The sequence below is a fragment of the Triturus cristatus genome, chromosome 3_2 (genome assembly GCF_964204655.1).
Source record: "Triturus cristatus chromosome 3_2, aTriCri1.1, whole genome shotgun sequence".
Lineage (NCBI taxonomy): Eukaryota > Metazoa > Chordata > Amphibia > Caudata > Salamandridae > Triturus > Triturus cristatus.
In genome coordinates, this window is record NC_140584.1 from 352,003,293 (window position 1) to 352,147,471 (window position 144,179).

The 144,179-nt window shown below is 44.4% G+C and overlaps 1 protein-coding gene across 2 annotated transcripts; it reads left to right on the forward strand.

Moving 5' to 3' along the window:
• The first annotated feature begins 9,978 nt into the window (after nucleotides 1-9,978).
• On the forward strand, nucleotides 9,979-104,160 carry CNR2 (cannabinoid receptor 2). Of its 2 annotated transcripts, none has more exons than XM_085647863.1 (2): nucleotides 9,979-10,166; nucleotides 101,370-104,160. In XM_085647863.1, exon 2 carries the CDS (start codon nucleotides 101,433-101,435, stop codon nucleotides 102,498-102,500), a length of 1,068 nt encoding a protein of 355 aa, XP_085503989.1. In that variant the 5' UTR covers nucleotides 9,979-10,166; nucleotides 101,370-101,432; the 3' UTR covers nucleotides 102,501-104,160. The 2 variants fall into 2 exon arrangements, with proteins under 2 accessions (XP_085503989.1, XP_085503987.1); XM_085647861.1 differs by lacking the exon at nucleotides 9,979-10,166 and adding an exon at nucleotides 75,917-75,969.
• Nucleotides 104,161-144,179: the final 40,019 nt, after the last annotated feature.

Sequence of the window (144,179 nt, forward strand, 5' to 3'; positions counted from 1 at the left end):
ACAGTATGCTTGCACCAATGGCTAGAATGTACCATGGAGACACATGTGGGCATGCATGCAATGATTAGACTCTTTAGACAAGATTGGTTTAACGCAAAGTTCAGAAATGTAGCAGAGAGCCTTTGCCAGAGATGTTTAATATGTCAACAAATGACCCCTGGCAGGAAAACTGTGGTCTGCATGGGAAAGATTGAAAAGGCAGAGAGTCCTTTTGTGAGACTCCAATTAGATTTCATTTAACTACCTGCTTGTCGAGGGCTGAAATATGTGCTTGTCATAGTTTGCTTATTTTCGAAGTGGGTGGAAGCATTCCCGACCCGCAGAAATGACAGCTTGACAGTGGCCAAACTTTTATTAAGAAAACTCATTCCCAGATTTGGTTTTCCAGTAACGATTGAATCAGATAGAGGGTCTCATTTTAATAATGAAATAATTTGAATAATCTGTGAAGCATTCAAAGTCGAACAGAAATTGCACTGAGCTTACCGTCCAGAGGCTTCTGGGGTGGTAGAACAATTGAATGGCACAATCAAGTCAAGACTCGAAAAGGTGTGTGCATCCACCTCACTGGAATGGCCTAATGCTTTGCCCCTTGTTCTGATGGGACTCAGAAGTATTCCAGACAGAAATACTGGATTGAGTCCCCATGAAATACTCATGGGAAGAGCAATGAGACAAGCACATGTACAAGGACACAAGCTGTTGAATATAACTGATGACTTGGTTTTGGAATATTACAAAGAGTTGGCTGACAGAGTGCGTTCTATCTCTCATCAGGTTGGGGAAGACGCTTTCAACAGACAGTTGAGCCACTCACATGATTTGAATCCTGGTGATTGGGTAGTTGTGAAGAATCACACTCGAGAATCGTGCCTAGCAAAAAGGTGGGGTAAACCTTATCAAGTTATTCTAACTACCTTGACAGCTGTAAAGTAAGCAGGGTTGCCTCATTGGATTCATGCAAGCCATACCAAAAGGGTGCCAGCTCCTGAGGAAGAAGAGTTCCAATTGAAACCAGAAATCGGTAGTGCTGAAGGTTGTGCAGCTGAGGAACTTCCTATAGAAGATCCTGAAGTAGATACCCAAGATCAACCGAGCGCTTATCAGGACGACTGGATCCCAGTGGTGGACATTCCTGAAGTACTTATAAGAACTAGAAGTCAAACACAGTTAGATAGACAGGAGAAGAGTGTGGACCAGACAGATATAGAAGAAGTCGCTCAGGAAATTAGGGACATGACTGTTAGGGAGCCTGAGCAGGAACAGATAAGGAGAGAACAATATACTCAGACAGAAGAAACTCAAAGCATGGTTCCAGAGTCTGAGGAGGGTCAGTCAGGAATTAGAGAACCTGTTCAGGCAGAAGAAGGTAAAAAGGTAAAAAGACCTGAACAGGACCAGATAGGCATGGAAACGCAAGTTCAGGATACAGAAGAAAAACCGGACATCACTAATCCTGAACAGGGTCAGATTGAGGTAGATGAACCCATCCAGGCAGAACAGGCCGAAATAAGCCCTGGACAAGGTCAGATAGTGAAAAAATCTGAAGACGAAGCTGATCAAGTTGTACAAAGATCTAAAGAAAATAAAAGGAGTATTGAAGAACCTGGCAGTACAGTGAAGTTTAAGAAAAGTCGAAAGGGTGATAATTGGCCAAGAATTATCAAGAGACTGAGATATCGACTTAAAACAATCAATGAAGAACCTGATCAAGTAAATGAAGTATCTAGTCAATCTGGACCTTCCAAAGTAATACCAAAGAGAAAGAGTCAAAGATTGAAGACATTGAATAACAAGTTCAAGGGTCCTGAGTGCACATATGTCATTCTTGAAGACTTTGAAAACCTCGATTTAAATGAAGAAAGTGATGAAGAGCTGAATGTTGAACAAATTGAGGAAGAAGTGAGACCGACTTGAAAGAGAGAAGACGCTCAAGGTGTTATCTATTACCAGGTTCTCAATTAAAGAAGATATAATCTTCTTGCCCAAGATGTCTGATAATAATGTTGCCGGTAAACCAAAACAAAGCTGTTGCAGGATCTGTATATGTAGTTTAATATTAGTCCTCATATTATGGGTGATATTAGCAATAGCTAATCCCTACCTGATGGTTACTGACAAACAAAATAGTACTAACATGCATACAGAAGTTGCAAACATTAAAAGTGATAGAGTAGATTTCGAAACACCCGATGAGCTAGATTTACATCACCCTATAGAAAAGAATGAAACTGATTTAAATGTATTTGCAAATCTCTTAGTACATTATGTAGAAACTATGGAAGTTAGTGATTGCTATGTTTGCATGAAATTGCCAAGTTCAGTAGCTGAAGGAGTAACTTATCATCATTTACCCTTGACATATGGTATTTCATGTAGTGTACTGGCTAGTTTATTCTATACAACTGGAAAGCTGCAGTATTATTTTTCAAATGTAGATGTAATATTTTCAGGAGTTTCTGTGCGAAAAAGCATTAACCCTGTCCTTAGCACTACAGACTTAAAATTCATGGATGAATATTTCCTAACAATGAAGACAATAGATATAGCTGATGCGCATAATCGCAACTTAACCTGTAAATTGCACGAAGATGAAAAGATATTTTTGAATCTAGTAGAAAATAGGAGACAGGATTTCCAAAGAAGAGCCTCTGAACCGAGACCTCAGATACCTAAATGGGCTGAAAGGGAAGACCTTTTAGCAACTGGCAAGACTCATGCTGCTATGTCTCTGGACTTTGAAAAGAAAGGGAAAATCTGTCTCCACAGACTTAAAACAGAGTATAACCATGTATTTATTGGTTTTAGTGAATGTGAACACAACTTCTTAGTAATTGGTGGTTGGGGACTAAAAGGAGGAACTGATCCAGTATTTCCTGGAATTTATTATATTTGTGGAAACAAAGCCTATTTTAGGTTGCCTGATCACTGGTATGGGAGTTGCTATTTTGGAATAGTATTCCCTAAAGTCTATCATGTCAAAAGAATCACGGGAAGCAATAAAGACAGTAAATGACTAACAAGATATAAAAGAGCTAGTTTTTCAGAAATAGTAGGTGATATATACTTGGTGCATTGATACCTTCAGTGGGGGTTCTGTTGAATTCTTTGAAAATTCGTCAATTGTCAACAGTAGTTGATCGGTTATCTACTGACACTGCTGGAGGATTTCTGCTGATCAATACTGAATTAGTTGCGGTCAGGTCTATGGTTTTGCAGAATCGACTTGCCCTTGATATCTTATTAGCAAAAGAGGGTGGAGTCTGTAAAATGCTGAAAGCGCAACATTGTTGCAAGTATATACCTGATAAGAGTGTAGAAATTGGAGGATATATTAAAAATATTACACATTTGGAAGAAGAACTGAAACCACTGGAGGTTGACAGTGTATGAAAGAAATAAACAAATAGTTTTTCCACCATTAGTAGTTGGTTTTCTAATATAGGTAAAGGTATCTTAGATCAAATACTGTTGCCAATAATGGGCATAACTTTGCTACTTCTAATGATAATTTGTTGTTGCAAATGCAGTGGGAAAAGAAGAAATTACGAAGGGAATGAAAAAGGTAGGAAAAGAAAGTTAGAAGAAATATGACTTGAAGAAGTTAAGGGAAATATCTACAAAAGAATAAAAGGATCACAATTTAAGAAAGATAAAGGAAAGAATAAGAGATTTGAAGACATCGAAATGGTAGAATGCTAAAGTTGGCATCAGAATTAAATAGAATTTAGTGATGGCATAAAATGCCATCAGAGAGGGGATTGATGGAGCAAGGTTTCACATCTAAAGAAACTTGCTCATATGCAATCCTCTAGAATAATATGTAATACTGTAACCAACATATCCGTGTGTACTAAAATTGCACCACATTTTACATAATCCTATCTAGGGGAAGCTTTTCTATGTGCCGTCTTAATAAGTAACCCTAAAAATCCTAAAAATGGCCGCTAAAACGCGGGAACTCTTCTGCGCATGCGTCTACCACATCACGTGGTGTGACGTCCTTCGGTCGCTTGGGGGGAAATCTTTGCAGCTGCGCAGTAGCTTCTAAAATAGCCGCTTTAAATATAACACTAATGCACATGCCGAGCTGAAAACTAACCTATGCACGTACTACTAAGCTATTAATGCGAAAGATTTATTAAGTAAATGGGGTTAGAGTAGAAGTAAGTGGTATACAGTGAATTCATTTATTTTTGTATTCTAACATGTTCTTTCCTGACTCTATTAATAGGTCGTATTTGGGCATTGGAGGGTGACCACGTCTCTGTTCCCTTGTGATTTCTACACATGCGCAAAATGACTGCTTGCCCTGGAACAAGTGATGCAAATTGACTGACTGCCAAACCCTAAGCCGACAAGGACATGAAAACCCAAACTTCTGACCCTATTAGAGGAAGAAGGGGCAACAATGTATAAAGACTTTCCGATCCACATATGAAATGCTTGTGGGTATAAAGCTTGTGGGTTTTAAAATTAAGGGGTGGGGAGTTAGACAATAGACTAAAGAAAAATACTGCACTTGGTATGGTGAGATGTTCTCACCTCACTGCTTGGCCCAATCAAATTGCGGGTGAATATGGATTGAAACATTTGGGGGTGGATCATGCACTTGAATTTGGTATAACAGAGGTAAGTTATAGATAGTTAGACACACTTGATGCTAAGATGCTGATGCTATGCTGAGATGCTGCCCGATTTTGCTGCAATTTGACTGAAGAATCCTACACTAGGGAAAATTCGCGGAACAACCGAGGAGGCACATCTAGGGAAGGGTCCGGACGTGTCCGAACTGGAGAGAGTTGCACCAGAGAGGGGTGTAACGCTGCTGTTGCACTTGAAGAGGTCACCTTTTCCTGTACCGAACCTATCCTGAATCCTTGACTCTTTGATGTCGGGGTCCTCACACCATTCTAGGTAAATATATCTGTAGGGTAAATGCTCCATACTTGTTCTCTATTCATTCTCTCGTCAGGTGCTGTCATTGCAATAATTTATTAATGCAAAATTGATTATGAGCTAACTGTACTATTTTCCTGATGGAGATTTCTGGTCTATTCATGTGTATTTGATTTGACTCACAAAATTATTAATTCAGATAAACTTTTAAAAACTCCTTCTGAGTCTGTGGTTCTTTAGAATAAAAAATGCATTGTTGAATTTTCCTTCGTATTCTAATCTACTACTAGATCCGTCGACAGTGCATTTTACTCAGGAGACAGGATTGGTAAGAATACTGGTGTAAAGGTTTCCTAGGGTAAACAAATTGATGTCCAGTGGATATTTGCCAGCTCATTTGTGTGTATGAATGTATATGGGCCCAATGGAGTGTTGTGTGTATGAATGTGTCGAGCTTGTAAACTCCGCTGCATCACAGGCAGGGTGAAAGAGGAAGAGAGAGATGAGGAGAGTCTTGAGCCAGAGAAAAGGTGCATGGTGAAAGAGTCACACATGGGGAAATTAAGGAAGAGACAAATGGAGAAACAGATGAGAGACCCTTACATAGGATCCTTAAAGAAGATCCTGTGCTTACCTCTCGGGGTGCGAAGTACAACCTGCAGGCGGAGATGGAGCTACAGGGCAATGGAAATCAAGCTGTTCATGGAGATGGATCAGCAGGCAGGTGGAGTCCAAGCTGTAAGCAGTGATGGAGCTGCTGCTGGCCAAATCCAAGCTGCAGGCGAAGAAGGGGCTGTGGGCCAAGTCGAAGCAGAGGAGCTGTGGGCTAAGTTGAAGTGCAAGCTGCGGGCAAAGATGAAGCTGCTACGGGCAGAGAAGAGGCTGCGGGGTGAAGAAAAGGCTGCAGGCGAAGAGGACGTCGTCTGCAACAAGGAAACAGGAAGCTTTCCAAAAGGCCCCGTAAAAGTCAGCTGTGAAAAGGCTTACAGTTGACTTTTAAGATGGTCGCAGGAGCATATGTAGTGAATACATATTCACTACTTATGCACCTGCTGCCATCTTCTATGTTTACTCACTGGAAACGTAGAAACGTAGGTACGTTACCGGCAAGGTCCGCGGGCCGCCAATTAATGCCTGCCGTACTATGAGTACCACGGTATTAGAGTATATGAAAACGGTCAGAAGGAACCCTTGTTTTAAATATACGCAACTTAATTATATACACTACATATATCTGTCTCCAGCCGACTAGCCAATATTTATCTGGGAATGCTATCAATGTGCCAAACAGATGTGGCTCAATCCTTATACATACACACATGCTGGACAGCCATTATAGGCATATTGACAGACCTGATGGGCCGAATAGTTCCACTAACGGTGGCAGCATGCCTTCTGGGATGATTCCCTAAACCAACGAAAGCCAAACACAAGTATACATTTCTCAACTTGGCCTTTCTCCTGGGGAAGTGTAACACAGCAATGCACTGGAAGGCATCCGGGTCTCCAACTGTGGCCCGACGACTACAAGACTTATATTGCAGCTCAACTGCACACACATAAACAGATAGGGAGAGGAACATCGTTAACTTAATGGGTCACCTTACTCATGACACTACAAACCAAATCATACGAGAGGCCACCTTGAGGAGGTACTGACCGAGACTAACTAGCCATGACACACGCTGAAATGCCATATGCCATGCATGACTTGGACTGGGACCAATGAGATCTAGGTGGAAAACACTACTCACCCCAACTTAGATGCATGGATGAGTGGAATGAGGGGACCCACACATAGGCGCCACATAAGCAGACTGACTCACACAACATCGAGAAACACCTCTTATACTGGTGCCTAGGCCCCAGCTCCCAGTTACTTGGACTGGTCCTCTGACTGTCCTTACTTCACTTGCCCGTCTTTTAGTCTCTCTCTCAGTCTTTGTTGCCTGTTTGTCCAGTTTTCCTTTTACTCTCTCTCTTACTCTTTGTTGCCTCTTTGCCTGTTTTTTTACTCTCTCTCACTCTTTGTTACTTGTTGCCCATTTTTCCTTTCACTGCCTCTCTCACTCTAGTTGCCAATTTGCCCATTTATTGTTTTACACTCTGTCTCACCCCTTGTTGCCTGTTTGCTCATCTTTCTATTCTCATTTACCCTTTGATATCTCCAGCAATGCTTTCTCTCTCTGTTCCTCCATGATCTCTCCCTTCTCCCACGTCTCTCACCCATGCTTTCCCACCTCCCTCGCTCCTTACCTGTTCTCCTGTGTCTTCCTTGTGTGCCTTCTCCAGCCTTCTGTGCCACACCCTGCCCTAGCCCCACCCTCTGCCCCCATGCTCCTCCACTCTCCCAGGATCTACTTAATGGCCTCTCATCTCCACGGACTCAACATCATCGTGTACGCCAATGACACCCAGCTGATCCTCTCACTCTTCAACAAACCCAGTCACCAAGAACTACTTCCATGATGATGAAGGCTGTCGCCACCTGGATGAAGAAGAGCTGACTCAAGCTAAACTCACAGAAGACTGAAGTCCTCCTCCAAGGCTCCACCCCCACCTCTCTGAGATGACTCCTGGTAGCCAGCAGATCTTGGGTCCCCCCCCACACCCACAGACCACGCACGAAACCTCAGCATCATCCTGGACTCCTCGGTCACCATGAACAGCCAGATCACCGCAAACTCATAATCCTGCTTTCACACCTTATGCCTGCTCCGAAAGATTTTCAGGTGGATCCCCACTGAGTCTAGAAAGACAGTCACCCGCGCACTTATTAGCAGCAGACTTGACTACGGCAACACACTCTATGCCTGCATCACCCAGAAACTCCTCAAGAAACTGCAGAACATTCAGAATGCCTCAGCTAGACTCATTCTCAATATCCCCCTCTGCAGCCACATCACTGGCCACCTGAGACACCTCCACTGGCTCCCAGTCAACAAACGAATCAACTTTCAGCTCCTCACACATGCCTACAAATCTCTACACAACACGGGACCTGCGAACCTCAACCACTGCCTTATATTCCACACACCTACTAGAGACCTCTGCTCCGCCCAACTGGCCCTGGCCGCCGTCCCACATGTCCGCAAGACCACGGCAGGAGGAAGATCCTTCTTCAACCTTGCAGCAAGGACTTGGACGCCCTCCCTCTCCACCTCAGGCAATCACCATCACTGCCTCAATTCAGTAAAGGACCTCAAAACCTGGCTTTTCAACTGAACCACAGTGCCTTTCGACAGATCAGCAGCCCTCTCCCCCCAGTGCCTTGAGACCCTTACGGGTGAGTAGTCGCACTTTACAAGTCACCTGATTGAATGGTGGCTGCTGCACAACTGCCAACGGTGCACCAAATGCAAGCCTGTCAGCGCGCGTCCATGCCTCAACCATGCCAGCACTATGGACCCTGGCCCGTCCAAACACCACCGCTAAACATCCTCCGACCTGCAAGCACTCAACACTGGACGCCGCCATGACAGCTGCCTCTGCGCAACACCTCACTTAATGGTAGGACCTTTGTCATGCGCTCACTGCCACTTCTCCTCAGCACTCCTACTTCATCCATCCACACATGCCTCACCCCAGCTGACATGCATTCTTCTCATCACCAGATCTCTCTGCAAACACACCACTGAGGTCTGTAACATAATCGACAGGCACTCTTCTGACATTCTCTTTCTAACCAAAACATGGCTCAACACCTTATCCACATCCTGCATCGCCATGGCCATCCCATCAGGATACAAATTCTCCCACCCGGACAAGCCCAGCAAACGATAAAAAGTCCTCTCTTTCATCCACAAGGACTCCCTTACCTGCACCACCTCCACCGACGAGAACACACTGTTCATGGAGCACATGTACTTATGTCTACAAGCCAGCAATCACACCACCATCAAAGGCACCCTTGCATACTGGACCCTTCGGACCACTCACTACTTTCAGAAACCTCCTCACCAACTTCATTGCCCCCATCACCTCAAATGGCTCCATCCTACTTAGTGGCCAGATTTTAACTTCACTGCCCGATTCAAGAGCTCAATCACCCAGCTCCTCCGAGGACCAAAACACAATGCGGACACACCCTCGATCCAATCTTCACAGCCAATCACGTGGACCGACCGCTCCATTGTTCACTTTTACATTGCTGCACCCCAACTCCCCACACCGAAGCCAACTAGCAACCCCAGAAGCAGCTGGAACAAGTTAGTGGAAGCAGACTGGACCAACACCCCCAGAGCCAATCAACCAGATCTCATGGGAGACCTGCCGACAGACATCAAAACCTTCAACAACTGGATCACAGGCTGCGGGAACACTCCTTACCCCCCCCCCCCTCCGAAGAATGTCAGACAGTCAAGAACCAATGATGACCTGGATATTCAACTAGGAACTCCAATCAGCCTACATATCGGCTCTGGCGCCTGGACACCCCCTCCGGTGATAAGTGCGGTGTACAAATCCTCATAACATAATCTAACAAGTACGGGTTGTCATAACCGAGATATGGGGAATGTGAGAAGAGAGTGAGGAGCCTGACAATGAAGGGATGCGTAATAGAACGATGAGTCAAACAAGACAGAAGGAGCGGCCCGTGCAGGTAAAATCGGTGGGGAGGAGGAGGTGGGGGACTCGACAGACGACGATGAGGGAAAATTATATATATAATTAATTTTCCCTCGTCGTCGTCTGTCGAGTACCTCTCCCCACCCCACTCCACTACTCTTACCTTCATGAGCCGCTCCTGGGGCGAGGGACAATTTGTAATGAAACTCTTACTTTGTATTAAAGCTCAAAACTGACATTCACCAATCTATCCACTACATATCAACAAGGATAATACTCCTTTTATATGTATGTACAATTGTATACACGTGTGACAGATGTCATGTTAAAACCTAAAAATAGCTATTTAAAAAAAAAAATGTTGCCTTTAAAACCAGTCGCTACATTTCTTTGATCTTGTCACTATCTTGACCTCAAAGGGAAAACAGTAACCAGAGATGAGCAAAGAGGAAGTTGCGACAAAAAGTTGAAGTATAGTTGTTCCAACAAACAGCCACAGAACATCCAGTGCAAGGGGTCTGCTTCGTACAGCATGGGATGAGAAGACAAACTTGCAACAAGAGATCCCTTTGTCAGTGTTTGGGGCAGGACGTGATCACATTCACTACCCTTAGCAGAAGATATTTTGATAAGAAAGCTTAACAACTCGGAGAACGACGAACAAAGAACATGCACCCTACTCCATGTACCTGAAAAGAGTGAGTATTGATGTTCACAAAGGAAAACAATTCAATGTTTGTGTCTTAACCATTGAACAACTTAAACTCACATGTAAAGATTGGTCCAACTGTTGTTTTCTTAGCTAGTTGTTTAACGAAGCGCTCCTTTTATTGCACTGTATCTGAAATCTGAGTTGCTCCAAAATATTGTCATATAGTGGCTATGATGTTTTATGTATATTTAAAGGTACCTTTCAAAAAGACAGGAGCGTCTTTATAATCGTATCTCTGAAATCGTACAGTTGAAATATCTGTGAAGTATTAAAAGGAATCCACTCACTAACTATTTTAGAGTAAAAAGGCACAACCTCGAACAGCACACTTAAACAAATCAGGTGTCCTTCTGTGACAGTGTGTTTTTAGCAATAAAATATTTTGGGGAGATTAGCCTCCAAAGCCGGCACCAGGCTCAGGCGGCTCGGATCCTATGCATTTTTTTTAAAGCTAATATGTCAGTAAGTCCAACGGCGTAAACCTTCGTATATGAAAACTGCTGCCACGTGTGCCCAACTAAAAGTGAGAGCGCCACAAACAAAGTTAGATGAGTGAGTGAGTTAGTAGGCATCGGGAGAGTGGAAGGTTGGAGGAGTCTTGAGGGTAGCAGTGCGACGGGGAAGCACGTCAAAGTTACCCCAGCTTTGAGACTCTGAGTGCAGTAAAAAAAGAACTGAAAAACAGATTTTAGTGAAAACTTCTCTGAGTTGAAAACATGACACACCCTTACACCACAGGTTTATGGGCCTCAGTGGCAAAGCGATAGGTCAGGAATACACCTGTCTTCTGCGGTATTCTGCTCATCGCTTACAAGTTATAGGCTTCAGAGCAATTAAGATAGTTTAGTGGTTTAATGTACTTGAAGCAGGGTGTGTGTCTCCTTCTGTGTGCACGCTGTGTGTCTGTGCGCTTACTCCAGGAAACAGCAGGATGCTTTAGATCGAAGCATACCTGGGTTTATGGCGGTTGCCATAGAACAGTATAGTTCTAGCATCCACTGTGGTTAGTGGGTGGGAGGGCAAAAGCTACCTTGATGCCATGGGGAACATGGAGAGATTACGTTCCGGCAGCACAGCACGTTTGGGTTTACTATGTTAAAAATGCAACATGATTTCACACTCCCTTATGGACAGCACTGCACCAAAACTTCTCAATCTGGTGGCGTGTGGTGTCATGTCTCAATAGTTTCCTTGGAGATGATCGCTGTTGAAATATTCCAGAAGGTAGGGCAGCGAGACAGGCCGTTTAAAAAGGCAACAGGATGGTGACAAAAAGCGGAAGGGGTAGTGCTTAATTTGTGCCCGTGGTTTCCGGTGCTCAGGAACGGCACTTAGACAGGGCCGGTACTATAGATGTCTACCACGGGGCAGCAGAGTTGCAGATGATTTTTTGAAACATAAATGCAGGTGGCTGGGCAATTTATTCTTCCTAAACTGTCTTTCGAGCTGCCGTCATTTCTCCTCTTTACAGGGCCTCGTTCAACAGGCTTGGCGAGAGAGAGAAACACTGACAGCTGGGCCTTGTGTGTGCAGGATGTGTTCCCACATACGCACACTGCATATCCAAAAACGTTGGGCCCAGGGACTTTTGTTTTTTTTAAATTATGTTTTTTAAACAAATTAAGCACTGCTAAGAATGTGTCCAGGCTCCTGACTCCACCAAATCTACTGATACCTGACTATGATGAAGCCACTGATTTCCTGACCCTTCTCTCGATTCCTGACTCTATTTGCGTAACTCCACTTGGTTAATAATACTTCGGCACAGGGCTCGAGTCGGGGTACCACGCGGGTGGATGGTGTCCCCCCACTTATTTTGCCGGGAGCTCGATAACTGGAACAAATGGAGCCACACATTCACTCTTTGGCCTCTCTGGGGCGAGATCGGAGCTCATTCAGAACGCTGCTCACGCGCTGGTTTCTCTGATGCAATCACATCTAAGGGGTGAGGGAGGGGAGGCAATGAGTCTGATGGTGCAAGCCACCTTTCGTGACATCACTTCCTGTCGTGACGTCAGCGTCCCCCACTTTTATTTTTAGATCTCGCCTAGCTGTTGCGTTTCAGCAATCGCTATGCGAGACTCTAGTAAAGGGGCATTTCAAAGTGCTCCCAAAAGTGGATTGCATGGCGAGCACGCGCACAATCACGTGCATCGTGCCGCCATGCAATCCGTTTGGGGAAGCGCTTCAGCCCACTGGCGCCCTCGGCAACATACTTCAAAGGGTCTGCTCCCCCGCCTGGAATGCTCTCCCCCGCCCCCGCCAAGCGCGCGCGCCACGCTCCGCCGGGCTTGTCCTGTTATATCAAGGAAACGTCACAATGGAGACTTTTCAGCGCATCGTCATACATCACAACTTTGTGGGCGAGGCCATGTCTTTAAGTTTAACAGGGGAGCAATCAAGACACGGATATTATTAAACTTCGTGAGAAAATCCAACTATTTAGTCGCAAAAATGATCTTGCGATAAACCTGATAGAAAATCCCATTATATCCGACATTCTACCCTAACAGTGAACTCACCTTCTCCCTTTGCTGCGGTGGAGGCCTCCCCCCTGCAAGTACCCTGGGCCGCCTGACGTCACATTGGAAGGCCTGTTGTATCATAAGTGTTGCGTACACAGGATTCTGTTTCTGGTGTTGCTGAGAAAGTACGGACCTTTCCCTTAAATTTTAGAATTGAGGAGGACTTATTTACAAACCCCTTGCGCTCCTTGTGCGTCACTTATAATATGGGAAAAAGTGACGCAACTGCGGCGCAAGGGGCTTGTAAATAAGCCCCAGGGTTTTTCCTGAATCTTCGTTTAGAATACATGACATTATCATCATGAGGCTCCCAGTCACAACTAGCACACACAGCGGTCTTTCGACGTACATATTAAATGATTTTTACTGAGCCATACCCATATTTCTGTGTTAACCCCGCCCCTCTCCTTGAGTATTGTGCAGTAAGCCCCCTCACTCCTTTTACGAAGTGCAAATAACGGCAGGACGGGGTTGCAGCAAACTTTTACTGCTGAAGCCGGAGACGTTACCCTTCCTCTGCATTCCAACGTGAGATATATCAAAAGATTAAATGTAGTTTAATGAATAAACAGGACTCATGACCACCTGCTAACAGCTCAACAGCAGGTTCTCAAATAATGCCCACATCAACATTCTATGGAAGAGAACGCTACTACATAGAACATTCCTTACAAAGATTCCTTAAAGAAAACACAACATAAGGATACGTTACCACATATTACATCCCCTGACATTCGGCAGTCAAAATTGTTTGATGCCAGCCAGCCTTGGCCACACCATTGTGGTAACGTGGACAGGAAGTAGAGGGAGGGCACTCGGGGTTGACGTTAGCCTGCTCAAATAGTCCTGCGAAGGGGACAAAAGTTTGAATACATTTGGCCTGTTACTTCTAAATTGTACACTGGCCTGCTCTTCTGTTTCAATATCTGTTGTAGACTGTGGAGAATGTAACTATTTCCATTACACGAGTTCCAGAAAGAACAAGCTCTGGCATAGCCAATAGGTCTCGCCTTTGGGACCTTATAAGTGTTTAGTTATCCAGCACAATATCTTTGGTGCAACAACATCAAATGTTGCATGGCTAAACACTTATAAGGTCCCAAAGGCGAGACCTATTGGCTATGCCAATGCTTGTTTAGGACTTGTGCCCTGCTTCGGCACTTGCAGCATTGGGACTATAATGCACTTTGTTCTAATTGTAGTAAGCTTGGCGGTCAGACGATGTAGTTCCCAGTCGTCTAAGAAATCCATGTCATTAGAAAGAACGGGTTGTTTGAAAACTTCACGGCATCACGAGGTATGAATACCACTACACTTTGGTATACAAAGTACCTACTATTCGCTGATCTAAGGGATTATTTATATGGTCCACGGTCTTCATTGTTTCACAGCTGCTCCTTAGCCTTAAGTTGATAGGCACTCTGCGTGATGTCACTGTGAGTAGCTCTCGTCACATACTATACATGGCAAATCACGGGGTTGAATTGTTCGAGGCTAGTGGTGGGTTGCGTATTGCATCCAGATATATAATACAAGTAACATCATACCTACAACAAGGCAGGACTATTGGATTTGTCAATGGTTGTTTATTGCAGAAGATAAATAAGCAGCATATGGCTTGTTGTATATAATATTGAAAAAGCTGCCACTTAAAGCCCTGCTGACACCACGGCGATGTTGCTGGTCCTGAATTTCAAAAAGAGAAGGGAAAGCCAGAGCCAAAATGACTCTCTTTAAAGGATTTCACTTCCCCTACAACGCTCACCTGGCATGACGTCATGCCGTAACTTCTCTACTAGTGAGAAGTGAGCAGTGTGAGCAGGGCCGGCTTTAGGGCGGTGCGACCGGTGCCACCGCACCAGGTGCTGACTCTTGGAGTGGGCACCCTGCTTGGAAGTATTTTATGTTTTTTTCCTTTGCCAGCCTCTGGCAATTTTCATACAATAAAAATGTCAAGATAACTACGGTGATTAATGTTCTTCCTGGAGAGAGAAGGAGTTTTGTCTAGTGGAAGTTTTAACTCATTTTATGGTAGCACAGAGGGCTAATAGGCCTGCTGCAAAGAATGTGTAGCATGTAGACCCGAAAGTACATATAGTTTAAATAGGTCAGTAATTTTGCCAGAGAGATCCTTTTGTTACTAACAGTGTAGATGTTAAAATCCTAACATGGAACAGTGAGCAACTGTAAAAGAGCTGCATGCAAACTGCATGGTATAGATTACAGCATTATCATTTTCTCCTCTGTCTTTCATTAATCTAATGTTCCAAATAGGGTTCATTTCGGTAAACAAAAAAAATCCTTATTATTAAATGTAACCCCAAACCATGGGATTATATTTAAGATTCTAAGTCTGTGCTTCTTCAGACCAAGCACTCTTAAACTAAAATGTCTACCAGTATGGATGGCATGTGATTCACATTGTAGTCTTCTGGCTAATGGAACATTTTCTATACACTAATTTACACACCTTTGACCGATTGTCTCTGTGTAATATGCGTGTGATGTAAAGTGCTCCGACACCCTACATTGGTATAGGAGGCACTATTTAAAAAATATATCTGAGAGAGAGTGGTAACGGAGATTTGAGGGGGCACTGTTAAAGGATGGTAGTGAGGGAGTCTGTGGGGGGCGCCAACAAGCATTGTCGCACAGGGCGCTTCCAGTACTAAAGCCGGCCCTGAGTGTGAGCACACGCACATTGATGTGCATGCTGTCACTGCATCCGGAAAAAAGGACCGCCTGTGCCAGGGCACAAAACAGAGCCCGATAGAGACCAGGGCCAGACTGGGAACCAAAACCGGTTTCGAGGCCCCCTTAAAAAAAACTGCCGGTGCTCAGACCCGGTGAGACCCGGTCCACTTAAAGCCCTGAATACGGGACACACATACATTTTGGTGCATTGTGAGTAAAGATGAGCCTCGTTAACCACGGCGTTTCAGGTGCGACCTGGTATTGTTAAGAGACACGCACAAAACACTTGTTACTCACCAAGCACAGCCACGATTAACAAGGATTGACAGGGATTTACAACAAATGAGGATGTAATTTAATATCAGGTTCGCAACTATATGAATGTGTAAGTCTAACTCGAGCATGTCTGTACTTTAGTATTCTTCTTTCTTCTTTTCTTCACAGATGTTGTCCCGAAATGCATTGGGCACATGTTTTTCAATATGATAATTTGTATCCCGTTTTTATCATTTGGATTTTTGAATGTATAAATTTGAATTCTGATATTGTGTATTGAAGATAATCATGTATACACAGAATATATGAACCATAGGGCAATTTGAATTAAATGTGGTTTGGTTAACCATATGACAACTGTGATTAGAAATTGTTGAATTTGAAAGTGCATCTTATCATAGTGGTGCACGTCTTGTCCAAGTTGCCTGTTGGGACCTGGCCATGGTCTTTTATATACAGCTAGGCAGCAGCCTGAAGGCGTAGCAAGGCGTAGCACACTGATCGTTTACTAATCAATTAGTGGATTTACATTCAAATACAAATCTACATACTACATATCCTTGTGTTGGCCATCATTGTATTGTGTTTGTATGCCAGGTCTGTGATCGATACGCCAGCCAATGCATGCACCGAATGAGTCCGGTATGAGTAGATTTCCCCATAAGACTGCTTGAGGACAGGGATTGACCTCAGTGAGTTGAGCTGCGTCCGGTGGACCACATTCATCATAGTTTCTGTTTCGATGAGAATGGTTATGACCTGGCCACATTTTTAGATCTGGCATTTGGATTGCAACTGGACTTGCCCTAGGTTTTAGTCGACCTCATAGATCATATACCTAGTTGCCTTTGTTGTGATCCATATCATTGGCTGTTTGGGGTGTGATGACATGACTAAGTTGGCACCATGCTATGTTGGGTTTTTCATGAGACCGGATGATCAGCAACTTTTGCAAAGTGATTATATTTGCCACAAGTGGAGCATTTCTAGCCTTGTGCTGGGCAGTCACCTGTATCTGGGAACACCCTACCGCAGTATCCACAGGGTTTGTTTGCCATTGTCCATGTTGGTGTTTTGGGATGGCTAACCCCTTTCATGGTTTGGTAATCTGGTTCTTTCTTGATGGGTTTGCTCATGGCTGCTTCCATTGCGATGCTCTTGAGTTAGACAAATCATTGAGTAACCTGGAGTCAGAGTCAGTGACTTGCTGGGTTCTAAGGTTTTGGCATTGCAGCTTTGGGGAAACACATCTCTTGAAGGACTGTGCACATCCTTCTTTATTCCTCTGTCTCATCACCAAGGATGCATGAGCTGGTTTGCTATTTCAATCTGGCATGACAATTGTCCATGGATTCCTCCAACTTCTGTACATCCTGATATAGTAGAAACTATTGTAGTCCGGGTTGGCAAGTGGTGTGAAGTGTGCACTGAGGGCCACTACAGCTGTTGTGTAGGTTAATTGAGAGTCTGCTTCAAACGGAGTCCTGGACAACTTGAACACCTCCCCGCCTGCTAAGTGCAGCAGCATCACGTTTTTTTATCCACTACTTCCTTGGCCACAAAGTACATCTCAAGATACTGGACTGTTACAATTCACTCGTTGTCCTTTTGTGTCCACCACTCGGGAGCCTACCTGTAGAACTTTCCAGTATTCAACAACATTTCCTGATCTTCCATATAGTGAGTTTTAGCCTTTTGGACAATATTCTTAAATTCCTGTTCAATTCAGATCCATGCAGGTTTATGTAACAGCCAACGTGCTATTCTATGCAAAGACTACATTTTTCAGAAACCTTAACATTAGTGCACAACAGTACTAAATTACAGCTTTTTTGAAACTGTTCTGAATTTAACTAGCATTCCAAATCCATGTCTGGTTTTGTGGTATCCTAAATGCTTTTCCAGCCAAAGCCTTCCATTACTAGAACTCCCTACCCCCTGCTTTGTCTGTGCCCTTGCAGGCCAAGGATGGGTAGAGGAATCAGAGCACCTGTGGCTGTCCTGAACTAGCTTGATCACACCAGTGACATATGGTCTTTAGTGAGCCCTTTTAAGCCTCTGGTTCCTTCCGTCCAGTGTTGGTCATTTTAGCAGTGCTTCTGATTAGTAAATGCTTCCCATTACTCTCACTTGGAGAGTGCCTTTTCTTGGTTTTTGCAGACAGTAAAAGTTGTAGAAAGTGACACAGAAGAACAAATACCCACCAAACATGACTGATGAGGAAGCAATAGAGCTCCAAAAGATTCTAAGAATGTACCAGCTTTGTAGCGTGAAGCCGAGAGAAAGAAACATTTAAATGTACAGAGTTAATGATGCAGAGCACAAGATGCATTTTTGTAAGGTTTTAGCTAAATACATATCCATGTTTGGTTAATTCAGAGTGCTGAACTATAGAATTCAAAGTTTGCTTGGATCATTCAGGGGTACCGCTGGAATCTGCACCATGAGGTGAAACCTAGTTCGATGTTCTTCTGACATGCCACCTATCCTGCATAGAGATTAGCTGAAGGCAAGTTGAAAAAGTTCAGTTTTAAATCGGGTCTCAACCGCATGTAGTTTGGCTGAGCTCTTAGTTTTGGGATTAACTAATGTAGGAAAGTACCCATTTTTGGTTACCCCCACTATTTGCCTGGATGCAATTTTGACTGAAGTGCCCTGGGTTCCTGCCAACGAGGTCCCCAATACCAGTGTTCTTTCCGCAAAACAAGGTAACTGTTCAATTGTTCTCTAATTGGCAGGACCTTTAGCACCCATTTAAGTCCCTAGTATATGGTACCCCAGCTACCTAGGGCATGGGTACTAAAGAGAGTCTCTAAGGGCTACAGCATGTATTGTGCCACCCACCACCAAAATCATGCAGACTGTCATTGCAGGCTGCGTAAAATGGTGCAGACAATAGTAAAAACACAACATTGCACACACCCTGTGTGCCATTCCCGCAGAGACTGAGCAGTCAATGAGGTGCATCCACATCACAGAAGCCAGCACCAGCATTGAGAGGGGCCCAGCTGTCCTGATTTGTCCCTTTTTGCAGGTCTAAACGAGAACCGTGAGTGCCGTTGATGCATGGGCACTAGCTGACCAAAACTCTGCACCGAGCTCCGTGGCCCAGGTCCACGACAACCAACAGTACTCTCCTGTTCCGAGGACCCCCGCAAACCGAGCACCCCATTGTGAGCTTCCAGACTTGTCCCCAAGTCCCCCTCTGCAGCCTAGGTGGCCACGCATGTTTCCTATGGTGTAGCAGGCAAGGCTAACAACCTGTCCAGACCCTGTGCACCCGGATACTCCAGGGCTGGTAAACTCAAAGTGCTGGTGGTATTTTGGACTTTGGCACCCTATCACCTTAAGTCCTTACGGGGACCCCTGAGAACCATTTGCAAATAACCGTATGCAGTGTATGCCTTTTTCTTCATAGGAAATCATTACAGTGAAAATACGCATTTAAGTGACATTTTTACTTACCTGACAAAATTGCTATTACAAAAAGTACTTACCCATTTATGAAGTTCTTGGGGTTAAAATAAATATATAAAAATACTTATTCTTTTTCTAAATTGGTCTCAAGTTTCTACTTGAGTGTGTGTCTCATTTATTGACTGTGTGTGTGTGTGTTCAGCAAATGCATTAACGCTACCCTCTGATAAGCCTAAACTGCTCGCCATCACTACCACAAAAGAGAGCATTTAGGATTATTAATTAAGCCCTGTAACCAATAATGGTTGTCTGGACCTTGTATATGGTATACCTTGTTTTGGTATACTACAATAAATAGTCAGCTTTCTACAACCATCCTATGGCCATGGACTTCTCAGGCATCTACCACCATGTTTCTTCTGTTTGAAGCTTCGTTGGGTGATGTGGTACACAGCACTCCGTGATGGTCCCTTGTTGGTTCTTAGTGGGAGCTACAGAGCATTTGTATTATAAAAAAAAAAAACATTAAGCTATGTGGACAATGCAAATACCTTTAAGCTTGATTCTTGCATCCGCAAGGAGCTAGAAGAATTGGATGTATGCTGACTAGATGTGGCCACCTTTGGGAAGGTTCTAGCACTTTCAGGCTGCCTCATTGAGTCACCTTTGGGGCCTGTCAATAGCGTTCACTGGTAGGCCTGTATAGAAAGTCTAGATGTGCCAACATCAATGCACTTGTGAGCTCTACTTGGAGGATTTGGAGCTGCACTTTGACCTATTTAAGGACAAAATTAGCTTGAGGAACAGGGGAAGCTACGAATTAAATATGGGTACTTTCATCACTTTTAGTGCAGCAGACAGGAAAGTTCCAAGGACTAGGACTTGTCAAGGGAAAGTGAATCTGGTTCTAGCCCTCCTTTTGCAGGATTTTGAGTATACCCCTTTTCATGCAAATGTAATTATGCTTTCTTCAATAGAATGTGTAATTCACCTATGAAGTGATGCTAAATTGATTTTCTGGGCTGTTTTCAAATTGTCAGTGGACATGGGTGTCCCTGTTGTGGAATTCATAATTCACCGGCAATTGCTAGAGGAGTTGCACCAGGAGGCATATGTTGATGCTAAGAAGAAACAAGCAAGAGGTGAATCTAGAGCATGTTGCGTGACGCAAATCATGAAGATGATCTCGCACAACCAATTCTTTTTTTGTGTATGGTATGAAAGAAAGAACTGATCATGGTCCATTGTTTAATAAACTGTAGAGATGTCAAAGAATATTAAGGCTGATTTCTTTTTTTTTTAACTTTATCCATGGTGGTAAGGATGAGAGCTCCTCTAAGTTGGCTAAGCCCCATACTGAGTGTCTTGCTCGTGTGAGCCCTGACTGGGGACCATGAAGGACGTACCTTTGCATAATTTTGTTAAAAAAGGGTAGGTTAAAGATGGCCTTGCAGTCTACAGGGATATTTAGATCTACTGATGGTTGTTTTGCTGGAATGGGGTACTGATGTCATGTTTTAGTGGTCCAGGAACTACTTCTGCTTCAAAGGATGTCATCATTATATTTTTCATACTCCCGAAATTAATGCATGTGGCGGGGCATAGTTCTATGAGTAAGCTGGATGATTTTGACTTAATTGCCATTTTTAGTGCCTCTTCAGTTTCCAGAAGTCTGAAAGCATGAATGTGTACTGAAATTGAGATAAATCAGGGGGATATTGAGTTAATGCAGGGTTTGTGGATATGGAGACATAGACATTGCTTATTTGAGACAAATCTAAAATGACATTTTAGTGTCATTTTGAAGTGAATCGCTTATTCTTCCCTGCATCAGAGTTAGAAAGATGCTCATCCCCCTCATTTCAGTAGAGGACTCGTCGATGCAATGTGTGAATTGTTGGTCCTCCCGATGACCTTGTGGTAGTCTCTCCTGTATCTCTTACAGATAAGTTTCTCTTTAATGAACATTGACTTGCACCATTGATTCTCCAGGTTGTGGCTGTTTAATTTCAGCAAAGCTAATTCCACCTTGAACCATTTGTTGGCGAATGCAATAACCAGATTTCGTTTTCATACTCGGGTACGGGCTAACTTGTTGAGAATGTTAGATTTCCCTTGATTTCAGGTTTTCCAGCAAGGACTCGTGGTTGTCTGAGTCCAGGGGGTTTAGTTCTACTAATAATATCGGTTTTACCAAACTGTTTAATGCTGATGTTTATATAATGTCATTTTGGGATAGGCTGGCAGTGGATTGCTTCTACTTTGAGGCATAGGGCTGCATATGAGGTTAGAGTTGTGGATGGCAATAAAGGAGTGGGCTGTCCATGTCTGTATTCAAATCTATATGTTAGAGGTATCAAGGTTTGGTGTTAACACAGTTTACAATCTATGGCGTGCACTGTTGAACCCAGGCCTCCTTGTTTTTGAGGACTGCTGGTTTGAACTCCACTTTATCAGCCCACTCATTTAAATCGCCCATGACAACCCTTTTGTGGTTGGGGTCGGCATTAAGAGCATCATTTCAATTAATTTGTCCACTGTAATGAGGAAAAGTTGACAGTACCATGAGTGGTGATGTAATCAGTTGATCGATAGGCTGCATATATGCAGTAACTCTAAGTTGCATGGTTTGTCTGCGTAGACCACAGCTATTGCATTTCTCTCAGAGACTCTATTTGCTGAAGATGACCTTGTGGCCGGAGGGAAGAGCTAATGGAAGATGATGTTTGAACTGTCCCTGTCTGTGAGGCAGTTTTCGACTGACATTGTAGGTATCCAAGAAGTGCTTTTGGGCTGAACGGGTGCTGACCAGGTCCGGTGTAATACAGCAGCTACGGTCAGATACAGGGTGTGCTTGACTGCAAGACTGATCAGTGGTGGCTGAATTTCCAATGCTTTGCATGGTTTGGGCTAGTCATTATGGTGTTCAGAGGTGATCTATGGCCGAGCAGGGCTGAGGTCAGCTGGGGTGTTTTGTACTACTAGTGGTCTGTTGGGCAGAGGAATTTACAGCAAGTAAATTGGTACATTCAGTCCATGTTGAAGGTGACGGCATGGAAGGTACGATGACAGGTGTTGAATGCATCAGGGAAGGTAGAGTGGTGTAATGTTTTAGCGTTATGGTTTGCTTGCCCTTTTTCATTTTTTTCAAAGTGTTTTTCAAATCAATTATGTTCCAATCATTTCCCTGGATAATGATAGTACCCTTGTTGTAGATATTCATGGTAGGTTTCCTCAGGGATTGAAATAGACAATTGCATCGAGTTTAATGCCTCTTTGGATTTCTGAACATCTTCAATGCTTTTGGGTTGTCCCTTAAATTAAGGAGGTCAATTTAGTTATTTCATGTGTTCAGGCTTGAGTACATTTCAACAAGGAGCTTTTCAGGGTAGGTTTTTAAGGTGTCACATTTGAGCTCTTCCTAGCATTTCTGTTTATTGTTTTTGAGATGGAAACGGTGAGTAAGATCTCAGGACCTGCACTCTGGAAAAGAGCTCTTGGGACTCCACCTTTTTTGTTAGGTCTGTCCATGATGTATTGTTACTTGTCATTGTGGTGTGGGTCGGGCAGTGAACTTCCATCAGGATAGGGCAGGTTAAATGTTGGGGCCTAGTTAATATTCAAGTATGTATTAATGGTTTATCAAGGAGATCAATGATTTAGAAATGGTTGTTGTATATCGTTGAGTTGTAGCAAATTCGTTTGCATAGGTAAAGTAAGGGATGGTGGATTGTCCCAAAGGACATGCCTTTCCCTGCATTTTAGCACATGAATTAGTTTCCATTCAGGCTGCATTCTGAATTTGTCTTTTTTTTAATGTTTATTTATTTTTATATATGTTTTTATATTATTTTTGTAGATTATTGCTTAATCTCTCTTTACTTTCTAAAGATATGAGGTGAAAGGTTTCACTGATTGGCCTTCTCGTCTGCTAATAAGGCATTTTCATGTCCTTAGTGTTTGTATTATGCTTGAAGAATGTAGTGTCTTATCAGAAATTAGAAACTAGCCAAGATCTAAGACAGATGAATGAGATTCCAGGTTTGTGGTCTAGAGTTGTGGATGGACAAGCAAAGATGTCACTTATGGGAGCACCATGCAGCAGTTACTATCACGGTAGCTTTAGCTGTGTCTCTCCTTCAACGGGGACATGATACCCTAGTACTGGGCTTGGCTTAACAACCTATTACATTCAGAGCTATAGTCAAGGAGCTGTGAGAACCCTTTTTGTAGGGGTCACATCACGAAGATGTATTTAGCCCCCAAAAGAGGACTTCTACCTTTGCGAGGTAAAGGAAGTCTCCTGGCTGTGACCCCAAAGATATGGTGATCTCATGACAGTGGTGCAAGAGTTTGGAACTAGTTACATGACAGCCCAATTTTGTTTTTGGGGGGGAGGGGGGGGGCACACCCAGTAGATTCCTTACCCTCAAAGGAAATTCACTGCCTTCACAGAGAATAAGGACACGGGCAGATATTGCTGCCCCCCTCTCATTAGAACTGTACTTACATAAATGAAGGTGTGCTTAGAATCAGGAACGCCCTGTCAGAAAAACTTACGGGGTAAAGAGGAAGGGACCACACCCATGCCTCCCAGAAATCCCTTTTTTCCTTGCCCCTCTAAAAATTGGGAAACATTTCTATGCCATTTCCTCCATGTTATGTCTATTAAACAGGTGAGGCTTATTTGCTTGGAACTCATTTCTGCAACATTAAGCTGAAAACAATTATTTCATTTGAAACATGAGGAAACATTGAAACTTTAGCTTCTTGCTACTTTTTAGCACCGTATAGCACACAACTGAAGCCTGCTACAAAGCCAACGTGTAGAGAAGATTTATTTTGCAGCTATAGCCACAGCTAGCTAGCATCAAGCAAGCAAATGGAAAGTTCCCTTTAGCTGGTGCTGTGTGGAACAGAAGATGTGGCAATGTTGCACGCACAAAATATTCTGCCACCTTTCACTAACATAAAGCAAAACAAACCACTTTAATTACGAGGCCTGATTTTGAGACCTAGCACCTTGGGCGTCGATTCACCAAAAATGGTAGCAAGAGTGACATCACATACACTCTGACCTTAATGACATCGCAAGAAGTGACATCATTTGACCCTTGACCCCGATTTTTCCTGGAAGACAAGTCACATGACCCTAGCATCAAAACAATTTACATCACTAAAGTTCCATAATAAAAGCATGATTAGTATAACAGCATAACACAAACAAAAGTCTGTTTTAGATAGCGCCTATATTATGAATGCTGACTTGATGTTTGAAAGTTCTGGGGAAGAACACTTAGCCTGAATTGTAATGAAGAAGAAAAGCCAGTGAACCAGACCTCTTTTAAGGGGTTACACCCCCCCAAGAAAATTTTGAAAAGAATGCGGGGGAAATGTACATTTTAGAACACAATTTTCACATAAATATGCTAAGATGCCATGGGACTGAAACAGCACTCATCAAATAATAAAACCCTTTCATGGTGTGGAAAGCCAATGAAACCTAATGTTCTGCATGATTTTACCCCATTTTTCCCCAAACTGTGGTATGGAGGTGCCACCATATGTCAAAGTACCTCCATTGGGCCAGGGTCAGCATTTTATATGGGGTGTACCTATATTCTATGGGTGCAACCATATATAACAAGCATTTACAATGCAATGGTGTCGGCATTGTTAAAGTTAGAGCTATTGGCATTGCTCATGACATTATTTTTGTTTTTAAAACATTTAAAGAAACGGCATTGTTATTTACAATGTCAATAGCTTAATCACTCTCAAATGCGAGACCTATTGCATTTGCACCCACACACAGAGCCACACACACAAAGCCACCCACACACACACAGCCACCCACACAGAGCCACTCACATAGAGCAACCCACACACAAATAGAGCCACCCACAGAGCCACCTACACACACAGTTACCCACACACAGACAGAGCCACCACGCATAGAGCCACCTACAAAAAAAGCCACCCACACAGAGCCACACACACAGAGCCACACACACACAGAGCCTCCCACACACACAGAGAGCATTTGCAATGCAATAGGTCTCGCATTTTGCAAAGTTTAAAGTTGTTGGTATTGTAAATGGCAATGGTTTTTGCATGGTCTGGTCTGTTGTGCACCCTCAGACCCCATGAAAAGCCTCCTCCCCCACCCGAGAGCATGGTCTGGTCTTTTGTGCACCATCAGACCCCAGAAAAAGCCCCCCCCCCCCAAAGCATGTGCTCTGAAGATCTGTTTAGATCAAGCGATGGCCCATAAGTGGGCGCACTGTGGAGTCCCTAATATTACAGAAACAACCTTTCAAATAATTTATATACAAATGTATGTGTGCACACGCTGCATCAGTTATAGGGTAATGTTTCATTGTTCTGTAACTTCGGGCGAGGCTTGGCCACTTTCTTGGCTTGCTGACGCTCCTCTGCATCTCGTAAACAAGCAACTAACAAACGAAAGGCACGGCAGCTGCCAGCAATCCAACTGAGGCTTGCCGCGCTAGTTAAATAAACATGTACAGGTCCGAAAGGGTGTGTGTGTGGGGAGGGCTGGCAGGGGGAGGTAAAGCACTGGTGAATGGTTTGTGATTGTTGCCCGTGGCCGGTACTAAGTTAGGGCCATTGTAGGCAGCTGCCTTATGGCGCTATCATGAACTCACCAGATGGATACTAATGTCCGTGTTGCAAGATTAGAAGGAGTGCCCAAACAGCAAAATATCATTTAGCATGGGACTCCGATAACCCTAGCACAGGAGCGGTTTCTGTGCATGGTCGGCGGTGCACAGCTGATTGGTTAGAACGTCGCAGCACAAACAATGCAGTTGACAGTTCAGAGCACTGGGTTTTTTGGCGTTGTAGATTACAGTAGGAGCTCTGTCCCCGGCTTAATTTGATTCTGCACTGAAAACAGATGAATTGAGCCAACAGTCCCATAATGACTTCTCACCACTTCGTTAGAAATTCAACTGTATGTACTGGTGTTTTGAGACCACCTCTTAACCAATTTAGTCCTGGTGCTTAGCATAGTAGGAGGTGAAGAATTATAGCCTGACCTTCCTGCAAATACAACTCGGATAACAGCACCCGGTTACACTCCTGCTTGAACTTCACAGCAGCGTTTGATTACAATGCACGTGCAGGTGGGAGACGTGCATGTTTGCCGCCTACTTCCTTTACACGCGAGTTTAGACAGCCGCGTTTGTGCACGGCAGCCTAATCCCACCCCCCTTACTGGCTCTTAGTCCCTTTTCCAGGGTAGAGGCAAAAGTTAGGGGTGGCCCACAGAGGCTGGGAATAAAACCAAGAGTTATTTTCTTTCTTTTTGCAGTTCTATGTAGCGCATTGAAACGCATTACATGAGCACTAGTTACATTACACAAGGTAAGTAAGATTAATTTTGTTTTAGCACAGAAAGGTTAAGTGATTTGCCCAGAATCACAAGATGGTGAGCCGGCGCCGGGACTGGAGCTTGTTTCTCAGTGCCAAAGTTGGCAGATCTGGCTATAACGCCACATCATTGAAGGTAGCGGTAAAGGCCGCATATAGGTAGGGTAGAGGGCAGGTATTAGAGGCCAGGGGCGAGAGGCAAACAGCATCTAGAGGCGGAGAATTGGCGAGAGGGACGTGGCTAGGGAATAGTAGTATACATTTTGTGGCTAATAATTTAAAAGTGCAGAGAGCCCAGGAGAAGGGAGGGGCCGAGAGTATGCAGCAGCGCTGAGGCGAGAGAGGGCGAGGGGACAAATCACCCAAGCGGAGGGCCGCAGATTCTCCCGGAGCAGGCCCATCCGTCAGAGCTGCGCGTCACGTCACGGGGTAGCTTCGGCCCGCCATGAACACCACCATCTTTAACCCGAGGAGAGGGAGCGAGCGCCAGGGGGAGGAGAGCGAACAGCGCCAGCCGGAGAGGACAGGGGAGGAGACCAGAGCAGCAACCGGACACAGGAGCACCGAGGGAGCCGAGAGCAGGGGGAGGAGACGAGCAGCAGCCGCGCCGTGTACGGGGTACCATGGTGGACGGGGATGACGCCATGAACACCACCATCTTTCTCCGAGGTCAAGCAGAAATGCCTCGGGGAAACGCAGCATCATTTTCGGATTGTGGGGCGTGTTTTTCTTTCTCTCCTCTTCCCATTGGCTGGAATGTTTACATTCCAGAGGAGAGAAAGAAACTAAAAAACACGCCCCCGAATCCGAAAAAGACGGGGCTTAAATGGACAGACGCCCCTCTCCTCCAATGGCTGGCCTCCGTTTAGGAAGCCAGCCAATGGAGAAGAGGGGTGGGTTCAAGCCCCACACTAAGAAACATAAGATCACGCCGGCGAGACTGCACAAGCACAGCCTACGCAGGCCGAGACCTAAAAAATGACATAAAATATACCTATGCCACAATTTTGGAATTGATGTCATCTTATACCATAAGCGATCCTTAAGTCAAAGATTTCCTCATCGCCCTACTTGGGTGGACTTAGAGTTGAACCTAACTTCCCCTCTCTTGACTATAAATATTTTAACAACAAAACATATTAAGGTACCTCATTGTTACCAAATTATTGAAGACTCTCTCTGTTGTCAAAAATTTAGATAAATGCTTCCCTCACAGAATCAGAGGCTCAGAGCTATCCTTCCTTTGGTTCCACCCATCCATAAAACTTGATCCGAACCCCTCTTACTGGGAAAGATGGCCCTCTCTTGGCATACTCATTGATATTATGCTTGCAGTGGGCATTAAAACGATCCTTGCTAATTGGAAAAATTATAACAACTCCTACCATACTTGGTGGCCCTCGGTATGCTTTACCAGGAGTGCTGACAACCTTCTACATAATCATTTAATAAAAAGTCTTCTTGCCTTTTATGGTCCAAACTGGACTTATACCTGCAAAAGATTAACCCACCCGGAACCTCATCAGGAGACCCTTTAGTATGCCTGGCATAAATCGCTTCAACACCTCGTCAGGGGTAGTAAGCGCTATATAAATACAATTACAATACAATAATCTCACTATTCAGTACTCATCACCCTACACTTTCCCTCCTCTTCTCCCCTCTTTACTACCCCCTTCTCTATCTCCTTCCTTACACACATGCTTTTTTTTTATGTGACATATATTAAATATACACTTTTATTGCTCTCCGGTTTTTGTTCAAGATATGTTTCTACTCGCGTGCAAAATGTTGTTACAACCCTAACTGTTTATCAATCCCAGTACAACCTCTTATGTGCTATTACATGCTGTATTTTGCTTTTTGGAGAAACAAAACTCAATGAAATTGTTTACCAAAAAAAAAGTAGCTCAGTATGTCAGGGCCGGCATGACCCCACATGTACAAATTAGGGCCTGTGAGGTCCATCATAACCTGCTCACGCCTCGACTTTCTCGTTTTTTAACAATAACACAGGAACCCGGCGAATAAAGAATCTTTGGGATCCCTATAGTTATTTTTACCTCACACATCCTCCACTTCTACTCTGACTTCTTGTTACCACATACCCCACCACTCCACCTTACTCACATCAGCAAAAAGATAAGACCTGTGGCAAAGAGCCCCTCTGGAAGGCCCATTGAGCATTGCAGCACCGGCCCAACAGGGAGCTTCCCGGAGATGAAGCATGACACCCCTTGGGGTATGAGAGGGACCATCCTCCTAAAGAGCCACCTCCCTCATTCTGTACTTACCTAGAGCACCCACTCCCCTCCCTTCTACCCTGTTCTTTCCCCATAGCAACTGCATACCCTTTGTACCTTCAGGGACCAGCATTTTGTCATGGTTGCCGCCCTCCGATGTGCCAGGTTGTCCCCCTTTATGCCAAGACTTACCTCCATTATGCTAGTACCAGCATTCTGGCACTGGAGTCCACATGTCAAAAATGTCATCAAGTATGCCAATATTTTCTATGGGTGTTCTATATTCCATGAATTACCTCTAGTGTGCCAGTATCAATATTTTACTATGGTGCCCTTTATGCCAAGAATTACCCGCTGTGTGCTTGTGCCAGTATTTTATCACAGGTGTCTGTCATGCTAAGAATCGCTCGAAGTATGTCAGCACTAGTATTTTGCTCCGGGTATCTTTATGAGACAATAATTACCTTCAGTATGCCAGGACCAACGACAAACTTGGAAACATCACATGACATTCTCACTCACTCATACTCACTCATTCATTCTCACTCACGTCCCCTTACCCTCATTCCTATTCATTCTTGCTCACTCACTTGCATTCACTCTTAATCTCACTCATTTTCACTCTGTTATACTTACTGACACTCAGGCCCAGGTTTATTAATGCTTTGTACCAGCTTTGTGTCACTTTTGTGATACAAACCCAGTGCAAGGAGTTAGGTTGGGATATACTATCCAAAGCAAACCAGGATTTTCATTGGATAGTATCCCAAAGTAAGGCAGAGTTGCACCATGCTCTGTTTGCCATTATGTTGTGTCAAGGAGGCGTTCGATGGTGGTTCAAGGACATTCCCTAACAACCACCCATGGAGTTTGACGCAAATCCTTATCTACAAACATTGGTAGACAGGAATTTGTGCCAAAATTGTATGCCCCTCGAATGTTTTCAATTCTCCTTCTTTTCCAACTTTGAATGTATGCTGTAATGTACAGCACTGATAAAAAATTGGGAAAGGCCATAAAGCATAGTTTTTGTACTTGAAGGAACCCCTTCCAGTACAATACTTATGCTTTAGAGAATGCACAAAAGAGCTCCAGTGCACAGGGAGAGAAAAATGCATTATATCTCAGCAGGTATGGCCAGTGTTAAATTTGTAAAAAATAATTGCCAAGGCCCTCGCCAGGAGGTCACAGCAGCTTTCACCACCCATTGCCCCTGACATCGCTACCAGTGACAGTACCAAAACAACTGCTAATCATCAGGGGGCATATGTATCAAGCCCTTTTCACGTCCACAAACGGGCCGATTCTCAGAATTGGCCCATTTGCGAACAGGAAAAGGCCTTTTGGGATATATCATCCCAAAAGGGCAACGCAAATTAGAGAATCGCAAAATTTGCGATTCTCTATTTTGCGATTGCATTTAAGGAATAGCTAATTGCGATTCCTTAAATGGGATGTAGAAAGCACCTAAGTTGTGCGAATTTGGGATAAGAAATCGCAAATTACCACCAACTTACAGTTGGTGGTAATTTGCGAATTCTTTGAAAAAAACACTTTTTTGCTTTTTTCAAACTGCCATGTGGCGCAGATACATGCCCTTAGGGCATGTATATGTGCCACATGTGCACACATGCACATTTCAGGGGTGCATCAGGGTGTCCTTTTGGAACCCTTGCACCCTTGAAATTACGTGCACAATTTGCGAGTACCTTTTGGGTACTCGCAATTTGCGCACGCAATTTCCGTTTATTCCTATGGGTCTCTTGGCACATAGGAATGCATGGGAAGGGATTCCTTAATTGCAATTTGCAATTTGCGACTGGCAAGTAAGGAATATGAGGGAATCGCAAAAAAATTGTGAATTTTTATTTACATATCGTTTTGCGATTCTCAAATAGCGATTCTCTAAAAATCACTATTTGAGAATCGCAAATGCATTCCTTCATACATATGCCCCCAGATTCCTTAAAGTTTGACAGTTCAGACTATTTCACCTTCCAAAGCTTTAAGAATGGCTATGGAGGCAGGTATTAGTAATTTTAAATGTACATAGAATTAGTAAGCAACCGTTGTGCTCTTCTAAATTCGAAAAACAGTGCCACTATGTCACAGACGGTCATAAGTACCGTTGTTGACAATTAAGTGCTGGTGCCGAGCACTGGAAACCACTGGCTCAAATTAAGCATTGGATATGTCAATTTTTTTTCTTTGGCCCTTCGACAAAAGGCATCAAGGAAACTTTGGTGCAGTGTTGCACTGTGTCAAAGAATAGTAAATGTGAGCCTCAAGCTCACTCACTACCTGCCACTGACTCTTACACACAAATGCTTATGCATGGTATTGCTCTCACATACACACATTCTCTCTCACTTAAACACACTCTCACCTCAAGCATACGCACAACATCCATTTAAAATAATGTTTACTTACCACAGCTGCTTCTAAAGGTCCCGTTCCAGCTAAGAGTGCTCCATGTGTCATTACACTGAAAGTAAATATTATTCACTATTAGTATGATGAAAAATGGGCAGAAAATATGAAATGCGGAGCCACTAATTTTGCCACATCTGAGGCCAGGGGTTGCAAATGCACTGCCAGGGGTGGCAAGGCAGGGGTCGCATGACACCTGGCAACGTCTAACTGATGTCCAAGGATTTTCTTTTTTTTTTTTCAAACTCGCCACTGATAAGAAGACAAATGGACTATTTTTATTCTTTGATAAAGATAGGAAAATTAATGACACAAGCACAATAGTTATCATAAGATATCGTACAGCGCTCCTCACAGGGAGTATGAACAAGGTATATAGGAGTGTAAGAGACATTAAAACAGACATTAAAAATAGACATTGAAATAGATCTCATAGTTACAGGGCTCAGTTTGCATCCATCATACTTTAACCAATATGTGAAGTCAGTGAGTTTTTTTGTGTATCTGACACAGCTGAGAGAGCTAGGTGGTTTTTCAACACGTGATGCAATTGCCGCTGTGCAAAACAAAATCAACCACCGAAACCAATGTCTTCATCCAGCGGAGAAGTTATAAACAGCATAATTGTGAGAAACCGTGGTGTAACCCTTCCTGTATATACTTTTCTTAAGATATTAAAACTGTTCAACATTAAATTTTCGGAGTTTTGTCAAGTGTGTGTTCGAACTGATATCACAATTGATCGCACACAGCTAAACTCAAAATAAGAAAACATTTTGTACATTTTTACATACATAAGAAGTTGTGGAGTCTGAGGAAATCATCGAGTACTGTGCCAGTTAACTGAAACAGAAACCCTTCCTGAAACAATAACAAGATTGTACGTCAGGATATCCTGTGCAGAACTGTCATTAAACATATATAGTTTGCCTTGTATATCAATAACAAAAATATCCTAACATTTAGATTAGTTTTTCTATAATTATATCCAATTAGGACTCTATATATCTACTGGCGGTCGCCAGTAGATAGTTATAGTTAGGACCGTGTTTCCATAGGAAATCTCAAAATTCTATTTTAAATTTTAAATAACTTTGGCGCCGGTTGACGAATCTTCGCGAAATTTTCAAAACTAATGGGGCGCTCCGCTCAGCTCCTACCCTGAAAGTCTCGGGGGGATTCGTCAAGCGGAGGCCGAGAAAAAAGGGGGGTCCCAAAACGCGTTTTCCCCATGCATTTTCCCACAGGACCTTTAGTCGAAGGTACAGCCCGAACGGCTGAACAGAATTACTTGAAATTTGGCAGAGAGGTAGTCCTCAGGTCAGGGATGTGCCTTTTGCATATATGGAGTCAATCTGTTCAGTAGTTCCTGAGAAAATTGCCGTTAAAAGCACATACATATCTATAGCCGCGCACCGTGCGCGCACATTAACGTGCGCGAGCGTAATTCTGATTGGTTGTTACATGTCAGTCAACGTTCAAATCGGTCGAAATCAGGAAGTGTCGGCCGCCATTTTGTTTGTTTTCAGTGCGAGAGTGGAAAAGGAAGGTGGCAAACGTGAAAAGGGGGCAGGGTAGAGAGTTCCTGACCCCCTAGCCCTGGTCAGGGGGTCCCTGAAGGACCCCGAAGGCAGAAAAAAACATTTACATTTTTTTTTAAAAAAAATCACAGAGGTGCGCGCACGGTGCGCGCACGGTGAAAAATCATAATTTTTTTTTTACAAATTTTAATACGTAGTTTATTGAAAAATAAATATATAAAAAAAATTATAATACATACATAACTTAGCATTTAAAAAAACGTACAAATTCACTGAAAAAACCATAGGTTTCACACACGTTATAGTTAGGAATTAGCATTTAAAAAACCTTGCAAATTCACTTAAAAAACCATAGGTTTCACACATGTTATAGTTAGGTGGATATTTCACTCGTAAAAAACCAATGAAATTCCCCCGTTATAGTTAGTTGAGATAACTATAACTCGCGCGACCGCCACTCTATCACAAGGATGATATCATCAGTGATGTCATGAGTGATGCCACTGACCATGTCATGAGTGATGTAATATGTGACGTCATGAGCAGAGGATTGCGGGCACGCGAGTTATAGTTACCTCAACTAACTATAACGGGGGAATTTCATTGGTTCTTTACGAGTGAAATATCCACCTAACTATAACATGTGTGAAACCTATGGTTTTTTAAGTGAATATATATATATAAATATCCGCTCAAAAACAGCTCCGTTCCGTGGACCCCTGGCGATTCTCTATCCGGTGCGGAACCCAGCAGAGCCAAGCCGTCAAATTTTTCACCAACAATTTCCTTCTCAGAAAATTAAATGGAACGCACTCACAGATCCTTCATTTGTATTCCAATTCTTCTTTATTAAGCCATTAGCTCCCAAAAAGTCATGGGAAAGAACCAACGCATTTCGCTATCAGCCGATAGCTTCTTCACGGTCGACCGTGAACAAGCTATCGGCTGATAGCGAAACGCGTTGGTTCTTTCCCGTGACTTTTTGGGAGCTAATGGCTTAATAAAGAAGAATTGGAATACAAATGAAGGATCTGTGAGTGTGTTCCATTTAATTTTCTGAGAAGGAAATTGTTGGTGAAAAAAAAATATATATATATACATATATATGTATATATATATTTTCACTGAAAAAACCATTGGTTTCAGGCACGTTATAGTTAGGAATTAGCATTTAAAAAACCTTAGAAATTCACTGAAAAAAACATAGGTTTCAGGGGCGTTATAGTTAGCTGGACATTTCACTCATACTCGTAATATGTGACGTCATCAGCAGTGCATTGCGGGTGCGCGAGTTATAGTTAGCTGAACTAACTATAACAGGGGAATTTCAATGGTGTTGTATGAGTGAAATGTCCAGCTAACTGTAATGCCCCTGAAGCCTATGTTTTTTTCAGTGAATTTCTAAGGTTTTTTAAATGCTAATTCCTAACTATAACGTGTCTGAAACCTATGTTTTTTTCAGTGAATTTCAAAGGTTTTTAAATGCTAATTTCTAACTATGCCTACAGAGATAGGACATGTGAAGAAAAAAGAAAAAATTCACAGAAAGAACAAAAAGAAATGCAGAAAGAAGCAACAGAAGTCCTCAAAGACGAAGAAAAGTGCAGGAAGAAGGAAAACGTGCAGAAAGAACAAACAGAAGAGCAGAAAGAAGCCTTGTTGCAAAATCATCCTGTACCCTCAACTTTTTCAGATGGATACTGGTGGTAACTGAGTCTGACTAACCAGTCCTAGAGCAAGTGCTATGTTAAAAGACACTTAGAATACAGAACACCTCTCTGCAACGCAGCCCCCTGGCGCATACTGGAGGTTCCTGGTGGGCTAGTTGGCCCCCAGGGACCCCCAGTATTCAAGGGGAATTCGTTCCCCATCTGCAAACGCGCCAGGGGGTGCGTTTGCAGAGTGCTGCAAGGAGGGGGCATGGCCTCCAGCCTCCGGCGCGATCCCAGTCTTTTTAATTTTTTTTTAAGAAGGGGGGTTGTGTGGCCCCCCTTCTTTTTCTAATTTATTGGCCCTGGGGACCCCATCCCCCAGGGTCTGCCCCCTAATTTAAAAAAAAAAATGTAAGGGGGCCACGTGCCCCCCTCCCAAGGCCTTAATCGGTCCCGGGGACCCCAACCCCCGGGGCATTGCCTTTTATTTTTATTTTTTTAATTCTTTAGGAGGGGGGCTGCGTTGCCCCCCTCCTCTGGCCACTTATTGCCCCGGGGACCCCATCCCCCGGGGCTGGCTCTCTCTGTTGGGGACCGTGGGACGGTCCCCAATCCCCCCCACTGTCCCGCCGGCTCCCCGCGTCCTGCGGGAGCCAGCATTGCTTTTCCACATAGGGAGCTGCTAAGATGCAGCTCCCCGTGTGGAAAAGCAATTTGGTTTGCATTTTGAAAGAGAGAGCAGGTTTACATGCTCTCTCTTTCAAAATCCAAACCAAGTTTGGTATAGCAGGACGGGAGCCGCGAGGCTCCCGCCCTGCCATAGCAAACTACAGTGTCCCAGGGGTGGGCACCCCGGGACACTGCAAGAACTGGCCCTGGGGGGTGGCAGTCCCTAGGGCCATGACAAGGCTCCAGGAGGGGGGGCACGCGGCCCCCTCCCACAATTTACAAAGCCCCGGGGGGTGGTGGTCCCCGGGGCTAGGGGGTCCATCACGGACCACCCAATTTTAATATTTAGAGCCCCGGGGAGGTGGCGGTCCCCGGGGCGTGTGGGGGGGCTTGAACCCCCTACACAGGTTTTTTTTTTTTAAAGCCCCGGGGGTGGCGGTCTCCGGGGCTTGGGGGGCCTTAGAGGCCCCCCAACATTAAACTAAGAAGCCCCGGGGGTGGCGGTCCCTGGGGCTGTGGGGGGGGGCAGTAAGCACCCCCCACAATTATGTTTGAAAAGCCCCAGGGGGTGGCGGTCCCCGGGGCTGGGGGGCCCCTTTGGTCTGCATCTTGATTTTACCATGGCAGAGGACATACCAGTGCACCCACCATCATCGCAGGTTGCACACCCCCTCAGCCCTTGCGGTGCCACTAACTCAGTGACCAGTGAGGCCACGCACGTGGCGGTAGGCCCCCGCTGTTCGATGGCTCAGGCCTACACTGCGGTCCAGCAGGGCACACAAAACATGAGCTGTCCGGACCAACGGGAAGGGGCATCATCGCAGGCTGCACACCCGCTCAGCACTTACAATGCCCATACCTCTGTGGACTGAAATTCACCATCCCGTGGCGGTGTGCCTGAGCCGGCCGCAGTGCATCTGGTGCACCAAGTCTGACATGGAAATGGCATGGAGCACCTGCGTCTGGTCGTTTTTATTGGCAGGGTCACGTGTCCTGTGACGCCTGTGCTTGATGGGTGCAGTGTGGGTGTAAACCAGCTGTCAGGGAGTGGCTGTGGCATACTGAAAAATAGACCTGTGAGCAGCAGATCACTACAATGAAAAGCTGGGCCATGTAGCGTTGTTGTCCCTCCCTGTATGTGTAAACGGATTGGGCTGGCCTGGCGTATGCCAGTCCTGCGTTAGGCTGTGAACAATGACTCCGGAGCTCTGGGCGTTGTTCCGTCCTGGGCTGTATGAGGAATCAATTGATGCGGGTGTCCCTGTTGTAGTGGTGCCGCCACCCGGGCCGCAAGCGCCAATGTGTCACCCTGTACTCTTGGTATCGTGTGCATTATTATTGGTGGGTGACTTGCGTTCTTCGCACATGTTTGGTTGCCACATCTCGCTACATCCAGCTATTGTGTGGCTGAGGGGCCATGCCATTTTCGGAAGGTCCGCTGTACTGTTGTGCGCTGCCTCGGTGGTAATGGGGGGTGGTCCAGGGGGAGTTCCTGAGGGTGGTGACAGTGGGTTATGTGGCCTTCTTGAGTGTCGGAGGTGCATGAACAGTAGCTCTATGACATGTGTTGGTCTTCAGATCTGATTCAGGGCTGGGCTCCCTTTCACACTGTAGGTAGTTGTCCTACTTTACACCAGTAAAAGGCAGATGTTACATTCCTACTGCTAACGCAGCTTATCGCCTGTTTTTGGAACGCACTGCAGATTTGGCTGCTCGTTGAAAATATCGGGAAGTGTTGTTTCGTGTTATTTTTGTACAGGAATGCCTACTCTGCAAATTATTTGCGTTATTTGTTGCTCTCATTTGTGGCAATTGTTTTGGGCAGCGATTGCTGGAAAACTGGCGATATCGGCTGTTTTAACCAGGTTGAGAATGGAATGATAGTTTAAAATCACTGAAAAAACAACAGGTTTAATTAACATTATAATTAGAAATTAGCATTTACAAAACCTTTGAAATTCATTGCAAAAACCATAGGTTTCAGGGACGTTATAGTTAGAAATTAGCATTTAAAAAACCTTTGAAATTCCCCTGCAATGCACTGCTGATGACTTCACATATTACATCACTCATGACATGGTCAGTGACATCACTGATGACATCACTGATGACATCTCTGTGTCTCTGCTCAGGCTGAATCCCAAATGAACATCGGCTTGGACTTGGACTTACTCAGCCTTTTATAGGGCCAGCACATTTGAAACTGGACAGTCTTAGGACAGCTGTCAGAGACCCAACTCCTTCATGAGAGTAAATGGCCACTCAAGCTTCAGGTAGCTGTAATTCTGTCTCTTGCAACAGGAAACTTGATCTGCTTCGTGATTCTGGCACTTGCAAAAGAACATATCCCTCAATCACGGATGGAAGGTGTCCACCAACATGTCCTCTGGTGGAATTTAATGAGGGCATAAGTCAAAACAGAAAGAAGGACAATTCTACCTATAGAATCAGTAATCCAATGGAATAACCCCTGTGCTTGGTTGCCAGGGTGTATTAGTGGACGAACTGGGCGGGTATTTGCTTTATTGGTACACTGTGAAGTCATAGCGTACGAATAAAGATGTAAGATATTTTGGATTAATCAATCCAGTCTTTGCAATCAGAATGAACTGTAATAATTTTTTTTGAATTCTTAAAATTGTTAAATAACTTGATAGAGGAATTTTTCATAAAGGTCACAGCCAAAGCATAAGACAGATTTATTACTTTTATAATAAGGTGTGTTTACTATATACTGGACATTTGCAGTTTACTTTCATAGCAGGCGTGTGATGCATTCACTAACATTTTTCTTGCTGGATTGCCTTCACTTTTATTTAATTCAAGGTGGGGTAAACTTGTATTTTTCTTTCTTGCAACAACAATTTTAAATGTTATTGTGCTTAATTTGGTGGTAATGTTTGCATGGCAGAGGAGAAACCGCACTTTGTGAGAGCTTGAGTTTTGTGGCCGACCTCAGTTACTGTGGGGGAGAGGCAATTCTGTATCGGGCTGATGCTTGCCAAGTCCGCGGTAGAGGGAGGTGTGTGGTGCCCCAGCAAGGGTTCCTTCTGTGCCCTCGGTCCCATCTGAAACCGCGTTTGTTCTGAGTGTCCTCATCCCCAACTGGTAAAATAACAGTCTGCTAGACTGGGCAGCCAGTGACATTTAAAGGCACCTCTGGACTTGTGAGAGTTCTCATGCTGGGATTGGATATCAGGAGACTCCCATAGCTGAAAGCAGGATGGCAGGGAGACATGGGTGAGGACAGACAGGAGAGAATTTTGAGGCACAATTAGGGCTTTAAATAGGAAAACATAAGTGCAGGTATCAATCATTGTGAGGAGGGAATGGGTGGATGGGGCAGTTGGGACGGGGCTAGAGCAAGGAGGTAAGCATTTCATGGGAGCGTCATTTTCTTGGAGGGCAGTAGTGCATGAAAATACAGAAATATTTGTACCATCTGTAGGGTATTTGCTTTTTCTTCCAGTGTGCAAAAGGATACATTTATTATGTTTTTTATTTTATATCAATGGAGATTGTCTCTGGCTCTCTGTACATTTGAAACAAAGCTTATATCCATTTTCTCATCCTGCACAACAACAGATACTGTGCGCAATTTGAGTGGAAAAAGACTGGATAAGGATGTATCTATCCATTTTGGCCTCCATTCTTTAGGATACACCTTCCACCTTGCATCTTTGCATCTTTTTTTCTCTCTGTTACCTCCCCCACTTTTCACTGATTAAACATTAAAACTGAAGTCACTTAACCAACCTGGGATGGCTCCTCTGCTATGGCGGAGGAGCGTCGCCCCCTCTAATGAAATGCAACACTAATTTGGAAAAATACAATTACAAATCTATTTTATTGTTATTTTATTTTTACTTCTAGTCTGCTAAGTCAAGGGCGGGGCCAAGCTGCAGCATCTTTAGCAGGGCGGTAGTGGTGGTAGGCACTAAAAGTGCGCATGTCGGTTTGGCCGGCCGTCCACTGACGGCCAAACCAACATGCACACTTGTATATCTCCAGGCTGTTCCTTGGTGATATCCTAGGGCTCAGGGGCACAGGCTCCCAGACCCTGCTGGAGTGCAAAATGGGCCCGCTCGTGCCCAACCACAGTGCTTCTCTCATGCTAAGAAAAGCGTGGGGATAGGGTGGGGTCTGGGAGCATGTGCCCATGTTAAGGGTAGTGCCTGGGCGGGAGCAGAGGAACATCGTGGCACAGGAGCAGAAGATCATGGATCCTGGCTGGCTGGAAAGGTACGTTTACATTTTTATTATTATTTATTTACATTTTTTCCGCTCCTTCCACCTCGGATTGTCAGTAGCCGCCTCTGGAACCAATCCACATAAAAAGGAACATTTTCAATCTGGTTTTCAGCACCAGGCAGACTAGACCACTGTGGCAGTCCTCATCTGCTATACAGCACCCACCCACCATGGCCAATCAAAACTTTCCACAGCTCCTTCAGTTGGAGCACAAGGTACCTGACGTGAGCACTGAGTAAGTGAAGTGATTACAGGGAACTAGTGATTACACAAGTGATCAAGGACTTAAGTAAATAGCTGATATTGAATGTAATGGGTGAGTAGATCCAGCATATGTCAGCGTAAAAGGAAAGAGATGAATAACGTGGGGGGTCACCACTGTAAGCAAGTCTTGCACAGAGTATCTGAGGCAAGCATAGGGCAAATTAGCCTTCAACCGGCTGAGTCAGGTAAGAAATAAGTGAGTGAGGTGAAGAATGATGGGTCAGTTCAGGGAGTTTGAGTAAATCAAGCCTGATAGTTCAGTGCAGCGTGGAAGAGCCACGTACAGCTTGTATGATGTAAGCAAGAATTGGCAAGGTAAATATAGGATGGGTTTGTCGAGCACAGGTGAGAGCATAGAGGTCAAGATGATTACCTGTTGAGAAAAGCAAGTAATCTGGGTCTGTGGAAGAGGCAAGCACAGCATGCATTAGGTAATCACAATATGTGCAAGACAAGTACAGCCTGGATAAATCCAGAACATTGTAGGTACAGTGGGCGCATGAAAGGTCAGGAGGCCGTAGGTTTTTAAAATATTTTTGTAGGGTGGACCAGTCATCCTGGGCATCAGAGCAATGCAACATTGAAGTTAGTTCAATTTTCTAGCATTTGGATGCCCGCTAACACATCCCTCAGGATAATAAATGCGTAGACATTGCAGTGGTGTGACGAGACTTGAGCTCCCACACCCCCCCTGCAAAGTTCACGGATTGAGCCCCTCATGCTCTGGACCCAGTCATGAGCTTTAAGGGCAGGGGCCTTACCGACCGTGCACAGTGCCGGAGAAAACATTCATAAGTCTCCTGTGTGTCCCCTCCTCTCGGGCCCAGCCAACCGAACAAGCGGATGTAGTTATAGAATTTTAACATCGTTATCCCTCCCTGTGCATAGATGAAGTGTCAAATGAGGAGAGGGTCACGAGCATGCGAGTGTGGATAATTCTGGGCTTCTGAGTACACTGGATTGCTTAATGGATACAATACGTGGGATGACGGAGGAAGTCTGCTTCCTCAATAAAACAGTCAAAAGTCTACAAACCAGGGCTGGCAGAGAATTATCTCAGAATCCTAGTAGCCCTGAAGTGAGACACTTGGGTGGGTAGCGGTGAGGGGGTGGGCCCAGTGCAAGGTTAAATCAGGAGTCCCTAGTTTTTGATACAAGATCTCCCAATGTCTTAAACCCTAATGCGCATAAACCTCCAATCGTCTCAACTCCGATCGCTTCCACACAATTCCCGTTTGAAGTACTAGAAGGAAGGGGTGAAATCTCTAGCAACCATTCCTGAGGCGACATGAGGCACAATCCCAGTAGGGGGCTTGACTGGGTGCTTGGTGGATTGAGGCAGAGATGGCATAACCCTGAGAGGTACCAAATGGAATTTCCCCACCGCCCCTTTATTAGGGGGTGGTTCATAAAGGGATCTACTCCCATAGACCCAAAAACACCAATAATACAGCCATGTATTTAACCCAGGTTCCAAAACTGGCATGTAGTGCAAGGGAATATCAGGACCCCCTAATTAATAAAGTCATACTTTGGATCCAGGAGGTTAGGCCCAGTTATTCGATCATCAGAAGTAGCATAGAGCTGAGAGTATTGATTCGGGAGGGGGTCCATGTAACATGGTGAAGGTAGTCTTATAAGATACAGGGCTTGTAGAGGGTCTATTGGCTATTTACCAACTAACAACTTGTAATGCCAAAATTCAAATTATGTATAGACCCCAAGGAATTTCTCCAGGCCAATCTATCTGGGTAAATAATATCTCAACTGAAGAACAGGGTAACCCCGAATCAAGGGAGACCACAAAACTGTATAATTGGGATCACAGAATCGGTCTAGTTTCAAGCTGGGGAAGATTAGCCCTGGGAAGGAATTGTTGAACCAGAAGCCTGGGGTTGTAACTATGCCCACAGACCTACTCAAAGAAAGATCTGGTACCTCGAATGGCTGTAGCAAGGATAGATGATAGGGGGACTATTAGGGGATATACTCCAGAGGCTATCTGGGGCATAGCTTCGGATGGGTAACTGATCTTGGGTCTGAAATCCCTTTGGACCAGATTACATTTTTGTTCTGTAATGTAGCAAGGATTAGCAACAAGCTCCTAGAAGCAGACTGGGGTCAGTTTATAGATGCATATGATAATTGCCGTTTTCAGGAGACTTGATGTCCTGCTCCTATTTACAGGAATGGGCATGCGTACTTCTGTGCTGGTGCGATGCACTCCGGTAGGGGTAAACCTTCCGGGGGCTTAACAAACTGGGTCAAAATTTCATGTCAGTGTATAAATAGTTGTATTCCCATCAACTTGTTGGATGTACTAGCAATTAGTCTGGTGCTCTCATCAGGTATGCCCTTGAAAAATGTTTACATATATAATAGGGTAGAAACTCGCAACACATAGTCATCGGTAATTGATATCCTGGAGAAGTCTCTTCTAGGGACATCCGGAAACAGCTACCTATCAGTGACTGGGCACCTAAATACTACTTTTGCACCCATGTCAATAACCCCCTATGATTTGTCCCCGGACCAAGATGGCCAGTGTAATATTCCTCAGACTAAACATTCTACTGTTAAATGGTCTCCTAGAGTAGCTCAAGTGTTGGCCCTTAAGCTAAATTGCGACCTGCATGCGCCAATGGTAGAACACTTTCAGATAGGGATGGTAAGCCAAAATGTAAGAGTCGAATTGACTATTTTCTAATCGACCTAAACCTTTTGCCTAATCTGATGGCTAAGCTAGCATTGAATAGGACTGATAGTGATCATAATGCCTTGTGCATGACACTAGCGGCAGCTTGGCAGAGAAATCCCCAATCATAGCTAGACCAGACAAAGGAGACCTTGCAAATTCAAATAATGGTAAAGCTATAAGCTTGGACTGGGTGGTTAAACATCCCCCAGCCTTGGATTCTGTTCTCTCAAAGGTTAAGGGGGAGGTAGAGAACCTAAACACCCTTGTTCTAGAACCTAGAATATCTACGTTGCATAAAATTCATGAAGCGCTTTATTCGAAAATCAGGTGACTCTTATTCCATGGCATTAAGGCTCCCAGTGGGAAACCCAGGGAGGTAGTTTGGTATACTAACGAATGTAGGCCAGCTAAAACAGAACTATTAGCAGCAGCCAAATCCAAATGTAGACCTGAGTTGGTGAGAAGTAGAACCTTATATAGGAGAGAATTGGCAAAAGCCAAGAGGGTTTGGGAGAGTAGCCTTCGGGAAGAAGAACTGCACAATGCGCTCCAAGGCAAGAACAACAAATCTTTCTGGAAATTAGCCTCAGTCTGTGCCAAATGACCAAAGGGAGATCTGGAATTTTGTGTCCAACCCCAAGAGTGGGTTACTCACTTTAGTAGTTTTTTTTTCTTCTAGCATAGATCTGTGGCAGGAGAGCGAGGGTTTCTTGCTAGAAGCTGAATTGAATAACGTAGGTGGGCTACAATAACTTACGTGAAACTATCACAGCTATTACCAGCTTTCTTGCTTCTAAAGTCCCCGGCCCTGGCAAGATTCCAAATGATTTGTATATGGCTAACTCAGAAGTATGAGGCCATTACATTAACCATGTATCTAATTCAATCTTGTTAGGCATGGCGATTCTGTACTCCTGGAAAATTGCTGAGATTATTCCAGTCTTTAAAAAGGGACAACACAATGACCCAGGGAACTACAGGCCCTTCAGCTTGTTGAATTCTTTAAAAAAAAGATTTTTTGTAAAAAGTGCTTGAGAATGAGGTGTTATCTGACTTCCAAGAGGGCTTTATAAGTAAGGTCAGCACCCTGGACCTGGTCTTTCATTTTGCCTGTATTTATTGAAAGACTTTAATCATCAACAGGGGTTATTTGTGTGTTGCCTTGATTGATTAACGTGCTGCCTTGGACCTACTCCCTAGGGTCATGTGGCGGAGGGTCACCGAGGCAATGGGCATCCCCACAAATCTATTAGATATCTTGGTGGGTGTGCATTTTGAACATTATACCCAAGTTAGGTGGGGTGCCAGTGGCCAACTGACTGAGCCCTTTAGGATCCAATGTTGAGTAAGTCAAGGCTGTGTCCTTGCCCCCACACTATTCTCACTATACATGAATGGGGCGGTTGACTATTTAGATAGGGATGGGTGTGACTCCCTCAAAGTGGATGGTCGGAGTGTGCCTGCTTTACTATTTGCTGACAACACATACTTTCTAAGTCACCTGGGAGTCTACAACAGCTGTTAAACAAATGTAATGACTTCTGTGTTGAGAAAGGCCTAGAGCTGAACCGTTCAAAGACAACATTTATGCTATTCCATTTGTGTTCCATAAAAAACAGAAAAGTAGGATGTATGTGGGAAATAACCCAATTGACCAGGTATAATCTTTTGACGGCCTAGGAGTAAGACGTGGCAAATTTAAATTGTGTTCCCTAAGTTAAAAAAAACTCAAACTCTACTAATCCACCACATGGTGAGCACAGCCAAGATCACTTGACAGACAACAGCTTAGAGGGTGTCACCTGCACTTGAGATATATAATATTAAGGCCCTAGCGGCTGTTTTGTATGGATCAGAAATTTGGGGGGGTGCAAACATCAAGATCTTGTCAATAGTTGAAAATAAGTTTATTAGATCTCTCTTGGGTCTCCCAGTTAGCAAACCAATGATCCCAATTGGCTTGGATAAGGGGTATATCTCAGAAGATAGACTTTAGACTTTTGAGCTTCTGGCATAGTCTATGGACTTCAAAAGCTCTAGATCTATATAGGGTGGGTCTTGGAGATCTTTTGTCTTCGAAATGTGTAAGGATAATTCCACGATTGACCTGTGCTAAATCACTGTTGGGGAAACTGGGCTTGGAGCAATTTAGGTCTTTCCACTTAGAGATGTGTGCCACATCAAAATCGGGACTGAAACTAAATTTATTGGGAGTATATAGCGGTCCAAATAGTGACCTACTGCAGAAGAACATTATCACTTGAATTCATAAATGTAAAATTATGTTTTTCATACAAACCCACAATTGACTAAATTTTTCCTCCTCTTGCTTGTAAATTGTATATCCAGTTCAGATACAAGACTCTCGCAACAAAATGTTTTTGTAGCAAATGGTCATTGGACCATCCTGGGGGCGATCTCTGCCCTGCTTGTGTAAGGGTGCATTAATCCTTAACCCATAACCTCTTCTTCTGTCCGGTTTATCGTACCCAAAGTATAAAATGGATGGTTCCATCATGTAGGAATTTGAGAACTAGAGGCCACATGGAGGCTTTTAGGATTTTAAGTACCTCTAGAGTGGTGGTCTGTTCTATGGCCAAATTTATGATAGCAGTATGGATTCGACGACATAAGTGTAGCCAAGGCCGTGAGTTGCTGTTGTCACCAAGTACCTAACATAGTTGGCCCTGTGGTCTTTTGTACTAAAAAATATTTTAGAGATCATAAAACATAGAGTCCATTTTTGGGTTAAACCGTGCTAACTTGCACTCAGGTGGATCTATCTGCTATTGACTGTGTCTCATCACTTCAAAGTATATTACTTGGAATATGTTTTAAACTGCAATTGCACTTTAATATTTATTGTATCCTTGCACTTTTTAAGCAAGGTGGTTGTGCCATTAAAACATTTGTATTGCTCTGATATATTGAAAGAGCTTTACTCCTTAGACTGGAAACCCCCATTTAGAATACTGTTTTTAATACTCCAACTGCACTTTATTCTTTTTTGCACTTTTACACTTTCTAACTAACGGGGTAGGGTGGTTGTAAACTCTTATACTTTTTACTTGGGTTAAAATAAGTGCTATTGATCTTGCTAGTGTTGACTCTATTGTCCACTATTATGAGTATGTACTTTAAATCCTTGTCTAATGTTAAATGAGGTCTTTCTAGGTCGAGCATTTGAGACCTTTTGTAACTTCTCTTGTGAGCTTAACGCTATCCCCTTGCTTTCCATTTGTTTGTTTCCGTGTCCTTTAAAATTCTTTGCTTGCTAGTTCTCAGTCCAGCCTCTTTGTCCCTTCTATTTCCTCTTTGTTCCTTCCCACAGAGCATTGGCTAAGTATTGTTTAATTACGCTTTACTTCTTTATCTGTTCTTTGGGGGACTATTTTTTTCTTGCTTTCTGCTCCTATTACTGTTTGCATGTGTTCAGCTGTGGTGCCCATAGCTACTTGCATTTTTAAGGCAGGATTCGTCCCTCCCACCTCCTCCCATGTCTGCATGCCCTCCCCCACCTATCCCCGCCTATGCTGTTTGTTTGTTTGCTATGCTGTTGAAAAGACAGTGTTATAAGGGTCGGGCCCTAGGCTCCCTTACAGTTAGAATAAGCACACAGACACTATGGTGTTATACGCTGGAACTGGCCGTGGGCACTTGCACCCGGCCCCCTTTATTAGCTGACTCACCTGACCGGTGGTACCTGTGATGGATGAGTGTGGGGTGAGTATGGAAGCCAGCCCTCAAGGAGCAGCTGCTGGAAACACATATTCTGGAAACACTAGACCATGGTCACTACATCCCTCCCAACCTTTATTAAAAATGGGAAAAGTCCAACCTGTGGGAGAGACGAAAATGACAACAAAAACTCCACCAAGTTCAGGTTGCTTGCAGAACAGGATAAGTGGACAGGTGCATCTGGGAGCACCAGGCATTACGGTATGCCTCCGTTGTTTTAACCAGACTACTCTGAAGGGCATGAATGCCCGTGTAGATAAATTCTGAATTTCTTGCTCACCAGTCCTAGTTATCACAGTTCACCTGGGCATTGTGGGTCCTGTCCCACCTGGTCTCACTGCATGGAATTCTATTTGCAATGTTCACTGTGAGGGTGCATGTGGAGCAATAATGAAGTCTATTACTGATACTTTTTCAAAGGTGCCCTGGCTCCATGTATAGCAACCCTCCAAAGACAAATAACGTCCCAGCGACTGTTGAAGAGTCTTCTTCTGATGCCGCAGTGCTTCCAGCTGCCCGATGGTGGAGCAACTTCAGGCCTCCCTCTCTTACCAGGATACCCCTCTCACCATGTTCTTCACCGGGCTTCAACAGAACTATGTGGACTGTGGAGTGTACCTTCCATGCCGCAGCATAGGGCCATGGGGAAACCGTCATCAGTTCCACCTTCAAGTCACTCGTTCCACCTCAAGGGTAGTTGTTTCCAGGGTTGGTGTACTCCTGCCATCCAGACTCAGATGCACAGGCATCTACAGGAGAGTGTTTGGGGTGACCCAGCCTCCATGTGTGCTTTCATTGCTTCCTGATACCTGTTGTGGAGCGGATGCAGACACATCTCTTGGCGGGACTCCCCGCTCACAGGAATCCCTTGAGGCCCTTGCCCCTGGATTGTCACAGGACTGCGTGGGCTGTGCAGGCCTCTCATAGGCATGCCAAGGGGTCACTGAAGAACTGCCAACAGGGCCATGTCCAAGCCTCACGTGCGATCCCAAGGGTGGATCGTCCAATGCTCACGATTGCTCTCACCACCAAGCGCCAAGTTCGCCGGTGCACACAGCTGGTTCCTGGGTGGCCAGTCTCCATGGTGCCTCATTGACCTCTGGGTGGTTAATGGGCACAGGGCTCCACTCTAGATGTCTAGTGCTCCTTGGATTTTCTTTTTTCAGTTCAGAAAAGTTTTATTGAAATAAGAAATGCTCAAACATTACATAATAAGGTATAAAACAAGAAAACAAAAATAAGCAAAAATGGATAAATAGCATTTTAAGTAATCACAATAACATATGCTGTGTTATGAACCATTCGAGATTAAGAATAAATAGAAGCAAAAACTGGCAATTGGCATGAAATAAAATATTGAAAAGGAATATGAAATACACAATATAATCAATAGCAAAGTTGAAGAAAAAAGAAAGAACGAGAAAGAAGTACCTTGTTTAGAAGGAACAGGAAATCATGGAGGTTTAGAAACTTCTTGCTGTATCGGGGTTAAAGACAGAGACGTACAAGCACTTGAGTCAAAAAAGTCTGTAACTGGGCTCCATAGTTCTCTTCGCTTAACAGCTAAGGTTAAGGGATGGACAAAAGTAGTATCTAGTCTATGGTTATAGCAAACAGCGTACCACCAAGCCTTATAAGATAAATTGCTGAAATCCTTCCAGTTTTTGGTGATTTGCTGAAATGCTACAGCCAATAGCAAATCAATTATCCTAATGTTGTAAGTGCAATGCCCCCAGATGGGAGATAGGCTTCCTAAAAAAATATGAGATAGAGAAAAGGGGTGAATGGAGGAAAAAATCGTATTAATTTGAGACCAAACCCGCTTCCAAAAAGTAAGAACATAGTGACAATCAAAAAGCATGTGGAAAAGATCTGCACCTGGTAGAGAGCAGGACCAACACTTGTCAGAGGTATCTGGGAAGTGAGTGCTGAGAGTGAGTGGTGAGAACAATAAACGGTTATAAATAAAAAATAGTGTTTGAGTAGTATTTGCTGCTCTGGAGGATCTGCGAATTTTCAACCACAGTTTGTCCCATAATACAGTGGGCCATGAGGTTTCAAAATCTTTTTCCCAATGTTCCTCTGTACTAGTTTTAATACGGGGGTAGGACAAAGTGTGAAGAAAAGCATAAATCTTTGAAGCTTTAGATTGAGTATGGAGTAAAGAATTCAGCGAGGGCGCAGCGGACGACGTGGAGATTGATGAGGAAGGTGTAGCAAGATGGACCTCGTAGGCGTGCTGTAATGCTTGTGACAACAATGAATATTTGGTTCGAAAAGCGAGAGGAAGATTGAAAGAAGTGGCAACTAAATCAAAAGGAATTATCTGAGCATGGTAAAATAGTTGCCTCACCCAAATAAGACCACGTGTTCTCCAAGGCTTCCAAAAAATTGGCTTGTTGTTGATTAAAATGGACGTATTATGCCAAATAGGTTGGTCAAAAAAGGTTGAATCAGATAAACAAGGAAAGATTTTGGAGGTATATTTAAGAATAGGAGTTGAAATAGATTGAGGTCTACGAGAGAACATAAGGTATTCCATGAATGAAAAAGGAGAAATAAAAGACTGTTCTAAGGTCAACCAAAGAGGAGATGATAATGAGACATCTTTGACCCAATGGGAAACTTGGTGTAACAAGAAAGATTTATGGTACAAGGAGAAGTTTGGAAAATTCACCCCGCCCTCCTTCTTAGAGCGCATTAACTTAAACAAAGACATACGGGGTTTTTTATGACCCCATAAGAAGGAAGAGAGAATAGAGTTGATCTTCTTGAAATATTTTAAGGGAATAGCAAGAGGTATGTTGGATATAGTGAATAAAACAATGGGAGAGAGCATCATTTTTATTGTGTCTAATCGTCCCCACCATGACAAGTAGAGAGGATGCCATTTGCTAGTAAGAGTGGTTAATTTTTGTATACACTCTTCCATAGATTTGGTGATCGTACCCGAAAGAGAGGAATGAAAATGAAGGCCTAGATACTTAATAGAGTTAGGGCTCCAAGTGAAACCTGAAGCCGAGAAGTCATCCTTGAAAGTCACTTTAGTGAGTGGTAGGATTTCGCATTTGTCTTTATTTAGTTTGTAGCCCGATACGTGAGCGAAAGAATGAACTTCGTCTAAGAATGCTGGAAGAGAGGTAACTGGGTGAGATACAAATAATAAGACATCGTCCGCATAAGCTGCCATTTTGATGTTGGAATCATGAAAACTGAAACCATGTATAATGTCATTTTGACGTATTCGCAGAAGAAAGGGTTCTAAGGCCAAATTAAACAAAAAGGGTGAGAGTGGGCAACCCTGTCTAACTCCTCTTCCTAATGAAAAATAAGAAGATAAACCTCCATTAGCCGATATAGCAGCTCTAGGACAAGAATAAAGAAAGGAAATCAAGGAAGAAATTTTTGGTCCAAAACCAAACCACTTCAGAGTTTGAAACAAATAGGGCCATTCAACTCGGTCAAAAGCTTTTTCCGCATCCAAAGCTATGGCTGCAAGGGAATGAGGGTGATGTGAAGTCTTAGAGAGAATGTCAAAAAATAGTCTGGTGTTGTCCGATAACAGTCTGCCTTTAACAAAGCCAGATTGTTCTTTTCCTAAAAGCTCGGGTAATAGAGACTCTAGGCGCAATGCCAATGCCTTAGAGAAAATTTTGTAGTCGATGTTTACTAGAGAAATAGGGCGGTAATTTTTACAATACTGTGGATCTTTACCCGGTTTTGGGATAATACAAATAAGAGCATCGGAGAAGGAGGAAGAGGCAGAGCCAGTTAGAAGAAAGTTAGAGAGAAGCAAGTGCAATTTGGGGATTAGCAAATTTGAAAAACGGGAAAAGAACTCGACAGTAAAACCATCTGGGCCAGGAGCTTTATCATGTTTGAGAGCGTGAAGAGCCTGAAGAAGATCTCTGTGAGTAAGATCAGATTCTAAGGAAGATAGGTCTGGAGGGGTATCAAAAGGACTAGAAATGGTGAAGAGAAATTGGGAAATGGATTGTCCAGACGAAGTTGCTTCAGAGGAATACAATGTTTCATAAAAATGCAAGAATTCTTGTAAGATGTCTTCATTATTATGTTTTAGCAAGCCATCCCGACCATAGACAGACTCAATATTAACTTTATTATGTCTGATCTTTAGATAATTAGCCAGCAGCTTACCAGCCTTGTTCTGTCCACCATAAAACTTGGCGCTGGATTTTAAGAGAAAATTAGAGGCGTTGAATGTGGAATCTTTGTTAAATTGAAGTTTGGCAGAGATTAGGTCGTTTAGGTGATCTTTTGATTTAGAGGTATAATATAAGTGCTCTAAATGTTTGATCCTAGAAAGAATAACATCAGTGTCGTGTTGGGTTTTCTTCCGCTTACGAGAGACATAATTGATAATGAAGTCCCTGGCTGACGCTTTGAAAGCAGCCCAGACTACAGGGAATGGAACTTCGTCTGTGTGATTGAGCAAAAAATATTCATGAAAAAAGGATGTGAAGGAAGAAACAAATTGTGCATCAAGGAGGAGAGCATTATTGAACCGCCATTTTTTGAAGGGAGTAGACTTCTGCAATACATCCAATGTAATAGAGACTGGAGCATGATCCGAAATCAAAATGGAGCCAATATCAGAAGAAACAAGGGACTGAGTAAGACGATGTGAGAGAAAAAAGTAATCTAGTCGAGACTGAGTGTGATGAGGGGGCGAGAAAAAAGAGTATTCTCGTGAGGTGGGGTTGCAGAGTCTCCAGGCGTCAGCAAATTTGAATTGTGCAATGAGTTGAGTGAAACTTTTTTGTGATTTATGAGGGATGTAAGCGGTAGCTGAGTGCCTGTCCAAAAAGGGGTCAAAAACGTCGTTGCAATCACCTACTAGAATGAAGTTATCAACATAGTGTTGAGTGATTAGCGGGGCTAAGGAGGACCAAAAGGAGGCGTCTCCACAAGTGGGTGCGTACACATTTAAAATGGAAATAGGAACATTATCAAGATTAAAATTAACTAACACCCATCTACCTGAAGCATCAGCGGTATGCGTTACTGACTGGATTGGAAGAGATTTTTTAAATAAAATCAAAACACCATTACGTTTGCCATCACCTGGAGAAAAATATACCTCACCCACCCAACCCCTTCTTAATTTAACAGATTCAGCTTCCGATAGATGTGATTCCTGCAGACACGCTATATCTGCATTAAGTTTGGCCAAATGGGATAACACTCTCTGTCTTTTAATTGGCGAATGTAAACCTCTAACATTCCAAGACAATATTTTCAAAGGCATTGATCAATGGTAAAAGAACATAACAATATAGTAAATAAGGAGAAGCGTATAAATAAACAAAAAATAAAAAGGATATTAAAAGCATATGTGTATGTTAATAGGAGACAGCAAAGATAGAGAAAAATATTTACGCAATGAGTCATACAGTGAAAACCAGTTTCATGATGAGAAAAAAGAGAGGAAATAAAAGCAAGGGGCAGTAGCATAAGCAAGAGCAAGAGCGAAGAAAAATGAAAGGACTGGAACAAGAAGAAAAAAAGACCTAAAGAGCATAAAGAAGAAAGACAGATAAAGGAGAGAACAATAAAACAAAAGAGGAAGAATAATGAACTTACATAATATCGAGAACAAACAGGAGGAGAGGAGGGTGGAGGCCACATAGAACAACGACGAGTCTTAGGCTCCCAAGGGAAGGCGGGGAAGGAGGACAGACGCAACGAACTCCAGGGGCATGAAGGCGAATGGTGATATGAAGGAAGAAATCTATACGAAGGGGAAAAAAGAATAAATGTTAAATACAGAGAAGATATACAATTGACAAAGAGATAAGCAATTGGAAAAACTGTGTAAACATAACAATCATGAAAGGTCAATCAGGAACAAAGTGCAGAGGCAATAACACGAAACAGGTAAATGCAATCAAAAATTAAGAACTAGATGAAGCAGCAGTATCCATACTGGTAGCGTTGTGAGAGTAGAGAAAGCTCTTCAGTTTCAGCGGGTCATCATAAGTAGTAGTCTTGTTATTGAAAGTCACCTTGAAGAGGCAGGGGTGAAAAAGACCATATCTCGCTCCCATAGACCGGAGCTGTGGTCTAAGTGAGAGAAAGTCCTTACGGCGATCTGCAGTGGATTTTGCATAATCCTGTGAGAAAAAAAGCCGATTACCAGACCAAGTGAGACGAGGAAGTGCCCTGGCAGCAGACAGGACGGTTAGTAAATCGGTGTATTCCAAAAAATAGAGTATAACACCTCTCGGCTTTTTTGCTTGAGTGGTAGAAAAACCAGTGGGAGGAGGACCCAGACGATGAGCTCTTTGTATGTTAAGACAGGTGGTATCCGGTAGCTGGAGAATCTTCGGTAGGAAGGATTTAAAAAATGCTAAGGCATCAGATCCCTCTGAATTTTCCGCCAGGCCATAAATGCGGAGATTATTTCTCCTACTTCTGTTTTCCAAGTTCTCAATTTGCTTGTGGAGTGCAGACACTTGAACACATAATGGATCAACCTTGGCAACAGAGGAAGCAAGAGTATCTACTTGGTGTTCTAAAAGGGTTACACGACCATCAACATTTGACCACTTGTCGGAGAGCATCTGAAGAGTGGATTTAGTTTCCTCAAGAGTGGTTTTTGTGTCTTCAATAAAAGGGCGCAAGGACTTAATTTCTTCCAAAAGGATATCCATAGTTACTGATGAAGTTTGTTTGGGAGGAGAAGGAGGGTCCTTTTTTAGTCTTTTGGTGGAAGCCTTAATGACGCCACTAGAATGCGGAGCTGAGGCAGAAGGAGAAACTTTAGCCGAGGGGTCGGAGGAGTCATCCATCTCCAGACACCTATATCTAGACCCCGTTTGAAGAAGAAATTTACGTGGAGTTGGGGAAGGCTTGCGTAACTCCTTAGATAATCTGCCCATAGATGGAATAGTAAAAATAAAAATAAGAATGACACAATGAGGAAAAAAGGACTGCAGCAAAAAGAGACAACGACATCCAAAAGCGTGAAGAAATCAGTACTGTGGCAATAAAGTTGAAAGAACCAGGGCTAAATGGAGCAGTAATCCACAAAGAGCTTCGTTAAAAACTCTATAACACTGCAAGGCTGCGAAGAGTAGGGCGCAATCAGAAGCATCAGCGAAATGGCGGTCACAGGTACATTGAACTCCACCTATATAAACATGTTGCATAGGACATAGACCTGGCCATATCCGGTATAGTAGAGAACAAAAAAGTCTTCAAAATAATGCTCACACATAATGTAGCGAATTTATGAAGAAAAGGGGCGAGCCATAAGGAACAAAAGCTCCAAGTTGCATGGAAAGGGCTCCAAATAGAGCCAAAACCTCTCCCAGAAGTGAAGAGGGCTCAGCAAGGTGTACAACAGGCTATCAAGATGGAAAAAGAAAAAAAAAGTCACTACTTCCATTTGAGCGAGAAGTTCAGTACCTGAGGCATCTTCGCGCTGAAAAACGAAGCTCCGTCAGCGCTATGATAAAATGGCGGACGCTGCGAGCGAAATCACTTCATGACCTTCCACGAAGATAAGAACCAACTGCAGGCAATTATGAGGTCGCAAAGACAGCTCAGCCGTGCCTCAGCCTTTCCGAAGGCATAATTCGTAGTATCTTCATGCTGAAGAGACGCCGGGAGGTTCGTCGCGGTCACTCCTCACCGCGTTGCCCGGGAGAGCTACGAGGAAGCCGCCATTACTCGCGGGCGCTAGCCACGCCCCCGCTCCTTGGATTTTCTTAGGGATGCACTTGATTGCAATAACACTCACATGTTCTTATTTTGTAATTTGCGGTGTGCCACACACCAGTCTCTTCTTGTTCCTCGCACTTTAGTGCTGTGATCTCGTGCCCGACTTTTCTACTCTTCCATATTCTTTTCTTTCCTTCAGACCAGGCCTCTCCATGTGACGTGCACTTCACTTGGACTTTCCTGGTCACGTCCTACCACCTGCTCTTCTTTCTTCCCTTGTCAGGCCTCTCGCTGTGATCTTCTTTTCACAGGGACCATCCTGGTTGTGTCATGTTATTTCTGTAGGACTCAATTCTTTCTGTGGACCTCGCACAGGTCTCCTCTTTGTGGACCTCTCGCGAGACTCCTCTTTGTGGACCTCTCGCGGGACTCCTCTTTGTGGACCTCTCGCAGGACTCCTCTTTGTGTACCTTTGGACCCCTCGCGGGACTCCTCTTTCTGGACCTCCTGCGGGACCCCTCTTTCTGGACCTCTCACAGGACCCCCTCTTTCTGGACCTCTCGCGGGACCCCCTCTTTCTGGACCCCTCGTGGGACCCCCTCTTTCTGGACCTCTCGCAGGACCCCCCTCTTTCTGGACCTCTTGCGGGACCCCCCCCTCTTTCTGGACCTCCTACGGAAACCCCCCTCTTTCTGGACCTCTCACGGGACCCCCCTCTTTCTGGACCTCTCGTGGGACCCCCCTCTTTCTGGATCTCTGGCGGGGCCCCCCTCCTTCTGAACCTCTCGTGGACCCCTTTGTGGACCTCTTGCGGGACCCCCCTCTTTGTGGACCTCTTGCGGGAATGCTCTTCGTGGACCCCTTTGTGGACCTCTCACGGGACTCCCCTTCGTGGACCTCTCACAGGACTCCCCTTCGTGGACCTCTCAACAGGACTACCCTTCATGGACCTCTCACGGGACTCCCCTTCGTGGACCTCTCACGGGACTCCCCTTCCTGGACCTCTCACGGAACTCCCCTTCGTGTTCACTTGAGGATGCACTCCTTGTGCCTCATGGCTACACCTTTGTAGCGTTTGCTCCTCCACTCAGGCAGGCTTTGTAGCATCTGTCACGCCCTGTGACAACATGGTTCCTCTTCCTCATAGGGCTGTCTCACTTCCGGGCTCCTGCTGGTCCTGTGCGAACTCTAGATGCGGCCCTCTGCACACCTCTGATCCTCCATGCTCTCGGTCTTGTTTAGGAGCACCATCTTCTGGCGCCCCGTGTACCCATCTTTACTTTGGGGCATTCGGCGCTATCTCCTCTCTTGCAGTGGCCTCCAACAACCACTGGAGGCACGCATGCAGCGCATATTCTTCTGTCCTTTGTGAACTTGCTGCCTGGCTGCTATTGGCATCTGTGGACTCATGCACCTTCCTTTGCTAGCTGCTTTGAGCTTCTTGGGGTTCTCTGCCTTGGGATACATTGTCTCTCACCCCTTCACAGTTCATGCTCCAGGGTGCTGCCACCCGCTTCAACCATGTGCTGGGCAGCCTTCTAAGCGCTGTGGGCCTTTCCTGTTTCACAGGTGTCCTTTGCTGCTGCAGAAACCGCCCATGGCCACTAGGTGTCACTGCAGCCCTCCTCATAGGCCCTGGAAGAGTTTTTTTTCATCTGGCAGGGGCATTGCAGGAACAGCTTGGGGATCTTTGAACTCTTCTCAGGGATGCCCAACCTCTCGCCTTTGCCTAGACCAGGGGTCTTCAAACTGTGGGGCGTGACCCCCAGGGGGGCCGTGGAGCGATGCGATGCAAAGGGGGTCGCGCCTTCCCAGTCACACTTCTGCCCAAGCCCAAGGGCTTCAGCCCCCCTCTTCCCCCGTCCTGTGCTGCAGTGCAACTCCGAGCTGCTGGGGGCTGGGCAGTGTCTGGAGTCTTATCTCTGGCCACCAAGTTTTTCTCAGGTCTTTAAAGACCATTTGCATATTTACATGCCTTTGTAAACTAGTTACAGAGGCTTAGTTTTTTTCTGGGTTCCAGTACCCCCTGGGTCCCCACTCCGCCTATTCCATACATTGGTATTTTACATTTACTGCTGTGGTGTGAGAATGCATTTAATGAAAAGGAATATAAAGCAGGGTTGCAAAAAGAAAAATGCCAGCCGTGTTTTGTTTAAAGAGCCTGCAAAGATCTCCTCTTGACACTAAATAGACTTATAAATAAAAAAGTATGTATGCATTCGATATGTGACTTTTCTGTCTTTGTTCTCTTTAATTATCAGTATCTTTGAGGCAGCCCTAGAACACAATTAAAAGTGCTTTCTATTTATATTTGCTGTTCGAAGTATGCACAGATAAGTGCTGAAAATACAGCTTTAGGTGACTGCTTATTTTTGTACCAACTTGGCCATCAAAATAATCTGCTGGCAACCCTAACCATTGGACTGTAAGTTTGTTGCAGGATCAGCACATTATTTATTTTCTTCACCCTAGATCCCCAATTAATGCCGCAATAGTTTAACTTAGATCTTAAACTCTACCCCGCCGTCAATAACATGCTGAGTTACTTCATGGGTCTGGGAATGCACCCGCATTCAGACAACTCATTCCTCATTCGCGCCCTTCACTTTCACTCTCACCCTGCACTCACAGCGATCACAATGCACTCACACTGATCACCATGCACTCACACCATTCACCCGCTCACCCTGCACTCACAGTGATCACTCTGCAGGTGAGCAGTCTATATATCGACTTTTAAATATCGAGGGACATAAATATCGAGTCAAAAATATCGAATGTCCAAAATATCGAAATAGCTAATATCGATGTGAAAAATATCGTTATTTTTTTTTTACTTATATGTCGATGTAAGTAATATCGTTCGTAATAATATCGACATGTGAAAATATCGTTATTGTGTGTTTAGTAAATATTTTGAAGTTGTTTGTATAAATATTTAAAATGTATATAATATGAGAAATATTTATATTGTTTTAGGGGCGGGATGTTGGGTTATAGGGGATAAGGGTGGGGAGTGTTTTAAAAAAGTTAATATTTTTTTTTAATATATTGTAAAATTTAATTATTAAATTTAATTTAAAATGTGAAATGTATATTTAATTTTAGGAGCGGGATGTTGGTTTATAGGGGATAAGGGTGGGAAGTGTATTAAAAATGTTTATATATTGTTTGAATTTGTTGAAAAATTAGTTAAAAATTGTAAATTAAATTTAGAATTTTAAAAAAAATTTTAGGAGCGGGATGTTGGTTTATCGGGGATAAGGGTGGGAAGTGTATTAAAAATGTTTATATATTGTTAGAATTTTTTTGAAATTTATTTAGAAATTGTAAATTAAATTTAGAATTTTAGAAATAATTTTAGGAGCGGGATGTTGGTTTATAGGGGATAAGGGTGGGAAGTGTTTTACAAATGTTTATATATTATTTAATTTAAAACAAAAACATTAATTTAGAAATTGTAAATTAAATTTTGAAGTTTAAATAAAATTTTAGGAGCGGGATGTTGGTTTATAGGGGATAAGGGTGGGATTTTTTAAAAATTTTTTTATATATTTGTTAATTATTTTTTTTAAAAATTTATAAATATGAAATAAATTTTCGATTTTTACAAATATATTTCGCTGCGGGATGTTGGTTGATAGCGGATAAGGGTGGGAAGTGTTGTAAAATGTTTATATATCTGTTAATTTTAAAAAAAATTAATTTAGAAATTGTAATTTTTTTTTAGAATGTTACAAATAATTGTAGGAGCGGAATGTTGGGTTATAGGGGATAAGGGTGGGAAGTTAATTTAACATGTTTATATATTGTTAATTTCTAAAATATTAATATTTAGAAATTTTAAATTTATTTTTGAATTTAACTAATCCCATAATTAAATATAGATTTCAGTCAGAGTATTAAATTAATTAAGTTCACTGTCCAGCACTTATTTTAATTTAATATAGAATGGAGTGGGAATAGTAAATTAATTTAGTTCAGTGTCCAGCACATACTGTAATTAAATATAGGTTGGAGTGAGAATAGGAAATTCATTAAGTTAAGTGTCCAGCACTTATTTGAATTTAATATAGACTGGAGTGGGAATAGTAAATTAATTTAGTTCAGTGTCCAGCACCTACCCTAATTTAATATAGGTTGGAGTGAGAATAGTAAATTAATTAAGTTCAGTGTGCAGCACTTATCTTAATTAAATATAGATTGGAGTGGGAATAGTAAATGTATTCAGTTCATTGTCCAGCACCTACTGTAATTTAATATAGTTTTTATTGAGAATAGTAAATTAATAAGTTCAGTGTCCAGCACTTATCTTAATTAAATGTAGATTGGAGTGGGAATATTATATTAATTTAGTTCAGTGTCCAGCACATACTCTAATTAAATATAGGTTGGAGTGAGAATAGTAAATTAATTAAGTTCACTGTCCAGCACTTATTTTAATTTAATATAGACTGGAGTGGGAATAGTAAATTAATTTAGTTCAGTGTCCAGCACCTACCCTAATTTAATATAGGTTGGAGTGAGAATAGTAAATTAATTTAGTTCAGTGTCCAGCACTTATCTTAATTAAATATAGAGTGGAGTGGGAATAGTAAATTAATTAAGTTCATTGTCCAGCACCTACTGTAATTTAATATAGTTGGGAGTGAGAATAGTAAATTAATTAAGTTCAGTGTCCAGCACTTATCTTACTAAAATATAGATTGGAGTGGGAATAGTAAATTAATTCAGTTCAGTGTCCAGCACATACTCTAATTAAATATAGGTTGGAGTGAGAATAGTAAATTAATTAAGTTCAGTGTCCAGCACTTATTTTAATTTAATATAGACTGGAGTGGGAATAGTAAATTAATTTAGTTCAGTGTCCAGCACCTACCCTAATTTAATATAGGTTGGAGTGAGAATAGTAAATTAATTAAGTTCACTGTCCAGCACTTATTTGAATTTAATATAGACTGGAGTGGGAATAGTAAATTAATTTAGTTCAGTGTCCAGCACCTACCCTAATTTAATATAGGTTGGAGTGAGAATAGTAAATTAATTAAGTTCAGTGTGCAGCACTTATCTTAATTAAATATAGATTGGAGTGGGAATAGTAAATGTATTCAGTTCATTGTCCAGCACCTACTGTAATTTAATATAGTTTTTATTGAGAATAGTAAATTAAGAAGTTCAGTGTCCAGCACTTATCTTAATTAAATGTAGATTGGAGTGGGAATATTATATTAATTTAGTTCAGTGTCCAGCACATACTCTAATTAAATATAGGTTGGAGTGAGAATAGTAAATTAATTAAGTTCACTGTCCAGCACTTATTTTAATTTAATATAGACTGGAGTGGGAATAGTAAATTAATTTAGTTCAGTGTCCAGCACCTACCCTAATTTAATATAGGTTGGAGTGAGAATAGTAAATTAATTTAGTTCAGTGTCCAGCACTTATCTTAATTAAATATAGAGTGGAGTGGGAATAGTAAATTAATTAAGTTCATTGTCCAGCACCTACTGTAATTTAATATAGTTGGGAGTGAGAATAGTAAATTAATTAAGTTCAGTGTCCAGCACTTATCTTACTAAAATATTGATTGGAGTGGGAATAGTAAATTAATTCAGTTCAGTGTCCAGCACATACTCTAATTAAATATAGGTTGGAGTGAGAATAGTAAATTAATTAAGTTCAGTGTCCAGCACTTATTTTAATTTAATATAGACTGGAGTGGGAATAGTAAATTAATTTAGTTCAGTGTCCAGCACCTACCCTAATTTAATATAGGTTGGAGTGAGAATAGTAAATTAATTAAGTTCACTGTCCAGCACTTATTTTAATTTAATATAGACTGGAGTGGGAATAGTAAATTAATTTAGTTCAGTGTCCAGCACCTATCCTAATTTAATATAGGTTGGAGTGAGAATAGTAAATTAATTAAGTTCAGTGTCCAGCACTTATCTTAATTAAATATAGAGTGGAGTGGGAATAGTAAATTAATTAAGTTCATTGTCCAGCACCTACTGTAATTTAATATAGTTGGGAGTGAGAATAGTAAATTAATTAAGTTCAGTGTCCAGCACTTATCTTACTAAAATATTGATTGGAGTGGGAATAGTAAATTAATTCAGTTCAGTGTCCAGCACATACTCTAATTAAATATAGGTTGGAGTGAGAATAGTAAATTAATTAAGTTCAGTGTCCAGCACTTATTTTAATTTAATATAGACTGGAGTGGGAATAGTAAATTAATTTAGTTCAGTGTCCAGCACCTACCCTAATTTAATATAGGTTGGAGTGAGAATAGTAAATTAATTAAGTTCAGTGTCCAGCACTTATCTTAATTAAATATAGAGTGGAGTGGGAATAGTAAATTAATTACGTTCATTGTCCAGCACCTACTGTAATTTAATATAGTTGGGAGTGAGAATAGTAAATTAATTAAGTTCAGTGTCCAGCACTTATTTTACTAAAATATAGATTGGAGTGGGAATAGTAAATTATTTCAGTTCAGTGTCCAGCACATACTCTAATTAAATATAGGTTGGAGTGAGAATAGTAAATTAATTAAGTTCAGTGTCCAGCACTTATTTTAATTTAATATAGACTGGAGTGGGAATAGTAAATTAATTTAGTTCAGTGTCCAGCACATACTGCCAACTCAGTCAATTGTGGTGTACCAGAAACTCACCTCAGAACCCAGAACCCAGTCTCTGGCTAGTATTAGTGTCCCATTCGTTATCCGAGATTAGGCTCAGAAATCACAATGAAAAGACAACACAGAACTAGCGACTCAGTATCCTCTCAGGAATGGTGGGAATCCGAAATACCTGTCCGTATATTATTCTCACATCAGTCCACAAGAAGAATCAACAGAGACACGGGGAAAATAAAAAGAGTTTATTTTTATAGACCACGTGTCCTAAAATGCAGTAGGTTGGCTAATACAAGCAGACAAATGATTAAAATCAAAACCATCAGCTTCGTTACAATACCATAGAATATAAAAGGGGTGATCATATTATAATGACAGTGGATAATATCACCTTCCCTTTACTAAGAAGCTAATATTATTATTATGCTAATAGAAGGTCTCTTAGGCTTCAATAGGGGACCCCATACCTCAAAGATCAGCTTAGTGAAATCACATCACAGGAGCATCAGGAGTCTTCTCGCAGGAAGGCTCCTCTTCGGTCTGAATATTAAACATGATGTGTGCATTATTAAAAGCACCAACTTTCAGGTATTCGCAGCTGCCTGTGTGTTATGGCTAAATAGTGGGTCGATCAACCTGGAGTGGAAAACATGCTTTGTCTAACGACCCAGACTGTTTTGTCACGCCATGTACAGACCAAGGTCCATGCGCAGAGCTCGGGATGGTAATAACAGATTGCTTCCGTGTGAGGCAAAGCTCGAGTCAGCAGTTTGTTTAAGCAATAACATGTAAACGCAGTGTCGTGCGCAAAAGCGGCAAGATGGATTTCTAACATCTAACGCGGTTATGCTAACTTCACAATGTATGTACGTATTAAGGGAGTCCTCACTACATGCCCCCTTGATGGAAGCACTATACAGTAGGCAAGAAAAAAGAGAATGCAAAGTTCAGTTTCGACAGAGCAGAACAAGGTGTATTCAATTAATAAACAATTTATAGTTCAGGCAAAAGTAGAAAACATGAAAATCGAAAAGGGGAGAAAAAAACCACAAACATGTGATGGGAAAAATTAAAAATTGTTTATGTGGACAGCAGTCCAAAGGCACGGGAGAAAAAACATAGAGGACCACAGTTTACTCAATCCATGAACGTATATGCAGCATACGTGGCCACTGCTTCCAACAAGAAATCGTTTGCAGAGCCATGAAAAGTTTCAGCCATCCAATTAATCAAAGAAAAGGAACATACATGTTCTTCAATGAGCGGAGCCTCTAGCACAATCAGAGGGCAACCCAATTGTTCCTCCAGATAGCTCATATTCAAGAAATTATAGGCTGCTCTTGCGATGTCCCAATTACCCAGGATACCATGCGCCGCACCACAGGCCATAATCCGAACACCAGAACAGGCAAACTCGTGAGACACTAAGGGCCTCATCAGTCGATCATAATCCGGCACCGGAGACACCATGTTGGTTAAGCACAAATCCAAAGGCCATTCAAAGGGACAATCTAGGCAGTGAAAGACTGGCTGTACGCAGGTGAAGTAGGAATACCGGAAGGATAATCCATACGCCAGGCTCAAAGTCGCCAATGGTAGCGTACCATAATATTCAAGCATCCTGTCACGGAGAAGATGCAGACGGGACAGGTTGTCGTGTGGCACAGAAAGAGCAGCCATTTCGCAGTATGAAAAGTAAAAGCAGCACTCCTGCCACAAGCGCCAGAATCAGCGGGACACCTCCAAAGATGCTCGAGAAAATAGAGTGAAAAAATGCCGCAATCACACCACAAATAGTTTGGAAAGAGGTCACGAGGCCCGAGCCCACAAGCTTAAAAAAATGAGCTAGGCCAGTCGTGGACGAGGAATTGAAAATTGTTTGGATCAAAGCACCAAAATGTAGGGGGAGGTCAGTATTCAAAAGCGCCTGTACCTCAGTACGCGTATTTGCAACGTGAAGGACAAATGTTTCACCGGAGGAAGTCAATGGCACCTCCTTTTTGGACAATAGCGCCTTTATTCTGCTCATTTTGTTGAACTCTGCTTTCAAGGTTGGAATCTAAGGCCAGATGGAAACATCCAGCAGCCCATGCGGGGGTGGAAATAGAACATTATTGCAGCACACAAGTCTCTGCGATACAGTCACTATGTAAGGGATTCCCACTAACATCCCGCAGCAAGCTTCATTGTTCAGAATTAAATAACTACCGTTTGCAAGCAGCGTGAAAGATGGCGTAATCACTGGCACTGGGATACCTTTCATGACGCAGGCCAAATTTGGAGTTTGTACATTGTATGCACTGTGTAATTGAATGTGTCTATATACTACAGAATGATCAGGTGTCGTTGTACATTCTTCACCTGTCAGAGAAACCTCAGTACCGTCCCTTGTACATCTATACATAAAAGGGAGGGACCAAACATCATGTATGAAAGCGGTGCTCAGCTGTTCATATCTACCCAGAGCATAGTTTTTTATACAGGACGTAAACTTGAAAAGCGCGAATGGGAGAGTGATCAACCCATGTAATAACCACACGCCTGTATCCAATTCCGCTACAGAGAAAGGTAAAGGTTCAAATTTTTCAATATGTAACAATGAATATGTAGCATCTTTCATGGACATTAATTGCTGTTTTTCAGTAAGGTTAAAGGGAAGCAATAAAGATGTTGTATTAAAATAGTCCCAGGGGACCTTCCCTGCCTTTAACGTTTGTAATGTCCATGTTATTGGTTGTTTTCTGTATGTTGCCTTTCTATTGGATGGTTTGATTTTTTTTTTGTTAATTGGTTTCCTTTTATAGAAAATGCTAAGTAAGAGTATATTTAGTTTTAAAGGAGGAGAGTTTTAAATCATTATATATAAAAAGATTGTTTATAATGTGTAGTGAATGTTTTTTAAATGTGTTCGAAATGCCAATGTGATAATTATTTCAGTGTTTTTTTATTATGTTGTTAAATATTGAGATCGCTATAAATGTTATGTTTATGTTTAAGTAGAATCTCATTTGAAAAATGTATGTTTTGGGAAAATATTGTCTTTATGTTGTTTAAAATATTGGTTTTATTAGTGTTAGAATAGTCGATATTTTTTATAAAAACGATATTCTTGATGTCTATATTTTGGTTATCGATATTTGTGACATGTGTCATATTTATTTACTCATGTCGATATTTAGTATTGCGATATTAATGTGTGCGATATTTGTGTGATCGATATAATTGTATTACGATATTGTAGTGTCGATATTAGTGTAGTTTTTTAAATAAGTATACAATGTCGATATTTTTGATGTCGATATATTTGATGCGATATTTGTGTAGTTCGATAATGTGTCTGTCGATAATATGTCAGAGATCCCACTCTGCACTCACAATGCATTTGCGCTGTTCACCCTATACCTCACCCTGCAGTCACACAAGTACACTACTCACCCTGAACTCATGTGACACTTCACTCACCTGTCCCCCTCACTGCTCAATATGCAACTCAATCAAACAAGCCCATCAGTAATCATACATTCATTCATCCCATTCTGAACTTGCACCCGCACGTAAATTCATATGCCACCTCACTCACCCGGCAGTCACTCCTCTTGCCCTACTCTCACACTGTTGCATCGCTCACCGTGCACTCACATGGGCACTCTTGTCACCCACAAAGTGCAGAGGGTTAATGTGCCTGCTACATTGAAAATGTACCATGCAGATCATAGAAATGAGTGTGAGTAAACTATGAGTAGCGCTATAAAAAAATGAAATGTTTGTCAGAAAGGTGCTATAGAGAGATGAGGTGCATTGTTGGTGAGTGGCAGTGTAGGAATTCATGGAGAAGGAGGAAACGGGGGTGGGGCATCAAAAAACACTGTTGCACGGTGTGCGACCAGTGTTAGAACCAGCCCTGGCTGGGAGTGTTAGCACCCCCCTCCGAAGTTCTGGTCTAGTGAATCCCCTGCTTCTGCCTATTATTATTTACATTTGTAGAGCTCTACTGTTACCAAAAGATGTCCTGGGGCTAATAACCATCTGCTGCCTGAAGGCAAATGAGAAACACAGAAGGGGAAGGAGAACCAGCCAAATGGGGTGACCTACAGAGCATAGAGAAAGGTTTTTATATCTTCCTAAAGAATAATAGATTCTTGGTGGAGCGAAGCACAGGAGGGTGCACGTTCCATAACTGCGCGGCCTGCATCAAAACAGCGAGACAGACAACTCATGCCTTCTTGAATTAGGGAACAATAAGCAGAGTGGCACATGCCGAGAGGAGCATACGGGTCCGACCTGTATGCTTGGTGAGGAGAGATGAGAGGATGAGAGAGGACAGCAAGGGAGTGAGAGAATTTGATTGAAGAGGTCAGGGATGAGGAGAAATGTGAATTGCCGACACACAAGAACTGAGTGTGAGCCAAAGGTGAGGTGTGAAAGTTGAATGGGGGGACTGGAGAGGTGTAAGATACAAATAGACAAAAATTTGAATGGAGAGACGAGGTGAATGAGAAGTGCTGGGGGGCACAGGAGGTTACAGGGCCAAAGAGGAAATGAGATAAATGCAAAAGACTGTTAGAGATGAGGGCAGTGAAAAGACGGAATCGCAAGAGGTGATTAAAGGTGAAGTGAGAGGTTGAATGGGGAGAGTTCAGAAATTGTAAAAAGGAGTGAAAGAAAATGGCCTGCAAAGTGAGAGAGGGATCCGGGGTTAGGAAAGGAGAGAGGGATGGAAGGGAGGGGGTGAGAGGAAAGCTGCATGGGTAAACTGCTTAACTCTGCACAAAACCGCCAGGGTTTTAAGAGAACCCTGCTTCTCCCGGCCAGGGCCAGGTGAGCTTCTAATGTGGCAGCACGTATTCCTGCAGAGTGGAAGGCCCTTCACAAAGGTTGACTAGAAATGTTTCTGATGATCATTGCTGTATTTTGGTTATAAACGGGTACTGATTGGGTGAAATCTTTCCTTAGTGTTACTGTGTGTAAAAAATGTCATAATAATGAAACAATGCTATCCCAAAATACGCGGCATCACATAACCTCATTTACATTTTCTTCCCACACAATTTAGTCAAGCCTGTCGCGTAATTTGGTCCTCACCTGCCTCATAATTCCAGTAGCCCTGGCTACAGGTTTAGAATTTTTTGTCAGGAGGGGGTCCTTACGCCTCAAAATGTTGACAAGGGGGTCTCCGCATCCAAAGGTTTGAAGACCTCTGGCCTAGACCAATATAGTTAATTTGGTGGCATTGCAGGCCATACTTTCTCCTGCCTGTCCCAACGCGAGGCGCACAGACAGTCCTCACTATTCCTCAGAGCTCATCGTACTAATATTGCACGCCTTTCTGCTTATGACTTCATCCCCTTTCAATCAAGGGGTTTATTTAAGTGACAGAGTGAATACTGTTTTCTTTTTCTTCAGAGTCATCACAATGCCAACAGGGCGGCCTTCCATTAAAGTCACTTGTGAAGCCCTGGCGAGTAGTACTGAGCTACCGCTAGATGCCGCAGCAGGCTTCCACTGGCTCCACGCTCTCCCTCCCTTTCTTTATCGGACTCTCCCTCTCTTTCTTTATCGGGCCTTTCCCCCCTCCCCAGGTAACTAGGCCGGGCTGCCGTAACATAGTACCATGGGCACAACGAGGCCTCTCCCTCACGGCCTCATCTCCATTACCCGGCGAGAGCCGGGCCCATCCAGGGATGCCTCCTCACTCCTGACCACGCCCTCTCTTCACTTGCGGTAGGACACCATCTCCAAAGGCCGCCACTTGTCTGAAGGCAGCAGAAGACGTCCCGTAGGGCATCGGCACCTACTCCTGCTCTAGTGTCTTATTGCAGTTCAAAACAACGGCTGCCGAACTCTGCCCCACATCAATACAGAGCAGAGAGCGGCCTCATTTTGACCAGCTCTCACACAGCTGGGATGCCGACAGAACACTCTTACTCTACCTGCGACAGCCACTCCCTCCTGTCCGCAGGTATGCATGCTTACCAGGCAGCTTGCTGTGCTCAGTCAACCGTCTCTCCAGGCAATTTCTTTGTGCTCCCATGAAAGTGCGATGCACGGCACCAGGCTCTGCGGGACACGTTCTAGTGCTCCTCAGGAAGCCGTACTCCCAGCCACTCCCTCGAGGGCTGGACACACTTGCACCCCCACACCCATCCATCACGGGTGTCATGAGTGACGTGGCCCCGCCAATAAAAGGGCCAGGGTGCACATGCTCATGGTTAGTTACTGCACTAACTCTCCTGATGTCTGGGCCAATCATTTGTATGATGTGGGCCTGAGGCCCAACGTTACACTGGCAATGAGGCGGATAGTTGACCACGCGTGCCCGCAGCTCAGCACCTCATCATCCATTATGGGGAAAGAAAAGGAAACGTGCCTGAGAGGCGGCACCCCCCACGGCAATATCCACGGCCACCAGTGACTGAAGTGGTGATCTGGCGCGATGCCGCTCTTGGCAGTCCACGGAGCGACAATCGTCGCCCAGCCGTGCCTCAATTCCCCTGATGCCAGAAGTGGAAGAGAGTGAACGGGCGATTCCGGTGTAGACAATGACCCGAATGCTGAGAATCCAGCGAGGCCGCCCAATGTGAAGGTAACCAGGCAGCAAGCCAAAGCACAAGGCTGTTCCAGCAGGCAAGCCCCCATGCTAGCACAGCAAACAGCCCGCAGTGGCTAGAGAGCCTGCGACCCTGCCACGAAGCAGCGCCTGCCATGCCCGCCGGCCCCGCTCGCACCCACCTGCCAAGACTTTAACTTCCAGCGCGTCAGCAGCCTCAACAGATCAGGGCTCAGGCGGTGCTGGATTGCTGCCTGTCGTCTCGCCGGCACCGAAACATTGTGAGCGGAGACACTCACCCGCAGTGAAGGGATAGAAGCTGCCGGGAATTTGTAAAAGCCAGCGGCTGGCCTGACCCGAGCAGGGGAAGGGCCACAGCGCCACCTAGCGGCCGCGTGCCAGCAACACACTGTAAGATAAAGTTGTTCCCTGGCCAGCACAAGAATCATTGCATCGATTCTCAGAAAGCAGCAAGAAAGTTACCGCGGCCCAGAGGATTACGACAGTGCCGCATAGTGGTCGAGGGCCCACACCACGTAGGCTACACATCAGCACGTAAGCCAGCAGAATACTGACTGCACCCGGTAACGCCCAGGACCAAGAGCAGCCTACATGCCAGCATTGGTGTCAGCACCACCTAGTGGCCAACATTCCACACCGAATGTGCATCTACCCACACACAAGCAGCCCCACGTGTTAGCACTGCACTGACCCCTGCACCAGGTCGTCCAGCACCCTGAACCTGGAACAATCAAGGCAAGCCACCCTGACGACTGCAGCGCCACCTGGCGGCTCCACAAGAGCAACACGCTGACGTGCGGTCGTACTGCCTGGCCAGAGCAAGAGCCAGCTGTGCCCCTCTGCCGTAGGTCCCGGCAGCAATGTAGGCTGGAAGATAAGCCCTGATGCATCGCCATCCTGCTGGGAGAGGCAGAATCTGCATAAGAAAATATATTAAATGGGTTCTAGCAAGAGGATCCACACCTGCACGACCAAAGAGCAGCCCAGCACACTGACTGCCCACCGCGCCAATGTCACTACAGAGCAGTGGTACCAGAGCACAGCACAACATCCTGCTAACCAGCCAGCAACAGTAGTCAACAAATCCCTGAGTGTGCACCGCCACCACAAGAAAGACTGCTGGCTTACACCCAGTGGCTGTGACGGACTGCACCAGGCACATCAAGATGCGACCGTAGAGGAGAATGCTCAGAGAGTGGCCCTCTGCACCCTGCAAGTGAAAGCAGCAAGGACACCCACCAAGACTCAGCAAATGTCCGGCACAGCCAAAAGTCACAGTGGCACAGGAGAAATAGTCAGCGGCAATGTGAACACTTAACGGGGTGCACTATGTCAGAAGCGCGCAGAAGGCAGCGCCAGTGAACCTGACGCACAAGAAAGCACCCAGGAGACAGAGACATCTCCACAAAGAAGCACTTCTGAACACAGGTAGGAGAGCGTCCACGTCTCCACCGCCCCATCGAAGCCCCGCAGTGGGTCGAAGGCAACACAGAGTGTCCTCCCTCGCACCGCCTCAGGACGGGGTTGGCAGTGACCCGCGACAGGCAAGAGAGGAGTCACACACTCCAAGTGGCAGCCCGCCACAGCAGCAGGCGCTCTGACAACTGGCGACACGTGCCCGGATGTCACGTCGCCCAGCAAGGGGAACAGCCATTACAACGCAGGTTTTACCACGCGTTGCTATTAAATCGCATGCGTTACAATGTATGCGATGTTACAACACGTGGTAAAACCACGCATACCATTACATCGCATGCGCTTTTACAACGCATGCGATGTAATGTGGCGGCGGCGGCTATCCAAGACGTTGTGAGGAAACTCAGGCTGTTTCCTCACAACGACGTGAAGCAAGCAGGAAGGAGGAAGTAGGATCCAACGGCGACGCTGGAGAGGAGAGAGGTAAGGGGGTTTGCGCTTGGGGTGGGGGTTAATTTTTTGGGTTTAGGGTAGTGTGAAAGTAGTGTTCTGTGTGGTTTTTTTTTAACGTGTTAGTGTGTTTTTTTGTAGTGTAATGTAGTGTATTAGGGTTTAGGGTATTGTTGTAGTGATTCAGGGTTTAGGGTAGTGTTGTAGTGTTTGTGTAGTGTAGTGATTTAGGGTTTAGGGTAGTGTAGTAGTGTTTGTGTAGTGTAGTGTTTTAGGGTTTAGGCTAGTGTAGTTTTTTAGGGTTTAGGGTAGAGTAGTAGTGTTTGCGTAGTGTAGTGGTTTAGGGTAGTGTAGGGTTTGTGTAGTGTAGTGTTGTAGGGTTTAGGGTAGTGTAGTGTTTTAGGGTTTAGGGTAGTGTTGTAGTGTTTGCGTAGTGTTGTATTTTAGGGGTAAATGATAGTGTCGTTTTTTAGGGTTTAGGGTAGAGTAGTAGTGTTTGTGTAGTGTTTTACGGCTTAGGGTAGTGTTTGTGTAGTGTAGTGTTTTAGGGTTTAGGGTAGATTAGTGTTTTAGGGTTTAGGGTAGTGTAGTAGTGTTTGCGTAGTGTAGTGTTTTAGAGTTTAGGGTAGTGTAGTAGTGTTTTAGGGTTTAGGGTAATGTAGAGTTTATGTAGTGTAGTGGTTTAGGGTAGTGTAGTAGAGTTTGAGTAGTGAAGTGCGTTAGGGATTAGGGTAGTGCTGTAGTGTGCGTGTGTCGTGTTGTGTTTTAGGGTAGTGTCGGCGGGTCTTGTAGTCATTGACATCGCGTAGTAATACCCGCGTTGTAATGGCATGCGTGGTATTACTATGCGATGTAATTACATACATCCCCCAGCAAGCAAGGAGCACGTCACCCCAACTGACCAGTCCGGACAAGCCCCCCGAAACGAAGGCGGAAGCTGGCGCCACCTCGAGGTCCAAGCGCAATGCCCTTGCAGAAAGAAGAGAGTGACAGCCCTGTCACCCCGAAGACCGGATGAACACAGGTGGGCTGAACAGACCAACAACAAAAGAAGACCGAGGACTCACACAGCAAGCCAAAAGCACACCCTGACATGCCAGACAGCCACCAAGGTGGACCGGTGTCCCTGGATATAGCCTCACGGGAGAACCAAACATAAGCCGCAGCAAGCGCAAACCGGGTCTCATCCCAGCGCTTCCCCAGGTGAGCATCAACCGGCGTCCCTGGATATAGCCTCACCGGAGAACCGAACATAAGCTGCAGCAGACGCATACCGAGTCTCATCCCAACGCTTCCCCAGGCGAACGTCCATCCCAGAGTGTCAGCTGTCTAAGGCAAATGGCATCCATGCTCCTGACTGCAGATGCCATGGGTGAAGATTAGCACCTAGAGTCTTTCCTCACACCACCTCAAGATGGAGTAAGCAGTGGCCCCAAGCCAGGCAAGAAAGGATCCACACACTCTATGTGTCACGCCACCATTGAAACTCAACATCAGCAAGGCGGAGGCACATGGCTGTCAAGTCCCTCCTGACATCCAACTCTCCCAGCAAGTCACCACCGCCTGTCATCCCGAGTCAGCCCATGGCTGGCAACTGCCATCACGCCAGCCATCAGGACATGCATCAAACACCACTCCCAGAGTATGGATGGACTGGAGTCCCACGCTGTTGCCACACCAGCCGAGAAAAGAGACCAGAGACTACCTGTGAACCGGGCATACCCCTGAACCGCAACCGCGAGAGCATGTATCGGCCAAGACACCACCACCCTAGAGGGTTGTGCGTGCAACCAAGTAATGGCTCCTCGGTGGTCCTGCATCTGCCTCCAGTCGGCACACAGAGGCCCATCGTAGCCATCCTGCAGTCCCGCAGCAACCCCGACAACGGGCCTCCCCAGGCGGGAGAGTGAAGAGAGACTTTGCCCCACCGACGGGTCATCGGTTGCAGCCAAAAGGTTCCACAGAGACAATTGATCAGGCAACACCTCCACAAACCGTCACTATGAACTCTATCCATGCTCATGACGCATCCCATTGAAAGAACTGTTTGAATTCACCACAGACCATCACCGACGTCAACAAAAGGGAAGCCATGCAAGACATGTCATCACAAGTGAACTGACGGTATGCAGCGGACGTCTCCAAGCCAGCGGTCGTGTCCTGAATAAGGGTGGGCGTAGTGGGCGTAGTGGGGCTACGTGAAGCAGCACGTAGTGTGCCCAAATCTACGCACACTACGTGCTTCGCGTAGCCCCACTACGCGCCACCCGCCTCCCGCCCGCCCTCCTTTTAAATCAAACCCCCGCAATTTCAATAAATATTAAATTAAAGAAACTTACCTGAAACGCGGCGTCTCCGGGGCTCCCTCTTCCATTTCAAACTACTTCTGACAAATGCGCATGCGCGGAAGCCCGCGCATGCGCATTTCTTGCGAGAAATGCGCATGCGCGGGCGTCCGCGCATGCGCATTAGTCAGAAGAAGTTTGAAATGGAAGAGGGAGCCCCGGAGACGTCGCGTTTCAGGTAAGTTGCTTTAATTTAATATTTATTGAAATTGCGGGGGTTTGATTTAAAAGGAGGGCGGGCGGGAGGCGGGTGGTAGCGGCAGGCAGCTACGCTTCGCCCTGGGTGTGCGTAGCGCTAGCCTGCTTCGCCTACTTCGAAAACTGCGAAGCAGGCAGCGCTACGTACACTACGTGGGCGAAGCGTAGTGTCTCGCCCAGGGTTAGTCCTGAACCCTTCAGGTTAAACTACAAGTGCCAGCCGAGAAGCTCCTGCTGCAGGCAGTAATCAGCCCACGTCTGACGTCTTCCTGCCACCTGTCTCAGAAGACTGATGGACCCTGTGGTGTTTAGTTCATTGTTTGTCAGTGGCGGCTGGTGAAATTTGAAAGTGGGGGGGGCGTAAAATTGTCATACTGCAACGCTGCGAGCGAGCTATCATGGACAACCTAAGGGGGTAACATTTTGGAAAAAAAGAGTGGAAAAATTGTGCATTTTCAAGCAAATTTGAGAAAGTAAGGTTAAGAAAGCAATTGTGAAAGTGCAGTTATTACATTAATAAAGAGATGTCATATAACATAGGTAGCTGCTTATTCAGTATAACCACAGAGCTTCATAAGAGAATGCATTGCTGAGTAATATCAAAGTATGAAAGGCGGAGTTGGATAACAGCATGTAAACTGAGACAGTTTCAACGTAGAAGATTCAAAGAGTAATACAAACATAATGTACATTTGATAAAGGAATTATGCGGATTCTAATATGAAAACACAATTACAATCTTCATGTGAGAGTTTACAAAGATCGCTTAGCATGATAAAGAAAATTGACTAAATCATGGCTATAGATTTCTGTGCACAAAATAAATATGTAATATGTAAAAATTGTATTCTTTTTTGGATCCATTTCACAGGGGAGCAAATAAACGAAAGGAGGAAAGAGAGGGTAATACCCGTTTCTTGAAGTCTCGGTTTTCACTAACTGAGGATCGAGACCGAAAGAGAGGGAAGACTCAGAGGCTTAGATGCCGTCACCGTGGTGTGCGCGCACAGTTTAATTTATGGGGACTTGGGGAGGCTGAAGAGGCTTGCTTGCAGGCGCAGCCGTCTCCCTCCGCTTGGAGTGAGGGGGCCTCTGGAGAGTGGGGGCCCCCCGCGCCGCGGGGGCTGCGGGGGCCTGTGTTACGCCCCTGAGTGGCCAAACTTTGGCCAGATGCGACACTGAAGTCAGGCATTTAGGTATGTGACCAAATATTTTCATAAAATAATACAAAAGGGGAGCCTATTCAGTTTGATTTAGAGTATGGTTGCGGGGTCAAAAGGGCACTTTATCTAGCCAAATAGAGTGCACACAGAGCATTGTACATCGTGTTCAGTGTTTCTGTTAAGACTGTTCGTGATTGTTTATTATCATTGTTTTAAAGATTTAATTTTTTTCAAATTAAGTTACGTTTTAATGCTATGCTTCGCTTGTAAATACCCTCTTCGGTTTGCAAAGCAACTGTAGCTGCGTTACCTGCCTTCAGACAACTGAGTTCATTTCATATGGCGGTTGTCAACTGTGGCCGCTGTAAACATAAAAGCAGGTTGTTCTATAAAAGTAGCCAGAATCTGGGTGCTCACTATCATTAATTTTCCATGTGCAGATTTGGCCGAGAAAAATCTGATGAATTTTGAACAGGGAAAATTGGCCGAATGGAGGGAATATATTTTGTAACGGGGCATGGAAACTCCGATGATGCAGGCTATCATTCATCTAAGCAGGAAAATTCAGACACCAACGCAAACACAGCACGTGGAATATCCCATGGTGATTTTTATAGTGGTAGTGGCGACTCAGAATGATGGCGTAATGGTATCTACAGACTGCAGTTCATACTAAAAGTATCACACAGATTTCCATAAGAAGCAACTTTATACAGCTACAAAAATGTTAATACCTTCTACTAGAAACTGCGGGAGCCTTTAAACGACTGCGCTAATATCCTCGCCATGTGGCATGTAAATGTTCGAAGGATACCTATGGATATAATAAATGGTTCTAATTTTGGAACAGCCGCAGAAATATGCTATTCACTCGGAATGACATAACTGTCTCAAAATTCCTCTATTCACATTTAAACAAGCATATATTCTGGAGCACACAGATTAACAATTATTACACAGACCTCTCTTTATTTGCTTTACAGAATGTTCAAAATAATCAGCACTGGTCAAGAATCCAAACTCAGGCTATCTTTTCTATTTAATATTTTATGAGTAAGAGTATTCTGTTGTGAGCCAAGCCTTCAGTGGACTAATGCATTGCCTGAGCAGATTTGGGCTTAAACCCGCATGCATGAAAACAAATGTGAATCCCTCTGTGGCAACTTTCATCCTCTCCGGGTCGATAAATTAAACTACTGAGTTGGATTGGATTACAGTAAATATCTGGAGTCAATAGCGCTGAGAGGCCCCCAGGGAAAAGTGCGCTTTACAAAAGCGCATTGTATTATCCCACATACCGAACTCCAGAAGTGAAGAGACACCATGACCATAATAAAAAAAAGCATTTGGGCAGGCGCGGCCGGCATGAGAGGGGGAAGGAGGGGGGTACACGCGGGGGGAGGGGGGTACGCGCTGGGAGGGGGGGGGGTTAATTTAATGAATTAAAGAACTTACCAGGCAGGCATCTCCTGATTCTCCTCCGCTCCGGTCCCGACGGTCGCATCACGTCTCTGCAACGTGGTGGAAGTAACTTCTCCCCGCTCTTTTCATTTGCCAATCAGGAGACTGGGGGGCCGGGCAGCTGAACCTTCTTTAATTTCCTGGTATTTAATTGGGCATGGGTCAACTTTGCGTAAAACGCATCACCGCCCGAGCAGGAGCCTATCTACAAACTCCTGCTCTAAACAGGGCATGCGCAGCAAACCTAATGGTTTGTGAATGTGAGCGAGGGGCTTTGCTCCTCGCTCACATGCGCAGACCATCTTTTTAACTCCTGCTCGTCTCTGCCTGCATGCGCTGTGCGTGACATGCGCACAGCGCACTTTCACTGGCATTGAAGCGCACCGGCGGCCCGGAAATGTAAACAGACGAATTGTAAGCTGAGCCTGTCAATTCGTCTGTTTACATTCCATCCTGTAGTGTTCACTGGCCGATTCTTTTGTGGGGCGCTGCCCCAACGCCCCTAATGGACCAGCCGCCACTGTTGTTTGTTTGTCCCCACAGGTTGGACTAACGTTTTTGTTGTTCTTCAATAAAGTTGGGAAGGAATATAGTGTCCTGCGGGACAGGTTCTAGTGCTCCGCAGGAAGCCGTACTCCCAGCCACTCCCTCAAGGGCTGAACACACTTGCACCCCCAAACCCATCCATCACGGGTGTCATGAGTGATGTGGCCCCGCCAATAAAAGGGCCCGGGTGCACGTGCTCGTGGTTAGTTACTGCACTAATTCTCCTGATGTCTGTGTCAATCATTTGTATGATGTTGGCCTGAGGCCCAACGTTACAGCGCCCTCTGCTGAACTGAGGGTGCAGGTGCACCACCAATGCGAGAACCATCATCCTCGCATTGCAGATGGCCACAGGCTGGTGGGGGTGCATGGTTCATTCTTTCACCCTCCACGCAGCATTCCTACACACTGGGCAGTTCTCACTCGTCTCCAATGTAAGAGTGGGGGACCTAGGCCCCCATACAGTTAGAATAAGCACACAGACACCATGGTGTTATACTCTGGGACTGGCCTAGGGTAGATCTACTTTTATTAGCTGGCTCACTTGATTGGTGACACCTGTGATGGATGGGTGTGGAGTGAGTGTGGAAGCCAGCCCCCCTGGAAACACATATTCTGGAAACACTAGAGCATGACCAGTCGGACACGACAGGTGTTAAGATAACAACAGCTATTCTGGAACGAATTGATTTATCTATTTGTCACTATTTGCTAGGTCACGTGTGTGCCTGCCCTTTCGAGGTCTGCAGCAGCTGGAGTGGAGCCCAGGCAGTTCCTCCTTGCCATAGCAGTTGCGTACTGCCTCTGCAACTTCTTCCGCGAGAGGATGGTGGTGCCATCCTGAGTGGAAATCCCGGATCCGAGGTACAACAGCAGCTGCTGTATTGTGGCATATGTTCAATGTTTGCTGGCGTGGAGGAAGGTTCAAGTTAAAAAGTTTTCAAACTGCATTTTGCCACTGAAGTTGCAAAAAACATCACAATCAAAAAACATTCCAAGTGATGGCTTCATCTGTAGGGAGTCCCCCTTTCCAAACCTTCTGCGCGCCACCCAGGGAGCCATGTGTTTATAGCTGAGGTTTGCAGACAATTTGACTGTTACTGCATTATAAGATTTATTCTCCCTTCTTTTCCACTCGTGCGACCTACGGTTAGCTGATGAGAGATATATGCAAATACAGATCTAAATCTCCCGTTTGGAGAAATGCACTTTTCTTATGTAGTTAATATTTTTATCACACAAAAAATGTAAACGACAAAATGTTTACCCTGTGAAACATGATCCGTGAAGCTCTCTTCACTGTTTATTGTAGTTCGGCTTCCTTTTGCCTACAGATGAAATCAAGCACCTGGGTGCCCTTTTCCAATGTAGTTTTTTAACTCCACACAGTTTTTTCCAATTAACAGTAATTGGAGAGGCACGTGCAATGCCTACTTAGAGCGCGTGCCGTACGCAGACACGGGCCACGCATTACAGCAGCTAGTTGTGTTTGTCAGAGCTCAGGAGGCAACTTGATGGCAGTAGGTCCACAAATATATATATTTTGCATCCTTTTCTTTTACAGTTTTCCTGTCTATTTATAGCCACGATCGACTCTGAAATTAAACACTTTTGGTTAAGTTGTAGCAAGCTACCCGTTTTCCAGATTTAGCCTCTTTTCTGTAAATTATTAGACGGCTTTATTCACACATTCTTTGTTAGGTCTCGCTGAGCCCCAGCGCTTGCGCTGGCTCGGAGAGACATTTTGTAGTTGCGATTTTAAAAGTGCTGCCTGTGGCCTAAAGCTTGAGTGCACGTGAGCGTGCACGCGTGCAGCCGCCAATCACTGCTGCGCGCGCACCACTCACGTGCTTGCCACACAGCGCTCCTCCAAGCGATCGCGATCACTTTCGCTTTGATCGCGATCGCTATTACTTTCGTTTTCACGGCCGCGTGGCCGTTACTTTTACGGCCGCGCGGCCGAATGCTTGTTGAAAAGTTAGCATTTTAAATGTGGAGGAAGGGGTTGCATTTTAGAGGTATAGAGACTGTTTAATCCGGTTTCATGGGTCTCCCGGTCTAGTTTCACGGGTCACCCGTGAGATCAAATACTATTATTCCGTATTTTGCCGTTGCCCAATAAAATACTGTCCTCAGCATTTACTGTCTTCCGATTCAAATACCGCTGACAAAAGCCCGTATGCCTACTGCATTCTCAGTCAGTGTGCGATGCCAGTCACAGGGCTTCTGACGTAGTGTTTGCCGTTCCCGTTGGCCTGGTGCCGGGGCGCATCGTCGAGACGTGCACTTGCTCGTAACTGTTATTATTATCACATCTTGAGCTTGTTTGTTTTTTTAGCAGCAACTGTACTTAGCTGATCTCCATGACAACGGAGCATCAAACATGTTCACTATTGTGCGTGTACAGTTCTGTCTAGCAGTCATAGATGCATATACGACCACATCCCCTCTTCCCTCCTCCAGACTAACGCACACATACAAATGCTGCCAGTAAAAAGCGATGCTGGTGCTCAGCCGTCCTGCTCCTATTCGGAGCCTGCAAACGCCCTGTGTAAGATGAGTAGCATTGGCGCCTCAGCAGAGCGGATAAGGAGGGCTGCAGCTCGCTTGTGTGGGAAGATGTCGATTTACTCAGAAATGTCAGCTCCGTCGCCTGTCATCTCACCTGAAAGCTGGCTTTCCCGTCGTTTTCATTCGGAACCAGGAGCTCGGGTGTCTGCAATCGTGGCTGGGCCACAGGCGCGCAACGCCCTTTGGGGTCAAAGGGCTGCCTATTGCTGGAAGAATTACCCTCCCACCCCCAAGTGTTTTCTAGGCACTTCTGTCACCTGCTCCAAATAAAAACCTGCCAGAATTCCTCCCATGATTCCAGTCTGCAAAGATGCACAAGAGCAGCGCACTTATGGTACCTAATTGGGGTACTAATCCGATAGGATTTTAATTATATTTTTTTAATTGTCAACATCATTGCACTTGGTTTGGTCTTTTGAACACCATATCACAGGGTGAAGGAAGGAAGAAGGTATGTCCCAAAGCAAGTGTGGGTGTGACGTATCCATTTCAAATGATATTTTAGCGCAATCAAGCAAAATTCACAAAAATGATGAAAATCCACGTTTCATTTATGTGCAAATAAAGCAGGGCCGGCTTTAGGGCGGTGCGACCGGTGCCACCGCACCAGGTGCTGGCTTCCTGGGAGCGCCGTGTTTGAAAGTTTATTAAGCTTTTGAAGCACCTGCTGCAGTGTTTCTTTCGGCCTGCAATTACCAGTCCTCACATAAATGTCAAGAAAACTCGTGTGATTATCTTCCTGGAGAGAGATCAGCGTTTTGTATAGTTGAGGTTTTGATTTAGGTGAAGTTAGTGCAGAGGGTTAATATGCCTGCTGCAAAGAACTTGTATCAAGTAGATTACATATGATGTAAACAGGTCAGCAGATTACTGCTTTCAAAAGAGACATCGTTTTGTTACTTGCAATTTATAACTTAAAGTCCTAATATACAACAGTGAGCTATTAACTTTCATCACAGAACTGCATACACACTGCAAAGTATACATTATTAGAACATTGATTAATGTTGCAAAAAGGGTTAATTTGGCTAGAATTCGATTCTTATTATTAAAGAAAACTCCCAACTATGCTGTTTCTTTTTCGACTCTGCGTTTGTGCTTCTCCACACCAAGCACTCTTAAACTATACTGCCTACCAGTATGGGTGACATGTGACTCCTACACTTTCAGTGCTTTGGCTTAAGTAACATTTTCTATACACTGATTTACACTCGTATGATTGATTGTCTCTGTGTAATGTGTGTGTGATGCAAAGTGCTCGGACACCCTACACTGGTATGAGTGGCGCTATATAACTAATTCAATGCATCTGAGAGAGTGTGGTTATGGTGACTTGGTCACTGTTAAAGGGTGCTAGCGAGATGCTGGAGGTGTCCATTGGGGGGGCGCCGACAAACATTGTCGCACAGGGCGCCACCAGCACTAAAGCCGGCCCTGAAATAAAGCATTTTCCTGGCTGAATTTATCAAGCACTACATCGCTGAGGGTCAAAGAGAGCCTGTTAATGACTGACTAGGGTCTAGTGGCTTTAAATTAGTACAGCATGGTGTGCTGGTTTCACCATTCTTCTTGAAACAAATGCAAACGATCTGTCTGGAGTTTGTTTCATTGCAGATGGGTTCTCTCCACCTAGGGTGTAAGAGAAGCTGACCAGATTTCAGGAAAGGGAGGCTTGGCCCTGGGACCAGAAGCATGCTTACACCATCCCTCTGCATTGTAAATAGTGGTATCCCTTATGCGGTTGGCACTCTTCTGAAGGTCACTGGGTGGGCGCCGCAGATTATGTTTTGTCAACTTTGCTATCCAGATAGTGCTGCTGGTGCTTTAAGGCTACGCTCGAGATCTTCTGGTGCTAGAGGTCTACTGGTCCGTGATTCAGCCGTGACCATCCTGTCAGTCGAAGAGAGAATCACATAAAAGTGCCCGCTAATGAACCCCTACTAAAATAGCAGAAGCCCTGCCATGACAAGAGACCTAAATTGAACTGATTGAAAGTCCACACATAGAATACTGACAGCAAATAAAGAAAATCCTAAAATCTCACAATTTCCATGAGAACGAATGAAGAGCTATAATTGTATCGAAGAGAGTCGAAAATAGCACTGCAATGTACGCCCCCTCTATTAATTGGGGAACTTCAAAACCTTCATCTGTGTCCCATTCAACTTTTCCCTTAAGCCCGCCCCCTCTACCCTCTCCTCATCAATTACAGCATTAAAATCCATTAGTAAATAAATGAGATTAGGCTGTATGTGAAAGCCTCCTCTGTTACATATCCAGTGACTTTAGCACTGCCTGCACATCATACAATTCTGACTTTCAGCACCTTAGGAATGCAGTTTATGGCCAGTGCATGTGAGGCATTCAAGCGCGAAGCTGGCATCTGGCATCGGACTTGAAAGCAGCAGACTGCTTTTGCCAGCGCGTGCTCGGCCTCACTTCCTGCATCCCCTCTTACAACAATTAACTTTCGTTATAACTCACACCCCATATGCCCGTTCCCTCCCACCCTTCCTTTGATGTCCGCTTTTCTTGTTGTTTACAAACCACGCCACACACTGCTGCACACTGCTGCATTACTCACTGCTGCATGCTGCACGACACTGCTGCACGCAGCACACTGCTGCACGCTGCACGCCGCACAATGCCGCACACTGCTGCACGCCGCTGCACGCCACACAGTGCTGCATGCCTCACACTGCTACACGAAACACTGCTGCACGCCGCACACTGCTGCACGCCACACACTGCTGCACGCCGCACACTGCTGCACGCCGCACACTGCTGCACGCCGCACACTGCTGCACTCCACACACTGCTTTTATGCGAGTTTATGCTACTGACATTGTAAATGACAATGCCTTTTATTTGTTTTAAAACCAAAACATAAATAAAAGGCATTGTAATTTTACAATGCCAATAGCTCAAACTCTTATAAATGCGAGACCTATTGCATTGCAAATGCTTGTTTTTAACTTTCCAGTAGTAGTCGGATGATTCACTCCCTGCGTGTTTACTTGGTCTTTCGTTCAAAAGAGTTTGACTAATTACTGTCCTCATGTGGAGAGTTTTAGTTCTTAGGTTGATCCAAAACTTCCGCTTGTAATTTAATTTATACCGAACCTAAACAGGAAGTGAACTATAATTTGTTGTCTCTGTTAGATATGCCACATATAACTAACATAATTCCACAACACACCACATACATACACTCCATAACACAAGTAAAAAACATTGCCATTAATCATGCCAATAACACCAACTCCAACCAATGCGAGGCCGATTGCATTTCCAGTGCTTGTTGTTGTTTACTGTTGCGCACTTTCTGTGTTGACTTAAAGTGGATGTCTGTAAATAAATACCAGCACCTAGGTTATGGATATTGTTGCAAGACTCTCTCCCTGTCTGGGAAGGGTAATAGTGCATAATTAAATTTGGCAAAGTTTTTACTAGAATTGATTAAAAACAAAATCGAGTCTTTTTTTTTAAATACGGTTTTCAAACATTGAAATGGTTTATCTGAATGAAGCTATGTGTAATGCGTGTTTTGAAGTATGGCCATGGAATAGCCTCAATTTAATAAAAGAGCATGTGTGAGAACATCTATTGTTAAATCTGTACAACGTTGAGAATGGTTTATAATATTTTTATATATTTTGCAAAGATGAACTTATGTTTGCCTAAAAGTTATGATTTTGTAGATCAAACTAAAGTTATTTTGATGATGATGATGATGTATGCACATATACTCACCCACCACATAAACTCACACACATTCACAACCACTCGCACAGAGTTTAATTCCGATAGTTAGGTTGCACATTTACCTCATGTGGATAGCCTGAAAAGTGAAAACCTGGACTGGAAATTGCCCTTTCAGACCTTTGTTGGACACCCCTTGTGCACAGTAAACTCTGGAAAGTAATGTAAGCTTCATGCACACAATGAAGACTCACAAGGTTGCAGATAACAAATTTCAGGACGGAGTTCCTTGTTCAATGGACAACTAAACCGAAGACATTCAAGCACTGATCTTATGGGCAGGGGAACTTAATTTCACAGCTTTGTCAGTAGGTGGGAATCATAACATAAAATACTTAGTTGCAGAGTACTCACTGCTCAAAAGAGGCCTCCTGGTGCTATTTTCAGATCTTTTGTTAATTAAAAGAATTAGCCCCATAGCTGCAGACTCAGTTATCCTTCGAAACTCAAGGCCATCCGGATTACCCCATTTCAAAGTTCTGTTAGGGAAGTATTTAGTGGATGCCCAGGTTGCCTTGGTGTGCACTGGTACCTGAAAAGCAATGGAATAAGTGGAGCGCACATGTCACTTAACCAAATTAAATGCTGCAATTTGGATGATTACGACAAGCTTGCCAGGTAGACAAAGGTGGGAGACAGGTAGTCAGAGACAATAGTGTGCATGATCATGGACTCCCGTCCTGTCCCTCATTGAAGTGCCCAGCTGAATGGTGATCAGCCAGGGCACAGCAGTGGGTGATCACCTCCTCCGCTGCCTGCAAGCTCATTCTGGAAGATGCACTCTGGGCTCGGGTGCCACCAATCCACGAAACCAGATTTCTTTTTCCCGCTTTTCCTGAGACATGGCAGCGGGCAGGCCCTGTGCCACATACCTACAGTGTGATTGACTGCAGAGGGTCAGATTGGACCCTGCACTTTCAATCACGGACTATCGCAGGGCAACCAAATTCCCAAACGGCCCTAAAGTAATGCAAAGAGCCGCTTGTGAATTATTCACCATCGGCTCCTTTCATGGCTATACTCACTCACTCACTCATCCACCCTGACGGCCTTCTTTCATTTGCAACAGTTGAGCGTAGCACTTGCTGAGCAGTCAGCGGTGCCGCCGAGCCTGCGCTGCCTGGCTGCCCCAAGAGTGCCGGTACTCTCCTTGACCAAGGAGAAGTTCCAGTACTCAAAAGGAGATAGTTCAAAACGAAGGTCATTGGTACCAGTGAGCACCGGCCCACTTAAAGCACTGCACCCTAACTCAGGGTGAATCCATACTTAGTCATGTTGAAACGCCTGCAGGGCACCGCTAGTTGAACAGATTTGAGGCATCTACAATAGAGAGAGATTTGGAGGACACGGAAAAACGTACCACAACTAGAGAGGGGATGTAAAGTGCACTTACCCAACCCCACTCACCCGGAATGAATGACAGAACCTGCAGCTTGGAAGGGTGACTTGGCAGCGAATGGTCCCAGTGGCCCCATGTTTCTGCATGTCAACCTTGCAGACTTGCAGGCTAGAAGATGATCCTGCAGAATGGCAAGAAATAAATTATTTCCCAATGTATTGAGCCATCACCGTGGTTTGTGCTTTGACAGAGATACCCACAAAAATGACGGTGAAGGCAAACCTCTCCACGTATAGGTTTGTGAGTAGCATTTTGTAATACGAGGGTAGTACTAACATAGTACTACTCTATGTACAAGTAAATGCAGCGTGTGAATAGGCCCCACAGAGGGATACCAACGTTTTTATTATTGATTCTATGTATTTGAAGTTGATGGTGTGGAGTGGTGTTGTGTAATTTCCTCTTTATAGCAGGGCATAGCATGCCAAGAATACCAGCAATCTGTTACATCCTAATATGGTCTAGATATAATCAATGGATAATTAGGCTAATTGAAATAGTCTTTAACTCCAGGAGCAGTACAGTTTTATAATGAATTAGCAATTACTTAGCCCTGTCGAACCTTTGACCGTCACAATATTAGGCCGTTTTTGACTTGCAGCACTTTGTTATGAATGCATTGAAAATCTCAGTGACCACACCGTCATCCGCTCCACTCAACACGCATGCACAGACATCACCCAATGATTACACTGACACTTTCATTGTGGGTGAAGAACTGCTGCAGGTTTATTTCATACAACAAAAGTATGACGATAAGTGGGTTATCTTACGGGCGATCCAGGGCAAGCAGCCCCTCGCTGCTCCGCCCGCCTGGCGAGCCAGCACGCACGGTGGGTCGACGCCCTGCAGTGCGGCACATATTTTTAGATCCTCCTTTGGATCACGTGACTAATACTCCCGCCCCTTTTAACGGGGGCGGAGCGTGTTGTGGCACACCCCCGGTTGGTCAGGCCCCCCAACCGCCCGAAGGACTAACGGGGCGCCGTCGCGGTCTTCCCAGAACCTCCTTCGGCTCCCGGACCTTGGCTCGGGCACCCTTACTGTGCCGGACAGGGGTACCCTTACTGTACCGCCTGTCGCAGAGGTACCCTTACTGTACTCTTCTGCCTCCAGATCGCCCTGTAACTCCGCCACAGCTCTGGGGAGGCTCCCGTCGCTGCCAGAGCCCCCCCTTCCTCCCTTCGCTGTTATGGGTGGCCTGCCCATGCAAGCTGGCTTTAGTGGGCTAAATTATGGGTCCTGTTCTGTAACCCGTAAATCACAGCAATTATTTGCAACTTACTCAGAAACCCAGAGCAGACTATCCAAGGAGATTTGTACAAGAAGCGAATTGACGCAAGGATGTCTTATGGCCCCACTGCTGTTCAGCTTACACGTGAATGGTGTCCCTAACTGTCTTCGAGATGCAACTGCAGATTCTCCTAACTTTGGTTGAAGATCTAAAACCTGCATTATGGGGGCAGAACTGAACCATATTTTTTTTATTTATTTATTTATTTTTAATTTTAATTCGTCACCATCTATACCCTTCATTCCTTGCACATAATTCTTTAAACAAGCAAGAATATGTTCACTGCAGGTGAGGTGACTGATTTCCGGACAACAGTTTCTTTCCTAGCACGGAGGTTTCATTTCTCACTTTGTCTAAAAAAGGTGATGTATTAATAGCGTTTACGGTTACCGAATTGCTGCTGCTTTGGCATTTGCATGATTTCGAGGCAGGGCAAATTAAATAAAGCTGGCCGCTGCTCTGGACCCTTTTATCATGACTCCGGGTAACCAATATGACTGACTGACTAAACTGAGAGTTTGCTTCAGAGGGATACATATCTTTCAGCTCGAGGACAAATTATTATTATTTTTTTTTTTTTTTGTGGACGTTTCAAACTCCCTTGGCTAAAAGGAAAGACTGATCGAAGCAAAGCGACACTTGAATCTGTGTCTCTGGACTGGAAAATATGGCATGGTTAACAAGGCTTTGCTGGAATAGGCGTTTTAGGACATGTAACCCTATTTTTGATTTTCCAATTGGGCCAGCTTAGGGTCCTTACTGGCTTATAAGTGTGTTTCCAACAGCTACAGCATGATAAAGCCAGGTGAAGGTAGCGTGTGAGTTAACAACCTTCCCTACGTTTATAGACACAAGCAAACATCACGGGTATCTCATGCTGGGATGGGCAGTTAAAAGCTGTGAACATCAGACAGTATGGGGGCAGCAGCCTCTGTCTTTATACTCTCACCCAGCACACGGAAAGCATATGCTCGCTGACCCTGGCTGCTTCATGTCACTGTCTCTTGAACGGTTAATGCCACAACCTCAGTTAGTGCCAGCATTATTGGCAAATGATTCGTAGAGAAAATCTCGCCTTCCTACAGCCTGCTAATACAAATAAATGAACATCGTTAAAACTGCAAACTCTGCCGTATTTACCTTTTCGGCCATTAACACCCTACTTCTGCTTCCTTTCCCGTTGTATTACTATCCTGTTGTTTACTTCAAATTGACCAATATCTCAGCAACATCTCCTTTTATCAGCCTTTCTACTGCCAATAATGGCCAGGCATTCTGGTGATCTATCTTAACTAACCAGGCAATACACGTTTTATTGAATATGTTCAAATTGAGTAATATTTAATGTAGGTGATGGAGTCTTATTCCAGCCTTGTCGTTCAACCGTTCATATAAACTCAAACTAAGGTAAATATTATTGAAACATTTCGAGTCAATCCCACTTTTTAATTTACTTACAATTAACGTATTATCTCCTGAATATGACCTGGACGCGGAACTGACGCGTATAGCATCAAATCAGTCCCAATAATTAAATTCGCTCAGCGCCTCCTTCCCTGATTAAAACATAATGCTAACCACAACAATCATGAACCTATGTGCAAATGTACAGGCACTGAAAATGTCCACCGTTTGTTTATTGTTTGTTATACCGTGTTGTTAGTGAACGTTATTAACTGATACAACTGGAACTACAATTACTTAGAATTGATTTTGTAAAACGAGGTAACCTCATCTCACCTTTAACCATGACTATTAGTCCAAACTATCGTTAAACTTGTATGCTTTTATTTAAATAATTTCAAAATAGTGTAATTTCTTTTTATTCATTGTTTATTCCTACAAGTATGGCTTGCTGTCACCTTGTGACACGTCCTGTGTGGTTCCACAAGCTCTGTTATTGAGTGTCTCAGTTTGTGCATAAGCACATTCTGTTCTGCTCCTAAAAGATTATGCAAACCAATCCAACATATGTTATGTTATACAAAATTCGTAGGGCATGCGTACCAGGTTGGTTTCTTGGCGCTGCTCTGAAACCTGTGGGGGTGGTATGTTACACATATACCTGTCTAACTAACCATGTTTTGCGGGAAGTCATGAGGTCTGTGCAGGACCAAATCTCTAGGGGCAGGGAGCTCCAATATCTGGGACCTAGTGTGATAAACCTTGTTACACTACAGTGTTTCCATTCAAAGGATCCCTGGGGAACACCACATGTAGTTTTATTCTTGGGGGGTCATGCCGTGGCCAAGGCGAACATTTCACGTGAACACCTTTATATAGTATAATGGATAAAAGAGAGCAGTATACTTTTCTTTTTTTTTTTTTTGATTCCAAAACAAAATTACTTTCGAGATATTTCGCCCTAACCACCTACTGAGCCATTGACTTGATTATTTGGCAATGTCCTTTCCGAAGGAGTACAGCTCTCGGATATCATTCCCCAACACAGTGCATCTATGAGCAGCACCAAATATTTACAGCTCCTTGTGCTTGCCAAAATGGACCCGCTCCTTAGTTTCCAGCATACAATGCACTTTAATGTCATCTGGCCCTGGTGCTCATCAACAACTGTGACCGCCTCTGGCACCTTCATACCATAAATAAACGAACCTCAAAAGGTCGCAGGAGGCAAGCCAGGCTAAGTCTCGGAACACCACGTCACTCTGGGCTTTCCCTTGTCTCCCTGTGGAACAGGGAGAATAACCTTAAAGATGTTAAGTATGACACACAAACCCAGACCTTCCGCATGTCTCAACACAGCTCAGGCTGCTGACTTTCCTGTATAGCCTAAGCTGCCACTATGGCTGTGAGTTGCAGAAAACATTGCACCAGCTGTTTTGGTGAAAGACACCCGCATCTCTTGGCCTAAGCGTGGAACTCACACTAATAAATACCTTCAAGATGTTATGTACGACACACAAGCCCAGGCCTTCCGCTTGTCTAAAAACAGCTCAGGCTGCTGATTTTTCTGTATAGACTAAGCTGCCACTATGACTGTGACTTTACATTACACCAGCTGTTTTCGGATAGCAAGGCAAAGATGAAAGACAGCAGCATCTCTTGGCTCAAGCGTGGAACTCACAATATTAATCTTGGTAGATCAATTTCCGTGTTACACCTTTCTACAAGCTGACCCTTGCCTTAAGGTGGAGACTGGGTTTTAGGCTGAACCTTTGACATATTTGTACTCCTGCTACCAAGATAACATATATATATATGCACCCTCCCTTATCCCGTTGCACCACCCGGTACACATAACTTCGTCACTTCGTACCTACAGGCACGGAACTACTGCCAAAGACATTCCCTCCTAGTTCCGGATAACCCTAATAAATGCTGGATTTTGGGACAAAGATACCAAATAACCTATGTAAAGGGGGCCTTCCAGTGCGTGTGAACCCATGCCCTTGCGATTAGTAACTGTTGCTCTGTTTGAACTAAAAACATGCTACTTTCTTCATTTAATCCGCAAAGCATGCTGGAGATGAAGGAATATGTGGCCGGCCCAAGGATATACCAAATGAGCCACGGCATTGCATGGTTCCAGAGACATGGCTGGGTGAAGCGGCCTCACGACTTTCGTGACCGTGCAGTGCAGGTACGACTGCCCCTCAATTTAATCTAAGTGACAACACAAAGATGAAGCCCTACATGTGTACATATGAAAATCTGCGTATTGCCAGTGGCCAAAAGCTAATACTAGTAAAAACTGGACCCATGGTGGTTCCCATTGCTTGTCATGCCTAAATTGCAACAGCGGAGGTTAGAAATCGGCCGCCAGGCACTGTATAATTATGCAAGAGCCCCACCCCATTGTCTGAATATTCACGGTCGCCCCACAAGGTAGAATTGCACAGGAGATGTACATTGGAAATGCTCTGGGACGAAGGAATGCTGTCTGCCTGCAGCCTTAGCTAGCCATATGTTTCTCAAAACGCTTACCGTAAACCATAATGAGTACAGACTCATCAGAGATCACCCTGGCCCCCCAAACCTTCACAGGGAACTGGAGAGAAATGAACACATTTGCGCAGGGCAAGAAATACCAAAAGTTAATACTGACCAAGTTGAACTTTGCATCTCACACAAAATCGCCGAGCCAATCAATCGTATGCATGTGACTCAGTGTATAGGAAATGTTACCTGAGCCAAAGGACTCAAAGTGAAGGAGACTCATGCCCTCCCTACTGGCAGGCAGTATAGTTTAAGGTGCTTGGTGTGGAGAAGCACCAGCTCAGTCGCTTTCTAGCCAAAATAACCCTCTTTGCCACATTAATCTATGTTCTAAAATGTATGTTTCGCGGGTGTATGCAGCTCTAGGATGAGCGTTCGTGGCTCACTGTTGACTCTTAGGGCTTTAAGATATACATTGCAAGTAACAAAAGGATGCCTCTTTTGAACATGGTAACCTGCTGACCTATTTACATCACACACTCAGCAATCTACTTGGCATACGGTCTTTGCAGCGGGCATATTAACCCCCTGCACTAACTAACCGAATTCAAAAACTCCACTATACACAATGCTGATCTCTCTCCATGAAGATAACTAATCAGACGAGTTGTCTTGACATTTATGTGAGGCCTGGAATTGGCGCGGACAGAAACGCCGCATCCGGTGCTTCTAAGCATGATAAACTTCCAAACCCGGCAGGAGGAGACAGCAGGGAACCGCGACAGAAGACAAGACATCGGAACGCGGAATCCGGTGCTTCAAAGCAAGATAAACTTCTGCAGCGGCTAACAGCGTGTGGCCAGAGACTGCTGCCACCTGGGGCCTGACGAATGCGCCTCCTGCTTCCGATGTTAAATGATTTTCCTGCAGCCTGCTGGAACCACGGCATTCCGCTTCCGGTGCTTCAAAGCAAAACCCGGCAGGAGGAGACGGCAGGGAACCGCGACGGAGGACAAGAAATCGCTGCTTTCGTCCTGGTCCCTCTCGTGACCCGAGAAACCCCTTAAATTCCCAGACACCACCATGGCGAGGTGACCCGCACCCGCCCACCGTCCCCAGAGCTGCTCCTGTGCAGGCCAAAATTCAAGAGTCTTGCGTGTGCACACCCCGGGGCATCCCAAGGACTGCTGCTCTACTACAATTTACCAGACCGAGAAGTGAGTGCTTCCTGGCAGTGGGGCCCGTTCCGCCCCCAGTATACGGGCCTTTGAGACTCCCGCCACAAAGTCAGGGTGCTCCCCTCCCGCTCTGACCCCGGGGAGACCACATGGTTCTCGACTTAAAAAAAAAACCCTGTAGTTGCTAGAATTACCGGGGACGCCTGCAATCGCGCACACCGTACGGCATAAAGCCAAAAACCCGCTGTGCTCCCGCTTCCAACTCCCAGAGAAAATCAAGCGCAGCCAAGCCACTCACCCATGTGCCTAGTAGCGAATCAATACCCGTAATTGTACATCAAGGCAAATCACCGCCGCCCTCGCATACAGCAAGTAAAGCGAGCCGCACCTCTCCTATGCATTGTCCCGTGCGGTGGAGCTCTAACAGGCGTGGGCCTCCCGCAGAGGACTCAGTAACAGCACACACCGAAGGACACAAAGTCAATTCCAGAAACCGCTGATCACCGTAATCGTATACCAACAAGAATATGCACTTAGCAGTAAGAAACTGTTCCCGGAAGCACCAGCGCAGTCCAGTCTCCCATAGTGCCGCCCCCATTGTGTACGCTGCCAGGAATAGGGGACCATGTGACCTCCCACGGAAGAGGGTGTTGCGAACACCACGACGGGGGACCCCTGCTCATCAGCCTTAAAGGTCACAACTCAAGGATCCACATGCTAATTGCCCAAAATGCGAATGTAGAACAGTACGTTCTCGCGTGCCAGTCACTTCTACAAACGAAAGTGTGGCGTTAAAGCCAATTAGCGGACTAAAACACCCCTTCTTCCGGCCAAGGGACACTTCCCGAACCGAGGAAAGCATACAGAACCTTTCAGAACGCGGCACGAAGGCTGGCTCGCTCATCATCAACTATCAAACGGGTAGCACGAGCCTCCCCCGGTCACAGACGGGACTCAATTATCGGCCACCATAAGGGTCTGTGCGCTTCTCAATGCTTAAATCGGAAGACAGCGCAAGCTCCAGGCCTGGCACGCGCGCACTCACTAAATGCCAGAATCGCGCAACAGAACACAAGAACCCACGCCTTCCTCATGGTTGCACGGCTGCAAGCAACGAGCCTGATCCGCCGCCACTCTTTACGACCTGCGCCTCTTTGTCCCCCCGCCACGCCGGATTTGCTGCGCCTCTAAAACGGGCCGGGTAGGACCAACATACTTAATGCCCGTGGTAAACTAGCGTGCACTCAAACCGCCTGAAAGGTTCCCGGACACACCATAACCTCGGGTCATCGGGGGTCACCACCGGGGACTCTCACACCAAGCCACCAATGGCTAATAAACGGTACAGCCTAAAACCACAACCGCCGGAGATACTCCGGGCAAGAGACAGGGACGACACACTCAAACCCTGGCTCACCTTAATAACCCCGACGGACAAAGACAGCGCGACGACGACCCCCGGCATGACTGGACATCGTGTCCCGATCTCGCGTGGCCAGGCGGAGCGCGTGGCCAGGAGGAGCGGCGCAGGAAGAGAGGAAGAACTGGGGAGGTGAAGAGCCTAAAAAGGAGGGTCTAGCCTCGTCCACCCTAGAGCACGCCTCCCCAGGATAAACCTATTGGGCGACTCCCCTCCCCGAGGCGCGGCCTTGCTAGAGAGGCGGAGCAGGGGGGGGGGGCTCCGACGGGCGGCCACTAGAGGGCTGCCCTGCTGATGTCCCCCTGCGTGGGACGCGGGCAGCGGCATTCAGGCAGTGGGAATAATTATAAAATCCTATTGTAACGTGATTTACACAGGTAAAATTTGCACCACCACATTTGCGGAAATGGCCACAATGAAAATGCGATAATGTAACGTGGTATAAAACTGCATGTAGTAAATCTGCATGCAGACTGTTCGGCAAACTTCACAATACTGACATGCACTAAAAACGCTCAGAAATACTTAAAGCAAATATCACCCTGCTCCCAGGACCCAAGCCATAGAAAAAGTAGTGCAGGTAGGGCTAATTAGCATAATCAATACACAATAATGTCACATTGAGTGACATCAGAGGAAGTGATGTCGCAGGAATTTATTATATTGTCCATCATATCCCTCGCTTTAATGGAAATGGACCTATTTTATAGTCAAAGCTGTAATACGTTTGCTATGTATGGTATTTGAATGTAAATATATTGATATAATACATGCATTTATTTCTAAACCACACTTAAATCTACTGTGAATTCCAGGCAGTGAACATTTTTAGCTATAGGGCCATCTAAATTTAAATAATAATGCATGCTTTTATAAACATGTATTTATTCGCATATCATGTAATATTGAACACTGCTTCAAATAAACCAAAATGCTGCAGCTCGCTTAGTGCCTCATCTTCTGTGGCGTGCCCCCGTTTCTAGGCACATAGCGAAATTGCACTGGTTGCATATTGTGAAACACTCGCTGTTCCTGCATATGCTGCAAAGCATTAATGGAAAGATTCATTTTTCTGTATAAGGGTTTTCCCAATATGCCTAGGACTTTCCAATCATTAATCCTCGGTAGTCCCAGTAAATCCTGAGGTGGAGAAATGATAGGATTAAAAGTTGTTTTTTATTTCTCTTTTCCTGCTGAGTCTGGGGGGGGGGCCTGGGGGGGTGATGGCACTGAGGGAAGGGGTAGTGCACTCCCTTCACTGCGCATGATGGTTTGGCCAGCCGTCTCAGTCCAGCAATGCCATCATGCGCAGTGAACCCCTCTCCAACCCCAGCTGCTTTGCTGGGTTGAAGAGAGCAGGCACACTCTGCCTGTCCTGGAGCCTCAATCAAGGGTGCTCGGGCCAATCCTGAAGCTGCTGTCACCTGAGAGCAGCTTCAGGATTGGCCACAGGGCATTCTGGGAGCCTATGCCTATCTGACGCAGCGGAGCGGGATGCAGCCGGCTGAAGGTAATTATTATTTTGCCACCCCCCTCCTTTTTGCGACCTATGCCTCCTCCTCACCCCACCTCGTCCCAAACAAGGGTGGCAGCAGAGGCTTAGCTGGCAGAGACATGGTAGTTACCACGACCCGAATAGAGTAGAGGAAACACCAGTCATGCCAACGGGGTGCACCACCACATTTGTGACAGACATCCCTGTCTGACAATCTTAAAATAAGGTCCTTAGGGCCATATGTAGGTAAATTACATTTACCGATTCTTAAATACCGAATTTTACCGATTCTGTATTTATGAATCGGTAAATGTAATGTAGGTAAATAATTACCGATTCGGTATATGTCGGTATTTTAGAATTGGTGTTTACCGATTCGGTAATGGCAACTGGCTTCCCATTCATTCCTATGGGCCTGGAGGCCCATAGGAATGAATGGGAAGCCAGTTGCCATTACCGAATCGGTAAATACCGAATCGGTAATGGGGGAGGCATCATCATGGGTGGCAGGGTGTCACATTGACACCCTGTTGCACCCCTGATTCGTCCATGTGTGCACATGTGGCGCACATACATGCCCTAAGGGCATGTATGTCTGCCACGTTGCACTCTTCAAATGGAAAAAAAATGCTTTTTAACAGGTATTCGTCATTTACCATCAACTTTTAGTTGGTGGTAAATAACGAATCCCCACACCACCGACACACTCCCCCTACATATCATTTCGGGATTCGTTATTTACCGAATCGGTAAAATTACTGATTCAGTAATTTTACCGATTCGGTAAATTACCGAATCCTGAAATATGCCCCCTACATACCAAAAGCCTAAATACCGGTCGGTAACGGGATATTTACCGAAAATCGGCCGTTACCGACCGGTATTTGCCTTCCTACATATGGCCCTTAGTCTTTTGGAAATTGATGAAAGCCTAGTTATTTAGATCTGATTGTCCTTTTATGGTTACACTTGTCAGTCTTTACTGGGACACCCGTTTGGGTATTTGCAGTAGAAAAATACATACCAGGCATGCACCTTAAACATGAATTACGGAATTCACAAATTGCTTAAAGAAATTGCTTTCCCTTGCTCTATCATCTTTCTCCCTAATTGATTATCTTCCTCTATTTCGCTTTCATCTTCCCTGTGTAACTCCCTCTAATTTATACTTCATCTCGCGTCCCTCTGTCTATCTCCTCTCTCTTACTCGCCTTTCTATACCTCGCATCTTTCTCTACCTCAATCTAGTTGTAACTCCTCTATCTTTACCTTACAAACCATAAAATTCCAGGTCACTTCTCCATTTATCTATCACCACTTTCCCCCTCTCTTTCTCTGCTTCTCGTGTATCTCTCCTCACGTCTTCTTCCTCATATGCCTCTTTCCCTCCCTCTCTCCCTACTGCTACATCTGTTCTTACACCCTCTCGCTAGCTCGCTTCACAGTAGCTAACCTGATTACCTAATCTATACCTCTCTCGGTGCTCACACATATATCTCTACTTCTCTGTCCCATCTCTCTACATCACATTTCTAACTCGCCACTCACAATGCATCTTTATCTGCCTAACATGTCCTTGTTGTCTTTGTATCTTTCTACCTACTTTATCATTCTCCCTTTACCTCGCACCTCTCCCTACCTCACCTCGATCTGTTCCCTTCTCCCTCACTTCTCTAAGTGCATTCCCGTCATCTCCGTTCTTCTCCTTGTCCCATTTCTCTTGCTCAGCAGAGCCAGTGGTTGCCATCTAGCCAGAGAAGTGTATACATAAAAAGGGGAGAAGAGGGACAAGTCAGAGGGAGTAAATAAGTGGACCATTATCAGATGTCACCTGATGGAATGGGGAAAATTGTCATGGCAGTGCTTTGACATTCGCTGTGGAAATGAGAATGCCAGTTGCACACTGTATTTATCTGTGTTTACAAATACCCTGCAAATAAAGCTGTAATTTTAAACCCGTTTTATTTTAATATTGTACACTAGACCACTAAGCATACCTCCAAGTCACCCTTACCATGTCTGTGCTACAGTAGGAGGAACAGGCTGGTTAGATGCTGAACTTTTAATTAAAATATTGCTATTGCAAGACAAACCAGCATGAACATAGCCAATAGGTCTCGCCTTTGGGACCTTATAAGTGTTTAGCCATGCAGCACTTAATGTTGTTGCTAACCCTGGGCGTTACACTACGCTTCGCCCACGTAGTGTACGTAGCGCTGCCTGCTTCGCAGTTTTTGAAGTAGGCGAAGCAGGCAGCACTAAGCACACGCCAGGGCGAAGCGTAGCTGCCTGCCGCCCGCCACCCGCCTCCCGCCCGCCCTCCTTTTAAATCATATCTTGCATGTTAAATAATTAAAAGTAAAGAGACTTACCTGAAGCGTGGCGTCTCCGGGCTCCCTCTTCCTGGTTTTCAACTTCTTGTGACAAATGCGCATGCACGGACACCCGCGCATGCGCATTTCTTGCGAGAAATGCGCATGCGCGGGCGTCCGCGCATGCGCATTTGTCACAAGAAGTTGAAAACCAGGAAGAGGGAGCCCCGGAGACGCCGCGCTTCAGGTAAGTCTCTTTACTTTTAATTATTTAACATGCAAGGTATTATTTAAAAGGAGGGTAGGTGGGCGGCGCGTAGTGGGGCTACGCAGAGTGTGCGTAGATTTGGGCACACTACGCGCTGCTTCACGTAGCCCCACTATGCCCACCCTTGGTTGTTGCAGTAAGGATATTGTGCTGTATAACTAAATACTTAAAAGGTCCCAAAGGCGAGAGCTATTGGCTATGCCAGCTTGTTTCCCCTTTGATATGAGCAGTGCCCTCAGCAACATTTTCTCGAGACAGTAGATACCGTGGTAATGCTTGCTGGTTGGTGCCATCATTCTTTGTCAAATGTTTTCCTACCGATGCATCATTCGATCTGCCCACAAGATCATTACACACCAGACGGGAACTCCATTACTTGAAAGAAACGAGAGCAAACATGCTTGTTATCTGGGGCTCCAATTACCAGCCCCAAATCCTTCTGTTGGGAATGCTGCCACAGTAGAGAACAGAAGGGCCTGCACAAAGTAACCCCCCCTCCCCACCCCCACTACTCGGTCACCCTGCCCTCCCTGCTTCAACAAGTAAATTGCCTAATATTCATTAGACTAGACTCGGAAAGTTAAACTTGTTAATGGGGACAGTTTCAGCCGCTTGCTGTCCCATGGGAAAAATGCAGCCGGTGGGAGATGACTTCAAGGGCGGGGACGTGTTCTGTGGAATGAGCCCATCCTGCGGGGAAAGGTCACTGTATGAAAGTCGCTTCCTGCTGGGAAAGCAAATAAGCCAGCCCAGAGAGAGCCGGGAAGGCTCCAAATCACAAAGCAGAGTTAGGCTGATAAGAGGACTTTGTTGCCGTAATGACAGTGCTCGGGTTTAACTCCTGCACCTTTTATAGCAAGACTGCCTGGGAATAGTGTCTCATTTTTCAGAACTTCACTCGCTCATCTGTCCTCAGAAATTCTATTTATTTTGAAGCCTTGCATTTATTGGATGAAGATGCACATTATATTCTTTGTCTATCAATTTGACAGTACACGTAAAAATAACATGTTTAAAGCACATCAAAACAGTATTGTTACCAAATTTGCAATGGGAAGTCCTTACTACAGAAGCTAACAAGCGCAAAGAGAAAGTGTAAGGAAAGAGAAAAAGATAAGAGACGAGAGAGAGGAACAGGCAGAAGAAAGACAGATGCGCGAGAGAAGTGAAAATAAAGCTGACGAGGAGGGAGTGGGAGAAGGGAGGGGGTAGGGGAGGGGATTCACACGCTGTAAGGCTTAATGAGCCATTGCAAAAAGCTAGATGGCCTGTGCACGTTCACGCGCACATGCACGCAAGCTTGACGCCAGAAAAAGCCTCTGGTAGCACTTTGGAAACCCCCTTACTAAAAGTCGAGCATGCAGTGCATGCGCTGCTCTAGGCTCGACCTAAAAAATCTAGAACCCAGCACAAAAGAAACTGCTTTATCCATGCTTTTACTAAGCTATCATTTGGTACTATTTGGTTGGTATACACCACACAGCCTTTAGCTATTTGTGCCTGTTCCCATTTCTATGAAGTATAGCAATGGTGTTAGTGTAATGTTTAGCATCACGTGGGCTTGAATTGGCTTATAATGGATAATAAACTCCCAGTTGTTCTAAACTGGGTTGCAGAATGTTTTGCTTGAGTCTCAAATATCCTTAAGAGGCTGCAGTTAGTTTTGTGATCATGTTTTGTAACTTTGTAATGTAGGGGCATCATTCCTTACTTTGCAGTGCATTTCTGGAACACACCGATGTGCAATAGGGAACCCTGCAATTGGCATTTAATTGTTCCCGAAGTGAGCAGCTGCCTTTTAGCTTCGATTTGGGTATGTGGGTCAACAAAAGTGTGTAGTTTTGAGGCATTTGGCATGCAATGCATATATAGGTTAGCTGAGGTTCTGCAAAAAGGGGTTTTCACAAGAGGATATGCAACATGCGTGCTTGCACTCTCGATTTACTGCATGTTTTTGCACAACCTGGATGGTAAACTCTCAACACTGCACAATTGTTAATGTAATGTGACAAACATAAATATCACAACATTGCACAGCAATATGACACGCACACCACACTTTCAGACAGGGCAGTTTCAAACGGCGCTTAATTTGTATTACAAAAAATGAGCGCCGAGGCCCAAGTTTATTCTTAAGAGCCCGTGCTGCATGACTAAGGTTGCCAAATGCCAAAGATGCGTGGCAGTGGTTGCCCTGTTTTCATTGCATGACACTTTTCCACCACTCTACACTTCCTATTTATTGAAATTACTCTTTTGGGTTCTTTTTTCCACCTGCTTTCTCACTATTTTCCTAACTTTCTCTTCCTCTTTCGTTCTCTTTTCCACCTTTCTCTCTTTCTTGCACTGAGTCTAATCTGATCACTTGACATGTGTTCACCTCATTATTTTCCAATTTTGACTTGGGTGCCCTATATGTGTTAAGAGTTACCTTTAGTTTAATCGCAGCACACAGACCCCCACTGCTCACGAACAGCAGCTCCCCATTCATGCAGTCAGGGGTAGTGGAGAATCACAGGCCCAACAATGACTCCCTTGTCCCGGCCTGATTGATGTCGGATATACAGTAGCTCTGGGAATGACAAACTATTAAAAACGGCAAACTCCATTCACTTCTGACCACAGCGAATCTGCCACAATCGATTGACAATTCACACCTGATTCCATCACTTAATGCCCACTTTTGTTCAAGAGTAGAAGGCCCTTGCTTCAGATAATGTATTTCTCTGGGATGGACTTTGAACAAACTCATTTGCAAATATAAGTTTAATCACTCAAGGTCGCTTACCTGCAACATTTCACATTTCCTGTCTGCACCAACCCTGTAAAGCATAGAGGGGATATGAGGACCAGTCCCTCTCACCCACAGAACACCCAACCCCACCCATCTATGCAATTAGGGGTTTTGGTAAAAAAGCTACTGCTGGGTTGGTGCTTTGCTATGAAACCAGCCATGGAGCCTGGTCTGTTGCCCTGGAGTTGGCAAGCGAGTAAAACGAAAACCATCATCTCCCCTCCCATTACCCTACCTTCAGAAAACAAGACATCCAAGTCATTATTTCAATTTCAGAAGGCTTTACACTTGCTGGTGTTAGGGCTGGGGCAGGATCACGCAGACTAGTTCCTCTGCAAACCCCTTTGGAAGGTAAGGGAGAAACGCTTCACTTGTGGCTGGACTACACTGCAGGCTCCATGCTCGTCGCTCCCTGTAAAAGGTCAGAGTAGGGTCCGGCTGGTGGCTGGTTGCCACTGGTTGTCTGGCTTCAGTTTTAAAACAAGTGCTGGTTCGGTCATTGGTGGTTCTTCTTACGATGTCCCCACTCCAGTGGCTGGCACCACGACAATGTTGTTGCTCAAGTGTTGCAAAAAAAGAAGGGAAATCCATAGAGAAAATGCTCCTCTGTAAAGGATTTCCCTTCCTGCTACAGCGCTCACCTGGCATGATCATGCTGTGACTTTTCCACTAGTGAGAAGTGAGCAAAATGAGTATGTGCACATCGAGGGGCATACTCTCACTGCAGTCTGCAAAAAAACGGACCGCCTGTTCTAGGCCATAAAACAGAGCCCTATAGGCACCCGTTTTAAGGTCCCCTTTTAAAAACTGCTCGTGGTCAGCACCGGCAGGACCCGGCCCTCTTAAAGCCCTAGCAGGCCGTAACTTTTATCAAAAGCCCGCAGGCACAGCTGCCGAGCGACAGTATTGCAGAATAGCAAGACAAAACAAACAAAAGCGCACACACACTCCTCCTCTTTGCTTTCAAAGTCTTAAAAAATGGTTACTATTTTACAAAATATTGTTCTTTCTCTCACTCCTTTCCTCTACCAGTACTCCTTCATCTCCCTATCCACGGCCTCTTTAGCCCTCTCATGTACTCTGCTTGTTGTATAATGTATTTTAACATTATATGCCACCCGATTGTCGGAAAATCTGAAGCTCACAACCCCCAATCTTAATGACCAAACTACACCCCCAACTGTATTTTGCCTCATTTCTTCTACCAGTATACCGTTTTACATCCCTACATTCTCTCTTCGTCACTGTTTTTCCATTCTTCTTTTTCTTTTTCTCCTTTTCCATCTTTGCTGACCGTCTCTTTTGTTCTCAGACAAGGTCTGATAATTAAAAAATAAGTTTCAGTCCCCAAAAAAGAGTGCTGGTAGTACCCGCTCAAATTTAGCACTTTGGGCCCGATTCATGGAGGTACTTGCCTGTAGTAAAGTTACGAGTGCAGAGACTCCATACTACTGGCAAATCTCCTTACTTGTGGTGGGATCTCCGCACTGAGAACCAGAGGCATAGCTTGATCAGTAAGGTTTGGGGGGGTGTGCTTCAGATTTTCCGATAATCAGTCTGGCATATCATGTTTAAATATATTATACCACCAGCAGGGTGCATGAGAGGGGCCTTTGGGACAGTGGAAAGGGAGAGGACTGTGGATTGATAGGAGTACTAAAAGAAAACACAATATGTTGTAACATAACCAATATGTTTGAGGACTTTCAAAACAGAGAGGTTGTGTGTGTGTGTTTTTGTCTGTGTGCATGTAGAAAATCCTGGTGAAATCCAGCTGACTTCTCACAGTACCTGACTGAAAGTACCTCTACCCAATTGTTTATCAGGAAATAAATTTATTTGGAGGGTGTAACACCCCCCCCCCCCCCCCCCCCCCCCCCCAGCTGTGCTCCTGCTGAGGACTGTAGTACAGAGACTCCGTACTCGTAACTTTACTATACCTAAGTACCTTTGTGAATGGGGTCCTGAACATAGGTCCACCTCTGCATCATCCATACTAATCTCTTGTCACCAATTAACGTGATGTAAAATGTTATAGTACAGATTGCCGTTGTGTGAGTTGTGTGGTATAAATGAGTAGCGTCCATGAAATGAATCGGTATAAATGAGTAGCGTCCATGAAAAGAATCGGTATAAATGAGTAGCGTCCATGAAATGAATCAGAAGTGACTCCTTGCCTGGTTCCTACGGACAAACTTTGGGCCTGCTCCAACACTTAATTTCATGTTTTGCTTAATAGGTGAATTTAGAAGATAAGGCTTGGTCTGTGGGTGTTGCTAGTAGAGGAATTGGGCACGGGCAGTAGTGTTGGGAGCTTTGGCATTATGATTTGCAGAGATTTGCGAACCTTTTTGGGTACTCAAATACTGAAAATATGTGATGGGAGAATTCAAGTCCTTATCAGAGTGTAGGCACCCGCTGGGCAGTCCAGGGATTTTCGTATTTTACAACCATTGCTTGCAACTTGCTACACTGTTCGTAATGAACATAGCAAAAATACTACTTTCTGCTATATCTACTATGACCTAGACAAGACACTGCAGTCCATAGTCTTTGTTGACATAAAAGAAAACTAGCATCTGATATATAGTGGCACAATTGGGGAAAAATGTTCAAGAACCACTGTCATGTGAGAACGTTTTGGAAATACAATGACAGCGTGGACCTATAAATGTACAAAATAAAATATGTGAACAGACAAGTGTGATACAATATCAAAAATATATTGTTTATTCAAAGATTATATTCTGTAATAGAACAAAGAAAAAGAATGACAATAGTTATTAAAAACACAGTTGCTTAGTTACGTGCAATATAGTTTTGCAATGTTTGGCACATGGCTGAAGTTTTTCATGTCCTACGCACGTTTCGGCGTTGCGCCTTCATCAGGTAGCCATGTGTGTAAAGAAACCTAAAGGGATATAGTTTAAACAAAGAAACCTTTTCAGTCACATAGGGAGGGTCCTACATTAAAATTCTGCTTCAAAAGATAATCAGATAGGAAGTATGAAAAAAAGATTGGAACCTGTCACAAAAAATGAAACGACCCACTGTCAACCATACACCCTTAAAGCTAAATATCACACCTCCAAACGTAATTTTAAGACCCTTAACACATACAGCCACATCACACAAAACACAAACAAGAGCTCAATTTTGTAAGGAGGCCTTAGGAGCAAAAGGATTTTAGTCTGTTCCAAGATCACGAGCGTTATTCTGGAGAACATTAAAGATATAGTTAAATGTTAATTCCAGTGAGCCTACTTGCAACCAGTCCGTGTATAGGGCGCCATTTGCTCCGTCCGAGCTTACTGATGAGGTCATCATAAAATTACTCTTGGGCCACATTTGATTAAACTATAGGCTGGAGACCTTTGAATTCTTGTATTTCTGTATATGGAGATGAATAACAAAAATGGTGTACAAATATATGTAATAAACTGATAGATGAATTTGATAAATTAAAATACAGGGCCTTTGGTGGTTTACAACACTTGGCTTTAGTCTTTCCAACGTTCGTTCAAGTGGGCCAGATCTGTGCAAAAATTCATGCTATTACCATGGGCTAAATTTGTATTTATTACCTCGAAATGCAAACCATTTACATAGTTATTTTTAAAAGATTGCATAAATCTGGCTTTCATGAGCCAGTGATGGGCACTGTAGTGTCCTGCTGGAAATGTTCTAGTGTCCCAGCAGGCACAAGTTTACCAGCCACATCCCACACCCATCCACCACAGGCAGTGAGTGGGCAGAGTGGAGTGGGCCTGCTAATAAAAGTGCCCGAGTGCACGTGCTTGTGGCCAGTTCACTAAGCATCACCACACTGTCTGCGTCATCATTTCTATAGCATGTGGTCCTAGGGTCCACGATTTATGACCCCTCCAACCTCTTGATTTATGCAGCGGGCCACTAGAATTATGCAGCAACGGAGGACCAAATTATGTTGCAATGGTGACTACATTATGCACCAAGGAGAGTCAAATTATTCAACATATATTTTGTGGCCCTATTAGCTAACAGTTTTGACAATTTACAACACTTTAATGCTGTCTGAGCAAACTTCTCACCCCATTAGTACTGATTTTTACATCTGAATAGAGCAGTCAGCAGCTGAAGGCTAACCAGTAAACATTTGCAAAGGGAGTGTCACTGTGCAGAACCACCTGTGGGCCTTTTTTTGTAACATTTGTTCCATTCAGTTGGAAACAATTTTTGGGTTTTAATTTGCTAGTTATGCAGCAGAAGATGGATTTAGTGGCAAAGACAGCGAACCCATACCTTTGAAGAACACAACACAGTTGCAGAATCTCATAACCCCAGTGTGCCTGAGTATGCACCAAATATTGCACACTACCAATCCACAGAAGTAACACAGTAATGTTTCAATGGAGAAACGTATATGTAAGCAACAAGATGTTGATGTTTTATATTCTTTTCCATTCACTTTTCAGGGATTTGGTGTTTTCATTCAAGATAATTTAGCTATGAATTAGCAGATATTACTAATATTTTTGTATTTTTTTGCAGCTCTGAATGTAAACTCTGAAGTGAAGCGACTGTGTAAGGGAACCCCCTACCCCACAAAAGAGGATGGATGAATGGAGGGTGGAAAATGCCACAGACTGCTTCTCAAGGATCAAGGACCTGGAACTCTACTTGGTGTTGAACACCACCTCGCAGAAAACAGTTCTTGCTCTGCTAAGCTGCACTGTTGGAATATTGTGTATTATAGAAAACTCTGTGGTGCTGTACATCATACTCTCATCTTCCTACCTCAGGAGAAAGCCTTCCTACCTGTTCCTTGCCAGCGTGGCCCTGGCAGACCTCCTGGCCAGCATCTGCTTCACCTCCAGCTTTGTGGATTTTCATGTATTTGGAAGAACGGGCTCGCCGAACATCTTCCTGCTGAAACTTGGGGGTGTCATTGCTTCTTTCACAGTGTCGCTTGGCAGCCTGCTGCTCACCGCCTTCGATCGCTACATCTGCATACACATGCCTTGTGCATACAAGTCCGTGGTCACGAAGAAACGAGCATTGGTGGCTCTCGCTGTGACGTGGTGCCTCGCTGTCCTTTTGGCTTACTTGCCTTTGATGGGGTGGAATTGCTGTAAATTGAATTCTCGTTGTTCAGAATTGTTTCCCCTGATTGATCACAAGTACTTGACATTTTGGATCTCTGTGGTCTTGTTACTGCTTGCTTTTATTGTCTATAGCTACAGTCACATCTTGTTGAAAGCCCACAAGCATGTTCAGTTCATGAATTACCACAGGCAGCAAGCCGGACAGACGCCTGAGCAGGCCAAAATGCAAATGAACGTCCTGCTTGCAAAAACTTTAGTCCTGGTTCTCGCAGTAATCATGCTATGCTGGGCCCCGGTGTTGCTTCTTATGATGTACAGTTTGTTTGGTAACCTTACTGAAGGCCTCAAGAGGGCTTTTGCGTTCTGTAGCAACCTTTGTCTCTTGAACTGCCTGGTCAATCCCATTGTCTACTCTATGAGGAGCAGGGACATGTGGCATAGGCTGAAGAAGGGCCTGTCCTGCCTCCGTAGCCGCCTTTGGATTCCAGGCTGTAACCTAGAAGGGGCCAGTGATCAGATTAACTCTGCTGCTGGTATAGTTTCTGGTTCGACCCCTTATGACCTGGAAGTACAATGATGGTTTGTTTCTCTCAGAACTTTGTTCCGATGCTCAAGATCTCAGCAATGTAGCCCGTCTCAAAAGAAAATGGGCACATGTGTGACTGACAACAGAAGAGAGCCTAACAGTATGCTGCTGGTGACTTCCTTATTGTATTTGTGGCTCCAACTGCGTAGCTGTATACATACTTAAATTTATAAACACAGTAGGTTTTGCATTTTTTGAAGCTCAAATGACCAAATCAAATAATTGACTTACATACGCCAGCTTGCTTATGTGGGAAACCCTCCTCTGAAAAGCACCCAACTGATCTTCACCTCAGGTCAGCCCCTTTTGTCAATATTGACTTTTTGGTGGACTCCAAGATTACTCTTGACATCTAGATAAGTGATTCTGCTAGATCTGCTCCCCTCAACTGGAGCAAGTGAGGTGCCTCCCGCTTTATTCATTTCATGTCAATGAGCTGCCTGCGAAAATTGTCTCCATTTGGAGGCTAGTCACTGACACTCTGACAGGACTGGCATTGACTATTGTGCCATAGTTGCTTTTGGTATTGTTCGACTGCACTCCTTTCGTGTACTCGTCCCTTTTTATTGTTGGCACTCAAATTGTAGTTACCCCATTCTAATATCTCTACACATTCTACCTCCACAATGGATGCTTCTCTCTTCACCTTCTCAGGCGATTCCTCGCCCTCCACCCATGTCACTTTACTCTGCCCTATTCTTTCAGGCTAGACTTTTCTCTTTGCTCCTCCCCCTTGCCATTTTATCTTCCTGGCTGCATTTATCCCACATTTGGTCATTGCCAGCTCTGTTCTCCATTTCTGATGTCCCAACTTGTTTACCCTCTGCTAACCCTCCTAAAGTTCCCCTGTATCCCAAACAGATGGCAGAGGATCAGAATAACGCCACTGGGGCCATACCGCCATGGTTGCATGGTTGCATGTTTGCAGGTTTATGCCGTTCTAGCTGGAGTAGAGTCATAGGTATCATACCATTGTTCCATTTTGTAGATTTTCTGTAGTCGCAGAGTTTGGTTTTCTAGACCCCCTGGCTTTAATGACTTTGTCAGTGTGCCAACCCAAGTCAGATAGCTAGCCAATCACCAAAGCAACCAGCTAGACACCCAGTGAAGGCTGATAGCCTTCCAGCAGCCCTCAACATGAAGATAGTCACTCACTCTAAGCGCTCTGTATACAGTTTTTATAAGATTTGGAAGCTTGTTGAAGATTTTCCGAATAAATAGTCAAAAATGGTATTTCCAGCAATTTTCATTGCATTAGACGGTGTCCTTTTGAAAAGGCAAGAAAATAAAACGCACAATTTTCAATCTTCTAAACGCTTTGGTTTTATAACTATGATTAAACATGAAATGACCAACTTCTGTTATTAAATACCACAAATATATTCACAGAAGCTTGATTATCGTATTTGCAGGAAGAGAACAATATGTAGAGAATGTGCACTTGGTTTTATTATACATTCACTTTTGATTACCTTATCACACAGAGAATGAAGAGCTCTTGTGCAAATGCAAAAAAATGTCTGTACATAGAAATGTCTTTCTCATGGAGAATCCGCTACCCACAACGGAAAGGGATTTATACCAGACCTTGTTCGGTGTAAAAATCTGACCCTTTCTATGATGGAAAGGGGAAGGAGAGGAGTTTGGGAATACCTACAAACATATGGTTGTGGATGTTCACACCCATTTTTGTATACCTTGAGTTGGATTTAGTGGTCCAGAGTAGTTCGCACCTGCGTTTCGAAGGATTCTGCAACATGTGTTTGTATGCCCTCTAGATATTAAGCATTATCAAAATCCTGTTTTTGTTTCTAGCGAGAATATGCAGGAACAAACACTCAAATTTCTGGAAGGGGCCTTACATTGAACTAAAAGAAAAGGGTAAAGAGAAGGCATCAATTCAAAGCAAGGTTTAGTTGCTTCATCAGTGAGTCACCGAACACCAGAGAGTTAAACGCAACAACTCCTGATCATAAGCTTGAGGGGACATTACACCACATTGTAAAGGATGTTGGCAGCATAATTGTGAACATGTGTAAACGGCATACAAAAGTAACAAAATGTGAATGAGATAACATACATTTCTAAAAGCAAAGGATCATAGATTCTGGTTTGAGTTTCCCCAGTGAACTACTCCCTGTGAATTGCATTTTCGAGTGGTGAAAGAGATGGAGATAGTGAGGAAGTTGGAAAGAGTTTGCATTGACATAACGGATCTTCTGGCGAATGGTGAATCGATAAAGGAGATCGGAACCATATTTGGTATTATGAGCGGTTGGAGCGTGGATGTGAAAGGTTTGTCGGACAGGAGCGAGGGTTGAGAATAGCCAGAAAGGTATTTGGCACTGCAAGAGGAGCTATGTTTGAAACATCTGTTTTTACTGGGGTTGCCACTACTCCATGCTCTGCCATCAAAGTGGCTGGAATGACGCGCTGAAGTAATCTGGGAATCACCAAGATGAAGTAAACATTGAGATTTGATTACCCATGGGATGGATAACATTTTGGAAAAGATGGTCAGAGGGTACTTTAAATGCCTTCAGAGCGTGAAGGTAATGTTCAACAAAATTCCTCACAGTAAAAGTGCGACTAATTTAGGTTTAAGGAGAAGACGGGTTTGTACATAAGGCCTTAATGTGGAACGTGCTATGCCTATTGTCAGAGAAAATGTAGGCATTTTAAAAAGGTAATGGTGTTAAAGAGAAATGTGTATCATTACATCAAACTGTGGAGAATGGATTTGTTACAGATTGACTTCTTAGTTGACTAGTGTGAATGTTTTGCAGACTTCTGAGTCTCTGTGGCTCGATACACTGGTTGCTCTATCGTATTTGTCTTTTATTTGACAAGGGGACAGCTCCTCTAGGTAGCAGCTTTGCATGACGACACTTGAGTGCACCCATAAGGATGTCACAGAAGAAGAAGCAGCCAAGGAAATAAACCTTCTGAATAGGTAGTGAAATACTGGAGCTGAAGAACTAGCATAACACACTATAACTATTAAGTTACATATCAAGGTAGCTCTAAAAGGAATCTAGAGTCACAAAACACAAAGGAGGAAAACATGTTCCTGAGGGGAAAAGGGTTAAAAGCAGAGACTATAAGCTGGCTGGGGGGCTGGGGAGCTGTCTCTCATACAAAGGTAAGCACTTCTGCTGTTCACTTGTAGTACCGATATACCCACAGCCACACATCACTCTGCCTGGTTTGGTCCACGGCACTCCTATTTGGTACATATCATTCTCTTGCTGTGCTGCCAGAACGTTGTTTTGCTGTTACTATCATCTGACATAAATGTTTTGTCCAAATATTGTGTCCTAAAGCATAGCTCCATTGGAGTTAATAGAAAATCTACACCCAATAGGACAATATTTTTGCAAACAATATTTTGGACACAATTATATGGCAGCCTATGTTTCTGTATGTAATATTCTGACATACAACAGTTCCTAGAATATCTTCGTACATAAATAATAGGAAATCTACACCCATTGGTGTAATATTTTTATAAATTTATGATGCGTTATTTATGTAAGACTGTATTTCTGACCATCGTTTTCTGACATACAGTCTATTTATTTGAGTCTTTCGTAGGGCAAAGATCACGTTCAGTAGAAAAGACTCACGGGAGGTAAAAAAAAAACATGCCTCAGATCCCGGGTCTCTTCGGTGGTTTGAATGAAACAATGTGGGGGAATAACAATACAAACTAGGGACAAATCACAGTTTAGGCTGGGCTTACTCTATTATCTTTGTCATTACATCTTCACAAGTAATAAGAATTAAAAAAATAAAAATCCCAATCAGTTTCACACATATTTTAGTTCATTATTTTAAATTCCATTTAGGGTATTTTTTTTTATCTAGATTCATATTATTATTCTTCAGTTGCATATATTTTGGTGAACATGATTTATATTTGACAATTTGCCATTCAGTATGGCAATGTCTAGATTACAGAAAAAATCTGTTATGTGATTTGAATATTCCTCTACAAACACAACAGATCTCCGTAGTTTGGTTAAAAGCAAACAAGTATTGACAAATACCATTGCACCAAATTTGCATACTGAATGTTTGACTGCAATACACACAGTGAGGCAAGAGATGGCAGGATTACTCCAGGCATCTTAAATTGTAGAAGGTATTTTAGGTCACGAGAAAGTCACGATGTAAAGCTAGTAGCACTGTGTGTAACCATCCCCAACATGCTGTTCATCGTTTGGTTGATGGATGACATTAGCACAGGGCAACAGACAGTTAAAGCTGCCTGCAGCCATACGTTAAAAGCAACATCCCCGGTGTCAACATAATTAAAAAAATATATGAACATGTATGGAACGTGAGCTTATAAGTATGGATCCGACCCAACAATTGCGTTGTATTTTAATTAGCCGTTTTGTGGTATTCAGAACTGCAGACTACATATTTTTGAAACTATAAGCACTTAAGCTTTCTAGCGTACAATCTTATTTAATTGTCATGTTGCTAAGTTGCAAAGTGTTATTTGATAAGGTTGCTTAAATCTTAAGAGCACAGCTTTAGTAATATTGAATTTTTACAAATGTCTGCGCCTGTAAGTTCTCTTATAGAATTGTGTTAAAAACTGGTGAAACCCGGGGACCGATCCAATTCAGTGAAGTGTTCCTAGACATGCAAATGGATGTGCACCCCTAAAACGCTTGCATAAACTGACTCTGTGAATGCCTAGGTGGGAATGTGGATGGAACTGTGAAATGAGCTGCTCCTGCATATGCGAAATGGGAATATTGAAGTAGTGGCAAAGGACAGGCAATTCGAACATGGGTTAATCCCCAAAAAGGAACAAACTCCTAAAAATGATTTTAATTCATAATCCGTGAAATGAATGATTTGGTTTAGTTTCCAGTGCTCACGCTGCCCAATTGAACTATTCACGAATTGGCCAAAATATACCCAAAGTTCCCAAATATGACCAATAGCATTTACAGGTAGTATACATTCTGAATGTAAACAGTTGGCCACCTCGCTGAGCTCTCAAAGTTAAACAATGCAGCTCCTAAAACCAGGTTTCTGTGGGGAAGTTTTGGCTGCACAAGAGTGATAAATATTTCAAGCACAATCAAAAATCATCCATAGAAAGAAATGTGTAAGTGAAAAGCCTTTGTTAGACTATGGGGTGCAAGTGACCATGTCTTAGGCATCTTTTAAAGCCAACTGTAATGGATTGTATGTGGTAAAACCTAGAGGTTTTCCTCCTTGAAATGATGTTTCTTCAGACAGATCATTTGGAGCTTAGTGGGTGGCCTGCCCTTGGGAGGGACCTTCTGTCCAATCGAGAATCCCCACCTGCCTGGGGTTGGGGGAACTCTCTCTGTTGAATGTGCATATGCCAATGGAGCATCCAGCAGACTGAAATACAGAAAGTGTTGTATCTTTTTCCAGCATAAGAAAGTGTCCCTAATGAGCAGGTCATTTTCTCCCTGCGTGTTAGAGGCATCTTCCATTTAAGGACTGTGATGTCATTTTATTAAGAGTGCGCTTTGGATTAGAAATCGTTATGAGCTTGTAAACTTTAATTGAGGCCTCTTTTAAACGAGGTTTCGCTTTGACTGAATTTTAGTAATATTTATTCAATGTAATTTTAAAGGTGTTCATTGTTGATTACTATTCTTATACTGAATTTTTATTTATGTTTCGTGTCATGTGCTTTTTATGGCATTTTGCCACAATAAAGATGGGGTGATGATGACTGCCGTGTCTCTCTGCCCAAATAGAGCAGGGATTATACTATGGTGACCCAGCAATACTTTGACAGACTGACCACCAGGTCTCTGAATGCCTCCATCAACATAGATATAGGGAACCACGAACTTGGGGGGGGGGGTCATTACTAAGCACTTCTCCGCATGCCAAATTACAATGGCGGGCGGTGTGCTGGCAGACGCAAAGTCCATCCGCCACGGGTCCGCCACAGGCTATCATTACGATTGCCTTGCAGACCCACCCTGCATCAACAATATGGTGGTGGTGCCTAGCAGGCACCGTCCACCATATTACGATGCTGCCTCGCCACCAGCTGGTATATGGCGGTGAAACCTCCATTCACAGGCTGGCGGGGATTGCATCTGGGGGCCTGTAGCGGAGCCCCCCCCCCTTGTGTTGGGAAGGTGGGTATGCACTGGGAGGGTACCTATGGTACCCCCCTACATTTCCCTGCACCAGGTGGCAGGCAGCGCGTGGTGCCTGCCACATAGTCCAGGGAAACGCGCACACAGTATTTCTGACATTGGGCTGGGTGCTGCAGCCAGCAGCACCTGCCGCGATGTCCCAGTTGCACGATGCGACCGCCACGGTGGCGACCGCATCATAATCTTGTGGGCGGGACTGGCGCAACCCAGGCGGATGGTCCCAAGAACCGGCACGATGGCGGATGGGCAGAAGTCTGTCCACAATCATAATGACCCCCTTGGTGAGGAGGGAGGTCCACAGCATTCTACACAGCTCCCTTACTGTCTTCTTTGAAAGATAAAAAAATTCTGCAGGACACTGTGGCTAAAATGCATTCCAGAAGGCTGACATGTTCACTGCGAGAGATCTTGAACAACTACAACCAGAAGTTTGAAGTGGGAGGAACTTGAGACTTGTAGGTGCTAAGGTTACTTTGACATTATGATTACTTTGCTGTCAGTTCCCCTTCTTATGATGTACGTTGGGAATTAGCCACATTGTAAGGCTCGACATTCTTTGACAGAGCCAGTAGATGCGCTCTCACCAGGCAGGACTCTTCAACGCCTCTAAGGTCCTCCGAGTTTGCTGCTAGTAAAACACAGAGCGGGACAAACCAGGAAATCTTGCCCATCGGGAGTACACCTGGGTTGGATAGTCTTGGCACTTTCAGGATCACTCCCTAAAAAATGAGACCACAAAAACTTCAGCTACAGCACCAATCCAAATCCAGTCCCAGTGGACCTGATGTTCATCTTCAATGGTACCCATATATCCTTCTTGAAGGCAATTTTCCTGACCATTGAGAATGTCCCTCAGCTTTAGAGTTGAAATGGCAGGCTTCCCCTTGCTCCTTCTTAAAGTAATAGGAGAATGCCTTCTACAGGTTCACTGATAGAATATCGGTGACATAAATATTGATGTTCAAAATATCTAAAAAAAATATAGACTACAAAAATATCGGATCCCATACCGAAACAGGTAAGAACAAAAATATTGAATCAAAAATAACGATGTACAAAATATAGATGTAAAAAATATTGATTTAAATATATATATTAATTTTAACAAAATAAATTACATTTGATATACATTTTAACAAAATATAACAAACGAACTTAATTAAAGATAAACACACAAACATAATAATTTATATATATATTTACTTTAAAATAATTAAACTTCTTTATTTTAAGTTTAAAATTATATTAAAATAAAATATATATATATTTCAATAATTTATATGATAAAAAAAAAACTTTCATAGTAAAACAAACTATTAAAAAATATTTAAACTTACATTTCCCAATACAATCAGTGCAACAGTAGGGAGAGTGTTGGATAGCGGAGTAATTACATTTACTATTCCAACTCCAGTAGGTGCAACAGTAGAGTAGGGAAAGTGTTGGATAGCGGTGGAGTAAAAATTACTATTGCCACTCCAAAGAGTGCAACAGTAGGGAAAGTGTTGGATAGGAAAGGGGTAAAAATTACTATTTCCACTCCAGTGAGAGCAACTGTAGGGAAAGTGTTGGATATCGCAGGGGTAAAAGTTACTACTCCCACTCCAGTGAGAGCAACAGTAGGGATAGTGTTGGATAGCGGAGGAGTAAAAATTACTATTGCAACTCCAAAGAGTGCAACAGTAGGGAAAGTGTTGGATAGTGGAGGGGTAGAAATTACTCTTCCCACTCCAGTTAGAGCAACAGTAGGATAGCGGAGAGGAAAAAATTACTATTCCCACTCCAGTCAGTGCAACAGTAGAGAAAATATTGGATAGCAGAGGTATAATAATTACTATTCCAACTCCAGTGAGTGTAACAGTGGAGAAAGTGTTGAATAGCGAAAGACAAAAATTACTATTCACACTCAGTTAAAAGAAAAAAAAAAAAACATTACAAATCGTAAAAATAAATAAACCATATTTAGAAATAAAAAATGAAATGTATAAAACACCTATAAATAATATAATTACATTTATAAAAAAATCTTTTAAACTAGAAAATATTTACAAAGAAATTCATTCATACATAAATGTATTTCCTACCCTATAACACCACACTGATAACAAAATACTTCAACATTTTTAATTAATTTCCCCCCAAAATTAACATAATAATCAATTTAAAAAATATTATTAATAAAAAATCTAATAAATATTAATTGACTACACACACCTTAACACTGATATCCACAACACACACATAAATTAAACTCTAAAATAATAAAACACAATTAAAATGCATTTATAAATTTAAAACTATTACTAGTAACTAATATTAATGTATTTCAAATGTATTTAATACCCACCCTTTACCCCTTTAAAATTAAAAACAGACAAAAAATAAACAATTACCCAAAATAAGTATCAAATAATTAACTGTAAATAAAAACGATATATTAATTAAATGCAAATTACTTCCCACCCTTTACTCCTATAAACACCATTACCATAATTAATTAAAATTAACATCCAAGTATTAATTCATCAATTAAAAATAAATTACTTCCCACCCTTTGGGGCTTATTACGATGGTGGAACGATCGCCGGGCCTGCGGTGGCGATCCTTCCGCCATCGTCATGAGATTTATCCCCCGCCACATTAGGATGGCGGTAGGTATTGCGACAGACAGAAAGTCCGTCTGCCGCTTTTCCGATGGGGACAATCGTCACGATTGCCTACCGGGTGGAGCTGGGCCACTAATATGGTGGCTGTGAATAGCAGGCACCGTCTGCCATATTAGGATGTGGGTATTGCAGGTGCCTTTCCATGGCGGCGATGCCGCCTTGAAAAGGCTGGCGGTGATTTGCTTTGGGGGCCCGTTGCGGGCCCCCTCTGTGGGGGTTGGGGGTGTGTGGGGGGGTACCATTGGTGCCCCCCTCTCCATTTCCATGCACTAGGTGGCAGGCACCGCGTGGTGCCTCCCACATTGTGCATGGAAATGCACAACATGGCCATTTGACATTGCGGCGAGAGCAGCACCCGCTGTGGCGGTTGCATCATTATCAGGGGTGCGGGACCGCCGTATGGCAGGCGGGCAGGCATGTTACCGCTAGGATAGCGGGCGGACTTCCATCCTAATGACCCCCTTAACCTCTTCGACGCCGATGACGGAACGGTTCCGTCATGCACGTCGGTTGGGCTGTGCTTATGACGGAACCGTTCCGTCATGGCCCCGCCCGCACTCAGAACTTTCAGCACCGCGCGGGAATCCACGCAGCGCTGAAGAGGTTAATACCTATAAACACCACAACGCACACCTAAAATGAATTACACAATTACCATAATTAATTTACTAATTAATTTAAATTAACAACCAATTAATAATAAATTTGTTTACACATTTAACACTATAACATCTCAATTAAACAAATATTAATAAATACAAAATAATCAATACATTTAATATAATTAAATTACTTCCCACCCTATTCCCCTATAAACCCATAACCCGCTACAGAACTAAAAATGCAAAATTCAAATAAAAAAAATAATTACTAAAAATGTAACCCATATATTAAAAATACAATCAATTCTTAAACAAAAAAACAACACATACATATAGACTAAAATATATCACTTTAATAAACAAACGATATTTTTAACAACTATATTTTTGCAAACGATATTGAACACTTCGATATTTTTAAAATCTATATTACTCACCTTCTGTCGATATTCTTGACTACGAAATTCTTGCTGTCGATATTTCTGACCCACGATATTTACAACTATATTTGTGCAACTCGTTATTTTTTTATTAGATATTCTGTCTCTGCACCCTTCTACAGTATCCTATGGTTTTCTTCAAGTTGAAGAAGCATTCCGTTTTCCAAGTGGTGGACAGACTACTTCATAAAGTGATTCAGTAGTATTCGGTGTTTACATTAGCCCATATTACTATTAAGTTCACCATCTGTCACTTCACTTAATTTTCAGCACTTCCCTCGCTTTATGCTTAGGCATTCCAGAAAGCACTCTCCATTTGTACAAAAAATAACCAGCTATTCAGTCACCAAAAAACGAGTGAACCTTACAAAAATAGACTACCCTCCTCCATTCGCAGCAGAAAAATATTTGTCAATAAATTGTCAAATAACTTCTTAAAAATATTTTAAATTTTGGGTACTCACCAGTCTGTGGTACAAGAACAGTTGTGGGTAAAATGTCAAATTCTGTGATTCACATACATTTCTATGCTAATTTTGTGCTGTGCACAATTTGGACATGGTTAAGATGGAAATGTACTTCTTTGCTAATCTTTCCCAGGGTGTTTTCTTCGCATTCTGATAAACATATCCAACATATTCCTTTTATAAAATGTATATACTGCTTTCATCCCAACAGGTACACAACATTGTCTTCTCTTATAATGATTGCATCTCATTTCTTGTTGAATTAAATCCTAAAGTATAGATTGTAATTTTCCAAGTCAATAAGAATGACAATATCAGCATGTATTTCTCATTTGTACGTGCTATTTCCAGTTGAGCAGTTGCCAATGGCACGTGATAGATGCTTTTACAGAATATTGGTTTACAGACAGTGGTCAACATAAGGGCCAGCAGAATAAATGGATGATGTTCTACTGCTTATAATCCATATGGAGCTCAACAAAATTGAAGTAAAAAAAAAAGAAAAATAATTGAAACCTATGGACGCCATTAGACATCAATAACCGGTTTCAACAGGATTTTACTCTACAGCAGATTGATAGATTCTCAAAGTTCATATACTGTCAAAACACAGCCCATAGGCTTTCTTTCTGCTCAACACACAGAGGAGTAGGGAAGAGGAGAAGTATATAAATTGTGTATATATAAGGACGTACATGGTAAGGACCTGGAAACTCTCCAAAGCGGTACACCAACCTTGATGTAAGTGCGACTACAGGTGGTCACCCCCCACACCTCGCCAGTTCTAAAGAAATATTTATCGAACATGATTAGTGTATTGTTCAAGGTAGCTCTGCTTGACTGGGAGCATTCTCCACAGATACCAGAGGTAGGATCGGAGCGGTCCTCCCGATTTGGGTCCCGAAGGGTCTTGATGAATGCCGTGTGACCCTTTCTTGCGGGCATACTTCCAACGGCAGAAACATTTCTACACTGTGGCACTAAAGGAGCGGTGAAGGAATCTTAATTTTCTCCTCTCACCATCACCCTTCGTTTTTAATCTAGCCAGATGGCCCCGGAAAAAATTTGGCAGTGGGTACACATCTGAGCTAGTTTTAGTCCTCTTGCTGCACTTTTTCTTCCGTGATCCCAAGACTGTGTATTTGTTTGTATTGTCTTCCCCCTCCCTGTTGCTCCACCCCAGCCGTTGGTCTTCCTGGGGGTGTCTGTAGCACTCCCTATGAAGAAGCATGTCACAATTCTGAGTGAGGGCAGTTTTTGTCACACTGAACACGTGCCTTTGTTCTTTATGTATACACAATTTATCTACGTCTCCTCTTCCCTACTCCTCTGTGTGTTAATCAGTGACTGAATGGGGAGGTTGGAGTAGCACTTTATCCTCTTCCCCCCTTCTGTTTGTGGTAATCTTCTTTCAGTTCAGCCCAGTTTTACCTCGATAACCAACGTGGACTATATGCCTAAAAATGTTGCCCTAGGCCAACAATTAGAGCAAACTGACTTCACACATTTGAGGCTGTTTATATTATAAGAAATGGAGCAAATAGCTGTTGCTGATCTTTCTAAATGTGACCGACTGGACCATGCTCAAGGCAATGGCAATACCAGTTTGCTCACTTTCACATCAAACCTGACTTCACTTTCACATGCTCTAATGTTTGCACTGTTGCAGAAATCATTATGTAATATGGACTACAGTCCAATCTGTTCAGTTAATTTCTTATTACAGATGTAAACAAAATGTATATGCTTATTTCTTGCCCCACTCCAAATCTAAACCCCTATATCCATTGTTTTCTGTCTCTTCTACTGAGCTCATCAAGTCAGATACCCTTCCTTTCACTTAAATAGTAGATTTAAAATAAATTCTTCTTATTTTGAAATGGTTTTGTCTTGGCAGTACATTTTATTATTTTTGAGTGTATTTTATATTGTTGGAGTCTTAAGATTGTTCCTTCATCCTTCTAAAATGAAGACTTCCATGCGATAGAACTCAGTCATGGTGTAAAACTGGAACCTTTTGTATATATGTAACTCACAGTTTTTGAAAAGATATCACCAGTCGTATATTTAATAAAAAAGATTTAAAAAAAATAAATGAATACTTCTACTTCAGCTCTTATAACAGGGCGTGTGATTATCAGAAGTCAGGTTTGATTTGCAACAAACAAGGCCACTGTCATGGGCATGTCAAATTCCACATGGACATCTGCAGTCCAACATTTTTAAGTGAGGTTAACATTAGGAACTCGAAAATGTTATTCTATCCCCCTTGTCTTCAGAGAACTCCACTGGATTTCACAAGAAGTAAAAATCTAAGGCAAAGTGGCATGCATCATATTCAAATCAATGTCATTCTCAAGTTGATCTTTTGGCAGGTGTAAGGTTGTGTCTTTGCTTAGCTCCATGACATGACCTGTGGCTCGCTCAGATCTGCATGTTGAGGCTCCAACCTAAGGAAAAGCACTCCAGTCAGAACAAGCTGTAGATCTAACTGGTAATATGATAATTCCTTGGAAGTGTTTTTACACTATCTTAAATTGGGAGAATCCTGACCAAAGTAATTCAAATATATTGTAATATAACAAGGGTACCCCCAAATTAAGTTTCCTATCTCAGGGTTTTGAAGCAAATATTTTTGAACAAAAGTATATAGGACACAATTTTAACAAAGATAATGCACAAACAATCAAACACTTAAGATTTAAATCCCCATTGGTTGAATATGACTACTAATAGACATAATTTTCATTAAATCATTTTATTTCTTGTTACTTATATCTCTGTTTGTCTTTTAATCTTTTGTATTATAGTAGAGGGTCATTCCTTTCTTACTCTTATTTTGTATACATAACCCTTCCTTATACATATTTTTTATCAAAATCATTATATCATTTCATATTCATATAGACAATTGTATTTATACTACACATAGAAATACCAAAGGGAAAAACAAAAAAGAAAAGTACGAGAAGTAATCATCAGTTATGGCTAATGCTTGATTCTACGCGCGTTTCGGCGTTCAGCCTTCCTCAGGTGGCCATAATTTTGATAACTCCTGAAACAAGGAATCCCGGGTGCAGAATAGTAGTATGTAACTCAATCAGCAAGAGTGGGTACTGCACTTCAGGAAAAAAGCCGATGTCAGCCAAGGTCTCTCATATCAGCTCGACACCGCGTCACACAGGCACTGCAATCTTTTCAGTAATCCTGTATCTCAAACCCTTTGCAATATGATCGTTCAGCTCCCACGATGTCGGAGAATGTGTTTTCTCACACTATTTCCCTTTTAGAAGGCAGCACAATTGTTGCTTAACTGTAATTATTTCTTAAACTTCATGCTCTTTCTGCGATTCCACTGCCGTGTACCCTTCTCTCGTCCCGGCGTGTTCAAATTACTTTTTTTTCCTAATAAAAAAATACAAGTTGGACTACAATTCTGTTACATATAAGAAACCTTGTTGAATGTGATCAGAGTAGAGAGTAATATGGAAATGCAGGTGTATGAGTAGAATTCTGCCTGCCCCGCTCTTTCAGACTCAGCAGGGCAAGATCTCTGTATTCTCAGCCAGCATCAAGAATGCGCTCAAGCTGAACCACTCTCAGCACTGTCTCAGATCTGTAGCTGTACCACAGAAATCGCTTCCACTCTGCCTGAGCTCAAACACTCAGAGACCACTGACTCAGAGCCCGAACCAGGAGGCCCATAACCTGCTGGCTTGGCACAGAAGGTGGCCAGCTCGCCCAGACTCAGGAGGTCTGTTAGAAATGGGGGTCTCTAGTTGGCAATGGCTGGCCACTGTCCAGGTAGGGACCCTTCTTCCTAAGTCAGAGTAAGCAGACTACACCCTTTGATAACCCCTGCTCAACTCTGTGGTAACGTAGCACGAGCAGCTAGGCTTATCTCAGAGGCAGTGTGTGAAGCATTTATGACCATGCACAGTAACACAGTGAAGAACACTACAAAGGGACACCACTCAAGTAGATATAAAAATAAGTATCTTTATATATAGACTTAACACAAGACCAATAACAGTAAAAATCCACAGTACTAGAAAAAAGGGTTACTCTTAAAATGCTGCAAAAATAGTTCAAGGTGTGCAAAGAGGAGTTCAGTTCAAGGCAGTGGTCTCTGCGACCCTTTTACTCACAAGATACCTGGATTCTGTAGCAAAGCAACAAAAATGTCGCTAAGGAGTTGTAGCGATGATTTTCCTCACGCTAACCAGCGATGCGTTTAATCCTTGCCGCAAGGGAGGATGATGCGTTGATTTGTGTGCAGGACAAAGTGACAAACTTCTGCACGCTAAGCCGGCGATGCAATAAAATCCTTGCCGCGAAGGGAGGATGATGCGCCGAGCCTGTTGCGTGTGCGATCTTGTTGCGATGAAAGAAAATGGTGCTCCGTGAGGGAGCGACGATCCTGGTGCAATGAAAATGGCGAACGCTTGGCGTCCGCTCTGCGATGTCGTGAAGCGATGAACTCGATGCGATGATCTTTGGTCAGCGAGCGCATTCAGGCCCGCAAACATGCAATGCGATAATCTTCGGGTTAGCGAGCATTTGGCAGCCCGCAGACAGGTGATGCGAGGATCTCCGGTAGCAAGCACTCGGCGGCAGCAGCGCGACCATTTTCTTTACGCTCTTCAGCTGCAGCGGCTCGCTAACGGGCGTTAGCGATGATTTTCAGCACTGTTCTCCACAGTAGAACTAGAGGCCCTGGAACTCACAGGAGCCTCACCTGCAGATAGAAATTCTTGCTGGGAGGTGGAGTCTGGTGTACCTGAGACTCCTGCAGGAGGCTAGCTCTCTTCTAGCCCTTGGGTGATTGCTGTAGCAAAAATAAAAGTTCATTCAAAGTCCTTTTCCTCTTCTTCAAAGTCCAGTAGTAACCATTGCAGGCCAGTCCAAGAAACAGCACACAAGCACAAGAACAGTCCTTCTCCTGCAGATTCCTTCAGTTACACGGACAGAAGTTCTTCTTGTTGTCCAGGAGCAATACAAATTGTAGGGGTTTGGGCACAGATATTTATACCCCAAAAGTCTTTGTTCTCTGAAGCTACAAGTCACTGAACCCAGCCAGAACCAGTTCTGCCCATCCCTGGAGCACTTTGTTTACCAGGCTGCATCCTTCCTTTCAGAAAGAGCGGCTCTGCCATCAGACGCACAGTGGGAGGTGGAGCCAGCATTCACCTTGCCAGGCACAGCCCTATTCAGATCCAGGAGCTACCCCTCCCCATACTCCAATGCAGATCGCTCTATTCATCCCAGGTCTGACTCAGCCTGCCCTGTCCCTCCAAAACCAGACAGCCAATACACATAACAGCAGAGCACACTGGAATGCTTAGGCAAGAAAATACCTACTTTCTAAAAGTGGTATTTTCAAACACAGAATATAAAAATAAACTTCACTAAAAGATGAATTTTCATATTCTGAGCTTAGGCATACTAAATTCGTTTTTCTACCATGTTCTGTGGGGCAGTTAGGACTATAGAATGTAATAGCCAAACCTCGCATTCTGGCCTATGGAGAACAGGTAGCCTTATAGTAGCGAAAAACGAAATTGGGTGTAATTCACTACCAGGACATGCTACACACATCAGAGCATGTCCTACCTCACACATACAATGCACCCTTCCAGAGGGGTGGCTTACATGATGCCAAGGGAAGGTTCAGGGGATGGGAAGTGGGTGCACTTTACAGCCAAGATGGCAGTTCTAGACTGCATACAGACACTGCAGTGGCAGGTCTGAGACACACTTTACAAGCTGTTTCTGTGGGTGGCGCAAACCAGCGCTGCAGGCCCACCAGCAGCATTTGGTTTACCAGCCCTGGGCAGACACAGGCCACGCTACTAGGGACTAACAGGTAAACCAAATAAGCCAATCATGGATATACCAATTCACATGTCATCTTTACACAGGGAGCATTCGCGCTGTGGCACTGAATGGCAGTGGCACAGCGCCCAGAGCCTCTATCACCAGCAAAAACAGAGGAGACAACAGCGAAAAATGGAAGGGAGACCCACGCCAATGGTGCCAGGTCCAACAAGGTCCAAGATACAAGGCAAACAATCGGCAGAGCCTAGCACTCTTCCTTAACTCAGAAAGAGCTGATTAATTCAGGTAAACATGGTGACACTTTATTTATCAAAAGAGAAGCATGCATAGAGGAGGTACGTTACCTTGATCTAATTCCAAACCTGATATCCCTCCCAGTCAATCAGATACTGGAGTTTGCCATAAATTATTCTGGAGTCACAAATCTCTTTAACAATAAACTCATCATAGCCATCAACTAAAATGGACTTCGAGGGGCAAGGAAATTCTGTAAAAATACTTAGAATGTGTAGCTTTAAGGAAGGAAATGTGAAAGAATGGATGAATACGCCAATGACATGGGTAATTTTAAAATGGACACTAACTGAACTTATAAATTGTTTGCTAGAAAAAGGTCCAAAATAGTGTAGTTCAAAAGAGATAGGTTGTCTCATATGAATTCTAGTGGGAAAATGAACACAAGAAAGACAAACATTATCTCCCACCTGCCTCTTACCTGCCTGGCTTCTGTACCTATTTACCTACTAGGTCAGATTTTCCATTGATTTCTCTAAATGTAAACAAACATTTCCTTGAACATTCTTAAGATTTCAAATAAGATCTTGAAATGCATGCACACTTGCTTCAGACAAAAGACTTAATTGAATAGTTCTAGGACAGTACCTTTGTGGAAATGGGCTAAATTTGGTAGACTGTCTCGCGTTATCTGCAAATTTGGCTAAGGGTAGTAAGGACTTTTATGAAAAAGGGGGTGGGAGCACACTGACTTCATGTCTCAGCGTCATTACCTCTAGGTATCTTGGTCGATGTAGTTCGTTGTTTTTGGCACAGGACAAAGTTCGAAATATTACTTGGCTCAATTCAATAATTTTCAAAGCGTATCCCTAGACACGTGTTTCTGGATTTCTCCGTCATCAGTAGGGAAAAAATCGTAGGTTGCTGGGCATGCTGCGGCTTAATTTACTCAGGCACAATTCCACTCAGGGAATGCAGGTGCTCCCAAGCTCGTCAGCTCAGGCGGCTCAAGGGAGCCTTTTAAGTTATGAAAAAGGGGGTGGGAGCACACTGACTTCATGTCTCAGCGTCATTGCCTCTAGGCATCTTGGTCGATGTAGTTTGTTGTTTTTGGCACAGGACAAAGTTCGAAATATTACTTGGCTCAATTCCATAATTTTCAAAGCGTATCCCTAGACACGTGTTTCTGGATTTCTCCGTCATCAGTAGGGGAAAAAATCGTAGGTTGCTGGACATGCTGCGGCTTAATTTACTCAGGCACAATTCCACTCAGGGCATGCAGGCGCTCCCAAGCTCGTCAGCTCAGGCGGCTCGAGGGAGCCTTTTAAGTTATGAAAAAACGGGTGGGAGCACACTGACTTCATGTCTCAGCGTCATTACCTCTAGGCATCTTGGTCGATGTAGTTCGTGTTTTTGGCACAGGACAAAGTTCGAAAAATTACTTGGCTCAATTCCATAATTGTCAAAGCGTATCCCTAGACACATGTTTCTGGATTTCTCCGTCATCAGTAGGGAAGAAATCGTAGGTTGCTGGACATGCTGCCGCTTAATTTACTCAGGCACAATTCCACTCAGGGCATGCAGGCGCTACCAAGCTCGTCAGCACAGGCGGCTCGAGGGAGCCTTTTAAGTTATGAAAAAGGGGGTGGGAGCACACTGACTTCATGTCTCAGCGTCATTACCTCTAGGCATCTTGGTCGATGTAGTTCGTTGTTTTTGGCACAGGACAAAGTTCGAAATATTACTTGGCTCAATTCCATAATTTTCAAAGCGTATCCCTAGACACGTGTTTCTGGATTTCTCCGTCATCAGTAGGGAAAAAATCGTAGGTTGCTGGACATGCTGCCGCTTAATTTACTCAGGCACAATTCCACTCAGGGCATGCAGGCGCTCCCAAGCTCGTCAGCTCAGGCGGCTCGATGGAGCCTTTTAAGTTATGAAAAAGGGGGTAGGAGCACACTGACTTCATGTCTCAGTGTCAGCGGGATACGCTTTGAAAATTATGGAATTGAGCCAAGTAATATTTCGAACTTTGTCCTGTGCCAAAAACAAAGAACTACATCGACCAAGATGCCTAGAGGTAATGACGCTGAGACATGAAGTCAGTGTGCTCCCACCCCCTTTTTCATAACTTAAAAGGCTCCCTCGAGCCGCCTGAGCTGACGAGCTTGGGAGCGCCTGCATGCCCTGAGTGGAATTGTGCCTGAGTAAATTAAGCGGCAGCATGTCCAGCAACCTACGATTTTTTCCCTACTGATGAAGGAGAAATCCAGAAACACGTGTCTAGGGATACGCTTTGAACATTATGGAATTGAGCCAAGTAATATTTCGAACTTTGTCTTGTGCCAAAAACAACGAACTACATCGACCAAGATGCCTAGAGGTAATGACGCTGAGACATGAACTCAGTGTGCTCCCACACCCTTTTTCATAACTTAAAAGGCTCCCTCGAGCCGCCTGAGCTGACGAGCTTGGGAGCGCCTGCATGCCCTGAGTGGAATTGTGCCTGAGTAAATTAAGCGGCAGTATGTCCAGCAACCTACGATTTTTTCCATACGGATGACGGAGAAATCCAGAAACACGTGTCTAGGGATACGCTTTGAAAATTATGGAATTGAGCCAAGTAATATTTCGAACTTTGTCCTGTGCCAAAAACAACGAACTACATCGACCAAGATGCCTAGAGGTAATGACGCTGAGACATGAAGTCAGTGTGCTCCCACCCCCTTTTTCATAACTTAAAAGGCTACCTCGAGCAGACTGAGCTGACGATCTTGGCAGCGCCTGCATGCCCTGAGTGGAATTGTGCCTGAGTAAATTAAGCGGCAGCATGTCCAGCAACCTACGATTTTTTCCCTACTGATGACGGAGAAATCCAGAAACACGTGTCTAGGGATACGCTTTGAACATTATGGAATTGAGCCAAGTAATATTTCGAACTTTGTCCTGTGCCAAAAACAACGAACTACATCGACCAAGATGCCTAGAGGTAATGACGCTGAGACATGAAGTCAGTGTGCTCCCACCCCCATTTTCATAACTTAAAAGGCTCCCTCGAGCCGCCTGAGCTGACGAGCTTGGGAGCGCCTGCATGCCCTGAGTGGAATTGTGCCTGAGTAAATTAAGCAGCAGCATGTCCAGCAACCTACGATTTTTTCCCTACTGATGACGGAGAAATCCAGAAACACGTGTCTAGGGATACGCTTTGAAAATTATGGAATTGAGCCAAGTAATATTTCGAACTTTGTCCTGTGCCAAAAACAACGAACTACATCGACCAAGATGCCTAGAGGTAATGACGCTGAGACAGGAAGTCAGTGTGCTCCCACCCCCTTTTTCATAACTTAAAAGGCTCCCTCAAGCCGCCTGAGCTGACGAGCTTGGGAGCGCCTGCATGCCCTGAGAGGAATTGTGCCTGATTAAATTAAGCGGCAGCATGTCCAGCAACCTACGATTTTTTCCCTACTGATGACGGAGAAATCCAGAAACACGTGTCTAGGGATACGCTTTGAAAATTATGGAATTGAGCCAAGTAATATTTCAAACTTTGTCCTGTGCCAAAAACAACGAACTACATCGACCAAGATGCCTAGAGGTAATGACGCTGAGACATGAAGTCAGTGTGCTCCCACCCCCTTTTTCATAACTTAAAAGGCTCCCTCGAGCCGCCTGAGCTGACGAGCTTGGGAGCGCCTGCATGCCCTGAGTGGAATTGTGCCTGAGTAAATTAAGCGGCAGCATGTCCAGCAACCTACGATTTTTTCCCTACTGATGACGGAGATATCCAGAAACACGTGTCTAGGGATACGCTTTGAAAATTATGGAATTGAGCCAAGTAATATTTCGAACTTTGTCCTGTGCCAAAAACAACGAACTACATCGACCAAGATGCCTAGAGGTAATGACGCTGAGACATGAAGTCAGTGTGCTCCCACCCCCTTTTTCATAACTTAAAAGGCTCCCTCGAGCCGCCTGAGCTGACGAGCTTGGGAGCGCCTGCATGCCCTGAGTGGAATTGTGCCTGAGTAAATTAAGCGGAAGCATGTCCAGCAAACTACGATTTTTTCCCTACTGATGACGGAGAAATCCAGAAACACGTGTCTAGGGATGCGCTTTGAAAATTATGGAATTGAGCCAAGTAATATTTTGAACTTTGTCCTGTGCCAAAAACAACGAACTACATCGACCAAAATGCCTAGAGGTAATGACGCTGAGACATGAAGTCAGTGTGCTTCCACCCCCTTTTTCATAACTTAAAAGGCTCCCTCGAGCCGCCTGAGCTGACGAGCTTGGGAGCGCCTGTATGCCCTGAGTGGAATTGTGCCTGAGTAAATTAAGCGGCAGCATGTCCAGCAACCTACGATTTTTTCCCTACTGATGACGGAGAAATCCAGAAACACGTGTCTAGGGATGCGCTTTGAAAATTATGGAATTGAGCCAAGTAATATTTCGAACTTTGTCCTGTGCCAAAAACAACGAACTACATCGACCAAGATGCCTAGAGGTAATGACGCTGAGACATGAAGTCAGTGTGCTCTTACCCCCTTTTTCATAACTTAAAAGGCTCCCTCGAGCCGCCTAAGCTGACGAGCTTGGGAGCACCTGCATGCCCTGAGTGGAATTGTGCCTGAGTAAATTAAGCGGCAGCATGTCCAGCAACCTACGATTTTTTCCCTACTGATGACGGAGAAATCCAGAAACACGTGTCTAGGGATACGCTTTGAAAATTATGGAATTGAGCCAAGTAATATTTCGAACTTTGTCCTGTGCCAAAAACAACGAACTACATCGACCAAGATGCCTAGAGGTAATGACGCTGAGACATGAAGTCAGTGTGCTCCCACCCCCTTTTTCATAAATTAAAAGGCTACCTCGAGCAGCCTGAGCTGACGAGCTTGGTAGCGCCTGCATGCCCTGAGTGGAATTGTGCCTGAGTAAATTAAGCGGCAGCATGTCCAGCAACCTACGATTTTTTCCCTACTGATGACGGAGAAATCCAGAAACACGTGTCTAGGGATACGCTTTGAACATTATGGAATTGAGCCAAGTAATATTTCGAACTTTGTCCTGCGCCAAAAACAACGAACTACATCGACCAAGATGCCTAGAGGTAATGACGCTGAGACATGAAGTCAGTGTGCTCCCACACCCTTTTTCATAACTTAAAAGGCTACCTCGAGCAGCCTGAGCTGACGAGCTTGGGAGCGCCTGCATGCCCTGAGTGGAATTGTGCCTGAGTAAATTAAGCGGCAGCATGTCCAGCAACCTACGATTTTTTCCCTACTGATGACGGAGAAATCCAGAAACACGTGTCTAGGGATACGCTTTGAAAATTATGGAATTGAGCCAAGTAATATTTCGAATTTTGTCCTGTGCCAAAAACAACGAACTACATCGACCAAGATGCCTAAAGGTAATGACGCTGAGACATGAAGTCAGTGTGCTTCCACCCCCTTTTTCATAACTTAAAAGGCTACCTCGAGCAGCCTGAGCTGACGAGCTTGGGAGCGCCTGCATGCCCTGAGTGGAATTGTGCCTGAGTAAATTAAGCGGCAGCATGTCCAGCAACCTACGATTTTTTCCCTACTGATGACGGAGAAATCCAGAAACACGTGTCTAGGGATACGCTTTGAACATTATGGAATTGAGCCAAGTAATATTTCGAATTTTGTCCTGTGCCAAAAACAACGAACTACATCGACCAAGATGGCTAGAGGTAATGACGCTGAGACATGAAGTCAGTGTGCTCCCACCCCCTTTTTCCTAACTTAAAAGGCTCCCTCGAGCCGCCTGAGCTGACGAGCTTGGGAGCGCCTGCATGCCCTGAGTGGAATTGTGCCTGAGTAAATTAAGCGCAAGCATGTCCAGCAAACTACGATTTTTTCCCTACTGATGACGGAGAAATCCAGAAACACGTGTCTAGGGATGCGCTTTGAAAATTATGGAATTGAGCCAAGTAATATTTCGAACTTTGTCCTGTGCCAAAAACAACGAACTACATCGACCAAGATGCCTAGAGGTAATGACGCTGAGACATGAAGTCAGTGTGCTTCCACCCCCTTTTTTATAACTTAAAAGGCTCCCTCGAGCCGCCTGAGCTGACGAGCTTGGGAGCGCCTGCATGCCCTGAGTGGAATTGTGCCTGAGTAAATTAAGCGGCAGCATGTCCAGCAACCTACGATTTCTTCCCTACTGATGACGGAGAAATCCAGAAACACATGTCTAGGGATGCGCTTTGAAAATTATGGAATTGAACCAAGTAATATTTCGAACTTTGTCCTGTGCCAAAAACAACGAACTACATCGACCAAGATGCCTAGAGGTAATGAGGCTGAGACATGAAGTCAGTGTGCTCTTACCCCCTTTTTCATAACTTAAAAGGCTCCCTCGAGCCGCCTAAGCTGACGAGCTTGGGAGCGCCTGCATGCCCTGAGTGGAATTGTGCCTGAGTAAATTAAGCGCCAGCATGTCCAGCAACCTACGATTTTTTCCCTACTGATGACGGAGAAATCCAGAAACACGTGTCTAGGGATACGCTTTGAAAATTATGGAATTGAGCCAAGTAATATTTCGAACTTTGTCCTGTGCCAAAAACAACGAACTACATCGACCAAGATGCCTAGAGGTAATGACGCTGAGACATGAAGTCAGTGTGCTCCCACCCCCTTTTTCATAACTTAAAAGGCTCCCTTGAGCCGCCTGAGCTGACGAGCTTGGGAGCGCCTGCATGCCCTGAGTGGAATTGTGCCTGAGTAACTTAAGCGGCAGCATGTCCAGCAACCTACGATTTTTTCCCTACTGATGACGGAGAAATCCAGAAACACGTGTCTAGGGATACGCTTTGAACATTATGGAATTGAGCCAAGTAATATTTCGAACTTTGTCCTGTGCCAAAAACAACGAACTACATCGACCAAGATGCCTAGAGGTAATGACGCTGAGACATGAAGTCAGTGTGCTCCCACACCCTTTTTCATAACTTAAAAGGCTCCCTCAAGCCGCCTGAGCTGACGAGCTTGGGAGCGCCTGCATGCCCTGAGTGGAATTGTGCCTGAGTAAATTAAGCGGCAGCATGTCCAGCAACCTACGATTTTTTCCCTACTGATGACGGAGAAATCCAGAAACACGTGTCTAGGGATACGCTTTGAAAATTATGGAATTGAGCCAAGTAATATTTCGAACTTTGTCCTGTGCCAAAAACAACGAACTACATCGACCAAGATGCCTAGAGGTAATGATGCTGAGACATGAAGTCAGTGTGCTCCCACCCCCTTTTTCATAACTTAAAAGGCTACCTCGAGCAGCCTGAGCTGACGAGCTTGGGAGCGCCTGCATGCCCTGAGTGGAATTGTGCCTGAGTAAATTAAGCGGCAGCATGTCCAGCAACCTACGATTTTTTCCCTACTGATGACGGAGAAATCCAGAAACACGTGTCTAGGGATACACTTTGAACATTATGGAATTGAGCCAAGTAATATTTCGAACTTTGTCCTGTGCCAAAAACAACGAACTACATCGACCAAGATGCCTAGAGGTAATGACGCTGAGACATGAAGTCAGTGTGCTCCCACCCCCTTTTTCATAACTTAAAAGGCTCCCTCGAGCCGCCTGAGCTGACGAGCTTGGGAGCGCCTGCATGCCCTGAGTGGAATTGTGCCTGAGTAAATTAAGCAGCAGCATGTCCAGCAACCTACGATTTTTTCCCTACTGATGACGGAGAAATCCAGAAACACGTGTCTAGGGATACGCTTTGAAAATTATGGAATTGAGCCAAGTAATATTTCGAACTTTGTCCTGTGCCAAAAACAACGAACTACATCGACCAAGATGCCTAGAGGTAATGACGCTGAGACATGAAGTCAGTGTGCTCCCACCCCACTTTTTCATAACTTAAAAGGCTACCTCGAGCAGCCTGAGCTGACGAGCTTGGGAGCGCCTGCATGCCCTGAGTGGAATTGTGCCTGAGTAAATTAAGCGGCAGCATGTCCAGCAACCTACGATTTTTTCCCTACTGATGACGGAGAAATCCAGAAACACGTGTCTAGGGATACGCTTTGAACATTATGGAATTGAGCCAAGTAATATTTCGAACTTTGTCCTGTGCCAAAAACAACGAACTACATCGACCAAGATGGCTAGAGGTAATGACGCTGAGACATGAAGTCAGTGTGCTCCCACCCCCTTTTTCATAACTTAAAAGGCTCCCTCGAGCCGCCTGACCTGACGAGCTTGTGAGCGCCTGCATGCCCTGAGTGGAATTGTGCCTGAGTAAATTAAGCAGCAGCATGTCCAGCAACCTACGATTTTTTCCCTACTGATGACGGAGAAATCCAGAAACACGTGTCTAGGGATACGCTTTGAAAATTATGGAATTGAGCCAAGTAATATTTCGAACTTTGTCCTGTGCCAAAAACAACGAACTACATCGACCAAGATGCCTAGAGGTAATGACGCTGAGACATGAACTCAGTGTGCTCCCACCCCCATTTTCATAACTTAAAAGGCTCCCTCGAGCCGCCTGAGCTGACGAGCTTGGGAGCGCCTGCATGCCCTGAGTGGAATTGTGCCTGAGTAAATTTAGCGGCAGCATGTCCAGCAACCTACAATTTTTTCCCTACTGATGACGGAGATATCCAGAAACACGTGTCTAGGGATGCGCTTTGAAAATTATGGAATTGAGCCAAGTAATATTTCGAACTTTGTCCTGTGCCAAAATCAACGAACTACATCGACCAAGATGCCTAGAGGTAATGACGCTGAGACATGAAGTCAGTGTGCTCCCACCCCCTTTTTCATAACTTAAAAGGCTCCCTCGAGCCGCCTGAGCTGACGAGCTTGGGAGCGCCTGCATGCCCTGAGTGGAATTGTGCCTGAGTAAATTAAGCGGCAGTATGTCCAGCAAACTACGATTTTTTCCATACTGATGACGGAGAAATCGAGAAACACGTGTCTAGGGATGCGCTTTGAAAATTATGGAATTGAGCCAAGTAATATTTCGAACTTTGTCCTGTGCCAAAAACAACGAACTACATCGACCAAGATGCCTAGAGGTAATGACGCTGAGACATGAAGTCAGTGTGCTTCCACCCCCTATTTCATAACTTAAAAGGCTCCCTCGAGCCGCCTGAGCTGACGAGTTTGGGAGCGCCTGCATGCCCTAAGTGGAATTGTGCCTGAATAAATTAAGCGGCAGCATGTCCAGCAACCTACGATTTCTTCCCTACTGATGACGGAGAAATCCAGAAACACGTGTCTAGGGATGCGCTTTGAAAATTATGGAATTGAGCCAAGTAATATTTCGAACTTTGTCCTGTGCCAAAAACAACGAACTACATCGACCAAGATGCCTAGAGGTAATGACGCTGAGACATGAAGTCAGTGAGCTCCCACCCCCTTTTTCATAACTTAAAAGGCTCCCTCGAGCCGCCTGAGCTGACGAGCTTGGGAGCGCCTGCATGCCCTGAGTGGAATTGTGCCTGAGTAAATTAAGCGGCAGCATGTCCAGCAACCTACGATTTTTTCCCTACTGATGACGGAGAAATCCAGAAACACATGTCTAGGGATACGCTTTGAAAATTATGGAATTGAGCCAAGTAATATTTCGAACTTTGTCCTGTGCCAAAAACAACGAACTACATCGACCAAGATGCCTAGAGGTAATGACGCTGAGACATGAAGTCAGTGTGCTCCCACCCCCTTTTTCATAACTTAAAAGGCTACCTCGAGCAGCCTGAGCTGACGAGCTTGGTAGCGCCTGCATGCCCTGAGTCGAATTGTGCCTGAGTAAATTAAGCGGCAGCATGTCCAGCAACCTACGAATTTTTCCCTACTGATGACGGAGAAATCCAGAAGCACGTGTCTAGGGATACGCTTTGAACATTATGGAATTGAGCCAAGTAATATTTCGAACTTTGTCCTGTGCCAAAAACAACGAACTACATCGACCAAGATGCCTAGAGGTACTGACGCTGAGACATAAAGTCAGTGTGCTCCCACCCCCTTTTTCATAACTTAAAAGGCTCCCTCGAGCCGCCTGACCTGACGAGCTTGTGAGCGCCTGCATGCCCTGAGTGGAATTGTGCCTGAGTAAATTAAGCAGCAGCATGTCCAGCAACCTACGATTTTTTCCCTACTGATGACGGAGAAATCCAGAAACACGTGTCTAGGGATACGCTTTGAAAATTATGGAATTGAGCCAAGTAATATTTCGAACTTTGTCCTGTGCCAAAAACAACGAACTACATCGACCAAGATGCCTAGAGGTAATGACGCTGAGACATGAACTCAGTGTGCTCCCACCCCCTTTTTCATAACTTAAAAGGCTCCCTCGAGCCGCCTGAGCTGACGAGCTTGGGAGCGCCTGCATGCCCTGAGTGGAATTGTGCCTGAGTAAATTTAGCGGCAGCATGTCCAGCAACCTACAATTTTTTCCCTACTGATGACGGAGATATCCAGAAACACGTGTCTAGGGATGCGCTTTGAAAATTATGGAATTGAGCCAAGTAATATTTCGAACTTTGTCCTGTGCCAAAATCAACGAACTACATCGACCAAGATGCCTAGAGGTAATGACGCTGAGACATGAAGTCAGTGTGCTCCCACCCCCTTTTTCATAACTTAAAAGGCTCCCTCGAGCCGCCTGAGCTGACGAGCTTGGGAGCGCCTGCATGCCCTGAGTGGAATTGTGCCTGAGTAAATTAAGCGGCAGTATGTCCAGCAAACTACGATTTTTTCCATACTGATGACGGAGAAATCGAGAAACACGTGTCTAGGGATGCGCTTTGAAAATTATGGAATTGAGCCAAGTAATATTTCGAACTTTGTCCTGTGCCAAAAACAACGAACTACATCGACCAAGATGCCTAGAGGTAATGACGCTGAGACATGAAGTCAGTGTGCTTCCACCCCCTATTTCATAACTTAAAAGGCTCCCTCGAGCCGCCTGAGCTGACGAGTTTGGGAGCGCCTGCATGCCCTAAGTGGAATTGTGCCTGAATAAATTAAGCGGCAGCATGTCCAGCAACCTACGATTTCTTCCCTACTGATGACGGAGAAATCCAGAAACACGTGTCTAGGGATGCGCTTTGAAAATTATGGAATTGAGCCAAGTAATATTTCGAACTTTGTCCTGTGCCAAAAACAACGAACTACATCGACCAAGATGCCTAGAGGTAATGACGCTGAGACATGAAGTCAGTGAGCTCCCACCCCCTTTTTCATAACTTAAAAGGCTCCCTCGAGCCGCCTGAGCTGACGAGCTTGGGAGCGCCTGCATGCCCTGAGTGGAATTGTGCCTGAGTAAATTAAGCGGCAGCATGTCCAGCAACCTACGATTTTTTCCCTACTGATGACGGAGAAATCCAGAAACACATGTCTAGGGATACGCTTTGAAAATTATGGAATTGAGCCAAGTAATATTTCGAACTTTGTCCTGTGCCAAAAACAACGAACTACATCGACCAAGATGCCTAGAGGTAATGACGCTGAGACATGAAGTCAGTGTGCTCCCACCCCCTTTTTCATAACTTAAAAGGCTACCTCGAGCAGCCTGAGCTGACGAGCTTGGTAGCGCCTGCATGCCCTGAGTCGAATTGTGCCTGAGTAAATTAAGCGGCAGCATGTCCAGCAACCTACGAATTTTTCCCTACTGATGACGGAGAAATCCAGAAGCACGTGTCTAGGGATACGCTTTGAACATTATGGAATTGAGCCAAGTAATATTTCGAACTTTGTCCTGTGCCAAAAACAACGAACTACATCGACCAAGATGCCTAGAGGTACTGACGCTGAGACATAAAGTCAGTGTGCTCCCACCCCCTTTTTCATAACTTAAAAGGCTCCCTCGAGCCGCCTGAGCTGACGAGCTTGGGAGTGCCTGCATGCCCTGAGTGGAATTGTGCCTGAGTAAATTAAGCGGCAGCATGTCCAGCAACCTACGATTTTTTCCCTACTGATGACGGAGAAATCCAGAAACACGTGTCTAGGGATACGCTTTGAAAATTATGGAATTGAGCCAAGTAATATTTCGAACTTTGTCCTGTGCCAAAAACAACGAACTACATCGACCAAGATGCCTAGAGGTAATGACGCTGAGACATGAAGTCAGTGTGCTCCCACCCCCTTTTCCATAACTTAAAAGGCTACCTTGAGCAGCCTGAGCTGACGAGCTTAGGAGCGCCTGCATGCCCTGAGTGGAATTGTGCCTGAGTAAATTAAGCGGCAGCATGTCCAGCAACCTACGATTTTTTCCCTACTGATGAAGGAGAAATCCAGAAACACGTGTCTAGGGATACGCTTTGAACATTATGGAATTGAGCCAAGTAATATTTCAAACTTTGTCCTGTGCCAAAAACAACGAACTACATCGACCAAGATGCCTAGAGGTAATGACGCTGAGACATGGAGTCAGTGTGCTCCCACACCCTTTTTCATAACTTAAAAGGCTCCCTCGAGCCGCCTGAGCTGACGAGCTTGGGAGCGCCTGCATGCCCTGAGTGGAATTGTGCCCGAGTAAATTAAGCGGCAGCATGTCCAGCAACCTACGATTTTTTCCCTACTGACGACGGAGAAATCCAGAAACACGTGTCTAGGGATACGCTTTGAAAATTATGGAATTGAGCCAAGTAATATTTCGAACTTTGTCCTGTGCCAAAAACAACGAACTACATCGACCAAGATGCCTAGAGGTAATGACGCTGAGACAGGAAGTCAGTGTGCTCCCACCCCCTTTTTCATAACTTAAAAGGCTCCCTCGAGCCGCCTGAGCTGACGAGCTTGGGAGCGCCTGCATGCCCTGAGTGGAATTGTGCCTGAGTAAATTAAGCGGCAGCATGTCCAGCAACCTACGAATTTTTTCCCTACTGATGACGGAGAAATCCAGAAACACGTGTCTAGGGATACGCTTTGAAAATTATGGAATTGAGCCAAGTAATATTTCGAACTTTGTCCTGTGCCAAAAACAACGAACTACATCGACCAAGATGCCTAGAGGTAATGACGCTGAGACATGAAGTCAGTGTGCTCCCACCCCCTTTTTCATAACTTAAAAGGCTACCTCGAGCAGCCTGAGCTGACGAGCTTGGGAGCGCCTGCATGCCCTGAGTGGAATTGTGCCTGAGTAAATTAAGCGGCAGCATGTCCAGCAACCTACGATTTTTTCCCTACTGATGACGGAGAAATCCAGAAACACGTGTCTAGGGATACGCTTTGAACATTATGGAATTGAGCCAAGTAATATTTCGAACTTTGTCCTGTACCAAAAACAACGAACTACATCGACCAAGATGGCTAGAGGTAATGACGCTGAGACATGAAGTCAGTGTGCTCCCACCCCCTTTTTCATAACTTAAAAGGCTCCCTCGAGCCGCCTGACCTGACGAGCTTGTGAGCGCCTGCATGCCCTGAGTGGAATTGTGCCTGAGTAAATTAAGCAGCAGCATGTCCAGCAACCTACGATTTTTTCCCTACTGATGACGGAGAAATCCAGAAACACGTGTCTAGGGATACGCTTTGAAAATTATGGAATTGAGCCAAGTAATATTTCGAACTTTGTCCTGTGCCAAAAACAACGAACTACATCGACCAAGATGCCTAGAGGTAATGACGCTGAGACATGAAGTCAGTGTGCTCCCACCCCCTTTTTCATAACTTAAAAGGCTCCCTCGAGCCGCCTGAGCTGACGAGCTTGGGAGCGCCTGCATGCCCTGAGTGGAATTGTGCCTGAGTAAATTAAGCGGCAGCATGTCCAGCAACCTGCGATTTTTTCCCTACTGATGACGGAGATATCCAGAAACACGTGTCTAGGGATACGCTTTGAAAATTATGGAATTGAGCCAAGTAATATTTTGAACTTTGTCCTGTGCCAAAAACAACGAACTACATCGACCAAGATGCCTAGAGGTAATGAGGCTGAGACATGAAGTCAGTGTGCTCCCACCCCCTTTGTCCTAACTTAAAAGGCTCCCTCGAGCCGCCTGAGCTGACGAGCTTGGGAGCGCCTGCATGCCCTGAGTGGAATTGTGCCTGAGTAAATTAAGCGGAAGCATGTCCAGCAAACTACGATTTTTTCCCTACTGATGACGGAGAAATCCAGAAACACGTGTCTAGGGATGCGCTTTGAAAATTATGGAATTGAGCCAAGTAATATTTCGAACTTTGTCCTGTGCCAAAAACAACGAACTACATCGACCAAGATGCCTAGAGGTAATGACGCTGAGACATGAAGTCAGTGTGCTTCCACCCCCTTTTTCATAACTTAAAAGGCTCCCTCGAGCCGCCTGAGCTGACGAGCGCCTGCATGCCCTGAGTGGAATTGTGCCTGAGTAAATTAAGCGGCAGCATGTCCAGCAACCTACGATTTTTTCCCTACTGATGACGGAGAAATCCAGAAACACATGTCTAGGGATGCGCTTTGAAAATTATGGAATTGAGCCAAGTAATATTTCGAACTTTGTCCTGTGCCAAAAACAACGAACTACATCGACCAAGATGCCTAGAGGTAATGACGCTGAGACATGAAGTCAGTGTGCTCCCACCCCCTTTTTCATAACTTAAAAGGCTCCCTTGAGCCGCCTGAGCTGACGAGCTTGGGAGCGCCTGCATGCCCTGAGTGGAATTGTGCCTGAGTAAATTAAGCGGCAGCATGTCCAGCAACCTACGATTTTTTCCCTACTGATGACGGAGAAATCCAGAAACACGTGTCTAGGGATACGCTTTGAAAATTATGGAATTGAGCCAAGTAATATTTCAAACTTTGTCCTGGGCCAAAAACAACGAACTACATCGACCAAGATGCCTAGAGGTAATGACGCTGAGACATGAAGTCAGTGTGCTCCCACCCCCTTTTTCATAACTTAAAAGGCTACCTCGAGCAGCCTGAGCTGACGAGCTTGGTAGCGCCTGCATGCCCTGGGTGGAATTGTGCCTGAGTAAATTAAGCGGCAGCATGTCCAGCAACCTACGATTTTTTCCCTACTGATGACGGAGAAATCCATAAACACGTGTCTAGGGATACGCTTTGAACATTATGGAATTGAGCCAAGTAATATTTCGAACTTTGTCCTGTGCCAAAAACAACGAACTACATCGACCAAGATGCCTAGAGGTAATGACGCTGAGACATGAAGTCAGTGTGCTCCAACACCCTTTTTCATAACTTAAAAGGCTCCCTCAAGCCGCCTGAGCTGACGAGCTTGGGAGCGCCTGCATGCCCTGAGTGGAATTGTGCCTGAGTAAATTAAGCGGCAGCATGTCCAGCAACCTACGATTTTTTCCCTACTGATGACGGAGAAATCCAGAAACACGTGTCTAGGGATACGCTTTGAAAATTATTGAATTGAGCCAAGTAATATTTCGAACTTTGTCCTGTGCCAAAAACAACGAACTACATCGACCAAGATGCCTAGAGGTAATGATGCTGAGACATGAAGTCAGTGTGCTCCCACCCCCTTTTTCATAACTTAAAAGGCTACCTCGAGCAGCCTGAGCTGACGAGCTTGGGAGCGCCTGCATGCCCTGGGTGGAATTGTGCCTGAGTAAATTAAGCGGCAGCATGTCCAGCAACCTACGATTTTTTCCCTACTGATGACGGAGAAATCCAGAAACACGTGTCTAGGGATACACTTTGAACATTATGGAATTGAGCCAAGTAATATTTCGAACTTTGTCCTGTGCCAAAAACAACGAACTACATCGACCAAGATGCCTAGAGGTAATGACGCTGAGACATGAAGTCAGTGTGCTCCCACCCCCTTTTTCATAACTTAAAAGGCTCCCTCGAGCCGCCTGAGCTGACGAGCTTGGGAGCGCCTGCATGCCCTGAGTGGAATTGTACCTGAGTAAATTAACCAGCAGCATGTCCAGCAACCTACGATTTTTTCCCTACTGATGACGGAGAAATCCAGAAACACGTGTCTAGGGATACGCTTTGAAAATTATGGAATTGAGCCAAGTAATATTTCGAACTTTGTCCTGTGCCAAAAACAACGAACTACATCGACCAAGATGCCTAGAGGTAATGACGCTGAGACAGGAAGTCAGTGTGCTCCCACCCCCTTTTTCATAACTTAAAAGGCTCCCTCGAGCCGCCTGAGCTGACGAGCTTGGGAGCGCCTGCATGCCCTGAGTGGAATTGTGCCTGAGTAAATTAAGCGGCAGCATGTCCAGCAACCTACGAATTTTTTCCCTACTGATGACGGAGAAATCCAGAAACACGTCTCTAGGGATACGCTTTGAAAATTATGGAATTGAGCCAAGTAATATTTCGAACTTTGTCCTGTGCCAAAAACAACGAACTACATCGACCAAGATGGCTAGAGGTAATGACGCTGAGACATGAAGTCAGTGTGCTCCCACCCCCTTTTTCATAACTTAAAAGGCTCCCTCGAGCCGCCTGACCTGACGAGCTTGTGAGCGCCTGCATGCCCTGAGTGGAATTGTGCCTGAGTAAATTAAGCAGCAGCATGTCCAGCAACCTACGATTTTTTCCCTACTGATGACGGAGAAATCCAGAAACACGTGTCTAGGGATACGCTTTGAAAATTATGGAATTGAGCCAAGTAATATTTCGAACTTTGTCCTGTGCCAAAAACAACGAACTACATCGACCAAGATGCCTAGAGGTAATGACGCTGAGACATGAAGTCAGTGTGCTCCCACCCCCTTTTTCATAACTTAAAAGGCTCCCTCGAGCCGCCTGAGCTGACGAGCTTGGGAGCGCCTGCATGCCCTGAGTGGAATTGTGCCTGAGTAAATTAAGCGGCAGCATGTCCAGCAACCTACGATTTTTTCCCTACTGATGACGGAGATATCCAGAAACACGTGTCTAGGGATACGCTTTGAAAATTATGGAATTGAGCCAAGTAATATTTCGAACTTTGTCCTGTGCCAAAAACAACGAACTACATCGACCAAGATGCCTAGAGGTAATGAGGCTGAGACATGAAGTCAGTGTGCTCCCACCCCCTTTTTCCTAACTTAAAAGGCTCCCTCGAGCCGCCTGAGCTGACAAACTTGGGAGCGCCTGCATGCCCTGAGTGGAATTGTGCCTGAGTAAATTAAGCGGAAGCATGTCCAGCAAACTACGATTTTTTCCCTACTGATGACGGAGAAATCCAGAAACACGTGTCTAGGGATGCGCTTTGAAAATTATGGAATTGAGCCAAGTAATATTTCGAACTTTGTCCTGTGCCAAAAACAACGAACTACATCGACCAAGATGCCTAGAGGTAATGACGCTGAGACATGAAGTCAGTGTGCTTCCACCCCCTTTTTCATAACATAAAAGGCTCCCTCGAGCCGCCTGAGCTGACGAGCTTGGGAGCGCCTGCATGCCCTGAGTGGAATTGTGCCTGAGTAAATTAAGCGGCAGCATGTCCAGCAACCTACGATTTTTTCCCTACTGATGACGGAGAAATCCAGAAACACATGTCTAGGGATGCGCTTTGAAAATTATGGAATTGAGCCAAGTAATATTTCGAACTTTGTCCTGTGCCAAAATCAACGAACTACATCGACCAAGATGCCTAGAGGTAATGACGCTGAGACATGAAGTCAGTGTGCTCTTACCCCCTTTTTCATAACTTAAAAGGCTCCCTCGAGCCGCCTAAGCTGACGAGCTTGGGAGCGCCTGCATGCCCTGAGTGGAATTGTGCCTGAGTAAATTAAGCGGCAGCATGTCCAGCAACCTACGATTTTTTCCCTACTGATGACGGAGAAATCCAGAAACACGTGTCTAGGGATACGCTTTGAAAATTATGGAATTGAGCCAAGTAATATTTCGAACTTTGTCCTGTGCCAAAAACAACGAACTACATCGACCAAGATGCCTAGAGGTAATGACGCTGAGACATGAAGTCAGTGTGCTCCCACCCCCTTTTTCATAACTTATAAGGCTCCCTTGAGCCGCCTGAGCTTGGGAGCGCCTGCATGCCCTGAGTGGAATTGTGCCTGAGTAAATTAAGCGGCAGCATGTCCAGCAAACTACGATTTTTTCCATACTGATGACGGAGAAATCCAGAAACACGTGTCTAGGGATGCGCTTTGAAAATTATGGAATTGAGCCAAGTAATATTTCGAACTTTGTCCTGTGCCAAAAACAACGAACTACATCGACCAAGATGCCTAGAGGTAATGACGCTGAGACATGAAGTCAGTATGCTTCCACCCCCTTTTTCATAACTTAAAAGGCTCCCTTGAGCCGCCTGAGCTGATGAGCTTGGGAGCGCCTGCATGCCCTGAGTGGAATTGTGCCTGAGTAAATTAAGCGGCAGCATGTCCAGCAACCTACGATTTTTTCCCTACTGATGACGGAGAAATCCAAAAACACGTGTCTAGGGATGCGCTTTGAAAATTATGGAATTGAGCCAAGTAATATTTCGAACTTTGTCCTGTGCCAAAAACAACGAACTACATCGACCAAGATGCCTAGAGGTAATGACGCTGAGACATGAAGTCAGTGTGCTTCCACCCCCTTTTTCATAACTTAAAAGGCTCCCTCGAGCCGCCTGAGCTGACGAGCTTGGGAGCGCCTGCATGCCCTGAGTGGAATTGTGCCTGAGTAAATTAAGCGGCAGCATGTCCAGCAACCTACGATTTTTTCCCTACTGATGACGGAGAAATCCAGAAACACATGTCTAGGGATGCGCTTTGAAAATTATGGAATTGAGCCAAGTAATATTTCGAACTTTGTCCTGTGCCAAAATCAACGAACTACATCGACCAAGATGCCTAGAGGTAATGACGCTGAGACATGAAGTCAGTGTGCTCTTACCCCCTTTTTCATAACTTAAAAGGCTCCCTCGAGCCGCCTAAGCTGACGAGCTTGGGAGCGCCTGCATGCCCTGAGTGGAATTGTGCCTGAGTAAATTAAGCGGCAGCATGTCCAGCAACCTACGATTTTTTCCCTACTGATGACGGAGAAATCCAGAAACACGTGTCTAGGGATACGCTTTGAAAATTATGGAATTGAGCCAAGTAATATTTCGAACTTTGTCCTGTGCCAAAAACAACGAACTACATCGACCAAGATGCCTAGAGGTAATGACGCTGAGACATGAAGTCAGTGTGCTCCCACCCCCTTTTTCATAACTTAAAAGGCTCCCTTGAGCCGCCTGAGCTGACGAGCTTGGGAGCGCCTGCATGCCCTGAGTGGAATTGTGCCTGAGTAAATTAAGCGGCAGCATGTCCAGCAAACTACGATTTTTTCCATACTGATGACGGAGAAATCCAGAAACACGTGTCTAGGGATGCGCTTTGAAAATTATGGAATTGAGCCAAGTAATATTTCGAACTTTGTCCTGTGCCAAAAACAACGAACTACATCGACCAAGATGCCTAGAGGTAATGACGCTGAGACATGAAGTCAGTGAGCTCCCACCCCCTTTTTCATAACTTAAAAGGCTCCCTCGATCCGCCTGAGCTGACGAGCTTGGGAGCGCCTGCATGCCCTGAGTGGAATTGTGCCTGAGTAAATTAAGCGGCAGCATGTCCAGCAACCTACGATTTTTTCCCTACTGATGACGGAGAAATCCAGAAACATGTGTCTAGGGATACGCTTTGAAAATTACGGAATTGAGCCAAGTAATATTTCGAACTTTGTCCTGTGCCAAAAACAACGAACTACATCGACCAAGATGCCTAGAGGTAATGACACTGAGACATGAACTCAGTGTGCTCCCACCCCCTTTTTCATAACTTAAAAGGCTACCTCGAGCAGCCTGAGCTGACGAGCTTGGTAGCGCCTGCATGCCCTGAGTGGAATTGTGCCTGAGTAAATTAAGCGGCAGCATGTCCAGCAACCTACGATTTTTTCCCTACTGATGACGGAGAAATCCAGAAACACGTGTCTAGGGATACGCTTTGAACATTATGGAATTGAGCCAAGTAATATTTCGAACTTTGTCCTGTGCCAAAAACAACGAACTACATCGACCAAGATGCCTAGAGGTAATGACGCTGAGACATGAAATCAGTGTGCTCCCACACCCTTTTTCATAACTTAAAAGGCTCCCTCGAGCCGCCTGAGCTGACGAGCTTGGGAGCGCCTGCATGCCCTGAGTGGAATTGTGCCTGAGTAAATTAAGCGGCAGCATGTCCAGCAACCTACGATTTTTTCCCTACTGATGACGGAGAAATCCAGAAACACGTGTCTAGGGATACGCTTTGAAAATTATGGAATTGAGCCAAGTAATATTTCGAACTTTGTCCTGTGCCAAAAACAACGAACTACATCGACCAAGATGCCTAGAGGTAATGACGCTGAGACATGAAGTCAGTGTGCTCCCACCCCCTTTTTCATAACTTAAAAGGCTACCTCGAGCAGCCTGAGCTGACGAGCTTGGGAGCGCCTGCATGCCCTGAGTGGAATTGTGCCTGAGTAAATTAAGCGGCAGCATGTCCAGCAACCTACGAATTTTTTCCCTACTGATGACGGAGAAATCCAGAAACACGTGTCTAGGGATACGCTTTGAAAATTATGGAATTGAGCCAAGTAATATTTCGAACTTTGTCCTGTGCCAAAAACAACGAACTACATCGACCAAGATGCCTAGAGGTAATGACGCTGAGACATGAAGTCAGTGTGCTCCCACCCCCTTTTTCATAACTTAAAAGGCTACCTCGAGCAGCCTGAGCTGACGAGCTTGGGAGCGCCTGCATGCCCTGAGTGGAATTGTGCCTGAGTAAATTAAGCGGCAGCATGTCCAGCAACCTACGATTTTTTCCCTACTGATGACGGAGAAATCCAGAAACACGTGTCTAGGGATACGCTTTGAACATTATGGAATTGAGCCAAGTAATATTTCGAACTTTGTCCTGTGCCAAAAACAACGAACTACATCGACCAAGATGGCTAGAGGTAATGACGCTGAGACATGAAGTCAGTGTGCTCCCACCCCCTTTTTCATAACTTAAAAGGCTCCCTCGAGCCGCCTGACCTGACGAGCTTGTGAGCGCCTGCATGCCCTGAGTGGAATTGTGCCTGAGTAAATTAAGCAGCAGCATGTCCAGCAACCTACGATTTTTTCCCTACTGATGACGGAGAAATCCAGAAACACATGTCTAGGGATACGCTTTGAAAATTATGGAATTGAGCCAAGTAATATTTTGAACTTTGTCCTGTGCCAAAAACAACGAACTACATCGACCAAGATGCCTAGAGGTAATGACGCTGAGACATGAAGTCAGTGTGCTCCCACCCCCTTTTTCATAACTTAAAAGGCTCCCTCGAGCCGCCTGAGCTGACGAGCTTGGGAGCGCCTGCATGCCCTTAGTGGAATTGTGCCTGAGTAAATTAAGCGGCAGCATGTCCAGCAACCTACGATTTTTTCCCTACTGATGACGGAGATATCCAGAAACACGTGTCTAGGGATACGCTTTGAAAATTATGGAATTGAGCCAAGTAATATTTCGAACTTTGTCCTGTGCCAAAAACAACGAACTACATCGACCAAGATGCCTAGAGGTAATGAGGCTGAGACATGAAGTCAGTGTGCTCCCACCCCCTTTTTCCTAACTTAAAAGGCTCCCTCGAGCCGCCTGAGCTGACGAGCTTGGGAGCGCCTGCATGCCCTGAGTGGAATTGTGCCTGAGTAAATTAAGCGGAAGCATGTCCAGCAAACTACGATTTTTTCCCTACTGATGACGGAGAAATCCAGAAACACGTGTCTAGGGATGCGCTTTGAAAATTATGGAATTGAGCCAAGTAATATTTCGAACTTTGTCCTGTGCCAAAAACAACGAACTACATCGACCAAGATGCCTAGAGGTAATGACGCTGAGACATGAAGTCAGTGTGCTTCCACCCCCTTTTTCATAACTTAAAAGGCTCCCTCGAGCCGCCTGAGCTGACGAGCTTGGGAGCGCCTGCATGCCCTGAGTGGAATTGTGCCTGAGTAAATTAAGCGGCAGCATGTCCAGCAACCTACGATTTTTTCCCTACTGATGACGGAGAAATCCAGAAACACATGTCTAGGGATGCGCTTTGAAAATTATGGAATTGAGCCAAGTAATATTTCGAACTTTGTCCTGTGCCAAAAACAACGAACTACATCGACCAAGATGCCTAGAGGTAATGACGCTGAGACATGAAGTCAGTGTGCTCTTACCCCCTTTTTCATAACTTAAAAGGCTCCCTCGAGCCGCCTAAGCTGACGAGCTTGGGAGCGCCTGCATGCGCTGAGTGGAATTGTGCCTGAGTAAATTAAGCGGCAGCATGTCCAGCAACCTACGATTTTTTCCCTACTGATGACGGAGAAATCCAGAAACACGTGTCTAGGGATACGCTTTGAAAATTATGGAATTGAGCCAAGTAATATTTCGAACTTTGTCCTGTGCCAAAAACAACGAACTACATCGACCAAGATGCCTAGAGGTAATGACGCTGAGACATGAAGTCAGTGTGCTCCCACCCCCTTTTTCATAACTTAAAAGGCTCCCTTGAGCCGCCTGAGCTGACGAGCTTGGGAGCGCCTGCATGCCCTGAGTGGAATTGTGCCTGAGTAAATTAAGCGGCAGCATGTCCAGCAACCTACGATTTTTTCCCTACTGATGACGGAGAAATCCAGAAACACATGTCTAGGGATGCGCTTTGAAAATTATGGAATTGAGCCAAGTAATATTTCGAACTTTGTCCTGTGCCAAAATCAACGAACTACATCGACCAAGATGCCTAGAGGTAATGACGCTGAGACATGAAGTCAGTGTGCTCTTACCCCCTTTTTCATAACTTAAAAGGCTCCCTCGAGCCGCCTAAGCTGACGAGCTTGGGAGCGCCTGCATGCCCTGAGTGGAATTGTGCCTGAGTAAATTAAGCGGCAGCATGTCCAGCAACCTACGATTTTTTCCCTACTGATGACGGAGAAATCCAGAAACACGTGTCTAGGGATACGCTTTGAAAATTATGGAATTGAGCCAAGTAATATTTCGAACTTTGTCCTGTGCCAAAAACAACGAACTACATCGACCAAGATGCCTAGAGGTAATGACGCTGAGACATGAAGTCAGTGTGCTCCCACCCCCTTTTTCATAACTTATAAGGCTCCCTTGAGCCGCCTGAGCTTGGGAGCGCCTGCATGCCCTGAGTGGAATTGTGCCTGAGTAAATTAAGCGGCAGCATGTCCAGCAAACTACGATTTTTTCCATACTGATGACGGAGAAATCCAGAAACACGTGTCTAGGGATGCGCTTTGAAAATTATGGAATTGAGCCAAGTAATATTTCGAACTTTGTCCTGTGCCAAAAACAACGAACTACATCGACCAAGATGCCTAGAGGTAATGACGCTGAGACATGAAGTCAGTATGCTTCCACCCCCTTTTTCATAACTTAAAAGGCTCCCTTGAGCCGCCTGAGCTGATGAGCTTGGGAGCGCCTGCATGCCCTGAGTGGAATTGTGCCTGAGTAAATTAAGCGGCAGCATGTCCAGCAACCTACGATTTTTTCCCTACTGATGACGGAGAAATCCAAAAACACGTGTCTAGGGATGCGCTTTGAAAATTATGGAATTGAGCCAAGTAATATTTCGAACTTTGTCCTGTGCCAAAAACAACGAACTACATCGACCAAGATGCCTAGAGGTAATGACGCTGAGACATGAAGTCAGTGTGCTTCCACCCCCTTTTTCATAACTTAAAAGGCTCCCTCGAGCCGCCTGAGCTGACGAGCTTGGGAGCGCCTGCATGCCCTGAGTGGAATTGTGCCTGAGTAAATTAAGCGGCAGCATGTCCAGCAACCTACGATTTTTTCCCTACTGATGACGGAGAAATCCAGAAACACATGTCTAGGGATGCGCTTTGAAAATTATGGAATTGAGCCAAGTAATATTTCGAACTTTGTCCTGTGCCAAAATCAACGAACTACATCGACCAAGATGCCTAGAGGTAATGACGCTGAGACATGAAGTCAGTGTGCTCTTACCCCCTTTTTCATAACTTAAAAGGCTCCCTCGAGCCGCCTAAGCTGACGAGCTTGGGAGCGCCTGCATGCCCTGAGTGGAATTGTGCCTGAGTAAATTAAGCGGCAGCATGTCCAGCAACCTACGATTTTTTCCCTACTGATGACGGAGAAATCCAGAAACACGTGTCTAGGGATACGCTTTGAAAATTATGGAATTGAGCCAAGTAATATTTCGAACTTTGTCCTGTGCCAAAAACAACGAACTACATCGACCAAGATGCCTAGAGGTAATGACGCTGAGACATGAAGTCAGTGTGCTCCCACCCCCTTTTTCATAACTTAAAAGGCTCCCTTGAGCCGCCTGAGCTGACGAGCTTGGGAGCGCCTGCATGCCCTGAGTGGAATTGTGCCTGAGTAAATTAAGCGGCAGCATGTCCAGCAAACTACGATTTTTTCCATACTGATGACGGAGAAATCCAGAAACACGTGTCTAGGGATGCGCTTTGAAAATTATGGAATTGAGCCAAGTAATATTTCGAACTTTGTCCTGTGCCAAAAACAACGAACTACATCGACCAAGATGCCTAGAGGTAATGACGCTGAGACATGAAGTCAGTGAGCTCCCACCCCCTTTTTCATAACTTAAAAGGCTCCCTCGATCCGCCTGAGCTGACGAGCTTGGGAGCGCCTGCATGCCCTGAGTGGAATTGTGCCTGAGTAAATTAAGCGGCAGCATGTCCAGCAACCTACGATTTTTTCCCTACTGATGACGGAGAAATCCAGAAACATGTGTCTAGGGATACGCTTTGAAAATTACGGAATTGAGCCAAGTAATATTTCGAACTTTGTCCTGTGCCAAAAACAACGAACTACATCGACCAAGATGCCTAGAGGTAATGACACTGAGACATGAACTCAGTGTGCTCCCACCCCCTTTTTCATAACTTAAAAGGCTACCTCGAGCAGCCTGAGCTGACGAGCTTGGTAGCGCCTGCATGCCCTGAGTGGAATTGTGCCTGAGTAAATTAAGCGGCAGCATGTCCAGCAACCTACGATTTTTTCCCTACTGATGACGGAGAAATCCAGAAACACGTGTCTAGGGATACGCTTTGAACATTATGGAATTGAGCCAAGTAATATTTCGAACTTTGTCCTGTGCCAAAAACAACGAACTACATCGACCAAGATGCCTAGAGGTAATGACGCTGAGACATGAAATCAGTGTGCTCCCACACCCTTTTTCATAACTTAAAAGGCTCCCTCGAGCCGCCTGAGCTGACGAGCTTGGGAGCGCCTGCATGCCCTGAGTGGAATTGTGCCTGAGTAAATTAAGCGGCAGCATGTCCAGCAACCTACGATTT

Excerpts from the sequence above, each read along its gene's own strand:
- CNR2 (XM_085647863.1), top strand. The coding sequence starts at position 101,433 with ATGGATGAATGGAGGGTGGAAAATGCCACAGACTGCTTCTCAAGGATC.